Raw genomic sequence first — 122,650 nt, 5'->3', positions numbered from 1 at the left:
TACCATGTTCAATAACAGGCACTGGGTATTCCAACAAGATTCGGCGCCAGCTCATAGAGCGAAGAGCACACAAGACTGGCTGGCGGCGCGTGAAATCGACTTCATCCGGCACGAAGACTAGCCCTCCTCCAGTCCAGATTTCAATCCGTTAGATTACAAGATATGGCAACACTTGGAGGAAAAGGCGTGCTCAAAGCCTCATCCCAATTTGGAGTCGCTCAAGACATCCTTGATTAAGGCAGCCGCCGATATTGATATGGACCTCGTTCGTGCTGCGATAGACGACTGCCGCGCAGATTGAAGGCCTGTATTCAAAATCACGGAGGTCATTTTGAATAAACTTTAGTGTCATAAGAATCTATGTTTTGTTAAGTTCATTTTGGTATATGAATGGTTACATAATGAATAAACTTGTTTCAATTATTTTACATTAAACATGTGACAGAATTTATGAACTGACTAGGTACTTGAGACCTTAGAACTTATATCTCAAGGTGGGTGGCGCATTTACATTGTAGGTGTCAATGGGCTCCAGTAACCACTTAACACCAGGTGGGCTGTGAGCTCGTCCACCCATCTAAGTAATAAAAAAAAAGCCATGCTTTTTTATCGCTCACCAAGACTGCAAGAAGAAACTTTTGCCGGTCTAGTCTTCCACCACTACGCAAGTTCAATAACGGCCTGCCTGGCCCATAGTGCGAAAAAGAATTCTGACCTTCTACTCAAACTCTTCGCATCCAACTCGACTATAGATGACAGAGGAACAACACCACTAAATACCTCATGGTGTGATAGCTCTCTGCCCAAGATCTGCTGCACACAATGCACGTACTAAGCAGATTGCATCCCTGTAGTCGTTTTGAAAACATAGGCCCTTATAGCACTAAGAGGGTTCCGTCTTCGTCGAAGACTGCTTTACCTCCACCTTGTCCCCAAGAAGGATGAACGATCGGACCACTCAAAGTAGAAGCCTATCATGAAAACTTCTTCGCTTTCCAAGATGATAGAGTGAATAAAAAAATATGCTACTCCTAATGTAGGAACTCGTTTTAGGAACTCGAGCTTATTAGTCACCGACAGTACAGATTTCGGTCACTGCCGCTGGGGATTTTAAAGTATATCTTACTCATAGGTCGGCTGAAACCATGGAAATCAAGAGGAGGCTCTCTCTGTGAGCCTCTGTCTCTGGCCTATTCGAAGCTACCAGCTTACGGATTCTTCGAGAAACTTTGCAAGTGGATCGCTAGCTTTTTGGATGGGCGAAGTATTACTATCGTCGTCGACGGGTGCTGCCCCTGACATCTTGATCATCCACTATAGCGTTCCACAGGTTTCGGTGCCGAGGATAGGTACTGAAAAAGATACTAGGACTAGTTCAGAGAGATGGCGGTTCTTGGCACATCTGGAAAAACAAGGCTTTTTGGTGAGTTAAATATTCTAGGGGAGATAAAGGTGCGGAGGCTCGGATGGCCCGGCCTTGTAGTGCATATGGAGCAGGATCGGGCTGTGAAACAGGTGTACGCGGGTGTACTGGAGGGACGCCACCCCGTAGGGAGGCCCAAGTACCGCTGGTCTGACACTGTGGGAGGAAATTTACGTGAGCTCCAAATGTCGGACTGGCAAGGTGTTGTGTAGTGCCGGGACGAATGGCGAGGTTTATTATCGGAGGCCAAGACCCACTTCGGGGGCATAGTGCCAGCACAATAGTATTCTACTATCATCATAGTCTATCTCGAAGCGTGGTGCAAATCACTTGTCAAATCATTTAAACATAATCCAAAAAAGGAAACTGCTTTCAGAATAAAATACGAATTTCATCAAAGTAGTCGAAGTCAATTTTTTTTTATTGCTTATTTGAGTGGGCGAGCTCACAGCCCACCTGGTGTTAAGTGGTTACTGGAGCCCATAGACATCTACAACGTAAATGCGCCACCCACCTTGAGATATAAGTTCTAAGGTCTCAGTATAGTTACAACGGCTGCCCCACCCTTCAAACCGAAACGCATTACTGCTTCACGGCAGAAATAGGCAAGGTGGTGGTACCTGTCCGTGCGGACTCACAAAAGTTCCGACCACCAGTAATTGAATATGTATTCAATTGAATATGAATTATTAAGGATAACTTAAAATTGGGGCTAAATGAGACAAAAGGTACACCTAGAAAAAAGTTCCGTAGTAACACGCATAAAATACAGTTGAATTGAAAAGTCCTCGTAGCAGATATTAAAACTAGATTAAGTTTCATTCGACGTGCCATCAGCAAATTGTGCATGTTACCTATTAACGAAAGTGATTCCTGAAAGCATTGCGCCCGGGAGGATGTTCAAGATTTCATAGTGTGAAACGAAACGCATATGCGCATTTCTTATATTATCTGTGCATTTTTCACTTAATCACGGATTTTTTGGCGGGAACGCGAGGAATGAAGTTGTGTGATTAGTGTTTCTTCGGGTTTAAATGTGTAATAATAGTGGTTTATTAACTGTTTAATATCTGTGAAAGTGCACAAATGTGGGAAAATGAAACAAAGCTGCTGGACTTAACTTCTCGGGATCCTCCAAAAAGTCCACTGAAAAAATCTTAGTAAATGATCACCATTTTACTAAGATTAAATTTCATTCCATATCATCTCATTTCATTTAATTTCATCCCAGTTGATTAACGTCTCAAATTAATCATTTTCATTTCATTTCACTCCATATTATTATTTTTCATAAAAATAAGAATATAAATTAAAATAAGACATGAATTAAAGGTCTCAGTTACCAGGTCATAAAATCTCCTAAATAAAAAATAACAAAATCACGATTCTGGATTTTTGGCGGGAACGCGAGGAATGAAGTTGTGTGATTTGTTTTATTTTGTCTATTTAGTGTTTCTTCGGGTTTAAATGTGTAATAATGGTGGTCTATTAACTGTTTAATATAATAATATGTGAAAGTGCACAAATGTGGGAAAATGAAACAAAGCCGCTGGACGTAACTTCGCGGGATCCTCCAAAAAGTCCACTGAAAAAATCTTAGTAAATCACCACCATTTTACTAAGATTATATTTCATCACATATCATCTCATTTCATCTAATTTCATCCCAGTTGATTAATGTCTCAAATTGATCATCTTCATTTCATTTCACTCCATATTATCATTTTTCATAAAAATAAGAATATAAATTAAAATAAGACATGAATTAAAGGTCTTAGTTACCAGGTCATAAAATCCCTTAAAAAAAACACGATTTTGGCGCCCATTTTTATAAATTTTCAATATTTTATCTAAAATTGTTATTGTTGGACTAAAAATTATATTTAACATCAATTTGACAAAACCGACTTTTTATGGGTCAAGAAAAAAATATATATACTCTGTTGTTAGTTATTACATGAAAACTTTGGATTTTGTTTAATGAAAAAATCCCCTTAACTACATATAAAAATATACATATAAACGTAACCCCTATCCGTAACATTTGATATAAAAAGCCCTCGTCTATGATTTGATTTAACCAGCGAGTCTATTTTTTCTATGATCGAGGGGCTGTATTGTATACAAAAACATCGTCTAATTTATTCGTATTTCTATTTGACGATTGGTTGGAAGTGTGGCAAATGAATTTAAATATGTATCTGTGTTAATATAAGGTGGATGATATATCTACGTGATACAGGGAGTCAGCGTTGTTTTTCAAAAAAAAATTTTTCTTTTTCGAACGTGCCAGTCTTATTTTGTGAAGTAGATAGGTACCTAATTTCTATATTTTTAATCGATTTCAAAAAATTAAGAAACCTTATCATTCTTATTTGGTCCCATTTATATTTGATCAAGATCTGACAAGTAATTTTGAGTTATTCTTAATAATGCATTTTTAATTGATTTATTCTCTTTGATTTTGTTGAATTCGGTTTTATTATTATTAATTGTTTTTACAAAACCAAATACTAGATGACGGACAACCTACAGCCTAAGTGTATGTACATATGTATACATCTATATCGAAACGATGTCTCTAGGCAGAACTATAGGTTTACATAATTGGTTATTTTTCGTAACAATTTTACATGACTAAAGGTAACTGAAGCTCCCTTGAATCATGGGAAGGGAGTAATGTATTTGTTTGTCTAAAACATACTGAACTTCCATCTTGACTGCTATAAAATATGACAGTGAGAATTAAAACATAATAAAAAATAAATATAATAAAAAATCACACATATCATATCATACACACAGATCAAGCTTCAGAAGTCTAATCAAGTATTAGTAAATAGATATATTTATTAATAAACTTATCAAAAAATGGCTTCAATTTAATACAAATGTATAATAATAGTATTTTAAAAAAACGTTCGGAATTGTTATACCGAAATACTCTACGCAAATTGGTAATGCCATAAAATATAAGGGGTTCGCTTTTAAGGTCCGCCATTTCTCTGAGCACAACCCTAGGGATATTAATAATACAGTTCCCTGTAAGAAATCTCGCGCAGCGAGGGTGGGCCGGCTAAATGCTTCGCGTTCCCTGCGTCACAAAGCAAAAAAACACGTCGAAACACCTACAGAAAAATACACTTTAAACGTAATGGGTTATGGCCTATTTCACAACGCATGCAGTCGAGTACTTAATCACCAGTTTCTCCCGCATAATAGGTACCTATGTATAATGGTCTCGTACTTGGGCCTTTTTGTGTAAAATGTTGTGACGCCTCGCACGCTTCGTATTCAAAGATGGCCGCTGATTTTGCATGCTTTTAAATTACTATTCTTTTTTTCGCATTCATTAAAAATCTTAATTTGATTACCTAACAATCACTTTCAGTCATTAATGTTTATTTTTAATCATTAATCTAATGGTTAAAAACACTTTTACTCGCATTTGTTTAATCACAAAAATTTCTGCTTTTTAAGGTACATACATCTGTGGAAACTTTAATGACCTTAATTAGTAGGCAATTTGTTTCCGTTTACTTGCTATGTATGAAAATACTTACGTTAAATTAAACTAAAAGAATATAGATGTACAAAATATACCTAATTTTATGTAATACTAAAATTTTACCAACATATTTATGGTAAAACACATGCCTACATTTGAATTTTGATTTATAGAAAACTCGCACAGTAGAAGAACAGACAATATAGAACTCAAATTTTCACAAAACCTTTTTATTAAACTGACTATTTTTAAATATCATATAATAATTCTACTGGCCAGTAATATTTGAATTCTCTTTGTTTTTTTAGAGCAGCTGATAGTGAACTTGTCCATGCCCAATATTGATCGAATATCAATTTATAGTAATCGATACTGTGTAGTTTTGTGAAATAATACAGCTGTATTGTGATTATGATTGGTTTCCCATGTGAAATTACATACAAACATTTTAGTTAAAAAAACAGGAAATGTTACCAAGATAAAAAGATAACAACTAGCAAAACGAATTTAACTAATTAAACAATTAAACTGTAATCAATTCATCACAAGCACATTATTGCACTAATCCTTGATAGATTTAGCAATAAAGGTCATAACGAATTATTTCTTAAATATTTTGTATTTACCTTTTTAATGCATATTTAATTAATTACAATTTATATTTAAATATCAAAATTTAATTACGCTTCTACTTACCTTGTTCTTTTAATGATCGTCGTGACTTCAAATGCTTTGGGCATTTCACCATGACATTGTAAGACTGTTTTTTATAAATGCTTCCTACGAAATAAAGCTAATTGAATCTATACTGTAGACTTTAAGTTGACGCTAATTCATAGGGACGCTAGTAAAAAAGTGTAAAGAGTATCAATAGGCATACTTTAAACAGTAAACATCACTAATGTTTCAAACATTACTATTTTACCAGCCGTCTCAATTTTAAATATCGATTCTGCAATCGATACGTGTACTCATATCGAGTTATCGACAAAAGGACGTCAATCGCTACGAAGTGTCGACTGATCGCGAGTAAATATTGGTTCTGGCGGTACACCGCTCTTTCTTTTTTTTATCGAAAGCGCGCGCCCCTGGCCGAGTTAGAGGTTATCGTTCTATTTTTAAATACCTCATCGTTCGATTTTTGATTCACGAAAACCTTCTTTCTATTAAATAAAATCTTCTTTTTCTATTCTTATGGCGTTTAAATCTATATGAAGCGGGGTCACGAATGACTTAAATATCAGCTTCAAATAGATTGAACGTACTTTTACGTTCAAATTTCATATTCAACAACTCTGAGATTCTTCAAAAAAAAAAAAATCAATTTATTTAAAGCACAAAACAAAACAAAAAATGTAGATCTAAAACAAAATTCAATCCGGTCAAAAAACAAGTCGTAAAGTACGATGGCGGAACAAAACAATTTATCATAGACCCGTAGACCGACAAACATAAACAATTAAAAACCTCCATAGCTCGCTCCACTGACAAAAGCGGTACAACCTGAAAAATGATAAAAATATTTTCGACCTCACATATCGTACATACACAACAATTGCCCGTCTGGATGTCATTCTGCGTGCATCGTCCACCATATGCCATGCGTCTGCATGTAAACAAACAAACATTTTTTTTTATTTTGTGGTCGGTCCTTGGATTACGTCCTTTTGCTTATTCCGCAGAGCGTGTTTTTGTTTAATGTAGAATGCTTCGAAAATTGTAATATATGTCAAGCTTCAAATTATAAATATTAATTACTAATCACATTAATGTTAAAGAAACAAAACAATGGTAATGCTTCATTATCTGTCTTCATTAGTGACGTTTTTCGTTATCTTAAGATTAATACAAGAAACAAGTAAAATTTAAAGTTTTTCATTTGCGTTTTAAAGTTTACAGAAAGTGTAGGTACACGTTTCGGCAATTCTTTCTGCTTGACATTTTCTGTTGACTTATTGAATTTCAATCAATTTCTCTTGAAAAATAACGTAGCTTGGATAAAATAGAAAACAAAAGTCCACACCTTACGAACCGTTTTCATAAATGACCTTTTTTTTTTTACTTCGATGGGTGGACGAGCTCTCAGCCCACCTGGTGTTAAGTGGTTACTGGAGCCCATAGACATCTATAACGTAAATGCGCCACCCACCTTGAGGTAGTTCTAAGGTAAGGTATAGTTACCACGGCTGCCCCACCCTTCAAACCGAAACGCATTACTGCTTCACGGCAGAAACAGGTGAGGTGGTGGTACCTATCCGTGCGGAATCACAAGAGGTCCTACCACCAGTAACCAGTACCTGGAACATAAGCAACCAAAATATTTTGAACTAAATCTATTTTTGAAGACAAATGATTGCGGCAATCCGCTAATACTAAAATTTCCTATAAAGTATGGCAACTTTATTACATAGTTACCAAGGCTGTAAAATATACGTTGCGTTTTTATTATTAATCTAGACGCTATACGTATTAAGCGGTTATTGAACTCTATAGACATCATAAATCTCAAACGTATTTATTACTACATAACAGCCCTCACTATAGAGATCTTAACAAAAGTACTTCTTCGCGACAGGAACATTGTACTTGATGCTTTAACCCAAGGTTTTACCGGTGGTAGGACCTCTTGTGAGTCCGCGCGGGTAGGTACCACCGCCCTGCTTAGTTCTGCCGTGAAGCAATAATGCGTTTCGCTTTGAAGGGTGGGGTAGCCGCTGTAACTATACTTCAAGGTGGGTGGCGCATTTACGTTGTAGATGTCTATAGGATCCAGTAACCACTTAACACCAGGTGGCCAGTGAGCTCGTCCACCCATCTAAGTTATAAAAAAAAATGATCAAAAAAATTAAACACAAAATTGAAAAAAAAAAGATAATCGACTTCCACGAAATAAAAAGAGTATATCATCAATATACAGTCGAGGCTAATCAAATGTGCATTATTAAGGATCTAACAGTACTGGGCAGATCTCAAAAAAATATTTAAATGCGACCACAAGCGAGCCCTAGTATTCTTCAAATAAAACCGTCAAAATCGGTTCACCTACAAAAAAGTTTGAGGTAACAACATACGTATAAATACAGTCGAATTGAGAACTTTTTTTTTTTAAGACGATTAATAAATAAAACCTTTATTGTATTAATGCCGTCAATATTACGTTTTTCTTTTAGAGTACCATAATAGGAGTACATAGCTAGATTACATAAATGCAGTGGCTCGCGGCTGCAAAAAAAAAAAACATTCGAATTGAGAAACTTTTTTTTGAAGACGGTTAATAAATAAAACCGTTGTTGTGTTATGACGTCAATATTACGCTTTTCTTTGAGAGTATCATAACATTGACCGCCAGGAGTACATAGCTAGAGTACATAATTGCAGTGGCTCGCGGCTGCAGAGCTGAGCTCGGAGCGTAGGGACGGACCCTTTGCCGTGTCATCCCAAGCGGAGGGGACATTAATCGGTACCTACCTAAATTCGTCGCTTCATTCTTTAGAAGACTTAGCCGAGTTGAGGTATGTTATTTTTTCTTATTCATATGCACTTTAGCTGTTATATATTTTTCAACGAATATTGGTACTTTGTACAAGTTGTAACAATCCTATCGTTTATTATTATTTTAAAATAGGAACAGGAGACAGCACTGTTTATTATATAAAAAGTCGGCATTGATGATTTAAAAAAAAAACTATTCTTTTATTTAGCTTTAACAACAAAAAGCACAAGCTAAGTAAAAGCCCTTTATTGGCCGGGGCATATGTCCGTCAATATACAGCGAATACAGAAACCGTGTATAGAGACTGGTAATGTAATTATATGGGATTATAGAGGATACGTTGGTGGTAAAAAAAACATGTATATAAAAAAATTAATTTAATTGAAATTTTTGACCATATTGAATAATCTTCAGGCTTAGGCAATGCTTTAAAGATTTTTTTCTTGCTTGGAAGTTTTTATAAGAGCGAATAATGAAATATTTAGTCGCGAACACAGGAATTGGATCGCATTTTTTTAATCCGCGTACAGTGAAAACGTGAACGAAGGAAGGACATTTCAATAAATGATGATAAAAATTCTTAGCATGAGTACACCCAATATTACAGAAAAATTCATTATTTGGAGCAGTACTACTCGGACCAGTACTATCATGTTAGGACTAAGTAATTTAAGAATAGAGTATACATCAACAGAACTTAGGTAAAAAATGTAAATTAGGAATAAGTTAATTAATATACTCAGTCTTACAAATTGATTACTTGACGTGACTATTAGACTTCATTCTTGATCCCAATCAGGGCTTTTACATATTCCGACACGACTAGTGCTTTCGTCATTGATACTAATCACGACCATATATATGTTCCGACGCGACTGGCTCCTTCATCGTTAACTGCTTCGTTTTGTTAAAAATGTCGATATCAATGCCGCTACCTAACTACGAAGGACTGTCTTCGAACCACGCTTAACGAATCACGTCATAATTTGTTGGATATTGAGATAAGTACCATATATTTTTTAACGCACAATTGGAGCGACGAAGTCACGACACACACAGTCTTAAGTGGTTTCCGGAGTCCATAGACATCTACAACGTAAATGCCGCGACCCACCTTGAGACATGAGTTCTAAGGTCTCAGTTTTAACAGTACAACGGCTGCCCCGCCATTCAAATCAAAACGCATTACTTGCTTCACGACATAAATAGCGTGCCGACTCACAAGACGTCCTACTACCAATAAATTTTTATACTCTAATATCTAACTAATTCAGTATATTATATGCATGTAAATAATAAACTAATCTATTTTTTATTCATGGCTATTTTCTCCATTGGCAATAGAAATTATTGTTACAGAATCAAACACGTACAACAAACCTTTACAGTAGGGCAGTTTAATACATTAAAAAAAAATGAAAAAAATACTTGCACAGATAATACAATTATAATTAAATTACGTACGGCCAGATTTTTTTTGTCACAGAGTATCGTGATCGAGAATGGCAACATTTAAAACGTCAAACTCCATTGTCGTCGATAATACATTTATTAAAAGCTGTACTGTCCTAAAGGAACCTGTTCCGAAATAATGATTGAAACTAGTTCGCTGATTGTAAAGCAAGGGTTGGATTCTGCAAGCGCAGGTACGCGGAATGCAAACGCGGAGCTGCAAAACGCGAAAACTGGTTTCGGAATCAGTGACATTGTACATTGAATACAAAAAATATTAAAACCCGATCCTACTGTTTCGCTACTTATTGTTGCAATGAAAGAGGTTTTGTATTATTAAAAGAAAGCGGTGTTTTTTTTTATTAAAATTTTGATTTTCGAACATAAAATGCCGGACATTCGAATAAAAGAACAATTTTTAAATTTCTTTTGACATACAAAAATAACGTGTTCCATTTTGTATCTCTGCTTTACAGTTTTTTAGCTCATAAACTACAGAAATAATAAGTGGTGCATATATATTGTATAGCTACAAATATTTTACGGTATCGACCTTTTGAACAACTAACTTGTTCTTTACCGGCAGTTAATACACGAGAACGATTTTGAAAAAACTAAAATTGAAACAAATACATAACAATACTGAATAGAGAGAAAGAGATACAGAGATTGATTGCACTCCAAAGCATAGTTAACATTGTGAATAAATCAACAGATATAGCTTGTTAAATAAGGTGGTCAAACCGCTCACAGCAATATACTCCACAGTTAAGTAAATTCCGATAAAAATACGGCAATTATGTTGCGATGTACTACTTACTATTTTTAACAATATTCAGAGAGGTACGTATTAATATACCAAGACCAAACCTTCAAACTTATTCTTAAATAACCCCTGTAAATAAAAAAGAATAATTAAAGAGTGTCGTCCATTTTGAACATCACATCTATCGCAGACTAAAGCGACATGCAAAAGCATTTTCATTTTGAACTAACATTGAAATTCAAGACACGGGAGACGGAACGAAAAATGCAAACGACATGAAACAGGTTATTTTTTTTTAAACGTAATATTCACATTTCCTGCTAAGATAACGCTCCGTCGAGCGAAATATGAAAAGAAGTTATCAAAACGATCTAGCGCGCACTAAATCACGCTACATATAAGGGGAAGAGGGGTCCTATTTACTCGGAAACGAAAAAAAAGTTTTATTACATAATGCGAGTTTTCTCGGTATCGTTACAGTGTGGCGCACACGAAAATGCATTCTATTGTTTGGGTCGCTTGAATGAGATCTCATTGGAAAGGTTCATTGTGTAAACTCCGTGGTTGTTGTAGGAAATGTGACTTTATTTATGAGTTTCTAAGGTAGGTTTCTGCTTGGGATCGTGATTAATAGCTATTGTGTATAAAAAGGTATGGTGCAAAATTTTAAGCAGAGGGATTTGGTCGCCAGTTGCTTTCGACGCCGCCAATGTTTGTGCAGCGCTCGCGTTTATGTATGCTTATTTGTTCAGACAAGTTTGAGTCTCATGATCATGAACAATATCTATATATTAATACGTGAAGCAAAAACTTTGTATCCCTTTTTAAGAAAATTGCGCGGACGAAGGAGTATGAAATTTTCCACACTCATAGAGAAGAAGTGCACAATGCTAATATTTTTTTTAAATAATGCATAAAAGATACATTAAATCAATAAAGAAAACATTACACACACTACATACCATGTATTTGACGCACACACGCATGCATACTATTTATTGTCAAACTTTTCTTCTTGGCGTCTGTGGTCAAATTGAGAATAGATTAAATATTGTTTGTCTTTATTAATATTTTTTTATAGTGTAGCCTTGGTGAAATTTGTAATAATAGAAGTATAAAATACAATCATAATAGTGTACAAACTTACAATTCCAATTAATTATAGTCGAATTTCGACTACTGCGGGACCTCTAGTTTTATAAATTCGACGAATTAGCCATTTTAATTTTGACTATTTATATAGCGTTAGTGTTAGTGTCACATCATTATAGTACGTATTAAATTATAACAGATTTGGTAGATCATTAGTAATTGTAATAACGTATTTTTTTGTTTGAAAATCATTAATTTCTCGTTATAATTTTCAGTTCAAAACAGTCATAAAAATAGAAATCTACATATATTGATGTTACATTTATATTAATGATATATGCTTATATTGACACATGCAATGCTAGGCAATATACACACATATAATGCGATCGATATATTTACTTCGGTTATTCTTATCCACCTGACATACGCCAGTAAGAGATCGATCTTAGCGATTATAACGCTCATTATACTTTTTGTATTTATTTTACATTAGTCTAAAATCTAATCCCCTCCTGTGTCGATCGCAGAGTCAACTAAGCACTGCTCTTGCTAGGGCTAGCGTTAGCAAGCTCTCTCAGGTTGAGTCCGTGGCTCACCTACCGGTCCACGTGTGATTCAAATAGCTCCTTAGGCTACCAATGATTAGATAGGAAATTTGTCCGCGCGAGTAGGTACGCTGCCTAATTCTGCTGTGAAGCAGTAATGCGGTTTGAAGGGTGGCGCAGCCGTTGTAACTATACTTGAGACCTTAGAAATTATATCTCAAGGTGAGTGGCGCATTTACGTTGTAGATGTCTATGGGCTCCAGTAACCACTTAATACCAGGTGGGCTGTGAGCTCGTCCACTGTGGCGGTGGTGCATTTGCGTTGTAGATGTCTATGGGCTCCAGTAACCACTTAACACCGGGTGGACTGTGAGCTCGTCCACCCATCTAAGCAATAAATAAAAAAAGGAAAAAAAGGTCATGCGAAAATAAAAAATAGAACATAGATAAGTCGTCGTGGCCTAAAGAATAAGAAGTCCGGTGCATTCGTATGTAGCGATGCACCGGTTTTCGAATCCCTCAGGCGGGTACCAATTTTTCTAATGAAATACGTAGTTAACAAATGTTCACGATTGACTTCCACGGTGAAGGAGTAGCGTCGTGTAAATTACTGGTGATAGGACGTCTTGTGAGTCCGCACGGGTAGGTACCACCACCCTGACTATTTCTGCCGTGAAGCAATAATGCGTTTCGGTTTGAAGGGCGGGGCAGCCGTTGTAACTATACTGTAACCTTAGAACTTATATCTCAAGATGGGTGGCGCATTTACGTGTTAGATGTCTATGGGCTCCAGAAACCACTTAACACCAGATGGGCTGTGAGCTCGTCCACCGACCTAAGCATTAAAAAAAAAGATAAGCACGATACCTTAAAACAATTCATGGCAATCTTTTGTCAAGCACGTGTATTTATAATTATCTGTCAAATTTTTTTTTTTGTTACACCTTGTTTTAGTCACTGCTAACCTTTCTGATCCTTTTATCCTTATGTCGTTATGGATACAAAGTTAGTCCACTGATTTCGAGTAGCTCTTATCGTGCTTATTTTATTCGTGTTACATTAATAATTCTTGATATCTGATAGGTACTTGATACAAAAACTTGATATTGATATCATATGAATCATTAAAATGCCACTTCGATAAAGCGGCACGACACGAGAACCCTCTCATCGTGACCGCCGGTAACTACGGCGTGTGGTAGATTCTGCGAACCACGGCTCTTGCTAGGGTTCGTGTTAGCAACGTCGTCAGGTTTGAGCCCCGTGAGCTCACCCACTAGTTAAGGCTACGCTGAAATGGTCTCTCAAGGCTATCAGCTTAGGTAGGAAAAAAAAAACATTAAAAGGAATGATTGGAATATGTGGATTAATTAAATAAGTAATACAAATTTTACACATGTATGTAACGATTTTCCTTTTCATATCTTTTGCTCTGCTTTGTGGTTTTCAAAAAGGATATTTTTTTGTATTCACGTGTGTTTAAAAAAAAAAAAAACAAAAAATGTGTATAACCGTGCCCATCCGTCACCCTTTATTATGGCCTTCACATATGCGACGGCTTTCGACATACCGAAATCCCTCCGGATCCAACCTCAAAACATAACTCTTTTTAAGCCCTCCAGAACAAAACGTCCGCACAGACTCCGTTCCAATTATAAAAGGCAGCCGCCCCGAAAACCCTCGGCTTTAGAAAAAAGCAACTGAAAACACACAACAAAAAAAAAAGTTATTTAAATAAAACCCACGCGGGCTCTGTGTGTCGCATAAATTGCCTTCATTAATTTCCGGGCCCTGCGAAATATTGTCTTGAAAGGATAATCAAATACAAAAACGGGGAAAATGGCGGTGCGTCATTTCCATAACATTTCCCCGGCCCGTGGCCCCCGCGCCCCCTTTTTCGTCCCCTTTTCCGGATCCGCCGGCCCCTTTACGAGTCCTCCAATTACAAACCAACTGAGCAGCTTAAGGCCTGCATTAGTACGGAATGTAATGGCCTCAATTACGTTGCTAATCGACATGAAAATGTATATAAACTCCTTCAACTTTAAAAAAAAAACGGAAAAAAAACTTAAATCTTACGGTTTTTCTATCTGCCTAAAACTATTATTTTAATAATATTTACTAAAAAATAACAATTCCCGACCTTAGTAACAGAAAGTACATAATTAATAAAATACTTAGCACAATATTCTACATATAACTTAGCACAATTAATTATAAGGTCGACAACTAAGTTAGCCAGTCGACCACGTAAACTGCTTACTATTCAAAACGTCGGATATGATAATGACAATAAAAAAACGCAATATTAAACCGTAAAGTAACTTAGGTATATTTATTAATTATTATTTTTGCTTAGATGGGTGGACGAGCTCACAGCCCACCTGATGTTAAGTGGTTACTGGAGCCGATATAAGTTCTAAGGTCTCAGTATAGTTACAACGGCTACCCCACCCTTCAGACCAAAACGCTTTACTGGTTAACGGCAGAAATAGACAGGGTGGTGGTACCTACCTGCGCGAACTCACAAGAGGTCCTACCACCAGTTAAAAATATAGGTATAGTCTACGACTCGCGAAGATCGAAGAAAATTCTAGACTTTAAAAACGTTAAATTTCGAATGAAAATAATTAGCCTGATATTATGAAAACAACATAAAGTAGGTATTTACGATGACAATAGACTTATGACGTATCCTTATTCATTTGTTGCAATAGCTTTCACAAGAGAAATTGGCATGAATTTGATTTTTAAATAATATGTGAATTTTTCTGTACTAAACTTGAGTATATAGGTATAGCTCAATGGCTAAGTTGTACGTAAACGGATCTTATAAAATCACAACGTTTTGCGTCGGTTCCGCTCTGGCGGTGCAGCCTAAACAAACAAAAAGTTTATTGGCTAGTCCGTTTGTTTGTCCCCCATTTAATTAATTTTCTCATTTCCTATCAATCGGAAGAGCTGGGATTCTGTGTGCTTAGCTTTTTAGTGTAACTTTATTTGTATTGAGCACTTTAAATCGCTTTTACGAGTATTTGCTCGTGATCTCTTTTCTTTTTCTTCTCTTTTATCTTAGATTCTTGATGTCTCGTCTTTTGTTCTCCAGGTGTAAAAGAAAACAAGGGATTTTAGTTCATATTTATAAGATTTAATGATTTTACTCTGAAAGTACTCTTTTCACTGGTGCTAGGACGTCTTCTGAGTCCGCGCGGCTAGGTACCACCACCACCCTGCCTATTTCTGCCGTGAAGCAGTAATGCGTTTCGGTTTGAAGCAGCCGTTGTAACTATACATGAGACCTTAGAACTTATATCTTAAAGTGGGTGGCGCATTTACGTTGTAGATGTCTATGGGCTCCAGTAACCACTTAACACCAGGTGGGCTGTGAGCTCGTCCACCCATGTAAGCAATAAAAAAAAAGTATTCTAAATTTGTTCGCGAAAGATTTCAACGCAAATGTACCTTTCAAAGTCTGAAATAGAAAACTCACTTATTTTATTCGCGTACAAACAATTCAATATACTTTTTTATTTCACTTATCACCCAACATCTCGGTGTTGGAACGTTATTACTTGGGTTGTTATAAATTGTCGATCAAGAATACTAATATTACTATACTCTATATATGCCAAACTATAAGTATGTACTAAATATACCCCTAAATATACCTACTAAATATACTACTATAAATATAGCCTCGTTCATACGACTTAAAAAGGTTTGTAGAAAAACTAGTTAACCTATATAGTAGGATATACCTATACTTACATAATAAATAAATAAATTTAAAATGACTAAATTGGACCAACCCGGTGAATATACCTGTCCATTCTAAAAATAAACTAAATTTACTTTTACTAAGAAAGTCTTTAAACCGATTGTTGTACAATAAGAAAAAAAAAACTATGTCCATCATAGATCACAAAATAATGCCGTTTTAGTAATGTAGACATTATATTTTTAGTACCAAATATTTGAAAAAAAAACAACATATTTTACAATTACTAATGAAACTCGATTCATTTGCAATCAAAACATCCATTCGTACAATTACCAAATACTGCATAAACAAAGCATTGCAAACCTCAAAATGGGTATGCACATTTGCAAACGACTCTGATTCACCCTGCAATGTACCACAATTTAGAGTTACGCACTTTTACGGCAATTTGTCACAAAAAGTTGGCAACCCTACCCGTAGGGCAGGCGGGTCATTTATTATACACCCCCATCTCCCCGTTAAGGGCCGGTAATTTCGCCTTCAAAGCCTTCGCGGGAATGCGTAATGCGCAACGACGTGACGTAAATCGTAGGGATTTCGGTACCTACGACCCTACTCTGGCACGCAAAGTAATCAGAGGTATATTTTAACAATTTACGCCTTATGTAATTGTGCTTTGACGAAACCTTTTCGAATCACAGCCTTTCATTAGTAATTAGATTTCGTTCGTCGAAATTATTGTTTGGGCTTAAACTTTTATGTGTTTGAATATACTATGTTTTTTTTTTAACTCAGATACCAAACATCTATTGCAGTATGGCATGTTGTCATCATCATACAATCATAGTCCACTGACGTTGAAAAACGGAGGAGGTTATTAATTCGACTTCTTTAAATATTTGGTAGGAGAACATTCCTACTTTGATGATTATTTATTTATTTAAAAGCTAATTTGAAATTTTATCAGGATCTGACCTGGTGTTTGAATTATCCTTAACAATGCATATTTATTTGATTTCGACTGTATTGTTATTATATCGAAATTAGTTTAGTTTTTTTGTTAAACTTTAAATTGTGTATTTAATTCCTCAAATGAGCGTGTTGAAAGAAATAGAATAAAACAATTTTGTTTATTGTTATGTATTTACTAAACGTAATTTAATTTATTAAACATAATTGTTATACATAAAAAATATACACTATATACAATACAAAATAAACAAAATATATAATGTACAATTAAATTCATAATACAGATAGAATGTTCGTAATTGAAAATCAGTTGATTTCGTTTTCTAACTTATTGGGCATATAATTTACATTGTAGTGTATGAATTGCGTAATAAGTATTGAGTTAATCTATGCTATTGTTTCGGGAAACATTTAAAAGAAATTGTACCATCGGTTTATCCGCTTATTTAAACTTGAAAAGGTACCTACCATACTTCACAGGATCACCCCTAGCTCAGCCTGAAGATCTCCTAATAATTTTATCCAAATGGGTCTAGCCATTTCGGAGGCTATAGGGAAAATACATACGCACACACAAACTTTTCATATATTTTAATATGGCAAATATCAAAATTAACAATTCCAAAAAAAATATTTAGAATTCAATTTTACAATATTGCCATTATAATATATTTTAAACAGGCACTTATGGCACAAAACCGCTTGCATTTATATTATGTATTTAAAAAAAAAACATAATCCAGGTAATTTGGATTCGCGTCCGCACCGACATAAAGTCATTATGCTAATGTTTACAGGTTTTTGTCGCTGGCCGAGATTGTTTGTCGTGGCGACACGTCTCCTGAAGCGCTGAAATGCGCTTAATTCCTTAGTACCTACGGCTTTCATAATCGGGAAGATAAAGTTAAATAATTCAAAAACTGCATTTAATTTTATGAAACATGATTAGGTCGCTCTCATAGTTTAATTATGAAGATTCAATACAATTAACGCTTTTTTTTTCAAATTAATACGTATTTGATTTGGATCACGCCCACTGAATTTCTCGTCGAATCTTGTCAGCGGGTCGCGTTCCGATCCGGTGGTAGATACTGCGAAGCACTGCTCTTGCTGGGGCTGATGTTAGCAAATTCGCTCAGGTTGAGTCCGTGAGTCACCTACCCGCCCGGGCGTAGCTGAAATTGCTTCTTAGGTTACCAGCGAATAGGTAGGGAACATTTTTTTGGATCATGGTGTATGAAAATCAAAACATACTGAAATGAATCTGGTAATGTAAGATTTGTTTTTATGAATGTATTTTATTAATACCTATAGAATATTTTGTTTAATAATAATAACAAAATTAAAACAATTACTACAAAACTAGTTTTACAATGTCTCTATATCTAAAATAAGCACGCTGTCTACTTCTGTATGTTCGTCCACGTAATCTTCTAAAGCACGTCACTTATTTTGATTTGGTTTTCACTAATCAAATTGGCGATATACAAGGAAGGTTCATGTTTAAATTCTCTTGATATTTTGGACAAAATGGCTGAACTGTGTGACATGAAAAGAACTGTTGTCGTTTCCTTGCAAGACTTCTTCTTTTTTGCCTTTATTCCTTATGATGTGGGGTCGGCGCAATGTCTTCTTCTCCTGCTGCATATGTATTTACCATCGGCCGCCTGTCTCACATCAACTCAACCGTAAAATCTATACTTAATCTATACTAATATATATAAATCTACAGTAGTTTTTACGGATGTTCCGTTATAACTACTGAATCAGGCATCCGATTGACTTGAAACTTGGTATCCATGTAGAAAATACATATACTTAATGGATAGGCTAATATTTATGTGAGTGTTGGACTCCCTACACCAGTTACGGAGGCGTTGATGATGAGAATCTTTGTGGGGGGTGAGAAATAATAATGTTAATTTTAAATGGCCAGTGAAGCGAACGGGTACAGCTAGTACCATATAAAATTAAAACATCACATTTAATACGTTTCCCTATATTTTATCCTCACAAAAGCTGGTCATACTATTTTACTATTTGCTGGTGGTAGGACCTTTTGTGAGTCCGCGCGGGTGGATACCACCACCCTGCCTATTTCTGCCGTGAAGCAGTAATGCGTTTCGGTTTGAAGGGTGGGGCAGCCGTTGTAACTATACCTGAGACCTTTGAACTTATATCTCAAGGTGGGTGGCGCATTTACGTTGTGGATGTCTATGGGCTCCAGTAACCACTTAACACCAGGTGGGCTGTGAGCTCGTCCAACCATCTAAGCAATAAAAAAAATTTTAAAAAAAATATCGGCGGTTGGAAAGCCATTCACTCCAATTATAAACACAAACGGTATCTGGTCCTAGAAGCGCGCGTTTTAATCAAGCAAAACAAATAAAAGGGCTTCCCCTTTCGTAAACTTCGAATACATAATCCTGGACCGCAGAACACCCCGGAGGCTCGCGTAAATGGAATATTCATAAAACCACCCCGTTTACGACCTTGTAAAGGGTCACATAAAAATTTAGATGCCAAAAAACGTAGGTACACCCTTTAGGTGTGCTCTTGGGATGGGCCCGAAGTTCGTAATTGAATTTTTGCCTGGAGCCCGCAAAGGGCGTCCCTGCTTAATTTGCCGTATTCCGGGAAAAAGGGTTCGTGGGTGTGGTCCAAGATTGAGAATACAGCGTGCGTTTATAATGTAATTATTTTGAAAATGCTTTAGTACACGTATCTATAATATCTTCACCGGTTTACGAGAATAGTAGACATAATGAAAATTACTTTTACGATTTCAGTTTTCGTGGTCACCGACGACTGTATTGTATTTATTTAAATGACTATACTGTATCTATTCTATTTATTTGTGCAGTTAAGTGTATCCAATTACACATATTACATTTAGGAACATATTACAACATATAAAAACTCTCTACAGCACTTCAATAGCTTATTAATTTCATAATTCATTTATTTTGATAGTTTTAATCGGGATTTAATTGAGGGCAACACCTTAGTCTTCGGTCCACGTAAAAATTTTAAAGTATTCGAAATGCCTGAAATAATATAATGACAATAAAAAACATGAGGTCAAATTGTAAAATTAATCTTTACTAGAAGTCCCGCAGTAGTCGAAATTCGACTGTGATTAATTGGAATTGTAAGTTTGTACACTATTATGATTGTATTTTATACTTCTATAATCACAAATTTCGCCAAGGGTACCCTATAAAAAAATATTAATAAAGTCAAATAATATTTAATCTATTCTCAATTTGACAACAGACGACAAGAACAAAAGTTTGACAATAAATAGTATGCATGCGTGTGTGCGTCAAATACCTACATGGTATGTAGTGTGTGTAATGTTTTCTTTATTGATTTAATGTATCTTATATGAGTTATTTAAAAAAAATATTAGCATTGTGCACTTCTTCTCTATATTCTCTATAAGTGTGGAAAATTTCATACTCCTCCGTCCGCGCAATTTTCGTAAAAAGGGATACAAAGTTTTTGCTTCACGTATTAATATATAGATTGTAGATTTCAAATGTCAAATTCAAAATGTTTTCACATTCTATCAATCAGACTTTCAAGGGTTTTTTTTCTCATATCGGGAAGCGTGTTCACTAAAATTTCTACCAGAAGCTTACTTATGTAACGCTCGTACATGCTTGTATAAACACAAGTATCACGTTTATATTTTATTCATTCATTAAGAAGCTATATTAAATCTGTATTTAAAGAAAATTTCAACAGCTTACTCGCTCTCAGTTAATCGGTTAAGTCCATTCCTAAGTTAAAATTTATATTGTTGTAATCAAAAAGAAATATTCCATTTTTACGATGTACAGAGGTTGTTTGGGAGCCTTCCCTCTTTCTGCCTATACGTGATAAAATTTAATTCACCCTTTCGGGATTATATAAAACTCTTATGTACCCATTTACGCTTATGTATAATTTTGAACGAAAAGAAAAAAGCTTTTCAAATTTAAAAGTTAGCATTTGAAATGAAATGAACACTTCGACTAAAAGCTTTGAGTGGAATTAAATGGGCCGTATTTAAAGTATTGTATTTGTACTCGCAGTTTTAGTGTCTTTATATACATATGTGTACATGTTTTATGTATATATATATTTAAAAAAATCGGTTAATAAGAATTATTTTAAATGAGTAGTCTAGTGTATATTTTTAGTTATTTAATGAAAACAAAACTACTCAAGGTAAAAATGGCAAATGACCCCCGCGATGACAGAATTAAATTGTGTGCTAAAAATTAGGTCCGCTGAATTTATCAATTTGTCCAATTACGAATTGTTTAGTAGGTATGTTGTTGACCCGTACGAAGTACCTGTAGAAAGTACTTTACTACACTTAGTTAGGGCCAAGTAACTATGGATTTTTCTTAAGCATAGAACCTATTTCATGACAAGCCGTGTTGGCGCTATATATTTTTTCTATACTTCGAGATTCAAGTATCCAAAAAAATAACTGGAAGTAATCTATGAATATTTTTTTTCTATAGTCATCATCCGTTTTTATTACACACTTGCAAGTGAAACCTAGGGATTTCTGCTGTAAATATTTAGTAGGTATATGAAAAACAATTTGATAATAATAATCGCGCGCTTCCTAACGTGCGCTCATGTTACTTCAACAAAACCTTTTCTGAAATGTCGAACTGTCCGTAGATACATATAAACAGATTATTATTCGAAAACACATCGATTAGTTACAAACAACAATGTTTTTTTTTTAATCATGGATTCTTTTAATTTATCCATCGTAGCTTAAATGTTAATTGTGCTGAGAGTCACTATAGGCCTAACATGTTTCTTTTGTATCGAATGTAGTAAATAGAGGTCAGTCGTAAACCTATAAGCGAGATTAAACTGCAATATAAATAGCTTATATATCGATCTGATTCGTTTATGTGTAAGATAGACATACCTTTTGCTCATGTCGATCCAAAACTTTATCGTATCTTACTGTTGGAGAATTCAGACAGAACTATAATTTCAAATACAATTAGAACGCAGATGTACGCATATTTATAAAACATTCCATGACAACGGTAAATAAATTACTTTGTAGCGGGTAGCTATCACAGAACACAAGGTATTTGACAAATTTTACTGGTGTCAGAACCGCTTGCGAGTCCGCGCGTGTGGGTACCCCCATCCCGCCTATTTTTGCCGTGAAGTAGTAATGCGTTTCGGTTTGAAGGATGGGGCAGCTGTTGTAACCTTAGAACTTATATCAGATGAATTGCGCATTTACGTCGTAAATGTCTATGGGCTCCAGGTGGGCTGTAAGCTCGTTCACCCATCTAAGCAATAAAAAAAAAGATGCCCGTATCTCGTTCAGGACATTTTCAAGATAGGTTTGCGAGTATATAGGAGTATATACGAGTCCCGGATAATAACATTCGGACCTTCTTAACGGGTCGCGATTCCGATCCGGTAGTAGATGCATTCGCGAAGCAGCTGCCCTTGAGCTATTAGCAAATCACATCGGTTCTCTTTAAGCCTGTGCTCGCTCGCCTGTCTTGGTGCAACTGGAAAGGCCTCCTGGTCACCAGTAATAATAATCTATCCATCCAAATAAACGAATAAAACCTTTGGAGCGTTGGTTGACGGTCATTGAAGATTTTCCCTTTGACGTATTTCCTCGAAAATTAATTCGAAAATCAAACTTAAACACAGCGTCAACATTCTCCTGCCCTTCTCCCAGTCACTCAGGATTGGCGCAATATGTTTTCTCCTCTATCATGTACCATTTCTTCGCTCACTCCCCTCTTACACATATCGTCTTTCACGAAATCCATCCATTTTTTCTTAAGTCTACCTCTTCCTCTAAAGCCTTCCATATTCATAGTTAAAACTCTCTTAACAACCTCATTGTAATTTCGTCTCATCACTTGTCCATACCATCCTGAGCGTGCACTTCTCAATTTCTCTGTCACAGGTGCCTTATTACGTATTCTATCCATTCTCGTTACTCCATACATCCATCGCTAATCGTTAGCGTGATCATAAAATACATAATTTACAGTTACCGCTTATGTAGAGGTTCAACGAAAGAACTAAGGACCCGAAAATGACGTCGAAATATGAGACACATAAATCCACTGTCATTTATTATCCTGAATTCACAAAAACATATTCACAATCTTATTTTACGCACAAACAGAACCCTGCTCAAAATCTGTCCCCGGTCCTTTGCTTTTCCATTTCCTTTTACCAATTTCAGTTGATCTACCCCGGGTCGGCGACGACGACAAATTAAGGACAGTAACGGGACTGTGTATCAAGTGGGGAAGACCATGGGTAGCTGGTCGGCTGTCTCGCTTAGCGTCGTATGACAGATGATTATCTACGGTTCACGTCAAAGTGAATAATTGGACTTTAGAGGCTGTGTTTGAAAAGAGGGTAGTTTGTTATGAAAGTTGTAGATGCTTATAAATATGGATAAAGCTGTCTCATGCTTTAACTACCACTATTATAATGTTTTTCTGAAGTATTATTTTTATTACAGATAGAGGAAATGTATTTTCTCTTTGTTACTATATTTTTTTATTAACGGAATATATGTAAAATCGTTATTAAAGGTTAAAAAATAATCGTGCATGTTTTTCAGATAATTATAAATAAAACGATCGCTGTGATTATAGCTCTGAAAAATACCTATTTGGTTAAATTGCTCGTAGTGCTTGCTTCAAGCTCCATGTCGTACATTGTAAAAACTTTGATAAAACTTTCCTTACAGTGCCAAAAATGAATAGTGTAGGAATATAATATAATATCGCAGCTTAACTTACTGAAATTAGAAGTCACTATCGGACAGTTAAAAAGTTTGTTTAAATTTAAAACTGTTATTTTATGTATCCAATTCTAAATCATTTTAAAAATAAAACATCTATTCAGTCTGGCCACAAATACAGTCATAATAAAAAACAAAAATTGTTGTATTTGAATTTGGAATTCTCATATGAATATTCATTGTGTTTTCTCATTTTCGCGCCAATCTTTGTTAAATATTCTTGTGATAATAAAGTGCTGTGGGATGAAAGCAGTTATTTAAGGTCCCCATCTGGTTAGTATATATCGAATTTGACAAAAATAGAACTTATTATTATTATTATTAACGCAGTATTCGTATGAAAAAGGACGCCAAAGCAGCAAACGAAAACTCCTCAACGCTGGGCATAAAGCTAGACCTATACAAACGCTCGTAGGGAATTCTTCTAACTTCATCAGACCTGAAGTCTGAACAACGTCTGATACTCACTGAGTGAGTCTCAGCTGCTTTATGATCTTTTTATATAATCTAGATTTTTACATAGAATATGACAAGCCCTGAAAGCCATATTGATTTGGAGTTCTTAAAGTATTACATAATTCTGATTTACCATGGCGAGTTATTTTGTAAAAAAAGAACGAAATTCGATGTTTAGACACTGCCCACTGAGTTTCTCGCCTGATCTTCACAGTGGTTCAGGATTCCAATTCGATTTTAGATTCTGCGAATTACTGCTCTTGCTAGGGCTAGTACAAGAAAGTACAAGGGCTAGTTCTCTCAGGTTGAGCCCGTGAGCTCAACTACACGTCCGGGCATAGCTGGAATAGCCCCTTAGTCTACCAGTAAATTCTCAAACTTAAAAAATTAAATAAAAAGGCTTCCAGCGATTAAGTAGGGAAAAAAAGATCACAACGTTTGACGGATATTAAAGCAAATTAGGAATGACATTTTCACAAGACTTTAGAAGACAGAGCAAAAACGATATTTTCATTGCAGCAGCATTTGTAGAAATAATAGCTATTTATACAACGATTATTATAGACAACGACAATAGTGGAGTTATCGTGTGTACAATAATATTCAACGGCCGTCTGGTGTAGTGGTAAGTGACATGGTCATTACACCAGACCAGGGGGTCGCGGGTTCGAATCCCGTCAAGGGAAGATATTTGTATGATAAATATAAATGTCTTTTCCAGGGTTATGGATGTATATTAAATATTAAATATATGTATGTGTATAATAAAAATCTCACATTGATATTCGTTATCTGGTACCTGTAACACAAGTTCTTTACGAACTTATCACGGGACCAGCTACAGCTAACGTGGCGTGATTGTTAGTAAATAAAAAAAAAAAAAAAAAAAGGTTTACATTCCGTCTAGTGAATCCTTTAAATAAACAATTTAACTACAAACAGATAAAATCAAATTGAATATGAAACAACTCTAATATCATCATCATTATATAAATAAGGTCAGTTCTCTCCTCGTAAATATTAAAGTACTACTCCAAACAAATCAATTAGTTCAATAACAAATTGCTTCGGGTAATTAATACCGCATTATCAAAATATACATATTAAAAACTCTTTACACAAGTCCGTTCCGTAGCCACACAATTTCGTAGGAACAAAAGCACAACTGAAAACAGGACATAAATATGCCGCCTCATTAAAATTCTTTTGTGAAAGCAACCATTAAAAAAAGATTCAATGTTTTCATAACGAACGCCCAACAAACACCGTAGGCTGCGTCGTATTAAAAGAGCACCCTTTAATTAATACTACGGGTATTAACAAAGCCACATCAAAACACTCTCAAGTCAAAAGGAAAACAAAGTTGTATTACCTAAAGGAAGAGACGCGTTAATTGAATATTATTCATATATCACAGACAACAGAACTCGATTACGTTTTAATACAGAATATTGGTTTTATAAGCGTTTAAAAGAATTCATATTTCTTCTTTTAACTTCCACTATTGTGTTACCTAAAAAATTCCATAGGAAAATAGGAAACTTGTTGGTGTCATATCTTCTTTGAATTTTGCTATTCCGATACATAATAAAATTTACTTTTACGATTTAATATCACGTTTTTATTATCTTTATATTATTTTCGATGTTTTGAATACTTTACCGTTTTTGCTGTCACAGACCACTTCTGACTCGTCACCACGAATACGATATTTGAATACACAAAAGACTGATTATCCAGATATATGAACCCTATAGTAATATCGGTTGTTTCTGGAAATCAATACGTTTTACTTTACTACTTCTTCCTCGCGTCGTTTCCTCATTGCTGAGGGTCGTAACCATCATGTTTAGGCAGGGTTTTGTTTTTTTGTTATGTCTTTGCAGCGTTTCCGATCATTGGCCGCGTCGAGGGCTTCGTGGAATGGTGTTGTCCTTGTAATGTAGTACGTAGTTGATCGAACCTCCCTGTCGGACTGCGCCCGCGCGGTCTCTTTCCCTCGATCTTCCCTGTCACGAATAGTCTCTCTAAGCTATCAGGTGTTTTTCGAGCAATATGATCGAAGTACTCGATTGTGCGGTGAAGGCAGAGTGCGGTCAGTCTTGTCTTGATTTTCACTTGTTCTTAGATAGACACATCGGTTTTCTGTCCAAGGTATCCGGAGCAACTTCACTACTGGTTATATAATGAACTAGTTTACAAGAATGAAATGGCAATCAACAAAGAAACGACAGTAGTAGAAATGAAAGCAGCTATTTGAATTAACCTATTGGTAACTAAAGTTTAATTTCGGTTGTGCGCCATGTAAGCTGGGAATTATAATAAAATAATTTGAACAAAAAAAAAAAACAATCATCGGCTATACCTAATATATCGCGAGCTGCAGCAGTCTTTGTAGTGGCTGCCTCGCAGAACGTGCTCTCCCCGGGGGTGGCACGCACATGCGTATTACCACCACCCATATTACCTAAGCCTTCCATTTTGTTTTTGTGCGGTCATAGCGTTTTTTTCCGCCATTGTTGTTTATTTTTCTCTTTAGGATTCGGTTTTAGTTTCCATCATTAAACGATTGTCTAGGGAAATATAATATGAATTTAAATAATTACGTATTGTTTTACGTTTTTTCGGATACTTAAAAAAAAGTTAATTTGGTTAAAATTCTTTGATAATTTCGGCATGAATCTTCATAAGGCGTTTAAACGATCATGAAGTATCTTAATTGGTACTTGTACTGTTTAAGCTAAATTAACACACTAATGGAAATACGATGGCAAATATATGAACACATTGATGATTTCCAATGTATGTAGTGTGTATATCGACAGCCAAGGTGTGACTAATACACAAGGCGTCTCGGTTCTGAAGTCGGCCTGAGTTTCTCGCCGGATCTTCTCAATGGGCCGATCCGGTGGTAGATTCTGCGAAGCACTACTCTTGCTAGGGCCAGTGTTAGCAATACCTCCGGTTTGAGCCCAGAAAGCTCACCTTCACGGTAACGCTGATATAGCCTTTCAAGCACATGTAGGAAAAAAGCATACGCGATCTTTCAACAATTTCTTGAATGAGATATTTCTGTGTTATATAGTTTTTTCCTCTTCGAAATATCCTTTCTTTGTTTCCCTTCGTAATTCTCTCTCAACTCCTATCGTAAGTAACGGTCAATTACTAAAAATAAAGTGTTAAGTTCTCAAAGAGTTTGAATATTGACATCGACATATTTCTTATGGCATGTTTTTCTGCAAACATAACCTGTTAATCTTCTTTGTAAAGTAAGAAAAAACCTTTTCACATAAAGCAACAACTCGTCCAATACATAGCTTTTATTGTTTTCGTTATAAAAAAATACATTTTGCATTATTAAATTTACTTATTAAGCCCCTATGTATTTTACACAGGAAATAAAAACAAACTAGAAACTGATAAAATAATTGATACTTTAGACCTTAACGCTTTGCAATAAAGAATAAGGATAGACGCCGTTAACGACGCTTGTTGAAACATAAATGACGTGCATAGCAGTAGGGCTGCCGTAACAAAGAAATTTTAATCATTATTTTTATATTAGAAGTATTTTATAGATATTAAACCGTAAAGTATCTTTTTATAGCCTTTGTAGGCAGATTGTCACACGATCCACCGAGTGTTAGGTGGTTACCGTCGCTCGCTGACGACACAGGCAGAGCTATTTTTGGCTACCTGCTGTGTTACTTATACGCACGCGGTGATGATCTAGATTTGCAAACACAGAACTGTTTGAAGTCGTCGTGGCCTAAAGGATAAGACGTTCGGTGCATTCGTATCAAGCGTTGCACCGGTGTGCGAATCCCGCAGGCGGGTACCAATTTTCCTAATGAAATACGTACCTACTTAAGAAATCTTCACGATTGACTTCCACGGTGAAAGGAATAATATCGTGTAATAAAAGTCAAACCCGTAAAATTATAATTTGAGTATAATTACTGGAGCTAGGACCTCTTGTGAGTCCGCACGGATAGGTAACACCGCCATGCCTATTTCCGCCGTGAAGCGTAAATGAGTTTCGGTTTGAAGGGTGGGGCAGCTGTTGTAACTATACAGAGACCTTAGAACTCATATCTCTAGGTGGGTGGCGGCATTTACGTCGTAGACGTCTATGGGCTCCACTAACTACTTAACACCAGGTGGACTGTGAGCTCGTTTAGCCATCTAAACAATAAAAAGAACCAAAAAAAAATTTCGATGGTTTTTATTGGGTCAAATCGCGGGACTTCCGCCCTCCACTGGGGATGGCGGGCGGGGCATGTCGGAGTCGAACCGACTAAAAACCTCATTTCGCTCAACAACCAACGTCTGAACCTCGCATGAGACCGAACTCATGAAAATATTTCGAAAGTAAGATGAGAATACTAATGTGAACACTGACAGAATATCCATATTCAACATATACAATCAAAATATCCATAATAATATTTATCATGTTATCCATTATCATGTTTTTTTTTTAACTAGAGAGATGATCGAGCTCACTGCTGACCTGGTGATAAGCAGTTCCCGGAGCCCGTAGACGTTAATGCCTATACCCACCTTGAGACTTGAGGTCTATTGTCTCAGTTGTATAATAAATACCCAATTACAATTTTTGAAGTATTGATTTTTATCACACGATGCTATTTCTACATCCTGGAAGTTATTTGTTAACATGTTTTTAGTACGTAGGTATTTCATTATAAAAATTAGTACCTGCTTGCGGGATTTGAACCTCGATACAATCTCATCGCTCGATTCGAATATACGTTTTATCCTTTAGGTCACGACGACTTAAAGTGCAGGCTAAGGTTTTATAATTGACTAGCTGACCCGGCCGACTTCGTAGTGTCTCAATCAATAAATAAAAGACCTAAACTTTTGTATAAAATAAACTTAAAACAAACAAAAGGAATCCGACAGACGTGGGACACATCAAAGGAAAAACAAAATTGTTATTTTTATTTAATTCCGAGCATTTTCATATTTATCTAGCATTTAAACCTTCTCTGGATTTCCACAAATCATTCAAGATCAAAATTAGCCAAATCGGTCCAGCCGTTCTCGAATTTTAGCGAGACTAACGAACAGCAATTCATTTTTATATATATAGATTAACACTATCTTCACTCAAGATCCTGTAACCTGACTTATAATTACAGAAAAATAAAAAAATTGATAAACCGTGTTGTATTAATGAAACCTGTATGAAGTGATCGACAACCCTAAGTTCAAAGCCTCGGGCGGCAATCAATCATCGTGACATTTCTATTTATCTTGATGAGGCCCTCACTTCCGATACTAATGGCCCTTTGTTTTTTTTTTTACCATATTTATCAAGGATGCGCCACAGTAAATAAATGAGTGCAGTCATTTTTGTTTGAAGGAAAATCAAATATTTGATAAACGAAATGGTATCGTTGTAAAGTATTGGACAACACAGTCAAAATTAATGTTTATTCGGCTATCGATTCCCGTGAATTATTGAACAGAAAGAGAAAAATAAGTCTACAAAATCTAGTTTCAGACGAAACAAATAAGACGCCTGGTATACTCAAGTAATATAATTATATGATAATATTATTATATTATACTTAATTATGAATGGAGTGTGTGAATCATATGAGAGAGAGAGATAGAGATATGACGGCTGATAGAAGAGAATGGAATAGAAAAATTCGCTGTATCGACCCCACCTAGTGGGATAAGGTGGAGAAAAATAAGAAGAAGGTAAACATTTTTCTATGAAAATACGTACTTGACACGTGTTCATCGATAACTTCTAGCATGGAGGTATTTAAATATGAAAGTATCTCTGTCCCTTTAGTTTTCACGCCGATAAGCACAGATCCGATTTTTACGAAATTTGGTAGGTATGGTAAAAGCCTGAACCTTAGGAATACATATAGATAATGCTTAAATTAGACACATTCTTTGTCCCGCCTGCAATATCATTACTTGGATTCAAATTACTTATAAATTAGATAAACTAAATAAATGAGATATTATAGAACTTGTTTTTTATGCAGGCGGCGTTGTTTCATGTAGGTAATCGTTTCATTAATATTATTTCACACTTTCTAGTTATACATAAAATAAATTATATCCATGAAGTATACAGATCTTAACTAGATTACATTTTTGGAAAGTCTATCTTTTGTTATAAAATACAAGGTTACCTATCTATTATACCACTAGGTATATGTCGCGAGCACAATATTTAATAATATACGTCTGTCTGTCTGTCTCTTAATATTCCTAGTCATTAGTAACAACGAGATTTTTGATATCATTTTAATATTTTTAATCTGTAAAATGATTCAAAGGTATCCAGAATAAAAACCGAGGTAAATTGTCACGTAGGAGCAAAATGCTGCTGAGTCTGCCCGTCTTGCTACGGCTGGGGTGGCGCATGTCGTCGGCAAAATCAGGAGATTGGGCCTCGACGTGGCGCTCAGTAAATCCGAGGCCATGTGGTTCCACAGGCCCCGGAGAGTGCCACCTGTCGATGCCCATATCGTGGTTGGAGGCGTCCGTATCGGGGTCGGGGTGCAGTTGAAGTACCTCGGCCTCATTCTAGACAGTCGTTGGACCTTCCGTGCTCACTTTCAGAATCTGGTCCCTCGTTTGTTGGGGGTGGCCGGCGCGTTAAGCCGGCTCCTTCCCAATGTTGGGGGGCCTGACCAGGTGACGCGCCGTCTCTATACAGGGGTGGTGCGATCAATGGCCCTATACGGGGCGCCCGTGTGGGGCCAGTCCCTGGCCGTGGGGGTAGCGAAGCTGCTGCAACGGCCGCAACGCACCATCGCGGTCAGGGTCATCCGTGGTTATCGCACCATCTCTTTCGAGGCGGCGTGTGTACTGGCTGGGACGCCGCCTTGGGTCCTGGAGGCGGAGGCGCTCGCTGCTGACTATCAGTGGCGGGCTGACCTTCGTGTCCGGGGCGTGGCGCGTCCCAGCCCAAGTGTGGTCAGAGCGCGGAGGGCCCAATCTCGGCGGTCCGTGCTGGAGTCTTGGTCCAGACGGCTGGCCGATCCTTCGGCTGGTCGTAGGACCGTCGAGGCGATTCGCCCGGTTCTTGTGAACTGGGTGAATCGTGACAGAGGACGCCTCACTTTCCGGCTCACGCAGGTGCTCACTGGGCATGGTTGCTTCGGTGAGTTCCTGCACCGGATCGGAGCCGAGCCGACGGCAGAGTGCCACCATTGTGGTTGCGACTTGGACACGGCGGAGCACACGCTCGTCGCCTGCCCCGCATGGGAGGGGTGGCGCCGTGTCCTCGTCGCAAAAATAGGAAACGACTTGTCGTTGCCGAGTGTTGTGGCATCGATGCTCGGTGACGACGAGTCGTGGAAGGCGATGCTCGACTTCTGCGAGTGCACCATCTCGCAGAAGGAGGCGGCGGGGCGCGTGAGAGACGCACAGGCCCGCCGCCGTCGAGCGGGGGCCAGGGAGGCGGATATCGCCCAAGCCCTGGCCCTCTAAGTGTTTCGGGTCCCCTCACATGTCGGCCTGGGGACCGGCGAAGGGGGCCTAAGAAGACGACGTGCAAGCTGCTCTGCACGCGTTTTATGCATGAGCATCCGGGTGATGGAAGGCCGGCTATCCTCAACCCACGCTGGTTCTGACCCAGCGGGGTATTCCGTAGGATAGACCATTCTAACCGGCGCCATCTAGGCGGGCTTCGGATAGCCTGCCGACCGAGAGGGCTGGTGGTCGTGGCGCCGACGACCGCCAGTCCGGCGTCCCGAGGGGGAGGGTGATGAGAGAGATGTGCTCCGCACTAAACGCTTCACTTTCCCCCCTTTGCCTTTTCATGAGTTTTGTCTCATGCGAGGTTTGGACGTTGGTTGTTGAGAGACAGGAGGTTTTAGTCGGTTCGACTCCGACATGCCCCGCCCTCCATCCCCAGTGAAGGGAGGAAGTCCGGCGATTTCCTCCTGACAAAAAAAAAAAAAAAAAAGGAGCAAAATGCTAACGCTACAAGTATTAATTTTTCCGATTCGTAATCAGTTAGCGTAGTGATTAACATGAGTATGTATATATGAGTACATGAGTATGTTTATCGCTCTCTGGTTCCGATAGTAAAGAGAATCATAATTTGGATCTGGATGACCGTGCCTCACATGTCCCCGATTATTAATATTTTTAACAAATAATTTATTGAAATCTTATTCAACATACAATACTTTTAATTTAACAATACTTTTTTTAAAACGTATTAAAATACTATACAAAAAATAGACTACCGCTAGTGGTGGTGTATACTTAATATTATTACTAGATGTTACTTACGAATTCGCCAGCGTGTTTAAGAAAAAGTTTCAAAATATATCACCAAAATACTATAATAGTGGTAGGACCTCTTGAGAGTCCGCGCGGGTAGGTACCACCACCCTGCCTATTTCTGCCGTGAAGCAGTAATGCGTTTCGGTTTGAAGGGTGGGGCAGCCGTTGTAACTATACTTGAGACTTTCGAACTTATATCTCAAGGTGGGTGGCGCATTTACGTTGTAGATGTCTATGGGCTCCAGTAACCACTTAACACCAGGTGGGCTGTGAGCTCGTCCACCCATCGAAGCAATAAAAAAAAAAATACAATTCGTGAGCACGATAAAAACATTTTTTGTTTTTCCTACCTATTCTAATAACCTCGAAGGATACCTCATAGTAGATTCTCCGGCCGAGTCGGTGACCTCTCGAGGCTGTAACCTGGGGGAGCTGTTAACACTAGCCCTAGCAAGAGCAGTGCTTCGCCGAATCTACCATCGGATCTGAAACGCGACCCACTGGGTAAAAACATCGCTAGAGATGTCTGTAATGTAAAAATAAACTAAACACCCGCTGACTCAACACACACCGATCTAGACACAAATCAGAGCCTATCTTTTAAGTTAAGCGAAAGCAATAACGTATCTATACATCTATGCTAATATATAAATCTACAGTGCTGTTTATGGATGTTCCGTTATAACTACTGAACCATGCATCCGATTGACTTGAAACTTGGTATCCATGTAGAAAATGCATGTACTTAATGGATAGGCTTATATGAGATAATATTTATATGAGTGTTGGACTCCCTACACCAGTTTTAGGGGCGTTAATGATAATCTTTGTAGGGGTGAGAAATAATAATGTTAATTTTAAAAGCCCGGCGAAGCGGACGCGTACAGCAATTTTTTTTTTATAAAAATAATAAAACATACATTCCCGTGGGTATGAGATGGCTTTTCGGGATAAAATGGGATATTAGGAGAAGTCCGAGCTACTAATCGAAAACTACAATTAAAAAAAAAGGTCACGTCAAAAAATTGCTTCATTTCAACGCGATAAAAGGACAAATAAACACACTTTCACTATTATAATATTAGTATGGATTAGTTATACGACCCTGACCTACTTGAGAATCTAATTCGCGTCAGCCGCCCGTAGCAGCGATGTTTTAACTTCTTGATTCCCAACGCCATAGTTTCTATTTTAAGTGCAAATGCCAATGCAGATCCGCGGGAGCTCATATTGCGCTTAGCCATTTAAAGTTGGTAAAATCGTATATTTAATTGTTGTCTAAGATATGCAACGTTATCGCGTTGTGGTTTCTTAAACGCGTAGATGTTTATAAGTAAAATATATAGAAAGACTAGCTGACCCGGCAAACAGTTTTGCCATATATAAGATTTCTAGGGAATTTCTAGTGTAGAAAAAAAAAATAACTTATTGTAAGTGTGTAAGGATGTGGTAAATGAGTGAAAGAGGTATGTAGTGCTGTGAACGATGAGGGAATATATAATAAAAATAACAAAACCTCATTCAACCACATAATACCTCATTATAACAAAAAAAAAGTCCAAATAAAAAAAAAATTTTAGGAGTGGACAACCCTAATCACTTAGGGGTATGAAAAAATAGATGGTAGCCGATTCTCAGGCTTACTGAATATGCATAAAAAATTTCATGAGAATCGGTCAAGCGGTTTCGGAGGAGTATGGGAACGAACATTGTGACACGAGAATTTTATATATTAGATAAAAAAAAACACACTTCAATACATAGCAGGTTGATATAAATTAAAATAATATTATTCTTTGCCTAGTAATCTTGATCCTGGCAAAGCAATAAACTTGTTGTGTTGTCGACAGTGTTTGATACGTATATAGTTTTTTTCAAGTCAATCTGACATTTTAATGTCGATGAAAGTATGTTGAATAATAAAATAAAAAAGTCTTGAAAAGGAATTTGAATAGTCAAAATAATGTAAATATTGCAAAATAATTTAAATATTGTCGTCGTCGTGGCTTAAAGGGTAAAACGTCCGGTGCATCGTGTAATAAAAATCCAGCCTGCAAAATTAGAATGTGCGTAATTACTGGTGGTAGGACGTCTTGTGGGTCCGCACGGGTAGGTGCCACCACCCTGCCTATTTCTGCCGTGAAGCAGTAATGCGTTTCGGTTTGAAGGGTGGGGCTGTCGTTGTATTGTAAAAACGGAGACCTTAGAACTCATAACTCATGGTAGGTGGCGGCATTTACGTTGTAAATGTCTATAGACTCCGGTGACCACTTAATATCAGGTGGGTCGTCAGTTCGTTCACCCACGTAAGCAACAAAAAAAAAGAACACAATTAAAATTTCAAATAAAACAGAACATAACGGTTTCATAGGCCATCAACCACCAGACCAATCGTCTTTATTGCCGTACTATAACCAAGACAAATGAGACATACACGAAATCTAAAGTTAGGTAAATAGTGAAACTCCCCCGTCGAAGTGGTAGTTCCGCAATAAGGACATCAAACGAAAATCGCCCTTAACTCGAACAGACAAAGAGAATTTTTGTCAAGCTCCCAGTTGCTTTTCAAAATTCCGGACGCGTTTCTTTTACATAGACCCTGTTCCTCGTTTAGGGTAGAGCGACATGTGATTGTAACGGTAGTGGATAGGATTCAGTTTCCTTTGTTAAGAATGGTAGGAGTGACGCCATTTTGAATGAGCGTTGGCGGTCAAAATTTATTGCGCATAAATGTAGCTCTGGCTAACCCGGGAGTTAGGGGGAGGAGGGAGTAGGCTTAAAAATCGGGGTAAGGGGTAAAAGGGGTACGTTTTTAGCATTCGCAGCGTCGGCCTATTTGGGGTGTTGATGGCTGCCAGAGAAGGATTGCGAGATCATAGCTTAACTATGTAATGAAATGGATCAGCCTCTAACCTAAAATTGCCCAAATGACCACAAACTAGTGGCATGTGTAAATTAAGTTTCAAATCTTTATATAAATTAATTTTATGTTTTTCGTTTTCAGATTTTCGAAATAATCTTCAGCTTTGATGTAATCTGTAAAATAACAAAATCGTTGGTAAGTATTTTGCATTTCAAAATAAAAACAAAAATCTATACTTTTTGCGCAATTTTTGCAATCCAATAGAATACATATGAATGTTTACCCATTTTATATCAGTAAGGGACCCTCACAGTATACAGTGCTCAACGAACGCTTCGTCTGGCATATTAAGGTTGAGCATCTTAAGTCTTAAATTTTGCACGTCGACATACGTACACAGGACGACTTTCTTCATAATGCTTTTGGGTGTTAATTACTACCATCCTCCCTTATACTGCCGGTCATCGTTCCCGTCGAACTTGTCGCTGGCGACGAAGGGCTTGGCGGTTAAATTAAGTCACAGACACAGCCCACTGAGTTTCTCGCCGGATCTTCTCAGTGGGTCGCGTTTCCGATCCGGTGGAAGGTTCTGCGAAGTATTGCTCTTGCTGGGATTAGTGTCAGCAACGTCGTGAGGTGTGAGCCCCGTGAGCTCACCCACTAGTTAAGGCTACGCTGAAATGGTCTCTCCAGACCATCAGCTTACGTAGGAAAAAAGAAATCTTAATCTGCTTCAAAGCAGTAAAGTTATAAGTCGCAGTTAATTTAAATTAAGGGACAGCAAATTCACAATTTCAAATGAACTTCATCTTCAAGTGTCTAGATAGGTGGTGGCATTCTCGTCGAAATGTCAATGAGCTCTGGTAACCATTTGGCACCGAGTGAGTTGCGAGATCGTGGCCCATCTGTGTAATTAAAAAAAAACGTCTTGCTTATCCGTGAGTTCGGGGTGGTTGTCACCCATGCGAGACGTTACCACCGTTCTACCTGTTTCAGTTACTAAGCTGTTATCTGACTGTAACTGGGTTGGATAGCGGTTATCCAAACTAGCGATTTGAAACGCACGATTTGTAACGTCTCAAAATGAGTATCGGCATCCAGCTTGGCGTGTTTATGAGGCTCTGTAACTGCTTAACCCAAGGGGGACCATTAGCTTATCTGTCAATCTCAGCTAAATAATAGTTTAAAGAAAACTAAAAAACACGCTTTTATAGAAAGTCCGATTAAAAAATAGAAAATAAATTTATTGTAAAAAAAGCTTGGTGTGCGTCGTGTTAATAGTTATAAATGTTTTATTGTCAGATATGAGTTTTTATGAGAGAATTATCATTTTGATAATATCTTAAAAAGCACCCCTTGCTTTGTTTACCTACAATAAATTTATTTTCTATTTTTAGTATCGTTACAACGGCTACCCCGGCGTTCAAACCGAAACGCATTACTGCTTCACGGCAAATGGTGGTACCTACCCGTGCGGGCTCACAAGAGATCCTAGCACCAGTAAAAAAAAGTTTACTATAAAGTATTAAAAAGTCCCAATGGATCTCTTGAATCCGATCCTGGAACGCGTTTAACCCGCACCCTCTCGACCTCTACGCACATCTCACTCGCACAAACTCCAAAAAGAACTCTCCGTCGCTTTCCACCCTTTTGCTTAAATTATTGCGCCTCCATTCTGCACTAGGGGACCAGACGTATCTGTACTAAAATGTGCTTAGCCAAATTCAATCTTATCGTTAATGAAATATAGCAGTAATTCGTTCAAAATAAACAAAAATGCTAAGAGCGTGCTTCACCAAAGAAAGTAGTACTGTGGATATCATATTTTTACGGACAGTGATCTACTTTTAGTGCAATTTTGTAACTGAAATAAGCGTTAAGATTTAAGATGGAAGGTCCAAAATTGTTCGACTGTTAAAATAAATTTCCCCAAAATGATTGAGGATAATTCGTGAATTAATTCAAAGGCGGTGGACATTAAAAGTCCACCCGCTGAGGCTGGGGTTAGTGTTGGGTGGGGAGCCGAGATTGGGGTGGTTCGATTCCGGGAGGGTTAAGTACGCATTTCTGATGCAGTCTTGCGGGAGACAAGATGCGTACACGGACAACAATGAATTGAGCTTTGACTTTTTGTGAAAAGCTTGTTTTTTTTTTATTTTCTTGCAAAACTATTAAAACTCCAATAAAGTAGATTCTAACGTACCGAGTGTAAGTATTTTTATCGAGTTCACGGTCTACCTGACGTTAAGTGGTAACTGGAGCCAATGAAGCTGCCACACACCTTGAAAAATGTGCTATAAATCTCAATCGTATATTAAATGTATGCTGTCCCGACCTTCAAACTTGGATGCATTACTGCTTCGCAATAAAAATAGGCAAGCTCGTTGTACCTCCCCGTACTGGCTCACAAGACACTCTACCAGTACCAGTGACAGAACATGAAATTTCGTTAAATGAATATTGCATGTAGGTATCCATTGTATATGGTCTTCACTGAAACAAAATTAGCAAGCCTATATCATATCTGCTTCCATTTTACAACGATTTAAATTATAAATCTGTAAAACATTACACGTATTGTAATCTGTATTAATAATTTGAATGATATTATTTAATTGCTGTCATAAAAAGGTAGGTAAGCTCATGTACTATAAGGTAGTAATCAGCTTAAAGACGATCCAGCGGAAAATCATCACACAATGCTTAAAGTCGAAGTCTTGTAGAATGACATTAATCTACCTTCCTTAACTACGTAAACATGCAGAGGAATAAAACAAACTAAATACGTCCTACTGTATAGATTGTGTAGGTTTGAAATCAGAGTACTGATAAGTTACTTATTAAGTTATTATTAAGTAAACACTATTAATACCGCCCAAGCGTAGCTGGAATAGCTTCTTAAACTACTAATGATTAACTTGAGAAAAATATATTAACTGGGCAAAGAACTACCGTTTCGGTGATTTCATATTACGGGAGTCCGCAATGTAAGACGTACAAAACGTAAATATGGTTTGTATCTTGAAAAGGCGAATCTTGTTGAAAAATATTCTCCTTCAAGAAAATTGTTTTTTTTATTGCTTAGATGGGTGGACGAACTCACAGCCCACTTGGTTTTAAGTGGTTACTGGAGCCTATACACATCTACAACGTAAATGCGCCACCCACCTTGAGATATAAGTTCTAAGGTCTCAAGTATAGTTACAACGACTGCCCCACCCTTCAAACCGAAAAGCATTACTGCTTCACGACAGAAATAGGTGGGGTGGTGGTTCCCACCCGCGCGGACTCACAAGAGGTCCTACCACCAGTAAGAATAATAACAATTTAGAATAACAATGTTTGGAATAATCTTCAACGATGGGCAGTGGCTTACCTGTCTCGCTGATGTTACTAATGTCTATGGGCAATAGCTTTCACTCACCATAATGCTTATTACGAGCTCATCTGCTATATGTGAAAAAAACTAACCATTGTATAAAAAAAAAACACTTTTTTGAACAGCATAATTCATACTAATTCACGATGCGATTCATTAATTACTATTCTTATTAATACAGGGGCAAAGCGTTAGAACAAAAAGTCGGGGCCGTATCAGGTGAAGGTAATTTTTCATTACATTACTAAAGGATAGTCGCCGGGCGTGATGATAAAACCGCGTCCCTCCCACCCGGTACCACGATTTGTCGTCACGAATACGACTCGAACGAATTCCACATTAGTCGACCTCAAAAATTATAAACGGATCTACTCGGGTCATTTACGTATTTAATTCTAAAGCCAATTTTTGATATACCACGATGTGTAATATTGGAATGCTAAAGATAAAACAGTTGAAATATAGGTCGAAAGTGTATGGTAATTTTTGATATTTTATTCGAAGGACACAATAATTTAATGTAGGTTTACACATAAATGAAGGATATCTAAATAAGATGTAAGGATGAATAAACATTGGGACGAAGTTACTAGGTTCATTTACAAAATCCCTGTTAGGAAACAAGCTTTGCGTCACAGTAATTTCTAACTCTAAATGAGATTTAAAATGTTCAAATAGCAAAATGAAATGTACGAGTAGGTATTAGTTTACAATGTTCAAACTTTTTAAGGTAGTATTTTGTTTTTCCTTTAGAAATAACGATGTATGATAAGATAACAAATGAAAAAATGGAATTCAGATTTTTTTTTCCTACCTCAGCTGATGGTCTGGAGAGACCACATCAGCGTCACCGGGCTAGTGAATTCAGAGCCTAATTGCGTGAAATTTATAAATTATACCGTTTTAATATGATCAAGCATTATTTCGAGTCTACATACTTTTTGTACATCATGAATGGTTTTCTTTAAAACGGAAAAAATGGCAATTCGGAATATTTTCACGGGCTAGTATTCGAATCACGCCGCAGTGTGCGAGAGATTATAAATTAACTATTAGTACCCACTCCGCCTTTCATGGAACGAAGCGCAATTGATTTACGATATAAAAATATAACCATTTCTAAAATTATATTCAAGGAAAAACGAAAATTAAAAACTCATTTTTAAATTTCAAAACAGCCTCATGGTACGGACCCTCGGGGTGTGGAGTTCCCTTAGGAAATTAATGGTCCAACGAGACGACCCTTTCTCGGAAACAAAAGGTTCGCGCATATGTCGCTAGATGGCGACTGTAGTTATAAATGTTTTTTTTTATAAAATTCAAGAACATTCATAAGAACCAGTCAAATAATAGGTACTTTTAAATTTGGAGAACAATCATCAATTGAAGTCAGCATAGAACTTCCTTCTTCTTCTTCCAGTGCCTCTTCAATCCTGAAGGTTGGCCGTTAGCTTTCTATATTCGTTTTTATCTGCAGCCAGCCGGAACAGCTGTTCGACGGAGGCAATACCGGTCCACTCCCGGATATTCCGGAGCCATGATTTCTTTCTTCGCCCAGCACGTCTCTTTCCGTCCACTTTGCCCATAATTATCAGCTGGAGCAGCATGTATCGATCGTTCCTGAGCACGTGGCCGAGATACTCTATCTTGCGCTTTTTGATAGCAGGCAGCATTTTCCGGGACATATGAACGCGCTGAAGCACGGTTTCGTTCCTGACCCTCTGCGTCCAACCAATGCGTAACATGCGACGGTAGCACCACATCTCGAATGCCTGTAGGCGTCTTGTAGTGTCCTCTTTCAGGGTCCACGTTTCGCAACCATACATGACGATAGGTCAGATATAGCACATGAGTAGCCTGACTCGGAGCTTTATATTCAGTTGACGACAGCAAAGAACTTTCCTCATTTTATTAAAAGAGGCTCGAGCAGTTTCTATCCGGGTCTTGATTTCTTGATCAGATTCCCATGCTTCGTTTACCCAAGCCCCTAAATACTTGTACTGTCGTACCCGCTCTAGTTGTTTCCCAGCTACAGATACGCTTGAACTCAACTAAGCACCCACTAAGCACCAAATAATTTTCCCGCAAATTAATCCTATTACGTAGCCGCATCACAACTAACTTGCTTACTAATTACTTCATGTTAAAGTACTCAAACATTCCGATTAAACAGAAAACAGCGAAACTAACTTGAACTTAAACCTGATTTTAGTAATTCGAACGTGATGTTAATATAATGAGATTAATCTTTTGAAATATACTGTTCTTTCATTTACTAGTTCTAGGACCTCTTGTGAGTCCGCACGGGTAGGTACACCACCACCCCGCCAATTTCTGCCGTGAAGCAATAATAAGTTTCGGTCTGAAGGGTGAGGCAGCCGTTGTAACTATACTGAGACCTTAGAAGCTATATCTCAAGGTGGGTGGCGTAAATTTCTATGGGCTCCAGTAACCACTTAACAAACAGGTGGGCTGTGAGCTCGTCCACCTCTCTAAGAAATAAAAAAAAACATTATATGCTGATATTGGAGATTAGATTTTATTTAATTACACTTTTGGGCACGACAAAAAATCAATATATTATATTTTTTTTTGTATTTTTTGTCTACCATTATTAGTCTAGTATTAGATTTATTCTGTCTATTATAGTTGGACATAGGGTCTGATGGCCAATCGGTTGTTAAGTGATTTCTGGATCTCATATATGACGTCAAAACTGCCTAGAGAAGCGTAAGTAAATGTTTCAGTTGTATTGCAAAATCATAATTTTCACGGCTGAATTATTAATAATTGAGAAACAATGTTGAAGCTTTTAGACCATTTAAATTCTAAAACAGAAATTGCAGTATGCAAACACTAGTTTAAAATTTAAATACATACCAAAGTGTATTAATGGAAGTTAGAAAATTTCACGGAAGGCAGGAAGTTTCGACAAATTTTCAGCGAAATCCGTCCCGTTCCCGAATCTAATTTGGCGAGCTACTCGACGAAAGTTGGAACTAACTAGAAGTTTCTAGAGCTCTAGACGTAACGCACTTGCAATTACCGTATGTGTTCCATATTAGGGTTACCAATCGTTCATATTAAATTATATTAATTTATTAATCGTTAATATTTTTAAATTACATATATAATACTAGCGACCCGCCCTCGCTTCGCTTCGGAAACATTAAATTTTATTATTGAATAGTTGAGTCCCGCGATGTTACCCGCTGTTATTGTCGTATCGCGGGTGACGCCGCGAGGCGAAGCTAGTCTAAAAAAGTAGCCTAAGTTACTCCTTATATCATCAGCTACCTGTCAGGGAAGTCCCGTCAAAATCGGCCCAGCCGTTCCAGAGATTAGCTGGAACAAACAGACAGACAAACAGACAAAAATTGTAAAAAATGTTATTTTGGTGTATGTACCGTATATACTTATATATTCATATGCATGTAGTAAAAAGCGGTTATTTCAATATTAAGAACAGACACTCCAATTTTATTTATATGTATAGATAATTAAATCTTTAGACCACTTTTCGTAAATATAATTTAACAACTTACAAGAATATGTCGTCACGCACAACTGACAAAAAAACTAACGCTCAAATCACATCGTACAAAAAATCCGATCTAATAATTTAACGACTTAATCATAATTTTATTAATTTCATTTTATTATTTACTAATGTCAACAATAACAACAGGTATACACAACTGCAGTTTAACAAACATGCTCTGAACAGTGGTTCCAACTATTTCGAATTTGCCGTGCCTTAAAGAATAAGACGCGCAGTGCATTCGTATCGAAAGCCCACCGAGTTTCTGGCCGGATCTTCTCAGTGGGTCGCGTTTCCGATTCGTTGGTAGATTCTGCGAAGCACTGCTCTTGCTAGGGCCAGTGTTAGCAACACCTCCGGTTTGAACCGAGAGCTCACCTACACGCTAGAGTAACACTGATATAGCCTCTCAAGACTATCAGCATAGGTAGGAAAAATAAAAAATCGCGCTGCGACTGTGTCGGTGTTCGAATATCGCAAGCAGATACCAATTGTTCTATAGACTGCAATACGTACATAACAAATGCTCACGAATTACTTCCACATTGAAGGAATAGCATCGTGTAATAAAAATCAAACCTGCAAAAATGATCAGTTGCGTAATTATTGATGGTAGGGCACCTTTTGAGCCCGCATGGGTAGATACCACCAACCTGTCTATTTCTGCCGTGAACAGTAGCCTGATTCCGCTTGAAGGGTAGGCCGACTGTTGTCCTGTAAAAACTGAGACTTATAACTAATGTCTCAAAGCTGGTGGCGCGATTTACATTGTTGATGTAGTCATACAGTAGTCATACTGCTTTGTTATCCATCCCTAGTAGCGACAGTATCCTCAACTAGTTGTCCATTTAAAATCTCTTCATAACATTAACACTCCTCAAAGTTTTGAGCATAATTGGTATGTATTAATGAGAGAAGACGGGTTCCACTTGATAGATAATAATAGACGTTATCTCAACGTAATAAGGGCGTTCTCATAACACAAGTAGTAGTGCTTAAGAACTAACTTAAATAATAAAAGTCCTTGATCTATAAATGTTTTAATTTAATTTATTTTGCGAAAAAAATATCAGTGACATTTCACTTGTATTATAATTCGAATAATAATAAACAATAATAATAACAGGGAACAAGTTACTTGTACTGTGGGAACCAGACACTCATATATATTATTACATACATTTAAATATATAGATAAATACATAATGATTACCCAAATAAAGAGAAAACAAATCTATTCATAACATGCATGTTTTCCCGATGTGGGAATCGAACCCACGATCCTTGGCGCAACAGTCAGGGGCACTAACAATAGCACCACCGAGTTAGTCATAATGAACGAAATCTATACACAAATTATATCACATATAGAATAGTAACTGCTAGCTATTAACTAGCACCTTATTCGCTCAAGGAGACAAAGAAAATATACCAATACATATAAGGGTAATTACGTATTAACACCACCGCAGCAAAAATTCATTCTTGTAGTACTAAAAATTAGGCCAAAAAGCAGCAAATAACAAGACAATAAGGACATTAAAGATGTCTTCTTGCGTGTGCAAACAACAAGGCGACTCTATAGTCGCCTTTTTTTCTTAGCGAAGCTTTCTTTTTATCAGTTCATTATTTGAATTTTTGCTGCGGTGGCGTTAATACGTAAGTACCCATATAAGTTATCAAACACAATCTAATTTAAAACAGCTACACATTAGCTGAATAACTATCATGCAATGATTTAATCGATGTACTTTTAATCGTGTGTGAATAATCTTTAATCCTGTGTTATTGAAGTGAATTAAAAGTCTTCTCTTGAGATATGAGCTCTAAGGTCTCAGCTACAACGGCTACAGCTACTCAGTTACAACGGCTGCCTCATCCTTCAAACCGAAACGCATTATTACTTCACGGCAGAAATAGTCGGAGTGGTGGTACCTACCCGTGCGTACTCACAAGTGGACCTACCACCAGTTGAAGGCTATTTAGTATGTTATTGTACGATTTTATTTAGATGTGCTCTACAAACATAAGTCAAACTACATCTCATAATAATGTTTACAAAATGTTCTCTTTCGCAACCCGCCTCAGCGTTTTATTTGTTGTACGAAGTGTTTTTATTGAGGCTAAACTGAGTAAATGAGAGAGGACTATGACCTCATAGAAGGCATAACATATGACATAGAGTATTTCATTTGCAGTGACTTAACCGTTCAAAGTCAACCCCCTATTGAGATTATCTTCTAGCTTCGTTTTCTAATGGCCGAAAATATAGGTCAGGTATATTGAGTATGCAGAAATGTCGTAGTTATTTGTGGGTAGATAAATATACTGCAGGAATGCATCGCTAAGACCATTTCCTTTGATCGCGCTGGAAATTATGACGAAAATCTGGAAATTAAATGCACTATTAGTTTACTGATGATAATGGTAATGGTTTCAATAGTAGAAGCGTCGGGTACAACTATAAAATCGTACATTATACACATCGGGATATTTTAAACGGGGAACGTCTCGCAGCCTGGTTACCGCGACCGAGCAATTTCAACGGCCATGTGTGCGTTCAGTATAAAATGCGAGTGAAGTGCAAAGTTTGACAGCACTATCCTTTGGCGGCCGTAATTTACGTGTGCTTTAACTTACGCCGAGGAAGTACTGATTGCAAAAAAAAAAGAATTTCTTGTAAAAACAACTTAAATTACGAATTTGAAACATGTGATGTTGAACTTTCTTATTGTGCTATCTTTTGACTAGTTTATTGATTCAGGGAATTTTATAATCAATACTTCAAGAAAAAAATGTGAAAGTGAACTCTCAATAAAAATATACAGAGTCTTTCAATCGGAGACTCCCAATAAACTTCACCGCATCGTAAATCTAATTATCTGTATAATCTAATTCGATCGTGTCACTTGACTAGTATCATTTGGGTTTTTATTTATCAACAAAATTTCGTCATACACAAACCGTTATTAAAATAATTAATAGTTAACATATTATGAACACGAAGAAAATACGCATAAGAATACAGTAAATGAAACTAGCGACTTACCTTATCAGTATCGAAGTAAGCTTAATACTAATAATAATAATAATATCAGTTGAATACTGACAAAATTAATATATTTGATTCTCACTATTATTCTGCGAGAGTATCAAGGCATTTTAGTAATATACATAAAATATAAATTTATAAAGATTTCATTTTAATTATATGCAAACCGTACATTTCTTATACGCTGAGGGGACAGTGAGTGCGCAAAAGTTACTACGAGTATTCTCAACTATGAACGAACACTGAAGCTTGCTTTCCACAACCGTATCGACACGGCGCTCGATTCGAAATGTGCAAAAATCATTCGACTATAAAAATCACTATTTCAATTAGTTCAAGACTTTTGACTCTACGTATGAGCTCCAGAATAGCACCCATCATTTCTTCCGGGAGGTGTTTTAAAAGTCTACTAAGGGATTTATCAGTGAATATACAGCAGCATTCTATTAGTATTACACTCGCATATTGCGATCGCCAACTAACATTTAATGGTGGCGAGGCGTTTTGTAAGCTTTACCACACATCTCAAGGTGTGGCGGCATTCATGTTATGTTTTCCATTGGTTCCAGAAAAGTTGGACAGCAGCGTTCTCTGACTTTTATACCAGCATACTCCACCTGCAGACGGGGTAGATACTTTGAGCTCACGCGGTATCTGACTATTTTTGTCCGATGCCAATTATACCTTCCTATTTGAAAGGTCAGTTCATAACAGTTTGCACTGACTCGTGCACGTGACTCGCGTTGTCTGGGTTCATTAACATTATGATGTCCAAGGGCGCCGTCATAGTCGTGAACTTCTTTGCCACTTACAGCAGTAATAAGACTTATTATGATCATTGTCTGATGACAGTTACTGTTAATTAGGGTGTAAGTAACATAGGTATCATGTTTTTTTTAAATTATGTGTGAACAGAATAAAAAAGCTTAATTAGTATTAGTTTAATTAGTAGTAATTAGTTAGTATTACAGTGTCAATCTACATCTCCTTTTGTATAATGGTTTTACATGATTTAATTTAAAACTTAGAGAAGCAAATTCATAAAATTACTTATAATTAATTAGTCAGATAAAACATTTGATTACGATCATACCTGATCACGAATCCTTTCCGTGCAGTAACACGAAGTGAATATCAAGAAATATAAAAAAATTGCTTCGTAGTTTTAGACCGCTTTTAACCCTGAAACATAACAATTGATATAATTAAATTATCACCTATTTTTGTTATAATGAGTATTATAAAACCACCTGGTTTAAGTGGTTTCTGGAGCCCATAAGCTATCTAAATGCCGCCAAGTACTCTGCTAATGAGCAAGGACTAGGTCTGAATTGTATAGAATATAGGCTATATGTGCTTTTTTTTTATTGCTTAGATGGGTGAACGAGCTCACAGCTCACCTGGTGTTAAATGGTTACCGGAGCCCATACCATCTACAACGTAAATGCGCCTTTCACCTTGAGATATGAGTTCAAAGTCTCAGTATAGTTCCAACGGCTGCACCACCCTTCGAACCAAAACGCATTACTGGTTAACGGTAGAAATAAGCAGGGTGGTGGTACCTACTCGTGCGGACTCACAAGAGGTCCTACCACCTGTAAAAGCAACACATTTATCTTGATTTCATTGTATTTCGTACTTTTTAGTCTTTTTGGAACCAATTTTTTCTGTTCAAATTAGTCTATCTGATGTGTATACTAATAATCTGTTCAAGTCTATTCTAATTTGTGTAATCTGTTTTTGCATTTCACAGTGCCATATTAATGGGTGACTCGATGGCCACATAGCTGGCTCCCCTCACTACCGGGCCAAGGATCATGCCTGGTATACCCTGCGATTTGAAGTCAAATGACCTTGCGCGATTGATTCCTGTTTATTTATCGTTCACATTTAGTAGAAATATTATTTTCCCACACTTCTGCAGATATGGTCTTAGGCTCTTAATTTCAATTCCCAAATTTATGGAAAATTATTTTTTCAAATACAATAATAATAAAATACAAAATTCTGTCAGTAATTTTAACACGTCGTATTAAAATTTTGTTCTTCATCAAACCTATTTCCCGAATAAGTTTTCTTCAATTCAGCGATCCACGTTCGGAGGCGCAAATCTAATTACCGGCCCTTACAGATTGCATCACTAATCATGTTAGGGCTGTACGAATCTATATAAAAATAAAAAATAAAATAGATGTGTGGTGTCGTGGGACACCGGATAGGAACGAAGTTCCTTATTATAAAAATATTGATTTTAAGTTCTATTCGAGGTATAAAGAAAATAATTATTCGGGTATACATTTTTTATTTACATTTTTTTTTTGATAAAAATCAAATAAAAACTACTTCACAAAGTTATCAACTTTATTTTATTCAAAATTTATAATAAAAATATGTTATTTTTTGTACGTTATTACAAAGTTAAGTCGTACACTGTGTGCGTTACTAATAAAAATCTTACGTTACGGACGTTTTTTCCCGGTTAGGGTACCCCTCCGCATCGTCCCATAGGGAACTTCGTTACAAAAACCATCATGCATTTTATAACATATGGCCTCAAAAACTGTATATTTTAATAATACCACTAAAACGAACTAAGCGCGATGACGACGAAATCTAAGCTACATTTATATTTTCTCTCACTGTTTCTATTATTGTCTTAAAAATTTTACACATAATCTTTATAGATTGAGATATTTTCAAAGGTCAAAATGAAATTTCACTAAACAATACAGGTGTATCTAATACCGGGTTTACTAATTAAATTAAATCGTCTGAACAAACTAAGGTTTTATTTTCGAAAACTTTTGCAATGTTTTCTAAATTAATGTTCTGCAGCAACACCGTTGTAATGCGCATAAGATAACTTTAATTTTAAAATTATGCTAACAAAGTACGTATTATGGTCCAAGAGGGAATTTTACGGTTGACACTCTGCTGTTTTCTGTTTTAGGGTTGATCTAAAATATTTTATTAATAATAATGGCGTTATAATGATAATAATAAGTTTATTAATAATGAAATAGCGTGATCATTTATATTTTTGTCATAGTTGACTTTTTTTTCATCCATGGATATAATTCAGGTACGGTACAAATTGAACATTTCGAAAAGCAGAGATAAGTTTGAAATATTAAAGAATATTTAAGACTTTGTATCAAAGATGTAGTATACATACAAAGTAACCTTCATATCAAAAATGAGATGAAAAGCATGCTATAAATAAAAATTGGCATATTGCTAATAATTTTACAATAAGCCAAAACGGGGCAAACGAACTCAAATCGTCTCAGTTATTAACCGATCTCCTGAGCACATACGTGACGTAATTAATGCACGTGCCAAATATAGACAAGAAATTCCAAGCTATTTAAATTAAGCCTAATTTATTAGTTTCTAACCCTTTTTTATTGCTTAGGTGGGTGGACGAGCTCACAGCCCACCTGGTGTTAAGTGGTTACTGGAGCCCATAGACATCCACAACGTAAATGCGCCACCCATTTTGAGATATAAGTTCTAAGGTCTCAAGTATAGTTACAACGGCTGCCCCACCCTTCAAACCGAAACGCATTACTGCTTCACGACAGAAATAGGTAGGGTGGTGGTACCCACCCGCGCGGACTCACAAGAGGTTCTACCAGTATTTTCCTTTCTCTTTTTTCCTAGCTTTTTCGTTGATAGAGAAGTACATTTTTGATTAAGATAGTAAAATATCACCATTTGAAAAATAACAGTTTATTTCGGTAGGCAGCCCTAGAGTACATTGGAAGTTAGGCGGTTGGTGGAGTGGGCGGGTCTTGCGGCCAGCGCCGTTCGAGTAATGAGCTGGGCGCCGGAGACAAGGAGTTGTTCATGCGCAGAGATGCCGCTAGGTGTTAACAGAAAACATAGCGAATGGAATTATAAAATCTAATGAAGATAAAACTATTAAAATTAATATTAAAAGGTCTTTGTTAGCTTCTCCTTTGATAAAGCAATGAAGCAACAGATTGACAGTGTAAACAAGAAATAATTTATACCCATAAAAAATAAAACTGATCTTAATATTTTGGTATGACAATATAAGTCTGAACTAGCTCAAATCGTGTGGTACGACTTTTCTTTTTTTTTTTTCTACCTAAGCTGATGGTCTTGAGAGACCATATCAGTGTCGCCGGGCGAGCCCTTTCTTCAATACAAATAGCCTATTTGTAGCGTGCAAGTGTGTTTGACTTTTATGTATTCTGAGTGAAAATTTCCCGCTAATACGGAGAATAAATAACAAATCACACATATCACATACATTTTTGAACTCGTTGATGCAGTAGTTAGCGCTCTTGACCGTTAGACCGAGGGTCATAGTTTCGATTCTCATATCGAGCATACTTTCGTATTCCGAGCAGGTTTGTTTGGAGGTATATATTATCTATATAGTATATATATATATATATATTTAGACCCTTATAAGTATGTATATAAGTCTCTGCCTCCCATAGTACAGGGAATCCTAGTTTTGGACCCGATGACTGTGGGTGATTCGTTTGTTTGTTTGACCAAAACACATTTAAATAATTTTAAGTGTGTAAAATCTAGTGTGTATAATTCGAAGCGTCAAATATTTCTTTTCGATCAAATAATTTAATGTAATTTTGCGAGTCGTGAACATTATGCGTGTCTTCATTTAGAAATAAATCTGTTCGTGATTTGATATAACTCTATTAGGCTGCCCCAATTCACCCAGAATTTGAAAGAATTAAGTTTTACCATATTTTTTTTGTGATTGATGATTTAGTCCTGGAGCCCTTTCCAGTACCACAAGGAGAGATAGGCGAGGAAGGGTTCAACCAGAAGGGGCGAGATTTACTAACAGTTACCCGAGCGCCTCCAAGGGAGACCTAAAAACTCCAAGAGTAGCTGCTTCGCGAATGAATCTACTACCGGATCGGAATCGCGACCCGCTGAGAAGATCCGGTTTTTCCTAATCTAATGTGGACATTCTACGCGTTTTCTTCCAAATCTATGTTAAAAGTTGAAATTCGGGTCCACACTCGAGACTACAGATATTTATCTGGCCGCGGCCCGACTTTTTTAATATAAATGTTCTTTGTTCATGACGGGAGAAAGTTTTAATGAAAATTCAAATAAGGACAACTTTTAACCTTTTGTTTTTTTGGCTAGGCTTTTTCGGTTTTTTTTTTTTGTGTTTCAAGTACCCCCGCGATAAGATCTTGTTTTGTTCGTTTTTGTGTTTTAATTTACTGTGAATGTTTTTTCTCTTATTTTTTGTGGTTTTGTTTGTGGAGCTGTTTGTTCTATTATAAAATATAGGCAACAACGAAATTTAAGCTGGCTATGTTAATACTATGTAATGGATACTATCAAAAAGACGATGATTTTTTCTTTAAAGTCTAACCAAAGAAAAAGCCTACTTTCCATTATAATTATGTCTTTTGAGAATCATATCGAGCAAGATCGAGGGACTGCTGATCAATAGCCTTTGCAGTAGGCACTTGGAAGGAGAAAAATAATAATATATAATGGTATAAAATGTATAATATAATGATAGTTATGTGTTAGATTTTTAAGTTACTAACATAGATTATAAGTAATTATTACTAACAAAATGTTATGGTTTTAAAAAAAAAAAAAACTGAAATAAAGCATTAATAATAATAATAATAATAATAATAATTATAATCTTTAAAGATGTCGTCCAGTTTGACGCGGAAAAAGCTTCAGTATTTTTTTTATTAATATTTGATCGAGCTCACAGCCTACCCTTAAGTTATTCCCGTGAATCTAAAAACTGAAAGCTCACTCAATAATTACAAATATGCCGACTCGTGTTTCCTCATTAAGGCAAAGAATTCGCTTAACAAATGTGGCCTTATTCATTAAAACGTATTTGCGGACCGGCTCAGGGCTCTTGTGCAAATACATCCCACTTTCGAACGAGTGCGTGTTTAATCAAGACGCCCTAAATTATATTATGCTGTAGCGAGGTCCGTTAGTTAAGTTCTAAATATTAGATAGTATGTTTTCCTACGAGTTTTTTAAGTGGCTTGTAGGAGAAGGTATGGAATTAAAAGTTGGGATCATTAAGGTGACTTGAATCAACTTAAGCAATTAAACATCGTGTAATAAAAATCAAACCCGCAAAATTATAGTTGTAAGTCGTCTTGTGAGTCCTCACGGGTAGGTACCACCGCTCTGCCTATTTCTGTCGTGAAGCAGTAATGCGTTTCGGTTTGAAGGGCGGGATTTGCTAATACTGGCCATAAGCAAGAGCGGTATCGCGACCCAACGCGTAAATCCAGCGAGACTTTCAGCGGGTAAAGTAAATCGCTTTAAAAATATGTGATGTTGTCGTCGTGGCCTAAAGGATAAGACGTCCGGTGCATTCGTATCGAGCGATGCACCGGTGTTCGAATCCCCGCAGGGGGGTACCAATTTTTCTCATGAAATACGTACTTAACAAATGTTCACGATTGACTTCCACGGTGAAGGAACAACATCGTGTAATAAAAATCAAACCTGCAAAATTATAATTTGCGTAATTACTGGTGGTAGAACTTCTTGTGAGTCCGCGCGGGTAGGTACCACCACCCCACCTATTTCTACCGTGAAGCAGCAGTGCGTTTCGGTTTGAAGGGTGGGGTAGCCGTTGTAACTATACTGAGACCTTAGAACTATATCTCAAGGTGGATGGCGCATTTACGTTGTAGATGTCTATGGGCTCCAGTAACCACTTAACACCAGGTGGGCTGTGAGCTCGTCCACCCATATAAGCAATAAAAAAAAACATTTAAAGAATTGTTGTGGATTTAGTTAAAACTACATTTACAGCTTAATCTGGCCTTTGTCACTGTCACTATATTATTTACCACTTTTCAAATACTTTATAGTTTTTCACGGGCCACTGAAATAAAAAGGACACAGAAATACACATATATTACGGGATATTAAACCGCAAAATGAGTTTTAATTACACCCTAAAAAAAGATTATCCTAGATACTTTGTTAAAATATTGAAAACAAATTGTTATATAATTTAAAGTAAGAACACATTTTTCGTATTCTAAATAAACCATCCCAAACCACGGACCTAGTTCGACCTGTTCCAAAATTAAAATTCTCAAACGATCCGCACTTTGAAAAATATATATGAGGGTGTTCTTTCATCTTGCCTGGCCACGTACCTGGGTAACCTTAGCCGGGTCGACGGGTTGGGTCGTAAGGGGTCGGGTCTACCCGGGTCGTTATTTATGAGCCTCTCGAGCCCCAAGTGCCCCCTGAATATAAATCCTGGGCCGCGCAAAGACTTAAAATGTAAAATAAGAACGGTATAGGGATCCATTTGGAGTCCCCCGTGTGAAATAGGTCGCCGTTAGTGGATGTGGTTTCCAGTCGAGTGCCAGCATAAATATCCGGATATTTGCGCCAAATAATATTAATTTGCTGCTTTATTATAGTGTCACAATGAATTATTGTAGTATTATCAACCAAACATACCCTAGATTCATTTTAACGAGCAAGCAAACCTTATAAGTATCTAATTTGTAGAAATGCAAAACAACATAGCCTTTCAGTTTAGTTCCCTCAAAACTATTTACAGCAGCGTACATTTAGACTACATATTTCAAGTCAAACTTTAAATTAATTCCCGTGAAATTTTCAGGTTCATATTAAATTATATCAAAAGCGAAAATGGCTTAGAGAGCAACTCAGCAAATCCTTTGTTGGCGGAGCCGCGCTTAGATACAAATTATTACAAAACGTACGTTGTAATCTGCGAAAAACATACGAATATTATGTAATTCGCGTACCTGTACGTAAAGTATGCGCACTTCACTAAAATGTAACGCTTGGTTTAAGTCATTATCTTATAGCGTATTCTGATTAAAGCATTTTAAATATAATAAATTTCATAATAATACCTTTTCCGCATTTCCGCAATCTATTGAATGATGACCGCGACCGCTCTGACACGAGTGATACAACAAAGAAAAAAAATGGATATTATGCATTTGAAGCTTACATACATACTTACATATTGGACCACTGATGGGCGTGACAAGGTTTGGGCCACTAAACTCCGTAATAAAGAAAAAGAAGAAAAAAATCTGTCATCAAATTACAACGGGGAATTTAATTAAGTGATCCGATACGTACCTATGTATGTGTATGTATAATTGAACCTCACTAAAAGTTCTGTCGCTCACAGTAGACGCCCTAATCCCGGAACCGGGCCAGTCAGCTATTGAGACGGCAGGACAGGGCTTACCCAGAGCATATTACATCCATCCCGCTGTCCCCCAGACGCCGGATCGGCGGCCGCCGTCGACGCAACCACCGGTTCCCTCAGTCGCCTTGATGTTGCCGTGCTGCACCCTCCCCAGAGCGGTCGGGGGAACGCGACCTACCAACGATGGCTGGAAAACTGAAAAATTTACAATCTACGCATACCTGCACAACCCAAAACGCTTTTCGCTTGAGCTTCGGACCACACGCTCCACCGTGATGTCGCACACAATCCCTCATTAAAACGACACGGCACAGGCGGACGATTACTGCAACAATTTATACAAAACACGCCGGGTACAGACATTTCAATAACGACTCGTGCAGTCTACGCTGAAAATACATAATTATTTCCCCGAACTTTTAAGGACTTTGGATTTGCAATATATGTTTATTTTTATTTTTATTGCGTGGATGGATGAACGAGCTCACGGCCCACCTGGTGTTAAGTGATTACTCGAAGCCATAGACATCTACAACGTAAATGCCGCCCCCACATTGAGATATGAGTTCTAAGGTCTCAGTATAGTACAACGGCTGCCCCACCCTTCAAATTACAACTCTTTATGCTTCACGGCAGAAATAGGCAGGGTGGCGGTACCTACCCGTGCGGACTCACAAGAGGACCTACCACCAGTAAAAAAACCTGTAAATATGTTTTCAATTTTATGCAATTTTATAAAGACTATAGTCGGATTACAAAATTGTATTTAGCTTATCCCCCTATTTACACGGTATCTGTTCCTTCACACGCTTTAGTAATTAGATCTATAAAAAGTATATATGGTTGCATATTTACATAACAGTATTTACATAACGGTAGGCAGCGGCTTGGCTCTGCCCCAGGCATTGCTGAAGTCCATGGGCGAAGGCTACCATTCACCATTAAGTGGGTCATTACACGCTAACTCCGAAGACATTTATAAACTGTATATAAAGCGATATTATATCGTCTTCCATTAGACTTTAATAAAACACCATAAAACCGTCGGCAGTCGGGACCAGCAAATATCTTATGAAAGAATTTATAATGCGAACGCTGAAAAGGGATAATTGATATGAATTTTCCGACGGTCCCGTAAAACTGGGGAAAGCTTTGTGAAGGGACAAAAGGAATTATAAACAAGGATACCGACCGTAGGAGGGAGTAGGCTTGTGTTTTTGATGAGGGCTTGTACATAAGATTTGTAAAAAAAATATATAGTATTAATGTTTATATTTTGGTTTGTTTTTGGATATCAAGACATACACGCGTACTAGACTGTAGATACTATTATTTGACTATCACTGCCCACCAAAGAAATAAAATGAAAATACATTCGAGTAAATCAGCTATTTTATCATCAGACGGATAACAACTTAGCACCAGGTAGATTATGAAGTTGCCGTGGCCTAAAGGATAAGAAGTCCGGTGCATTCGTATCTAGCGATGCACCAATGTACGAATCCCGCTGGCAAGTACCAATTTTTCTAATGAAATACGTACTTGACAAATGCTTACGATTGACTTCCACGGTGAAGGAATAAGATCGTGTAGTAAAAATCAAACCCGCAACATTATAATTTGCATAATTATGTACTGGTGGTAGGACGTCTTGTAAGTCGGTACGGGTAGGTACCACCACTCTGCCTATTTCAGGCGTGAAGTAGTAATGCGTTTCGGTTTGAATGTCCAGCCGTTGTAACTATACTGAGATCTTAGAACTCATGTCTCAAGGTGTGTGGCGGAATTTATGTTGTAGATGTCTATGGGTTTCGATAACCACTTAACACTAGTTGGGCCGTGAGCTCGTCCACCCTGTATTTGCATTAAAAAAACAATATAACAGTGTGTAAGTTAATAAGAACGTTATGCAGTATATTAGTTTAACTAAATCCCATGGCATTGATCTTTCGAGTGTCGTATTAAATCTAATTAGTATATGTACTTCTAAATTTAACTGATGCTAATATTATCTTTGATTATGCTGGTAATGTCAAAAATAAAATCCAATTTAATAAGAGGTTTTAATAAAGCCGATCCAATCACGCCGGGAATGAGTCCGTTATCTAGGCACAGCTGTGGTTCCGTCAGCATTTTCTTTGTTCTACCAAGGATATTGGAAAACTTTAATCAGCATGTAGCCCTGACTAATTTAATTTGAAAATAGAACGCTAAAACAAGGGTAAAGCTTAATTGAATCTTTTCAGTTTAAGGTAAAGCCTTTTCATTGTGGGGTTATTGTTTAGGACCAAACCTTGAACGATAAACAAGCTATCATTTCTTGGATGTCGGTCATAAATTATGAAATATTACTTCATAAATGTAAATCTATTTTTATTGCTTAGATGGGTAGACTAGTTCACGGTACATCTGGTGTTAAATGGTTAGTGAGTCCATAATCATCACCAACGTAAATACTGCCAAATCTCTTGGAAACATGACATATAGTTTTACGGTATAACGTCTGACCTCACCCTTTAAGCCGAAACAAAGTACTGCTTCACGGCAGAAATAGGCAAGGTAGTGATACTTACCCGTGCGGGTGGTACAGCGTATTGTAAGCCCGTGCTGGTAGGTACCATCAAGCTGCCTGTTTCTTTCTTTCTGCCGCGATGCATTCGGGGGTTCCGGTTTGAGAGGTGGGACAGCCGCTATACATACAGAACAATTTAGACTTTATATCTAAAGGTACAAAGTGGGTTTTGGCATTCACCACTTTAAGCCCGATAGGCCTAATAACCCGGATAAAAAATAGATATAAAAAAAAATTTTGACTATCCTACAATTATATCTTTGACTTATTAAATTTAATAAAATAAGTTTATAAAATCTACATGTGCAAGTATTTTTTATTAAAGTCGAATATACATAGTATAGAGGTATGTTGATAACAGGACGTATTGTATTGCACAATTTGATGTTTATCTGGGACCCTAATGCTGTTAAAGATTCAGTACGCAGGGTGAAGCTAGATAGACTTTCAAATGAGATATGTAAAATTGTACAGCACATTACGTGAATATTAAGCCAAGATACTAATTTAAGTTTAGTACCATTGAGATTAGGTCTGGTTCTTTTTTTTTATTACTTAGATGGATGGACGAGCTCACAGTCCATCTGGTGTTAAGTGGTTACTGAAGCCCATGGACATCTACAACGTAAATGCGCCACCCACCTTGAGATATAAGTTCTAAGATCTGAGTATAGTTACAACGGCTGCCCCACCCTTCAAACCGAAACGCATTACTGCTTCACGGCAGAAATAGGCAGGACGGTGGTACCTGCCCGCGCGGACTCACAAGATGTCCTACCACCAGTAAAAAGTTCGTCTGTGAAGTACCCTTATATATATGAAATACAATAAATTGTTGAAAATATGTTTGTGGGTTAAAAAATAAGAGCTCTCACGTTTCGAGACGAGTACCCGACATGGATGTTGTAATGGATTCTGTTCATGAATTTACCAATTACAACTAAGCCCGTCCGTCTATGCAAGAAGACGCACACATTATCGTTAGCGAGTTATATTATGTTAGAAACCTTTCCGTAGAAACCTTTAAGTGTGTAGCAAGTGTAGAAGTCACAGTAATAAATGAACTACGAAGGAATACGACCACACCTTTTTCTTTGTTATTTACATGAGTGAACTAGCTCACGGCGCACCGAGTATTAAATGGTTACGAGAGCCCGTAGATATCAACAGAGTAAATGCTACACCCATCTACAAAATACATTACTGGAGAACGGCAGAAATAAGCAGGACGGTGACACCTACCCGTGCGGTGTCACAAGACACCTTAACACCAGTAATGAGGCAAATTATATATTTTTTGCTAATTTGATTATTATTCTACGATTATTAATTCACCGTAAAAGTCATTGGTGAGCATTTGTACGTATTAAATTGGAAAAATTTGGTACCAGCCTGCGGGATTCGATCACCGGTACAGTCGTATACATGTGCTCGGGCGTCTTATCTTTTAGGCCACGACGACTTCAAAACTATTTTGCATCCTAGATGTTTGTGTTCTTCAAGCCCTAAAACCTTGTTTATAATGATGACTTATTAATTAAGTATTATAAAATCACACAATGCTGCTATTCGCTTTTTTACAGAAAATAAAATTTATATTTTTAATTGGGACTTATACTTAATTGGCAATATGTTTTCTCACAAACTTTAGTATTTTGAATTGGAGGTTAATTACTTCCAATACACAAATTAGGAAAATTACGCAACGGCACTAATAACTTATCGACAGTCATAATTTCAACAATCTGTATGATAAAAGTATATGATTAGTATAGTCGTATTATGTCACGTAAGACCAATATGTCCCGGTTATAAAATTTATATCCGGCTCGGCCAATCCACATTAGGCGTGACGTCCATCGCAGACGTCACACTTCAAGCTATGAATAATTTCATAAGATTCATAACGGAACTACACTGAAATAGACTCCTGTCTGTCATTTCAATCCATTTTCCGCGGCCCGGTCTCCCGATAACTTATAAATGAGCAATTAAAGTTACTTTCATTACAGTATTCCAATTTCAGTCTATACATTGAAATGGTACAATAAAATTCAATCTCAAACATTTGGTTGTTACTTTTAGATTTTGATTATAACTTTAAATTTGCAGTCAGTAAAGTCAGAGCGGCTATCAATTAGAACCACATTGCAATTGCTTTCATGAGGAGAAGGGAGAAAATAATAACAACATGAATTAAATATCAATAATAAGTTTAAATTATAACTTGTAAGATTGGCTGTTTTAGTTACGTAGCGTTTGATATTATAATACTCAAACATTATGCTCATTGAAAAATGTGAAGTATTAATGTACTATTCTGGTATTAATTAAATAAAATAAATATTAAATAAAGGCTAAAAAAGGTTAAATATTAAATTAAATTAAATAAAGGCTTAGAACCGAACCGGAAAAAACTGAGCTGAGTCAACAATACGTTGCGGATACTAACTAATCTGTTAGACGCTCTAGACACTTTGTCTGCTCTTTATGTCTGTTATTTAGGCGGATTAAGTATTCTAAGCGTTATTTATTTGAAATCCTTGGCTTAAACTTAATATTTATTTATTAATCATTTTCTTTTGATAAGCCACTAGTCTAATTAGCTATTCACTAGAAGATTCGTAAGCAAAAACCGTAAGTGAAATCATTACGAATATATTTTATACGTATTTTCAAACTACACAATATATATTCTACAACAGTAAAAAAGGTTTATATATTATAAAAGAAAAATATCCCTAAAAATTACATATAATGTCAAAGATCCTTTCCGATTAAATAAATCACGGAACCGAAGGCAAATTAAAAGACATCGGAGCCAGAATTGGTACAAATTCCATTTAAAGTACAGAATTAATAATTACTAGATACGGCCGGACAGAAAGGCTGCCATTTAAGAGCGGGCACTGAAGCAGTGCTTCACAATTAGGCATTTATGTTTAGAACTCCTGACAGACGGGTCCGTGGCTAATGTTTTACTGACTGTACTTCATACAGAATACAGAAGGCGTGTAGATAGTGACATTTTATAGAGTTAATTTTGAAAATGTTTAACTATGCAACGATAATTTACATGTTTTTGCTCAATTACTTGTTTTGTTCGGATTGGATTTTACCAGATTACCATTAATATTATTCAACAGATAGGCATAACGTAAGCATCAAGTGTAATTGTGAATAGAACGAACACAGTAATTTCAAATTATTATGTTGTGAAAGTATAGGAATATATTATTATGCAGTACTGATTTGTAGTAAGCAATATGAAGATAATTCTCATGCGGAAAATCGAAAAATTATTTTTTATTATTGATTTGATTGATGATAGTTAATCTTTTAAAATTAGCAATGAGCCCCGAAGGTTAAATAAACTCATCCCTCTATGTGACGCATGTTTTTTTGTTTTTTTTTGTTCGTTAAAACTTATTTTTGAAGCTTCGCCACTTCTACTGCGTCAATGTTCCCGCGACCCAAGCTTTTAGACTTGCACAGTCAGCTTCTAAACTTTAAGCTCCACTCATATATAATTCTAAACCGAGCTTTTGTACCGTGGGGAAATAGCCGAGAGTTGGATAATAAATTATTTATATTCCTACCTCCTGTTAACTGTAGACGGATTAAATACGGAACTAAGATATAATTTAAATGTTCTTCATTTTATGCTTCTTATCTTTATATTTTAAATAAATATTTTATTTCAAACAGTATATTTAAATTATCAGTAATAACGTTGTCATCTTCGGAATGACAAGCCTTGTGCAAAAATTGCTATTTACGTTGAATTGAATACAAAATGTTTCATTTGAAATTAAATCATTATCACCCTTAATCTGCTGTTTCAATTTAAAATTCTCTTAGGTTTTTAGGAATCGGAGATACGATCACGTTCTACGATATATAAGAAAACTGTATAATATTCAAAATAGATGTGAGATTAAATCGTTTATCTTTTTTTTAATCACCATTAGGTATATGAAGATAAAGTGTAGGTGTTTCTACTATATTTATGTATATTAGTTAATATTATTTATTAATTTACATTGCACACCTACTCAATATTTAATATTATATCATATTTAATTACGTATTCTATAACACACTCTCATACAGTACATAAATACGCCAAACAATCATACATTCACAACACTACTCAAAATTATATTATTTACACAAGCATAGTCGGGCGCAACCGCTAGTATGCGGCAAAGACCCCGACTATGTATAACTGCGTACGTACTGGTCGTCGCCTGCGCCACGACTCGGCCGCCGCTCGCGGCCAGTAGTCGGGTTTGATCAACGCTACGCTAAGACTGTGTCACTCCTCGACTTACGCGTACTCTTTTGCTTCGTTACGATTTATTGCTTTCATCTATTTTGTATTATTGTGTTTGAACTTGCTACCGCTTTATCTGTGCCTTCTGTACTCCGTAATTTCTCCTTCTAAATATTGCTATACTATCTGTGATTGGAAATAAACTGTCCATCCAATTACGGACTCGTTATTGTGCCGCCCGGCACTGGTGACCTTACAACTACCATCAACGACTACTACTAAAGTACTACCTAAATCGTCTAAGATCATTTACTCCTCGCTATTATAATTCATGTTTAACCTCCACACATTTACAGCATCTCAATTACTGGCTTATAAGGATATCTATACTAATACATAAATCTACAGTGGTTTTTACGAATGTTCCATTATAACTAATGAACCATGCATCCGATTGACTTGAAACTTGGTATCCATGTAGAAAATACATGTACTTAATGGATAGACTAATATTTATATGAGTTTTGGACTCCCTACACCAGTTGCGGCGGATAGCCTGCCGACCGAGAGGGCTGGTGGTCGTGGCGCCGACGACCGCCGGTCTGGCGTCCCGAGGAGGAGGGTAATGGGAGAGATGTGCTCCGCACTAAACGCTTCACTTTCCTCCCTTTGCCTCTTCATGAGTTCTGTCTCATGCGAATTTTGGACGTTGGTTGTTGAGCGAGAGGAGGTTTTAGTCAGTTCGACTCTGACATGCTCCGCCCTCCATCCCCAGTGGAGGGCGAAAGACCGGCGATTTCCTCATAACAAAAAAAAAAAAAACACCGGTTGGGTTAATGATGAGAATTTTTGTGGGGGTGAGAAATAATAATGTTAAATGCCCAGAGAAGCGGGCGGATACAGCTAGTTGCTTATAAAATATCTTTACAAAAAAAAAGACTAAGACAAAAATATGTTGAGGAGAAACTATTACTCAATAAACATTCCAAACAGAAATCTAAACGGCATTCGTATCGCGTTCGACGGGCGCCAAATTAGGTTTTCACTTAAATTAAACGCCACTCCAATGCGACCCATTGTACCCACTAATTAATTCCTTTCCGAATAAATATCTAAAAACTGGGTCGAAAAACGAAAAAGCATCTGAATATCTCGAGCGAAACATCGGGTCTCGATTGAATCAATTTAAACTCCAGCCGAAAATCTCATCGGCAAGGGTCCGTCCCTAATTATACCGCGGAAGGACTGGGTACTAAAAGGGGCAAAGTTAAATATTCGCAACACGAAAACAAGTACCGAACAAAAATAACCTCTATTCGATTGACAAAACGGATTAAGTTCCATTTTTTGTTTTAATCTCCTGCAAATACAAGTTTGGCCAAGTGTAATCGTCTGTTGCGGGCAGGGGGTGGGATAAGGGTATCCAAAATGGCGTCGGTAAGATTTTGTTAGGTAATATTTAATTAAATCTTCGTTATTTATGGAACAGATGTCGTGTGCATTTGATTTATCGTTTTAGCGCATTATGTCCAGCTGTAGCATCCAACGTCTGGAGTGTTTATGCACCAAACAAGTACAAAAGCCATAGCATATGATCAGACTAATAAATTCTTTCTCAAATGTTAATTCAGGAAATGGGCACAAATCTTTTAAAATGACTACTACTCTCGTTGTTTAGGAAAATGTAGTTTTTTTTATTGCCCTTGTAGGCAGACGAGCATACGGCCCACCTGATAGTGAGTGGTTACTGTCGCCCATGGACTTCAGCAATGCCAGGGGCAGAGCCAAGCCGCTGCCTACCGTAGATTTTTTTAAAGTTCGAAAGTTTATGCGTAGATGATTAATTAATGGCTTACATTCTTTTTCACGTATATTATTTAGTTTTTCTTGTTAATCAATAGAATTTGTGTATTTTATGTTAATATTATCTATAAATATTTAACATTATTAATATATGTAGTATTTTTAGTAGATAAAACAATCACCAGAAAGATACAAACAAATTGGGGCGGTATAATGTAGGTAACATTAGATAAAGCCTTTTTAGACCAACACAACCGAAAGCGTATAGTCGACCTCTTTCAAGTAACCTCTGCGGGATCCACGTAAAAAATTAGGGCATCCCACCCCCTAAACCCCACACGATAACTCACCCGCCACGTGCGGCCCTTGAGAAAAATAGCTCGAAAAACAGACAAGATTTAACCGGGCCCCGTTTTTATGGGTTAATTTCGAGTGACGAGATAAACGATACGATATTGTATTTTTTTTGTATTGCATTTGAAATTCCTAAATATTTCTAAATATCTACGAGTAATAGATGAAATTTATTATAAAAAATTCTGAAACTAAATAACTGGTTTCGCATTGCTTGTGTCTTCCAGCAAATATGTACGCACTATTTGATAAACCGAATGGAGATAATTTCATAATAACACGTCTTAAATGCTACAACAAAACATACAGAAGATCCTCTCTCTCTCTCCCTCTCTCTCTCTCCCTCTCTCTCTCTCTTTCTCTCTCTTTCTCAGAAAACGTGTTTTAACAACATCAGAGAACGTGTGAAATGCTATTTTGCATCGACTAGTCGGAATCGGTTAAAACGGTAGACCCTTACGCGTGTCGTTAATCTAAGCAAATGTACCGATCCCGGGAGGCCCACCTAACTGTTTGATGTTTCAACTCGCACAATTTCGACAAAAAACTTTGTTTATTTAATCCCTCGGACTTTTACATTATACGCACGGCACAGAGTAGACGGTCCGGCTGGCTTTCAGAGAAATAATGGCGAGGTTCTAATTTAGACGATGCCAAACTTTCGATTGAAGGTTTTTTTTTTCGGTTCGTTATCCATTTCGTTAAGTGGCTGAGAGTCGGTCGAAATTGTAAGTTTTTAATTTAATTAGTAATTCTATTCTAGATTTTGTCGAGGCTCGTTTTACTTCTGTCGCGATGATTATATTGGGCACAGAGCTGGTACATACGAAATTCTCTTTTGTACGGCTCACTTTCAGCCCTTGCTTTTCTAACTTTTACGAGCGACATTAACGACTCAGCGATTTCTGTTTATCAAACACCGTGTGCCCATCAATCTATAAATATAAATAAAATTGGAGTGTCTGTTTGTAATATTAAAATAACCGCTTTTTACTACATGCATATGAATATATATACGGTACACACACTAAAATAACATTTTTTTAAGTATTTGTCTGTCTGTCTGTTTGTTCCGGCTAATCTCTGGAATGGCTGGACTGATTTTAAAGAGACTTCCACTGATAGGTAACTGATGATATATAATAAGGAGTAACTTAGGCTACTTTTTTTAGATTAGCTTCGCCCCGCAGCGTCACCTGCGGTACGACAATAACCGCGAGTAACATATAAAAAACAATTGCTGTTCGTTAGTCTCGCTAAAACTCGAGAACGGCTGGACCGATTTGGCTAATTTCGGTCTTGAATTATTTGTGGAAGTCCAGAGAAGGTTTAAAAGTTAGATAAATATGAAAATGCTCGGAATTAAATAAATATGTATAACAAATTTTGTTTTTCCTTTGATGTGTCCCCCGTCGGACGGATTCCTTTTGTTTATTTTAAGTTTATTTTATACAAAAGTTTAGGTCTTTTATTTATCGATTGAGGCACTACGAAGTCTGCCAGGTCAGCTAGTCAATAATAAAATTTAACGTTTCCGAAGCAAAGCGAGGGTGGGTTGCTAGTAAAAAATATTTTTAAATGATTGATACACGGACAAACATATTCAACTGTTTTATATAAGTGCATTTATTATAACCTATCAAAGCACATCCTTAGTCTACTTTAATTGAATATGCAATTTCGAAAAGGGCACATGTCGCATATTTTGTCAAATACGTTTTTTCATATACATGTAGTTTTGAGGCTTACCTACGCCCATTTTATAACAATTCCAGTAATTTTCAATTGCTAATTAACACTAAATATATTTTAAATTTTACACTGCTTTAGAAAATAATCAGTTTTTTTTCATTTCCTGAACATTTTACATTTTCAGAGATGTACCCTTTTCGTAATTGCATATTCACTATTTTAGTGCGTATTTTACTAGTAACACTCAAACAACATGTCTAGATCTACCTGAATTGTGTTGAGATCTGGTGTCAGCAAGGTGAGTATAATCGAAGATGTCAGGTGTTGTCGACGGATAACCCTCCTCCAGTGCTCTGCCAAATTGGACTCACCCCTCAGAATAATTAATTAATTTGTCTTGTAGGTATGCCAGCTAGTAAGTCGTACGCGGAGCTAAAATTTATTACTACGATTTTGCATGCTTATTAAAATGCAAGATGCGCTCTATGGATTTCTGTGTTTTTGTCTTGCAATTAAAAATGATAATAAAGAACATACTATGTGTTTTATTTTTCTTCTTCAAGCCTATATTCAGTGTTATTATCGTATGTAAAAAAAAAACTTTTTCTCAATCCGAATTGGAATTTCAAAAGCTTTAATATATCTATAGAGCTCACTCACAATAATAATGTCTATTGATTGCAAATCTAAGATCAATATCTAAGTTTAGATTAGTTTTTTGGAGTTTACTCCTTTAGAATCGATTTACATATATAGGCCCGGGGTATGAAAATTATGGGGACCAAAATCGTACTAGCATGTCACACGAAATGCGTTATGCGCCTGATTGGCTCCTGATTGCGTGATGCGTGCGCGCGCCAATCAGGAGCCAACGCGCGGCCGCGTTATCGCAGGTGACGCCGGGCTGCTGCGCCGGCAGTCCGCCACAAAGCCTCGTACTGATCGCGCGTTTCTCTCATTATTGTATTTTCATATATTTGTTAGTCGTTTGTTTTGTGTCTCGTTAATTTGTTAATAATCTGTCGTGTATCGTGTTGTCGTAATATAGAACTATTTCTCGTATTGTTTCGTTTAATTTTTTATATCCAGTAAACTCCAGTCGTGCGTCGGAGCGGACACACACACTTTTTTTTTTGTTGCAAGTTAGATTTGCTAAAATTATTATATAGGTAAATTATGCATTGAAACTGTTCTTGCAAATAGATACCGGCGATGATTTTTACTAGAGAAATTTCGGCATTATGCTGAGGTGATCGCCAATTCACTGCAAATTTTTTTTTTTTTTTTGTAATTTTTTATTTACTGAACACATATGATTTTCCTTCCTGCTTAGCAGTACGATGCAGTTAATTAATTCTGCTAGCATTTTCTAGGCAAAATATTTCATAATAAAATATAATAAATATATATAAATATAAATATAATATATATTATTTGTGTTATATTTATATATAATTATATATAAATATAACACAAATAATTCGCATCATACTTAACTGGTATACTTAACAGTAGATTGTAGGGCAGTATTGTAAAAAAAATTATATTGGATCGAAATAAATAATCATATATGAACGTATAAATATTATTTCTATTATTAAGACCCTTTGCCTGTTATAAATATGTTCAACGACAATCAGACTTAGAGGCATAACAGGAGTCATACGTCGGAGCTGACACTTGATTTATAATTAGTAAAACCCGGTCCGCTTTGCTGACCGATCTTTAATCTGATTGTGATCGCTACCAAATTCGTATAATCAACCGCTAGGCCAATATGAAGATTTCCTAAGAAATCCTTACACAACATAGAAACATCGGCTCTTCTTTTCCCACCTATTCACTGGCAGCCTAAGGCTATTCCAGCTACGCTGGGACTGGTAGTTGAGCTCACAAGGCTGAGAGAGCTTACTATGACCGGCCCTAGCTAAAGCAGTGCTTTCGAGTCGCAACCGCTGGACCGGAATCGCGACCCACTGAGAAGATCCGGCGAGAAACTCTTATTTTAAAATATGTACACTACTAAAGTTTATCAATAACTACCAAAACAAAAAGGAATATATTGATAAAGAGATCGACACCTCCTACGTATAATATTGTAACTGTATTTCATCAAATTCACAGTATTGCAATTCAAAGATATGCAAGCAGATTATTGATGACAGTGAAGTCAAATCAGTTCATTTAAGAATCAAAATTGGCATACAGATATATATTTTAGGAATGGAATTTTACGCTATATAACTACGGTAAAGATGAACATACGATAATATGCACTCTCAGTATCTTTGGTTCTATTGTAAATAATATTTCTTTGATTAAATGAAATGATAATCTATGTTATAAAGTATTTAAAAATCTAAAAATGTCATTTTCGTAAATTTGTTGGTTACGATTATATATATTACGTTGTAGGTGTCGAGATGTAGGTACTGAACTATTTTATATTAGTATATTTGTAAGTAAATCAGATTATAAAATTTCGGATTAAAAGCGCACTAGAGGTAGGCTCGTGACAACATAGATTTGAGGGTAGATTGATCGTCATTCGAATCTCAAGCCCCACGTTCCAACTTTGCAATGAAACGCACGTTTGTCTACGAATTCTTTTGATCATAATTACGTGGTTATATTGAAAGATACTTCGAGATATTTATTAGTCTATAAAATTCGAATCCAACACTCGCACATAGCACGAACGTGTCATTACTCAGCATTACTGCTCAGCCACCCGGTGGATAAAGAGGGGGACCTATGTATTTAACGTCGCGTCACAAGGGCCTCATCTGTATCGACCACCTTTTACGACGTAAACACTCGTTTTACGCGACGGCTCTCAAACTTTTTTGTCAAATAACGAGTTAATGTTAATGAATGTTAATGATGAGAATCTTTGTGTGAGTGAGAAATAATAATGTTAATTTAAAAAATATCCAGCGAAGCGGACGGGTACAGCTAGTTTGTGTATAAATCATGCAGGCTAGTATCCAATTTTCTAATACGTGCTATACACACGTTCACAAATTACTGCCATTATAGTAAGAAATGACATCGTGTAATAAAAACTACTCTCACCAAAATTATATATATATATATAATTTTTTTTTTCTTGCTTAGATGGATGGATGAGCTCACAGCCCACCTGATGTTAAATTTCGTAATGACTATACAATTAAGATATAGACGATACAATTGAGATGTATGGATATGCGCTCTGGTAACCACTTGATGCCAGGTGGACCATTCGCCCGCCTACGCAATAGAAAAACCGTCCAGATTTCTCGATCACGTAAAAGTTAACTCAAATTTGTATTGAGTTGGAATAGCACCCCTAGCAGCAAACGAATGGAAGCTGTTCCAACTCTATACATATTTGCGCCTAACAGCGCTCCACATAAACGTCAGGTTTTAGCCCCGTTAACTCACCTACTCGCCCGGTGACGCTGATATGGTCTCTCAAGACCATCCGCTTAGGTAAAAAAATAAACTCAACATAACTCACATTTCCTCATCCTGGTATCATTCTGATCTTATTTTATACCAAAACATTAGTAATTTTAATCACGCATCACGTCCTGTACTATCAACATTTTCGTTAATATTTTCGAGGGCACGAAAAAATTATCATCATAGTAAATACTGTAACCAGCTAGGACGATGGAACGTCCATCCGGCTTATCCTGACATGTCGATTATGAACAAAAAGTAAAATTTGAGAACCATCGCAATAACCCACAAGGGTAGCCAGGGGATGCAACCGACAAATCGCCAGCGCTCGCGGGCAGGCACGCAGCTCCGTTTGCAAGACGCATCCTCCTAATCAAACCCCCCTACCCCCCCTTTTACATATAAGGATAGTTAAACTCGCCCCCGTACTGCTGCGAATTGCTAGGTTTTATGTCTTTTCGTAAACAGAGGGCTTCTGAATTTAAATGCGTCGCTATGCAAATGAGTCTGGTCGAAATTTCATGTCTGATTACAAGTTATCAGCTATTACCGTACGGTTTTGTTGGTGGACAAAAAAAAACGAGAGAATACCAAGGAGTATTATTTGAGGGGGTTTTGAAATAGCATCTACCCTAGAAACTAAGAGAAATCCATTTAGATTCGGTGTGCTGAACCTACACGGTCTAAAGGGTGAGGCAATCGCAGTATTTTAAAACGGAGATTACGACCTTCGAATTCATGTCTCAAAGTAGGTTGTGGCCTTTACTGATGTCTATGGGCTCCGGTAAATATTTAAGGCTGGATAGGCCGTGACTTCGTCCAACTGTTTTAGCAATAAAAAAAGTAGTACATTACTTAAATTAAGACATGAGGTTTTAGCTTGAATTATAATGTGTGCTGGCTGTCTCGTCTTTCAAACCGAACTGTATAACTACATCGCAGCAAAACTAGGCAGAATGGTATGGACAGGTTAGGAATATACCCTACCACTCAGTTGGGTTCATCACCCTCACATTAAATAACCAGAGACGAGCCATTTGTTCGGGCAAATAATAATAAAAAATACGTAATGAAATTTCCTTTTTCCAGATTTGCCTGAAGGAGAACATCCTACGCAATATAGACGAAAACAAACCCTGGGGGTGGCAACCACAGCTCCATCGACCCCCGGATTATACCAGAAGATAGTTAAAGCCCACCCTGAGTAAATTCCGCCCGACAATAAAAGGGGTTTTGTACCTTACTGCGGCTCCCGAAGAAAAATGCGGCTAAGCGTATTTTTACCGTTGTCTAGATTTTCTAAATAGAAACAATTCAATCAAAATTTCACATGAAAATACAATTAAGGATTAAAATTTTAGGCTTTTCACGAAATGAACAATTAACAGAAATTCGTCAAACACGTACAAATGAAAATAGACTTTATCAAATAAAAACTAGCTCATTTTAGTGGCACTATTAAAAGCCTTTTATACCATTCTAATTGGGTTTTTGTGAGAAAAATCTCCGATTTGTGATAAATTAGGTTCTAATTGGGTTTTTGTGAGAAAAATCTCCGATTTGTCTCATACTCCCTTTTCATCGCAGAGCCACAGCTTAGAATAAAGGGATGTTTTTGTTATCTTGAGGATTGGCTAATTTGACAATAACAAAAGGGTTCCCGTTTCGGGAATTGCGTTCAGAGATGATAATCAAAAGGCTTTTTTGTTTTCATGTTAAAAGGAAGGTTTTGTTATTTGCCAAACGGAATAAATAAGGGTCTAATTACGTTGACTGTGCGTTGCTTTTGTTCTCATTTATTATGTAAAATATGAAGACATTTATTAAAATATTGTAATTCAGAAACCGCTTTTTAATATCAAGAGAGACTGTTCTGGAAGTTTTGACTTGTGTTTCATAATTAGTTAACGGTGTTTAGAATAGCTAAGCTCTAATAGCATCAGTGGCTGAATGAGCAAGTCTTCCAGGGAATCGAATATGCAGTCGACCCTACTTAAATGTTAAGACGCTCAGTGTACTCGTATCGAGCAAAGCGACTACATCAGTGTTCAAATGCCGCAGGAGGGGTACCGATTCCACAAACAAAATAAGCTACTGAGTTTCTCGCCGGATCTTTTCAGCGGGTCGCGTTTCCGATCCGATTGTAGATTCTGCGAAGCACTGCTCTTGCTAGAGCCAGTGTTAGCAACACATCCGGTTTGAGCCCCGAGAGCTCATCTACACGTTAGGGTGAAGCTGAAATAGCCTCTCAAGGCTATCAGTATAGGTAGGGAAAAAAGAACACAATACTTATATAAACACCCGTTCAGAAGTGATTTAGACAATAGAAGAATAATATCTATATACATAAAAATAATTGCTGTTCGTTAGTCTCGCTCGAGAACCGCTGGACCGATTTGGCTAATTTTGGTCTTCAATTATTTGTGGAAGTCCAGAGAAGGTTTAAAAGGTAAATAAATATGAAAATGCTCGGAATTAAAAAAAAATATCAATTTTGTTTTTCCTTTGATGTGTCCCTCGTCGGACGGATTCCTTTTGTTTATTTTAAGTTTGTTTTATACAAAAGTTTAGGTCTTCTATTTATCTATTGAGGCACTACGAAGTCTGCCGGGTCAGCTAGTTGTGTAATAAAAGTCGAATACGCTAGTAATATTGTTTTCGTAATTTATTCGTATTTATGGGGTTTTTGAGCACACACAACACGCCATAATTGCCCACCAGTAAACTTATGCTTCTAAATAAAAACTTTTTAGATCAATCTGTCAAAATTTATCACAAATCACTTAAAACTCTAATTGCGTAAAGTTTATTCTAAAAACGTAGTGTTCAAAGTTGTTATACGAACAGATCCTATAATAAAAAAAAGCACCGTAATCAAGTTTTAAGAACTCTGAGAATCTAATACGATTGATACCTTTCAGATTCGCTTCTTCAGTCGGTTGATCGGAAGCCTTGCAATTTTTGTCTCTTTCATTTAAAACCTTTACTCATATTGTCTTTATTTGTATAAACAGCTAACACTCGTGTTGCGTAACAAAGATTTGACGAAGATCCGTGATGTCTCTCGGATCCGGTGGCTGTTAAAACATTATTGTGAAGAATTCGCCAAAAAAAAAGTCAACTTGTGTGTGCGTCGAAGATATTTTAGACGTCAGTTTTTAGAGCTCCTACAAATGTTGACCTCACTAGTAGACGTAAGGAACATCTTGGTCAATACTATCTGGTAATGAATGCATGCTCTCTTCTGTTTCAAATAAAGAAACTGCGATCCAAAGAATTTTGCTTTTAAAACGGCATATTTTTTTATGTTAAGAAAAATATATATTTCTACATTGAATAGAAATCATTCCTATTTGTCATCAGTCCTATTTTGGGTTTTAAGGAAGATGTAAGGTAGCATACTACGGATACCGTGGACGGCTACGAGAACAAACGAGTCCATTCTAAGGCAGCTAAACATCCGAAGAAGGCCCTCTTCCATCTGCCGGGAACGTGTTATGAACTTCTTCGGACACATCATGCGGTCTCCCAGACATGAATTAGAGATGCTCATAATTACGGGTCGCATAGAGGGCAAGCGCGCCGTCGGCAGAACACCAGCCAGATGGTCAGATCTAGTAAGAAAAGCACTTAGTGGTATTCTGTACCATGCGATCCATGCCACCCATGAAGAACGTCACATGTGGTCGTGAACCTCAGTAGTGAGGGAACGATATAGAAGAAGAAGGTAGCATTTCTAGTTTGAAATCTTTTTAGCTATACATTCTATAAAACAGAATGACTCTTTCATTTCACTCGATTTTTTGGTGCTTATGCTGTCATTTAACACAAAATATTTCTTCTACTATCCACATTGAAATGTCTTATAAAATGCACTCTGAAACAGGATCGAATAATGAAACCAGCTAAACAGGTCCGTAACGGGTCTTACAGATCAAACAGTTGACCCTTGACCTGAGAAACCCGTGCCCTTTATTACACCACTGCAAACTAACAAAAGACAGTTTTGAGGTCACACAAACAATTACCACAGCTGACGCAAAGGATACAACAATAAAAAAATAAAACGCCAATGCAAAAACAAACTACAAAGTTGTACGTGAACTTTCATTGAGTGTCAGCAGCGTAAATACATTGTAAAAATGATAATGACATTGAAAATTAAAAGCCAATTTATCGTCCCATTGACCGGGCGAGTGCTCGTGACCGAAAAAAAAAAAAGAACTCGACGCTTCCAAATAAAAACATTAAACTGCCGGCACTGACATTATCCTATTACGTCATCATTCCATTCATGAAAACGATACGAGAAAAAACAATTGCATCGGAACACGTGTTAAACGAGGCCATTAAGCGGCGCTCGTCGAGAAATATTAATTATTAATTAACGCGCTTTCGACGAATTAAAATATTTTTTTATTGGCGCCGAAAGGCAAAAAGTCGGGAGTTAATTCTGCGACCGCGGCGGCATTGTTTGCGGGCCGCTTGCATAAAAACCGGTAACGGGACCGTAGAAAAAATACAGACAGAACGTACTGCGAAATAAAAAGCGGGCGTTTCGGGCACCCCGTGATTTAAAAATAAAAAAAAAACCCTCGGACGTCCGTAATGAAATCGAAAGGCGGTTTGTCGATACCCATTGGAAAAACGTAAAAGAGCACCACTTTCGCGTGTGAGAATTTCGGTTTTTTTTTTGAAGTGAAACTTCTTTATCGGCGTTGGAAAAAAATTTACCGTCACATTTTTCGGTTACGCGTCACATTTTTCCGTTACGCGCCATCTGTTTTGTATTCATGTCTATGATAATAAAATCCTTTTGTTTAAACTTTATCTAATTTAACTTTTTTGTATTCATGTCTATGATAATAAAATCCTTTTGTTTAAACTTTATCTAATTTAACTTTATTTAACCAATTTCTAGAAAGTTGCATGTAGATCATTTTTCGAAAAATAAGGCCATAAAGAAGTTTCACTTCTTACGTGTGTACACTAGTACACGCACACATTTTTTTCTTTCTTTATTTGGTTTCGGTTATCGAAAACCGGTTTCTGCATTGGAATTCGGTTTGTGTTACGTGCGTTTAGTGATGTCACAAACTCTAGACAGTGGTACGAAATTAAACGATTGATAAAAGATTGAACAAGCACTTCACTGGTTCTGAAAATACCGTAAAGTTATATAAGATTCAGTATTATCCAGCATGTCCTCTTATCATGGTGCCCCGGGATTTTGTATGCGGCCTCATTTCTTAAGGTAGGCTTTAGAAGGCAAATAGTGTTTTTTTTTTTTTTTTTATGATTGAAAGATTACTGGTGGCCCGGAGGCCTTTCCAGTTTCACCAGGACACGTAACAGCTCAAGAGTAGCTGCTTCGCGAATGAATCTACCACCGGATCGGAATCGCGACCCGCTGAGAAGATCCGGCGAGAAACTCAGTGAGCTGATTCATGGGTTAGGTTGCACGGCGAACTCTTTGTCGAGTTCGACGAGTACGGTTACCGAGGTCCCTAAGCCTGCTCCTAGTGTTAGAGCTGAAGGCGTCTAATGCAAAGGTTATTGGATCTGATGGATCCGTAAGGACGTGTCTAGGGCGTCGACGGTGACTGGCTCCTGCGTGATCAGGATTCGGGGAGTAGTCAGCGGCGGCAACGATAAGGCGATTATCATGACGCATAGCCTTATCGAAGTACCGTTCCGACGCTGACTTCATGTATTTCTGGATAGATTCGAGGCCCAGGTCGTCGTGTAGGTCAACGTTCCTCACGAACCACGGAGCTCCGACGGCTAACCTGCAAAAGCGGGATTGTAAAGATTGGAGGGTGTCTATGTGTGTGCGGGCCGCATGAGCGAACACCACACTCGCGTAAGTCATGACGGGCCTAATGCAAGTTTTGTAAAGTGTCACCTTGTTCCGAAGGGACATTTTACTCCGCTTACAGATCATGGGCAAATAGTGGTGTCTTTAGACGGCTTCATACATAAAATTGAAGTACATGTACCCACCTAAGCTACGAGTATTAAAATTGCGATGAAAAATCACAAAATAGAAACCTTTCGTATAAAGAAATGTAACTTAAAGCTTATCAAAAAATCTTGTGAAAAATCAAAACCAAAAAAATTAAGTTTTGCTGCCCCAATAAATCAAATTTCTAAATATCTAAACTCACATGCGCCAAAGAAAACGGCTAAACAAATAATAAATAGAAAACAGAATGAATGGACTTATAACGTTTTACAAAAATCAAAAACAGCTCAGCAAAACAAAACGGCTCAATTTTAGAAACTTTACGCTAAAATTATCCGAATAATGGCCTATTTATTTTAATTAAAGCACTAATTAACAGCTCGGGTGCGGACGGCCGAATTGCTCGGCGTTTTTGACCAGAAGCTTAGGCCGGCGCGTACAAAAAAACATTCTTGCACGCTCCATTAATAATAATTTTCCCGACAATTCTTAAAGCTTAACTTTTTTTTTTCGAAACGAAAAAACTCATTTGACGTTACTCAGTAATCCTTAAAAAGAGTAGGTACGCAGGGCCGTGAATTATAGAATTAACCAAATCTAGATTAACACCATACTCATATAAAATATTTTTACGTCTAGCTAACTTAAACTAAAGCGTTTATAACTTATTGTAATAGGTTGGGAAAAAAGTTCCTTCGCATTTTTTAAGAAAATTCACATTTTTTAATATGATTTATTCACATTTAACTAAAGTATGTAGGTAACAGTTTGTTCGATAACTTTTTGCCATCTTGTAGGTAGTGACATGATCCCATTGCTATAGAAATTTTGGGGCTTCTGATCAAAATACCGCGACAATTGGTTTTGGCAGTCCTCTCGTGATGTTAACCTGACACTGCCTAAAGAATTCTGAAGAGACCGAAACAGGTGGAAATCTGAAGGTGCAAGGTCAGGACTATACGGCGGATGCATTAACACCTCCCAGCCAAGCTCTCTTAATTTTAGCTGAGTGGCTAAATTGTGTGGAGTCCTAGCGTTATCATGATGAAAAACCACCCTCTTCTGTTGAATAATTCCGGCCGCTTTCTCTCAACTTCTTGCTTTAATCTCATCAATTGTTCACAGTAGATTTCAGAATCGACGGTCCTGCCTGGTGGTAACAGCTCATGATGAATAATGCCCTTCCAATCCCACCACACACACACAGCATCACCTTGTTGCAAGTTAACCCGGGTTTCGCCAGAGTCTATGAAGCCTGACCGGCCTTTGACCACGACTTTTTTCGCACATTCTTGTCGTACGTGATCCAATTTCACCACCGGTTATCAGCTTCTTCAAAAAATGGTTCAGTTTCATTTTGTCGTAATAAAGAATCACAAATGAGTACACGGTTCATTAGGTTTCTTTCAGTGAGCTCGTGAGGTACCCAAATATCGAGCTTTTTTGTGTACCCAGTTTTTTTCAAATGCGGCAAAACTGTTTTGTGGTCAATTCCCAGTACTTCAGTTACGTCGTAACTACTGATATGCCGATCTTGCTCCACTCTTTCAAAAATGGCATCCATTTTATCCGTAATAGGGCGACCAGAGCGACGTGCATCTTTGACATCAAAATTTCCAGATTGAAAACGCTTAAACCAAATTTGTGCTACTCTCACGGACACTGCACTAGGTCCATAAACATTGCAATTTTTTTTCGCGGCTTGCCTGGCATTTTTCCCGTTTTTGTAGTAAAATTTTAAAATGTATCGAATTATCGAAAAATCACACATTCTCCTAATTTGAATTTGGAATTATCTTCTTTAAAATTAAAAACTTTTAATGATAACAGAACCAGCCAGATATAAACAGTATAGCCAAAGAGATTTTATTACAAGTGCATGCATACTATAATGGGCAAAGATTTTTTCCTCAACCTATTATGTAGGTATCTATTTTCTTCGGTTATCGCGAGACATGGTTAAATCTACTTTTTACTTATAAAATACTTTACAGTTTCAGCGCTCTTAAATTCGACAAGTTGAATATAATAAAATGACAATAATTAACGCGAGATTATACCTCAAAATGGAGTTTCAATTATTATATTTAATTAGAACATAGTGTAAGATGCTATATAAAATAATGTTAATTTGGATTCATTCAATGTTAGGTGCTTGAGTTGTGCTTATCAACGCACTGCGGATGCCCATATAATTAAAAAAGCAAAAAGGAACTCATTATACTTCAGCAGCGTCAGCTACCTTTCCCTTCGAGCCACCCTCTAACATAATAACCCTCCCACTCCTACCCCGGGTCATAAAGGGCGTCCCTTCGAAATATTCTTTCAACGAAATTCGACACCGTCCCTACGGAACAAAAAAGAAAACGCCACATCACGGTACCGTTTTTAATTTTAACCCTAACGACGCCATTGAAGGCATTTGACGTCGGACCATTACGCTGTCACTATCTCGTGCGTGCATCTTCGCTGAATGGAAGGGAAACGCTCTGAAAAAACAAGGATATGAAGAGTCACGCGGCGGGCGTGACGAACCCAACTATTTGCTTAAGCAATTTTTGAGACGGATTTTATATGTGATATTCGTTTATTATTAAACTTTATAATAACTTTTTGTTTTAATTAATCCTATGGCACATGGTTCATTCTGTAGAAATAACCACTTTCGTTCATCCAAAGTGATTTTTTAATGCTCTGAATGTTGAGCTAGCTCAAGTGGTGGTGATTAATTTCCAGTGCTCTTCACAATATGAATCCCACCACCGACTTTAAAACATGATCTTCTAACGGCTGCCCCACCGCTTAAACTGGAACAAATAACTGGTTCACCACAGAAAAAGCTAAAACGGATGTATGTACCTAACCGTGCAATAAATACCATCCTAGTTACGGAAATTTAGTGATTCGGCAGGCTTAAATTATACTAGCCTTTCCAAGTGATTTCGCTGACGTTTTCGTAGCAAAAATAAACCCCTCCCGAAAAGTATTTCCTGGCTGAGAGATACCCTATATACTTTTCTGTATCCTCAGTAATGGGTATGCTGTATATAACTTCATGATGATCAGCTGAGTAGTTAAGACGTGAAAACGTGACAAACTTCACAAATTCACACATGCATTTATAATATTGGTTATTACAATTAAAATCAGTTACACCTTCCTTCATTACGTGCTAAGCAGGTATTACATTAGATAAATATGTCCCAGATTACTTAATTTGAAAACCGGTATCGTTGAATCGCATGCAATACAAGTTTTTTTTTATTTTTTTTATTGCCTTTGTAGGCAGACGAGCATACGGCCCACCTGATGGTGAGTGGTTACCGTCGCCCATGGACTTCAGCAATGCCAAGCGTAGAGCCAAGCCGCTGCCTACTAAGTACAAATAACGTGTTATCATTTAGACCACGTCAAAACAATACGTAGACTATATCGAAAAATTGTATCACGAGCTTTTTTTAAAATTTAATACGCGCTAAGTTGTTTTAAAATACGCAAATACGTCACGAAGAGTGTATGTATGTATAAGTTAAACATCACGAAAAAGCCATGCGTGAATTTCGGCTCGGCTTATTCAACTCCATAGTACGATATTAATATTAATACGGCGCTACGTGATTTGCATTTTAGTACTTGACTCCCCCCTGTGCACAGTCTCGAGCGGAAAACTCAGAAATGATGGACACCCAAGTAAATGGCCCGAGAAAAATTACGCTTGTCGGCTACACGCCGGAACCAAGAGCGCTATGCAAAATACTCGGGCGCGGTTGTAATTTTGATGTGCTAAAAATTATACATAATTACAAATGCAGTAATGCGTTTCGGCTTGAAGGGTGGGGCAGCCGTTGTGGCTTGAGACCTTAGAACTTATATCTCAAGGTGGGTGGCGCATTTAGGTTATGGGTGTCTATGGGCTCCAGTAACCATTTAACACCAGGTGCGCTGTGGGGTCGTCCAGCCATCTAAGCAATAAATAAAAAAATAGTTTTAGAATTCAAAAATTCTAATATCTAGTAATACTTTCCGAGTTTTTAATTCAATTGAACGTTGCAATTGGTATTATTTTAGGCCGTGGCAACTGATTTCACGTTCAAGGATCAGATCGATGCCTGTGTACAATAATATTTAAAAAATATATATAAATCACACGAATCAAGACATTTCACTATATATGTGATTCGACTTTAAAAAAAACCCCTTACCTACCTTTATGAAAAGAATTTCAATGTGTGTAATTTCACTAAAATACACTCACATGTACCATCCTATTAATTTCCACATATGGCAGGGTTCTCGGTAACACATTTGTTATGTATAAGAATTGTTATGTATAAGAATATCATATGAAATAATAAGAAATTCTCATTATATATATGCGTTTCTTTACAAATACACCGGACCCTAAAAGTTAATGTTCTAAATAAATCAATAAACTTCGATCTGGAATCAAACACATAGACAGCTAAACCAAAGAACATAATTAAAACTACTTTTACAGCTTAAGTTCGTCTTGTTTATTATTTCCAAAGTTTCGAAGACTTTACAGACTTTATTTTCGTGGTCACGACCACTGGGATGTTGTTATACGCCGATATTTGAATATTGTCAATTACCATCTATTCGTCAATGAAAATATTTCATAATTTTTATTATTTTGCAGAGAACAAATTAATAGTATCGTGAGATTTGGCAGTTACCTACCGTAGGTTGAATTATATCTATGGTTCGCGAAAACCCAAGAAAATACTAGAACAAAGAAGTTATACACGCTACAGTATTATCTATAACTAACCGTACTCGCCCGCTTCGCTGGGCATTTAAAATTAACATTATTATTTATTGTCATTATTATTAGGGAGTCCAAAACTCATATAAATATTAGCCTATCCATTAAGTACATGTATTTTCTACATGGATACCAAGTTTCAAGTCAATCGGATGCATGGTTCAGTAGTTATAACGGAACATCCGTAAAAACCACTGTAGATTTATATATTAACTAGCGACCCGCCCTCGCTTCGCTTCGGAAACTAATTTATTATTGATTTCTCCACTATTTATTGGATCTTATTATACATATAAACCTTCCTCTTCAATCACTCTATCTATTAAAAAAAAACTCATAAAAAATCTGTTGCGTAATTTTAAAGATTTAAGCATACATAGGGACAGACAGATATAGGGACAGAGAAAGCGACTTTGTTTTATACTATGTAGTGATATAGACTAGAGGTCCCGCAGTAGTCGATATTCGACTATAATTAATTGGAATTGTAAGTTTGTACACTATTATGATTGTACTTTATACTTCTATAATCACAAATTTCGCCAAGACTACGCTATAAAAAATATTAACAAAGACAAACAATATTTAATCTATTCTCAATTTGACCACAGACGTCAAGAACAAAAGTTTGACAATAAATAGTATGCATGCGTGTGTGCGTCAAAAACATGGTATGTAGTGTGTGTAATGTTTTCTTTATTAATTTAATGTATCTTTTATGCATTATTTAAAAAGAATATTAGCATTGTGCACTTCTTCTCTATATTCTCTATAAGTGTGGAAAATTTCATACTTCTCCATCCGCGCAATTTTCGTAAAAAGGGATATAAACTTTTTGCTTCACGTATTAATATATTAATATAGATTATCTGTCTATGAAGCCTTTGAGCCCACGTTTTGTTTCCAATTTATTTAGTTAAACGTCAGCTGTACTCCCGAAAGTCTAATAATTCGACGGGCGGTCTTCATGGCTAATGACTAGTAAACATCGCATCGCTATTTGGAACGAACGAGTAAATGAGCCGCCGATTATTCGGGCCTAAAGTCTGTTTACACAAACCTTCCTACACTAATTGATGGTTTTAGGCCCTTTTTTGCCGAAGACCAGCGTAATGGGCTCTTTCCGAGTGAAATATCTTTTTCGGTTTCGCTCTGACCGTTTTTTTTTTTTTCGGTACGGCGTTGTTACAGTGGCAGCGCGATAATGTTACGTGCTATCATCAAATTTTATACGCAATATTGCTACGTTTGTATCGTTACGGACATATTTGAAATTTGGCCGTTTTGAATAAACAATGAACCGAGTTTAGATGTATTGATTTAAATATATTCTTTAAAGAATGAAAAATGTAAGGTACTATTTAATTAGTGTATTAATTTTGAAGTGAATTGAAATAAAGAATGTATTGTGTCACTATACAATTTCAACATTGTTTTCAATAACAGTGAAGAACCGTATACGAGAACGTATTTTTTTAAATTCAGTACTACAAAATAAAAAATATTTTGAGGCAAACAAGAACATACTGTAACTAACCGGTTATGTCATATATCGATATACAAGAGAAAAGAGGTTCCGAGTTTTCGTTCGAATTTCAAACGATTTAAAAACAAATTTGTTCAGGGAAGGGCTCCACCCTCCGACATCACATTACGCTCGCCTTCCGTGAAATTTGTGCGCTAAATTTACATGTGTCGACTTAACTCTACCTTCATCGTGATTGATGACATCGGCCTATCATATTATATTAGCGGGCGTGTAAAATTAATCTTTCCTTTATGCTTAGAAGCGTGAGTCTGTGTTCTGTTATTCAAATTAAATATAAAATTTAAAACTTATAATACCGAAAAAGAGAAACCTTAACTTAAGCCTAAAAACGAAAATGTTCCTTTGCATATGCATATGCTATTGTTTTAGAAAATTCATGTCAGCATATTGAGCCCGCGATGTATAGCAAAGATATTTGATAGCTAACCACGGTTTTCGATTTGCATTCCATTGCTTGTATCACACAAAGTAGTGGATAGCGCGTGCGTTTTTTACTAAAATCACAAGGCACTAACAGCTTTTTTTTCACACCTAATCATTGGTAGCTTAAGGGGCTATTTCAATTACTCGGTACAACGGTAACACTAATAGCGATCGTAGTTTTCAAGGGTGTTTCTCAAATGCCAAATTTTTTTGGTGATAATAAAAATAAAATTTACTTAAAGTATTCTCAACTTTGTCGTACACAATTCATTTATTTCAATTATATATTTAACTTTGCACATATTTTGCACATATATTGCTTTGAAATTATTAAATCAATCAATCAAAGAATCAATAATGGATGGTTTAGAGAGTGCTGTTGAAATTTACTAAACTTATAATAAATCCTGTAATAAATAATAATAAATACAGTCGGTTCTTTCTATGTGTAGAGAAAGGTTAATGTTTTTTCTCTGTTATAATGTAAAAATTTAGACGGTAGTCAGCACAATACTCTAATGTTGACCACTAACGCCTTGCTCGTCCGATATAACCAGAATTGTATTCTTTGGTGACCACGAAAGCCACATAAACTATAAAACTAGCCTTAATTATGTCCACGACTCACGGCAGCCGAAAAAACCGCTAATCAAATAGAACTTTAACTCTAGTTAGTTTTCGTAACAACTCTCTAACACATATGCAACACCGGTCAAATTCATTCATAAATCCATCAACAGGTGAACCAAAATCATCAATGACCGTCTTAAATACTGTTTCAATAAACATAGGCGTGTAGCGATCGAGCCATGCCGATAGCCGGTAATAATCGGAAACATAATAATATCTGTAGTCAATCGAGCACGGTCAGAATGCAGAGAATATGTACCGACAGCAGATTCACTCGTAATATTAATAATAAAATATTTCGAGTATAATTATTAATAATAATCGACGTGGTGTTTTTTTTTTTATTGCTTAAACTGGTAAACGCCTACGGCCACCTGATTTTAAATAGTTACCGAAGCCCATAGACAGCAACAACATAAATGTCAACACCTAATAATGTTTGGTAGGCAGTGGCTTGGCTCTGCTCCTGACATTGCTAAAGTCCACGGGCGACGGTAACCACTTACCATCAGGTGGGCTGTATGCTCGTCTGCCTACAAGGGCAATAAAATAAAAACCCCAACTTGAGCCATGAGTTCCATGTCTATACCCAGTGCAACGGCTGGCCCAGACTTCAAACTGGAATGCGTTATTATCGCTTTGTGGCAGAAACAGTCTGGGTGGCGATGCTTACCCGTGCGAGCCCGCAAGACCAGTAAGACTTCCACTGTGTTGTTTAAACATTAACTACAGCAGTGAGCTTCGAACTGATCAAAAGCTAGTTCTAGGAATCTTGATCATGCTGTTCAAGATAAGTAACGTTTATTACTGTTATTTGATTACTCTTTTTGTTTTGAAAATCTATGGCCTGGTAACTAGAATTATTTTATTATTTCCGACGTCCTTAATTATGTCTACGACTCGAGAAAAGCGTAGGAAATACAATAGTGGTTTAGAAATCTATATCACGGAGAAGTTCAAGAGATCCAAAAGTCAAATTAAAATTACTTCTTACATCCATATGCAATATCAGTAGCTCACCTAATTTAAAACTTAGCGTCTAGGATTGTTATATCTTGGTTTCTGCTTAAAATAGCGTGCATGATTTACCTGGATATATTACTAATAATCCTCTTATTCGACTATATAATGATTTAAGGGTGTGTCTTAACATGTTTGTGCATTTTGCTATCGAATAGCAATTTCGTTGCGACAAGCCCACAACCCAACAGAACGACTTCATTGGTTAAATATGATAACTATTATGTGTACTTTGAACACGTAAACACTATAGTATAGTATAGCACTCCATTAAATTCCTTGAATGTTTAGAATTGTTTTGCATACCGTACAGTCGACAACGTCGTTACATGGTTAATGCTCTATTCACAGATATCGTGACGTCACAAATGAACGACCACTTTCACTTGACCGCAACAGAACGTAAACACCGGTAAACTATCGGTTATTTTACGCTTCCGATGCCCTAACAAACTGTTCATTAGATTTTGAAATATTCTATTATATTTGTTTTCTTGTTTACATGTAGGTATAAAAAAAATCGGTACTGATTTTTGCTAAAACATATTTTTGCAATGTTATTCTTTATCGTATTAACGCCGGCTTGTGTCGCCGCATTTGTAGGGATGTGATTCGAGTTATTTCTGCCGCGAAACACAATAGGTTCCGGTTTCAAGAACAGTCGCTGTCACGTGACAATTAAAGCTTCATCTTCATGTCTCAAAGCGGGTGGTGACATTTACATTTTAGTGTAAATAAATCCCTATCTATCAAGTATGATAATTTAAACAAGCTTTTTTCAGTAGCAAAATATATTATAGATACGGTCAACACACACATCCGATAAAAAATTAAGTTTTTTTTTTATCTAGTACTTAAATGGACGAGCTCACGATCCGCCTCGTGTTAAATGGTTACCGGAGCCCATAGACATCTACAACGTAAATACCGCCACCTACCTTGAAATAATAGTTCTAAGGTATCCGTTTTTACAATATAATTACGGCTGCCTTACCCTTCAAACCGAAATGCATAGCTGATTCAAGGCAGAAATGGCAGAGTAATGGGATCTACCCGTGTGGGTTCATGGGATGCTGTACCACTAGTAATTACGCAAATTAAAATTTTTGCGGGTTCGATGTTATCCTTCACCGTGAAAGTCAATCATGAATATTCGTCAAGTACGTATTTCATTAGAGAAATTGTTACCTGTCTGCGGGATTCGAACACCAGCGCAGTCGCATCGCTTGATATGCACCGAGCGTCTTATCCTTTTAGGCCTTAGATCACGACGACTTCAAAAAGTATGTGAATATTTAAAAAAAGAAAGGGGACAAATCACGCACTGTCATATGGATCCAAACAAAATTTAACTGAACTACGGAAACCAGAGACCCATATACATACTTTAATAATAATAATAAAAATAATAAGCCTTTATTACTGTTTTACTTACTAATTACTAACTTAATAAATTACTTAATAATAAATTAAATTTAAATGCAACTTATAATCAAGTATTCCGTTCAGTTTTCGGTGTGGTTTTCAAAACAGCTTATCTCTCGACAAAGGCCTCCTCTACAGATTGCCAATATTCTCTATTTTTGGCTATTCGACTCCAATGCGGGCCGGCTACACTCTTTATTTCATCTTCCCAACGTTTTGGCTGTCTTCCTGTTTTTCTACAACCATCCCGTGGGTACCACTCCGTAATTATTTTAGTCCTTATTTTTTTGACTAAAATGGACTGTAAATTCTTATATGTGTTTACTAAGTACCCTGCGAAAGGAAAAACAAATTCATGACACAAATGTTTGCCGCGCAAATATAACGCTCAAATGCATGACGCAAGTCCATTCCCCACCCTACCCGTGTGTCTAACACGGCTCTAATAGCCACTCTCACTATCGGCTTATGTATTTGACCACATGTATGTATAAGCAAGGGCTTTAACCACATACAAGGTCAAGGTATGGCTTTCACTGTCTTTCGGCGATGCGTATGTGTGCTAAATGTGTGTACAAGATGCTAGTCTATTTGTGGGGGAATGTTTGGTATTTGCGGCTTCTAGTGGCCATTTAGTGGCTAGTATCGAAGTGGCTATTTAGAAGAAGCCTTGTAAAAGAAACATGACAAAATGATTGTATTTTTTTCTTTGGTCTATTACTTCCTACGCGCTTCGAATACTGTTGAAATGTCTTTCATAAATAAACATATAGCTAATGGTGATTTAGATGTGTTTTTTTAAATGAAACTTTTACAATTTTTGGCGGATTTTCTAGGGCAATTGTATACCAACATACTACTTTTATTACCGCTAAACAACTTTGCTTGCCCAGCTTGTTCAGTTGGACATTCTTCTTGGGTCTTCCATTAAGGCTAATTGTAAGGTCTAAAACAAATCTTAGTTGTGTAGATAGACCAAAATCTAACCGAAATTTACCGATGCTTTAATACCATTAACGAGTACTTAATGTACTATTGAGACTCCCATGTAATTTGCAAGGGCAAGGGCACGATTTAAGAATTATAAGATTATAAGCCAATTTCAGTTCTAAGAACAAGCAATTACGTTACAAAGTTATAACTTACGCATTATATTATTATACAGAGGAGTGATAACTGAAACTAACATGGAATGAGCCTCGCAGCTGACGCAGTTTTTAAGGAAGTACGCTAAATCTAATTTCATCCGGAAGACACGAACATTAAAGGGTAACTATTCTATATACGACAAGAGACATAAGGCCCAAATGTCGAATGCCAAAAACTTGAAAAATGCAGAAAAACTGTAGAAAATCCAGCTTCATCCTTTCGATCTCTATCACAGAACGGCCCGCTGAGTTTCCCGCGGGATCTTCTGAGTGTGTCGCGATTCCGATCCGCTGATAGATTCAGCGAAGACCTGCCATTGCTAGGGCTAGTGTTGGCCAATTCGCCAGGCTGAGTCCCGTGAGCTCGCCTACACGATGAAACTAGTATGACCACTCAAGGTTACTGGCATAGGTCGGCAAAATATATATCACAGAATATTTGCATTAAGTCTACTTGAGCCGACTGGTAATGCAAGAGACGATGGCAAGAGACTGGAAGTTATGAGTTTGATTCTATGGAAGATGGTCCGGGTGCCGGTATGGGATGCAACCTGGCCCATTCCCATCTACATGGAAACAACAATAGAGCTGGTGCAGCTTGTGAAGCGGCTGAAAAAGCTAAAGAATGCAACTACAGGGGCCTAGGCTCCGAATATGTTTATGTCCCATTTGGTGTCGAGACCCTTGGTCTGTGGGGTCCTAGCGCTATAAGACTTTTTAAGGAAATAGAAATAGCAAAAAGGTTAGTCGACATCACAGGAGACCGAAGAGCTGGCAGCTACCTCGAACAAAGAATCAGTCTAGCTATTCAAAGGGGGAACGCTGCCAGCCTCTTCGGAACCCTGCCTAAAGGAAATTAAAACTCCTTTAATAATATATTTTAGTTATTATATTATATTTGTTTAAGGTCTTTAGTTTTAGGTGCATTGTTCTAGTACCTATATAATATTTTTTATTTTTTATTTCTGTATAATTAAATAAAGTTTGTCAGTATTTGTTATACTTTTGATCGCGATTTAAAATCGCCTGTCTGAAAGAAACGAACAAGTGACGCAGTAATTTATTCCGGATTTTCTCAATCCGGACAATGTAAAACTTGTAAAATGAAAACCAGATAGCGCAATTATTTTAATCAAGCCTGTTTTAAAATTTTATACTAAATCAATATTGTGATGTAATTCATACTGATTCCCGCTCCTGTTTATACTGTATGATATTTAGCTTCCGGTACATTTCATCATCAATTCCAAATTTAAAAGGTCAGGTGCACGCGGAAAGTCCTAAAAATCGAATTCGAATACCTCATACGTCTAACTCTTTCCGTGATCAACATCGAACTGTCCCACTGAACTCGACAGAGAGCAAAGCAACATTTCTGAATCTCCATTCAATATTCGGGTATTTGAAAAAAGAAGTTCTAGTGATGTGACCTTGCGTGCCGACCAGTTTTTCTGGCAGCACGCAGGCGCGTTGCCTTCGCCGATCAATGCCGAAAAACGTTGGCAATCGTAAACCGAGACCCGCGGGAGTCGAGTTCTGTATGTGTGCGTTCAACCTGAACATGTGTGTCTGTAGTTTAGTTTTCCGTTATGCGTGTATGCTGTAGAGTGGCTCCAACGCTATTGTACAATGGATGAAAACAACATAGGAATTTTAATTGATTGAGATGGATGGTACGGGTCGTCTAGCTGTCGTGCCATACGCACCAACATTGATATAGCCCATACCTTGAAGCATAATATCGGGATATTCGAATAGAAATCGCACCTATTAAAAATTGCCAACCTTCCCCAAATACCCCAAAAGTTCGGGGCGGTGCGTACCTCGGCGCAAAGTAACAGGCTCGCGGCATCTGAAGGGCTAAGCTCCTGGTTGCTAGGCAACGCCTTCGCATCACCCGATCGATACAGCCGCGGCGGACTTTTCTTTGATTCATGAACGTCTGCATAACAATGTTAAAACGCAAAACACATTGCGATTCAGTTTCTAAAAAACAAGCCCCTGGAACAATAGCGACTTTTTTGAGTGATAGTGGATGGAACATGTTAATGGTGATATTTTTATACCACACTATCACTGTCGTAAATTAATTTGCGCTTATAGTATTCGCGGCAAATAATTTAACATTGCTTAGGTTCTAAATCTCAAAATGGATCGTACTAACTAAATGGATGATTCTAACTAGACTACGGACGAAGTGAAAATAAAAAAACAAATCGGTTAAATCGCTTTATACATAGAATTAAAAAGATCAATTAAATGAAACAAAATTACTATGCAATCGAAAATCAAATTATCTAGTAAATTGCGGCATACGCTGATACTTGGACAATTGGAAAAGGAACCCGTCGGGATACGATCGCAGTGCGAGATTTACTATAGATTTTTTCACAATAAATTATATATCTTAAATTACTGTAATAAACTAGTAAATAAACTAATGAAATACACCCCCAAACTATTTTCAACGCCTTCAAAACTTTCAATTAACTTTAATATCTGTTCATGCATCAAGGACTTATGACAATACAATAATTTTACAAACCTTCATTCTTGTGTCAACAAGACAAAAAAAAAGATGAAATTAATTGTTATACATACTCTATTCCAATTACGAAGTCCCTTTTGACACTTCTTAGAACGAAACTCTTCACCTTTCGCGTGATTTGAATCTGATTTCATTGTCGTAAACTTCATTTAAAAAATACACAATCAATCCAAATCAATAACATCTATCAAATGGGACTTCGTAATTGGAATATAGTATAGTTCGTTTGGTAATCTAGATACATTATTTATTTATGAGCATATTTATTTTGAGGAGGTGATAAGGCATACTTTTAGATGTACCACTTACTGTATTCATTGATTTACTGAACCAATTTCAATATGAGTTTACTCCAAAATAATGAAACCATATTATAGCAAGCAATGTGTAGCTTCATATAGGACATTAACCTCACTGACTAATATTGTTCGACCGTTTCAATTAGCTGTAAACGGCGACAAATCGAGACAAATCCGACGTGTACGCTAAGTGGATGACACAAATCTGTTTGGTGGACCTGTCTACCCTCGCACTACGTATGAAAATCTACAGGACATCAGACAGGATTAAGGATGATACCTCTTATAGAAAGTGGTTTGTTATTAGTTTAGATTATTAAGCCTCTCATTTGAAAAATTCAGAATTATATTCTTCTGGCATTTCCGTTTTACTTCTATTGTGACATTTTTTAAATTTCGAATAATTTACAGTTTTCGTGGGCATGATCGGCTAACTGTAACTTAACTGTATAGTAGCGGGATTAAACTGTAAAAGTAGTTTTAATCATATGTCGTCTATTCAACGTTTCCGAAAGAAAAAATCTAAAAATACTTAAACCGAACACAAACCTTCGTAGTTTTCTAAGCATAGCTTACATGTGACTTAATAAGCTTTCAAAAAAATTTCAGAGAATCACTTTTTTTTAAAATACGCAGTAACATCCACACACGCACGAAAAACTGGCTTTTTGTCGAACCGTCACTCGTAAAAGCACATATTTCACGAACCAAAAACTTTCAATACTTTCTTAGTAGAAACATCCTAGCACTCTGTCTTACAACTTATCCTGTCTGTGACTAAATAAAAAATAATGTTCTCAAAAACCCCAACAAAATTATGCAAACGCTTAAAAACTTCAAATAACGCATAGAAAAGAGCTGAATTTTAATTACTCAAACCCTTTCGGGCCGTCAAGAGTAAAGTTTCGCACGTAAATAAAACTGCATCAAATTAAAAAAGCAAGAAATTGTTACCAATTCCAAAGCGGTACGAAACGTGTGAGAAAAATATATATTTAAGCGAAGCTTTTTCAGGACAGTAAATGTTAATTTTATTTAAATAACGCTATTAATTATGCTTATAACAGGTGAGGTCAAGTTATCTCGGGAAAGGGTCATCTTAAAGAAGAGAGAATGGTTTCTGTTGAGCCAATCTGAATAATGCAAATGTGAATTGCTAATGAGCTGGATATTCACACGGTCTTTGGTTTTCGTTTCGAGATAATATTTAAATACCCTGCTATGGTTTTACATGTAACTTGTATTTTGTATTTATAGTACTTAACAAATGTTCACGATTGACTTCCACGGTGAAGGAATAACATCGTGTAATCAAAACCAAACCCGCAAAATTATAATTTGCGTAATTACTGGTGGTAGGGCCTCTTATAAGTCCGCGTGGCTAGGTACCACCACCCTGCTTATTTCTGCCGTGAAGCAGTAATGCTTTTCGGTTTGAAGGGTAGGGCAGCGGTTGTAACTATACTTGAGACCTTAAAACTTATATCTCAAGGTGGGTGGCACATTTACGTTGTAGATGTCTATGGGCTCCAGTAACCACTTAACACATCTAAGCTATAAAAATAAACTTAACACCAAATCAGTGAAAACATTTAAATTGTGTTTTTTGATCGAACCCAACCAAAAACTTAGCGTCGTTTTAAGCCGTTCGACAAGTTTTTTATGCTTTTTTAGCAAAAAATGTGACGGACTCTTACATTATACAAATGCACAACCTCAAATAAGATAAACGAATTTACTATAAACAAATGAAATCACTTCAAGAACACTTCTGGGCGTAGCTGGAAGCCTCTTAGGCTATTAGAGAATAGGCAGGAAAAAAAAAGAAAAAAAAAGTACAAGAAAGAACTAATGTGTACAAATAATTAAGGACAGTCTACACGGCTTTCGTTAGAAGCCGTATTTAAAGTTAAGCCGCATAATATTAGTGAAAATTTAAATAATGCCCTTCTCGAGTTTCGCTTCATGCAAATACGCAGTATCTATCAGGGCTATTCTTATTGTCGGCACACGTAGGGTTAAAGGTGATCTCATTCTGAGCAGGTCAGCGTGACCTCTGACCCGCGGTTCTCACGGATGACCCTTCTTGAATATTAATTTTTGTTATCTTAATTTTTATACAGTGTACACGTTTTCAGTCAGTAGTTTTGTTTCGTCCGTACAGTTTAAAATAGAATAGGGTTCCAACGGCACGTATCTTAAAATGTCGCGAAAATTTTAGAAATTTCGGGCACGACGAATCTTCACTACGTACGGGTGACGTCATTTGTGGTCAAAACAAAGAATGAGGTAACCGTGTTTTCGAAACCAATATTATTTAAACAATAATATTAAAAACGATTAGAATATGACATCGTTTGCTGTGGTCGGTATTTTTGCTTTTATATTTATTTTTTTGCTTAGATGGGTGGACGAGCTCACCGCACACATGGTGTAAATGGTTGCCGGAGCCCATAGACATCTACAACGTAAATGCCGCCACCCACCTTGAGATACGAGTTCTAAGGTCTCAGTATAGTTACAAAGGCTGCCCCACCCTTCAAACCGAAACACATTACTGCTTCACGGCAGAAATAGGCAGGGTGGTGGTACCTATCCGTGCGGACTCACAAGAGGTCCTACCACCAGTAATTACGCAAATTATTATTTTGCGGGTTTGATTTTTATTACACCATGTTATTCCTTCACCGTGGAAGTCAATCGTGAACATGTGTTAAATACGTATTCCATTAGAAAATTTGGTACCCGCCAGCGGGATTCGAACACCGGTGCATCGCTACATACGAATGCACCGGACGTCTTATCCTTTAGGTCACGACGACTTCAATGCTACTTTATGTTAGAATTATTAGATTTTATTTATTAGGCAATATGAAATATTAACCATTTCATTGAAATATCTTTGTGTGTCAAAATATCTATTGATTTATCAAGTTTTAAAGGAATAAGAGAAGTACTTTTTATAATATTTGTTTTTCTATTTGTTTGTTGGATTTTCTATAAAAGTGTGTTTTTTTGTTATTTTTTTTTTTACTATTTTTTATTTTTTAATTTTAGTAGCATATTATATCATAAATTATTCATTATTGTACATTCAGGCAAATACAACAGTTTCCAATTTGCCAGGTGAAAAAAAGAAGGCGATCAAATTAAGTTATTGTTTTGACTGTAGTAACTAACTAACGGGTCAAACTGTTTAATATTGAATTGACGTCGGTCCTTGGTAAGTACGACAAATTTCGAGTTAATCCGACGTTTTGAAGGGATTAAAATCATGATCAAAGATTCCGTTACATACTAACATACGTATGAAGCTAATAAAAGCGTATTAAAAAGACTTCTTTAACACACAAACCCGCCGCAGATTTTACGGTAGGCAGCGACTTGGCTCTGCCCCTGGCATTGCTGACGTCCATGAGCGACGGTGACCGCTTACCATCAGGTGGGCCGTATGCTCGTCTGCTTACAATGGCAATAAAAAAATAAAAAAAAAGATCCCGACAAAGCTTAAAGCTTAAATAGACAAACATTTTCCTTGTTAGCTTTTACGTAACTTCAACGTAGATTTTTTACAAACAACCTACCGATGGAAATACCAATAATTAAACTGTAAATTCGTATTTAACTAACCCAAAACTTTTAGTGTGCATGCTTTTAATCATACAACATTACAAAACATCATTTTCGGTATATTCGGTTTGCTTTACCCGAAATAGCGTATAATTGAAACTCGCATTGCAACTGTTAATTACGATCAAAAACCTGTATGCCGTTTTTAAAACAAACATTCATCATTTTCGATGGGTTTAAAAACGTTAATGATTTTTGATCGTAATTATTTCGTATTACAGGTAAGTAAGTACTTTCGAAAACGCTTCAACCACGCGTTGTCCGAACAAAGCGTTTTACGTCTATATGTATTATTCCTGTACGTGTGTTACCCCCTAATGTTACACGCACTGTGGGGTCGTTACCCCCGGCCCGAGCCTCTCCCCCTACGCATCGGTTTTTCGCCCGCAAGATAAAGACCAACAAAAAAAAGAAAACGCGAAAAACCCCGCTGTCCCTTACTAACGCGTTGCCGATGCAATCGTGCGAGCAGTACAACATCTAAGCTACGAACGACTCACGAAAACTTGGGCCCCGCCCGAGACGCCTCTATCCATCCCTTTCGGTTTTTCACAATTTTCATTCAACAATACTCATACAATAAGGACGTCAGCGCTTTCGTCGCTACATAGAAATTTGAACTCTTTGCTTACTGCTTTAAAGCCGAATATTGAACGAGGGTAAACGTGTTCGAAAATATTTTAGAATGCAAAACACTGGGGTGTGGAATGTCTCGCTCGCTCGCAAAAAAGCAATATCTCATGGCGAGGGGGGGGTGTTAGATGACGCGGGGCGGGGGTTGTGGATAGTGGCCGCCATGTTGCCGACGGCCGCTGAAGTCTAGTATTAATTTTGACTTAATCGTCCATTTATACCAAGCATTTTACTGTACTAGTAATGTTTTTATTGGTATTGGGAGCTTATATCGTTTTAATAAATAGGCAAATAGGAAACGGTTCAGCGTGTTTTTCTGAACTGTTCGTCAATCGATTTTATTTTTCGTTAAGTAGCTACGATTTTTAGTGTTGTCAGCAGAATTAATTAGCTTAGAAACACTCTTTCTCAACTTGACAATTGAAACATTACCATCGAATCTTGATATAAGATTTTGTACCCTATAGTTTTATAATTAAATTACATTTTCAAATAGAAACTACCTGAAGTAAACGTATTAAAAAAAATTAGAAATAAACATTTTTAGAAGTGAGCAACTTTTTTTTTTCATGATTTTAAATAAAAATGACACATTCAAGAGAATTATACTATGATATTCTGATGTGTTACGACAGAAAAATAACTACAAAAACCTTAACTCAAAATACTTAAAAAATAATTATTATTGGCCTTGTGGGCAGATGAGCATACGGCTGACCTGTTGGGGAGTGGTTACTGTCGCCCATGGACTTCAACAATGCCAGGGGTTACAATTGCACCCGGGAATTGCTGTGGACCCGAGTTCTTATCATTGTATCTACGGTTTCCCGCGCTAAGCTTTCTAGTTAAGATATTATTAATTCAGTATTAAAGGTATTTTCATTTCTTATATCGGGGAAGCTCACAGCCCACCCGGTGTCAAGAGTTTGCCGGAGTCCATAGACATCACAACACGAATGCCAGCTTTAGGCATGAGGTTAAAGTTTTAATTGTAACAGCTATCCTATTCTTTAAAATCCCTCAGCTCCAAACGCAGTAGGAAGTTAGTAGTAGTAGTAGCTATCTGTCCGGGCTTACAATACGTCCTACCTATAAATTCCGGTTGATACAACGTAAATACGGCCACCTACCTTGAGACATGAACTTTAAGGTCTCAGTTTTAACAGTACAACGGCTGCCCCAGCCTTCAAACCGAAACGCATTGCTGCTTCACGGCAGAAGTAGGCAGGGTGGTGCTACCTACCCATGCGGACTGACAAGACCACCTCCAGACCAGACTCCTACCACCTTCTTATACTTCTTTGTTGTTGTTAAGGGGCTATCCCAATTACGCGCTGACTGGAATGTCCCTACTAATTCTCCAGCGAATCTCTTAGTCGCCGTTACGATACCCACGTGAAGAGATAACGTTCTACTTTAAACTGACACCTCAGACCACTCTGTCCTTTCCTGATGATAGGAATTTTTCATTTAAAGAGCTTTCATTAAAGTAGAAATTTCAATTAAATGTATGGACACATCTTAAGTAATTGCAACCGGATTTTGGTTAGTAAATTGTTTAAATGTGTTTTGATGTGAGCATCAATCAATACCTATGTATACATGTTATTAAAAAAAACCTATTTTTCTACTGACTTCAAAAGTGAGGGAGGTACTCAATTCGACTGTTTTTATCTGTGTTACTTCAGACCTTTTTTCTTGGACCACGTATTTTGTTTTTATTTTATTTGAAAATTGGTGCTTGTCGTGTAGTGAATTTATTAAGATCTCACCACGACTAAGTTTTTGAGTTATTCATAATAACGCACATATAATTGACTGCAGCCACGTTAATGATATTGTCATTATGTTTTAATGTTTTATAGAAGACGATTTTCTTTATTGTTAAAATTATTTAAGTTTGTTTTTTTAGTCCTGCCTATTCGTTGGTAATCTAAGGGGATATTCCAGCTACGTGTGGATGTGTAGGTGAGCCCACGGACTCAACCTGAGAGAATTTGCTAACTTGCTTTCTACCACCGGATCGGAATAGCGATCCTTTGAGAAAATTCGGTGAGAAACTCGATGGGCTGTTTCTATTGGTTAGTTCACACGTCGAACTCTTCGTCCTGATCGACGAGTTCTAATAATTAATAATGAATTAATAAACGTAATTTAAAAAAAAATATTTGGTATTGATGTAATGTGATGATCTTTATTATATAAAATGACAATTATCGAAATTTTTCGTACACAGGAACCATACGATAACTCCCGTTCCGGACGTTTTTTTTCAATCACCCAGTAGGTGTCGATATATAAGTCACAATTTTACTGTATTAATCCGCCCGTCAAACCCGAACGCACGAGCAAGAACTTAACGAGCGAACTACATATGCTGTAACACCGGTGATTACGCAAATAAAAAAAAAATGATATTTTTTTACGTGACATTATTCCATTATATTTAACGGCCGTCTGGTGTAGTGGTAAGTGACATGGTCACTACACAAGGGGGTCGCGGGTTCGAATCCCGCCAAGGGAAGATATTTGTATGATAAATATAAATGTATTTTCCAGGGTTATGGATGTCTATTAAATATATGTATGTGTATAATAAAAATCTTATATTTATTTTTCCGCTATCTGGTACCTGTAACACAAGTTCTTTACGAACTTAGCACGGAATATTTATTTATTTTTATTTATTTATTTATCATCGCGAAGCTCTTTGACTATTCACATGTACCTAATACCTACTCGAAAATATCTTATGTCAGATAATGTAAGCCTATAAATAATCGCGTCAATCGTCATACCAGGCGTCTTACTCATATCACGTCCGATAACTCACGAAAATGCTAATTAGAATTAAATAGAATTTTATTCTTGCTAATCCTTCTTTTTTTTCACTAAATAAATTACCGCTTTCTCGAAGGATGAAAATCAAACCGAACATTTGTATAATAACAGTACCAGAAATTCTCTCAAGATTTTGATTAAAAAACCTTTTTTGCATTCATACTCTTATATTATTTTTGGCTGTTTTAAATTCGAATTAGTATAAAAACTACAACTTTCTTTTCACATCAGCACTAAAAGTCATTCTCGAAAAATTTGTGTTCTAATTCCGAACACATTTTGTGTAACCAGTGTCATGCTGTATTTATTTTAAACTAGCTGACCCGGCAGACTTCGTAGTGCCTCAATCGATAAAAAAAAAGAACTAAAATTTTATATAAAATAAACTTTAAACAAACAAAAGGAATCCGTCCGACAGGGGACACATCAAAGGGAAAACAAAATTGTTATTTTTATTTAATTCCGAGCATTTTCATATTTATTTACATTTTAAACCTTCTCTGGACTTCCACAAGTAAGTCAAGACCAAAATTAGCTAAATCGGTCCAACCGTTCTCGAGTTTTAGCGAGACTAACGAACAGCAATTCATTTTTATATATATAGATAGATTAACCTTTCGCGACCACGAGAACTGTAAAGTAATCGAAACTTCGACAATAATGTAGTGACAATAAAAGACTCGGTGGAGTGACGATCTATGCAGGGTGGTTGGAAAGAGCTGGATGAGAGAAGCCGAGAATCGTGTTCAGTGGCGAGCAATTGGAGAGGCCTATGTCGAGCAGTGGACTGCTATAAACTGATGATGATGATGCATAAAATATGCGAGACGGTGGTAGGAGTTCTTGAGTAAAGGTCAGGTCCCTACTTACTTATTTCTGCCGTGAAACAGTAATGCGTTTCGGTTTGAAGGGTGGGGCAACCGTTGTAACTATATTGAGAACTTAGAACTTAGGTATATCTCAAGGTGGGTGGCGCATTTACGTCGTAGATGTCTATGGGCTCCAGTAACTACTTAACACCAGGTGGGCTGTGAGCTCGTCCACCCATCTAAGCAATAAAAAAAAATCTACTAGAATTAATTTTAGTTATTGAATACTTTTTTTTAGTATTGTAGATCGAAAAATGACTAGCTCGTTCTGAGCTGACTACAACTCGCTTAAGAGACATTGTGACTTGGAATGGCTAATAATTGTAACACCCTTTTTTTAATAATCTTGTAAGTAGGTAGCTTTTTTTTATTGCTTAGATGGGTGGACGAGCTCAAAGCCCACCTGGTGCTGAGTGGTTACTGGAGCCCATAGACATCTACTACGTAAATGCGCCACCCACCTTGAGATATAAGTTCTAAGGTCTCGAGTATAGTTACAACGGCTGCCCCACCCTTCAAACCGAAACGCATTACTAGTTCACGGCAGAAATAGACAGGGTGGAGGTTCCTACCCGCGCGGACTCACAAGAGGTCCTACCACCAGTAATTACGCAAATTATATTTTTGCGGGTTTGATTTTTATTACACGATGCTATTCCTTCACCGTGGAAGTCAATCGAGAACATTTGTTGAGTAGGTACGTATTTCATAAACTACTTGAGAGGTTCGCATTATTTAATCTCGTACTACCGGAAAAAAGTGGGGCTGAAAATTCGGCTGAGCAGAATACATACATATTACCTAGACCGCGACGCTTAATCACGGTGCGTGCCATGCTTAAAATTTTCAAATAATAATAATAATATAGTTACATGCAGCTTTAGTATTGTTTGTATTAATTTTAGTAGTAATAACCATTAGTATTATAATCCACTAAACCTACTATAGCTCCTACACATTTGATAACAAAAAACAGTTTAAAATCTCACAGTGAAGACGCATTATTTACTCTCTTGTTTTCAATAAGAGCAAGACTTTCGTTTGAAAGTCAGTTTTCCAGCCATCCTAAGGCCGAAATAACTATGTTGCAGAAATAAAGGTTTGATCCTTTTTTTGGCTTGTTTAAATTACTAAATTCTTAGCCGTGGATTACATCGTAATATGCGACATAATATTCTAAAAAACAGCTATTAAATAATCATAATAATACTAATAGTGTAATTTCCATCGAATTAAATAGCAAATTAAAGAACGTAATTGGAAGCAGTTTAATAAGTGGAAACGATAAAGTAAAAATAAGAGATAAGCAATGCTACCCTAACCCTCTGTACAGAGGAAAAATCTAAAAAGAAAAACTAATCTTGTGACATGGGAAAATAAAGTTTCGACAAGCAGTCCGACTGATCACGTTGTTTCGGCATTCAGCGCCATCTATTATCGAGTAGATTTTTAGGTACTAAACTCATTTCGTAATAGAGTACTTAAATAAAATACGATAATAATTGAATTGTTTAATGATCGGATATTTATAATTTTAGCTTAGTTTTTTTATATTATTTAATAATATATTATTTTTTAATAACAATAAGGACATTCAAAAGCTTAACGAAAACTAAATATGCTTTTATTTAAATAGTATTCTCGCTAAGTTTCAACCGCCAGAGGACACTACCTAGAATGTTGATTTCATCATATTATTAAACTAAACTAAAGACCTCTCAAATTTCTGTTTCCAAAAATATGCTAGTCTATTACAATAACCATTTACATTATTAACAATAATAGCAAAATAATAAGGATGTATTTAAATTATTTTTTTTAATACTTTGTCTACTTGCCACTAGATGGCAGAGTTCTCTGATCTTGACAACATAAAAAACCTAAAAAAAAGAAGAGGTAATTTACACATCAAGAGTTTTTTTGTATCATATGTTTTATTTGTATAACTAATACTTTAATGACAAATAATCTATTTTAATTTTTTTTATCCCCTTTGTAGGCAGACGAGCATAAAGCCCATCTGATCATGAGTGGTTACGGTCGCTCATGGTCGTCAGCAATACCAGGGGCACAGCCGAGCCGCTGCCTACCGTTAAGTACTCTCCACAAGCCTCGCTTGAAGGACATGTATTAGCGCTCAGGAAACAACATAGAGAGGAGTTCATTCTAAAGTTTCTAAAGTTCATTCTGATCCCTGCAACCTTCCGAGAGTATCGGGATACTTGGGGTCGACATTTCGAGCGATGTCCAGTTTCGGAGTCATTTGGAAGGCAAAGCCAAGTTGGCGTCCAAAATGCTGGGAGTCCTCAACAGAGCGAAGCGGTACTTCACGCCTGGACAAAAACTTTTGCTTTATAAAGCACAAGTCCGGCCTCGCATGGAGTACTGCTCCCATCTCTGGGCTGGGGCTCCCAAATACCAGCTTCTTCCATTTGACTCCATACAGAGGAGGGCCGCTCGGATTGTCGATAATCCCATTCTCTCGGATCGTTTGGAGCCTCTGGGTTTGCGGAGGGACTTCGGTTCCCTCTGTATTTTATACCGTATGTTCCATGGGGAATGCTCTGAGGAATTGTTCGAGATGATACCAGCATCTCGTTTTTACCATCGCACCGCCCGCCACCGGAGTAGAGTTCATCCATACTACCTGAAGCCACTGCGGTCATCCACAGTGCGTTTCCAGAGATCTTTTTTGCCACGTACCATCCGGCTATGGAATGAGCTCCCCTCCGCGGTGTTTCCCGAGCGCTATGACATGTCCTTCTTCAAACGAGGCTTGTGGAGAGTATTAAGCGGTAGGCAGCGGCTTGGCTCTGCCCCTGGCATTGCTGAAGTCCATGGGCGACGGTAACCACTCACCATCAGGTGGGCCGTATGCCCGTCTGCCTACAAAGGCAATAAAAAAAAAAAAAAAAAAAAAAAAAAAAAAAAAAAAAAAAAAAAAAAAAAAAAAAAAAAAAAAAAAAAAAAAAAAAGCCGGATGGTACGTGTCAAAAGAGAATGAGATTATCAACAATGCGCACATCTACGACGTAAATGCGCCACCCACCTTGACATATAAGTTCTAAGGTCTCAAGTATAGTTACAACGGCTGCCCCACCCTTCAAACCGAAACGCATTACCGCTTCACGGCAGAAATAGGCAAGATGGTGGTACCTACCCGCTCGTACTCACAAGAGGTCCTACCACCAGTAAATTGTTGCGTTCTTTTCCTAAGTCAAATCAAATCAAAAAAAATTTATTCAACATAACTGAAAGTACATACTTGTTGAACGTCAAAAAGAATTACCGCCAATTCACAAAAACTAGCCTCCGTCCTGAGAAGAACTGGCAACTTTTTTCATATTAGATAAAAAAATATATATATTAATTTTTACAAAGAGTATTATTATAACGTAACAATTATTGCAATATTGAAATGCCCGGAGCGAGCAACTCATTCCCACTTTGTGCAATCTTCTAGTCAAAGTCTATGACTAATGTCAGACGCGTCTTTTATTATTGACTTTAAATGTTTTTTATCACAATATTTTCGATATTTTACAATACGTTCTCTACTAAATATACATGAGTAAATACGCCGAATGAGAGTATCCAATTCTCGAACACAATAAACGGTAATCAAATTTCAGCGTGCCTACATAAAATCACGTGCAGTCTCGCTCCTAACTGCTAAACACGAGTCCGGGACAATTATCCCGGATCGCAATCGAATTATCTAGGTACGTCACAAAAGTGCTATGAAGACGCGCCCTCCTCGAATTACCCGGGGATATCTCCACCCGCCCCGGGATTCCGCACGATCCCGCCAAATCATCTTCACCCCGCATTTTCACTGATAAAGATATGTAAATTCTCCGGTTTCGGAGATAGTTTGTCGACGAGTAGGTACAGGGATGGAGGGTTTGTTATTTGCATCCGTATTGTTATTAATTTATTTATTTATATAAACCTTTTTCCATTCTACATACAATAAAACTAGCATATAAGTAGTTATTATTGAAATTCAATAAAATATTATCATTTCAATGTTTTTGGTACTTTTTTTAGAAGCAATTATTTATTTACTATCAATACGCAACACTTGGAGTCGTCAATGAGAATAACCTCGACTCGAAACAGGTTTAAATATTTTCTAAGCAAATGCATATTTCCTTCAGCAACATTTACGTCAAACCTTATCAGATGTTGGTAATATTCTAGGTTGGATATTTTTTTTATTGCCCTTGTAGGCAAACGAGCATACGGACCACCTGATGGTGAGAGGTTACCGTCGCCAATGGACTTCAGCAATGCCAGGGGCAGAGTTAAGCCGCTGCCTACCGTTGAGTACTCTCCACAAGCCTCGTTTAAAGAAGGACATAGCGCTCGGAAAACACCGTGGAGGGGAGCTCATTCCAAAGCCGGATGGTACGTGGCAAAAAAGATCTATTTATTAGATTTATCTAGATTATAAAAAAGATTTATTTACTATACAGGGGATAGAAGTAGGGCGCACCATCACAGTGTATTAAAAGTGTCCGCTGAAAGGAAGCTAATCAAGGTGACGCCACTGTAGCAAGTGGAAAGATTTCTTACACTACACTTCAATCCGGCACACTTCGCTTTGTTTAAAACTGCTATTTTAAAATCATTTCCAATTCCTACTCTAGCGCTATTTTACTGGCGGTAGGACCTCTTGTGAGTCCGCACAGGTAGGTACCACCACCCCGCCTGTTTCTGCCGTGTAATACGTTTCGGTTTGAAGGGTAGGGCAGCCGTTGTAACTATACTGAGACTTTAGAACTTACATCTCAAGGTGGGTGGCGCATTTACGTTGTAGATATCTATGGGCTCCAATAACCACTTAACACCAGGTGGGCTGTGAGCTCGTCTACCCATCTAAGCAATAAAATATATGTGTATATTTCGGTGAGTCTTCCAACAATACCTTGCTGTTTACAGGTGGAAACTTTTTCAAATTCTCCACTATACAAACCGGTGCTTCTTACCTCTACCCTCCATAATTTACAAGCGTTCAACCCTACCACAGACAAACTGGTAATAGAAGCGCACATTCGCACGATATATTAATCATGTTTTTGCAACGTCACGCTGCTAACGCCTCGAAATTTGAATGTACTTATATATCATATAACATATTCCGAATATGCATATTATCATTATATAATTTTGTACGTTTTGTCAACACGACGACATTACTGTAAAAGTATTTTAAATTATGTAGGTAAATAAGCAACTCGCGAGAAGTGGAAAAAAATACCATTCTTATTGTAGTATTAATTCAATGTACTATTCATTACTAACTTTTTGCCACGTACCATCCGGCTATGGAATGAGTTCCCCTCCACGGTGTTTCCCGAGCGCTATGACATGTCCTTCTTCAAACGAGGCTTGTGGAGAGTATTAAGCGGTAGGCAGCGGCTTGGCTCTGCCCCTGGCATACCTGAAGTCTATGGGCGACGGTAACCACTCACCACCAGGTGGGCCGTATGCCCGTCTGCCTACAAGGGCAATAAAAAAAAATTAATTCAATTAAGGTAGGTGGCGGCATTTACGTTGTAGATGTCTATGGGCTCCGGTAACCACTTAAAACCGTGTTGGCCGTGAGCTAGTCCACCCACCTAAGCAAAAAAAAATGTTAAGAAATTTTACTAACCCAATATGATGTTGTTCAAAAATAACTCAATTAATTGGATATTTATTTAAGACTAACCTCGATGAAGTGTTTTAGCAATAAAAAAATGCTCTTGTTCGAATCTCAAAGTTCGACAATGAAATACTGTAGAAGCCTAGAATTAAAAACTATCTAACACTAGTACTAGTAAAAAAAAGAATTAAAAACTATCTAAAACTAGTACTACTAAAAAAAAACTTATCTCGGAATACCCAATGATTTCACTATAATCTTTTTAATATCTACAGATTATCCTAACAGATTAACATCGAGCGGATTGAGCGCTTTTTCATTTATGTAACTATACCAAATAAAAAGCAATGGTCACATTCTTTGAAGCTCAAAGTGATATCATCACCACCAAAATATTTCAACAAACGAGCGTCAAAACGCAGCGTTCGAAACGCTACTCTAACCATCATCCAAGCACCCACGTACCGAAGATCATTATCTAGTAGGAGAAAGTCGGGAGGAATCTAGTTAAAGTCCCCACCCCCCAACCCTCTCGCGGTCCCCCTACAGCATTAACTTGTTATAACCAGTTTAGGCCAGTTCAGTTTAGTTGGCCACCTGCGATACAAGACTAACTCCGAACACGTCTTGTGCTTGTGTTGTTTTCATGAGGCTTTGTTGCCGGAACATGTATTAATGTGGAGTTTGTTTATAATATACACACACATATTTTGGTATATTGCATTATGTGCGGACGTATTGTAGATTGCTACCTTTAATAACACAATACCAATGAAACATATTGATGTAACTACAAAAGAATTGGATGAAATAATGAAATCGGTATTAAATACCTATAAATGTTTTTCATTCGAATAACACGCTGTATCACTCGCTGTCACGCTAAATATACATTTACACATAGCATACACATGCATACACATACTATTTTATTTATATTATTATCAAAATTAAGTCGGTACACTAATTATAATGAAAGTAATGTTGGACATTACCGACGTTATTCAAAATTGAAGATTTATAATTCTATTTGACATATTCTGGGATAAAAAACATTCAAATAATTTATCTAAAATCTAATCTTATTCTAAGATAAGTAAGTATGTAAAATCTTTAAAAAATAGTTTCCACGCGAACAAAAGTACACCTGACTTTTTTATTGCCTCTGCAGGTAGGCGAGGGTACGGCCCATCTGGTGGTAAGTGGTTACCGTCGCTCGTGGATGTCAGCAACGCCAAAGGGTCAGCCAAATTACCGACTTTAATGATAGCTGTCATTTTTGGAGCCTTTACCTTTGTAGATTGTGGTCTGTCTGACACATAAAACCTTATTGCTCCGCAATCTGTCTGGTCGCTTATTTAGCATAGATTAACCAAACTATTTGGCAAATAGGTAGGCACTACGTATTTGCATAATCTAATTCTCGAGTTCTTAACACGTCCGAGATTTTAGTTTTAATTACAGCACTACAGATTTGCTACTGACTATTTAACGAGACCCTGAATTATAATAACAAAAATATATTTTATTATTTACAAATCTCTTGATCGACAATTGCTATGTAACAGGAATCTGTGGAGAAAATGGATGGGGATACTACTAACATACATAGGGTAGTATATTCGAAATTAAGGTTGACAGATTTTTTTTCAGCCTATTAGGGGCAAATGTTTAAATAGGCAAAAAATACGGGAATTTAGTTTTTTACCCGGGACAAATAAAAAACAAAATTATATAGTGACATTCTTTATTTTTTTTATATTTCTCCGAGGAGCAAGTCAGTTTTAACATATTTTTATCGGTTTTAACATATTTATAAAAATCAATACAATTATAATCGTACGGTTCGAATACGGACGTGCCGGGAAATACAGGACGTTTGGCAACCCTAGTCGTAACAATATCTCGAGTAGACTGATATGACGTACCGGTAGGTAACTCATATCTAGAATATCATTGTAAAAATCTTTCGACCTACTCCCAAAATAAAAGCTACTTAGTAATAGCTACTTAGGACTTTGAAATCAAGATAGGACTTTACAATGCCCTAGTAATTGTAAATACGATGAAGCGTACCGTCCAAGGTTATGACACGTCCTGCCGGCAGTTAATCCCTTAGCTTCAGTTGTACTTTTCCAGAACAGTCCAGACCAGACCATTCTTGTTTTCATTTTGAATTAAGAATTGTAAGAAGCAGCCAGAGCATCCTGCCTATCGTTTCTATATAAAGGCCTATCTCACAGGAACATTGGCAAAGGGCGTGCGTGTCTGCGTCGACAATGCGACCCCATTAGTAGTCGGAGCGTGTGCCCTCGCCTGAGGGGTTGCATTTCTTGGGGCTATTTTTAAACGTTGGTGAAAAAGGAATTCACGCAACGTTTAGGTTAAGCTAGGTCAGCCAATTCGGCATAAAATAGGTCAAAGAAAGTGTTTGAGTGTGAAATCGAATTTTGTTTGTTCATATTTTCTAACGCACTTATGGAGTTTGGAATTTCGAACCTCTATGGTTTTTGAGGAATTTTTTTTAGCGGGAACCAACGAGTGTTTCCACTATTGTTTTATTTTTATTGCGTTGATGGGTGGACGAGCTCAAAGCCCACATTGGGCTCAAAGCCCAACGTAACCTACCTACCACCAGTAATTACGCAAATTATTATTTTGCGGGTTTGATTATTATTACACGGCGTTATTCCTTCACCGTTGAGGTCAGTCCTGAACATTTGTCAAGTACGTATTTCATTAGAAAAATTGGTACCCGCCTGCGGGATTCGAACACCGGTGCATCGCTATATACAAATACACCGGACGTGTTATCCTTTAGGCCACGACGACTTTAAAACTAATAAATGACAGTGACCAGTTTCTGTTAGGTTTTATTCGTGTAGAGTAAAAATACTTGATAAAAATAAACAACACAATATATAGAGCGATATAGTTTTCTATACTCCTATCAAAGTTTTCTCCATGGCTTCTGTAAGCTAATTTTACTAAACGAAGAAACAGTAGATATTACCACGGAAAGCAAGTTAATGCTAAAGGTTGAAGTCTTATAATTGCATAAAAAAGGTATTACTTCGTAAACACATCATGAAACATTGTATATGTATCATACCCTATATAGAGATATTATATCTATGATCTAGATTCTAGAAGATGACTAAGCATGACCAAAGATATTGCCAGAAAAAAAAAAGGCAGCAATTTGTTTTGATTTAGAGTATAAGGATCCGGAGTTACTTTGGGCACATAATGCGATCCCCATTGCACAGCCAGGAGAAACTCATTATTCTCGGACAAATGGAGGAGAAGCGCGCTAGAGGAAGAGCGCCAGCTAGATGGGCGGACCAACTCAAGGAGGTAACTGGAGGCCAGATACAGGGAGCGGTACATATGGCGCAGAGCCGGACCGAGTGGAGAAGATTGACATACAGTCACGATCCTCAGCATTGAGCGAACGACAAGAAAGAAAGAGTATATATCTGAAAATTAAGTTTTCAGACGTGAAATACGGAAACAGCAATAAAATCAGTGTTGTTTGCTTTAAGCCCTGTACCGTATCAGTTGAGCGATGGAACTAGACGATAGCCGAACTAAACACATAAAGAGTATCGGGCACGCACATAAAGTGTTTATCTGAAGAACGCCTTAGGCGCCCTGAGCTTTATAGACCAAGTCACAACCTGCAGCGGAAATAGGAACTACAGACGCACGCTACATCAAAATTATTTCTACTTGCTTACTACATAACCGAAACTTAGAACCCTTATCTCAAGGTGGGTATATATGTTGTTGATGTATATGGGCTTCGAGAAGGCTTGCAATTCACTCAGCAGGGAGGGGAGGATTTGTTAAAAAGTGTCCGAGCGTCCTTAAAAGAAGCCTAATAGCTCATCACACAAACATTACAGCGTGAATGCCGCAACCCACCTTGAGCAATCCAGTAAAAACCGGTTAACGATCATAAAACACTGGTATAATTCTCAGAGAAACCATTACTACTCATTCTCCAGTAAATCACTTCGTCGCCTTTCACGACACCCACTGAAAGAGTTTGGATGGAGCAATTTTAATCCGACACTACACAATGACTATAATACACAAACACACACTCATACACATCAAGCTTATTAAAGAAGTTATCGATTAAACTTACCTGGACTAACCTACAAGTCGTAAAGTAAACACCAATTAAAGGGAACACAGGAAAAGTCAATTCGCCCCTAACTTGTACTGCGTGGAAGTAATTTGCACGGAGCGATAGTAAAGTATTGTTGGCTGCGATTACATTGTTGAGACTAATTTGATTCGGCACGTAGCCGAGTCTCGGGACGCCTCAGACTGTTCGCTCGGACTGAAACTAAAATATTCATTGCCTTTACGTAAAAAATGGATTTTGTGAGTTATACTCCAAGCACCGGTCACCGTTTCTGTCAAACTCATCGAATGCGGTGAAGAGTTCGCTGTTTTTTTTTAGAGTTTTGGTGTTTAAAGGATTACTTGTGGCTCTGAGGCATTTCCAGTTTCATTAGGAAAGGTGGGCGAGCATAGGCTCAGCCAGGAGGGGTAGGATTTGCTAACAGCAACCCGAGCGCCTCCAAAGAAGACTTAATAACTCAAGGCTGGGCTGATGTTTAGGTTAGGTTGCACGTCGAACTCTTTGCCGATTTCGATGAGTACGGTTACCGGGAGTCCGATGTACAACCTAGCCCATAGACACAATTCTCTGAGTTTCTCGCCGCATCCTCTTTGTGGGTTGCGATTCCGATCCGGTGGTGGGTTCAGCGAAGCACTGCTCTTGCTAGTGCTAGTGTTAGCAATTTCTCTCAAGTTGAGCCGTATGAGCTAAGTTAACAACAATTAGATAGAAAAAAGGGAATTACGATAATGATTTAAGTAAAGAATTGGCTGCGGGTGGATACCACCACCCTGCCTATTTCTGCCATGAAGCAGTAATGCGTTTCGGTTTGAAAGGTGGGGCAGCCGTTGTAACTATACTTGAGACCTTAGAACTTGTATCTCAAGGTGGGTGGCGCATTTACCTTGTGGATGTCTATGGGCTCCAGTAACCCCTTAACACCAGGTGAGCTGTGAGCTCGTCCACCCATCTAAGCAATAAAAAAAATAAAAAAAAATTTTTAGAAGTTTTGCTGAATCTTTTTCAAATTTTAGCGCATAAATTACACGTAACAGAGTCAGGAGTGAATTTCGATTGATCAATGGACAGGTGGACTGACGACTTAGTGCGCACGGCGGGAAGTCGTTGGATGCGGAAGGCGGAGGACCGCATTATGTGGAAGGCATTGGGGAAGGCCTATGTCCAGCAGTGGGCAGATAAAGGCTGATGATTTATACAATCCAGTGCCACTTTTATTCCGCCATCTTTACCGACGTCATTTTGATTACAGACATCAGAAATAATTCTTGACATTAGAAGCGTGTAATTAAAATTATTTGACCGGTAAAACTGTAACGGTAAAACCGGTATTCGAAACGTCGAGAATAATAAAATGAAAGTACTGAACGCTAGCTTAAAACGTAAAGTACCTACGTAGTATTAATTATGCTTACGACTCGTGAAATCCGGATAAAATAGTATGAGAAGCTTAGTCCGGATATTCATTGCTTCAACATTCCAAATGGATCAATGTGAATTATAATTGCTTCTAGATAATGTATTATATAATGTATTATATTATATAATACATTATCTATATCTATTATATTATATAATACATTATCTAGAAGCAATTATAATTTATATAATTTATCTATGATTGTTTTTGATATAAAAACTTGTCCATACATATAATTGATGTAAAAGTCTAAGTGTCAAAGCCCCAAGAACTGGTGGTAAGACGTCTATTGAGAATGTACGAGTAGGTACCACCACCCTGACTATTTCTGCCGTGAAGCACTAATGCGCTTCGGTTTAAAAGATCAAAACTCATATCTCAAGGTGGGTGGCCGCATTTACGTTGTAAATGTCTATGGGCTCCGGCAACCACTTAACACCAGGTGGGCCGTGAGCTCGTCCACACATATAAGCAATTTAAAAAAAACTACATAACATAAATATGAATTTAAAAAAAATATTTTTTTGCAAAAGTCGAAAAACAGTATGACCAACTTTACTAGCCTTATGTTTTTTTTTTAAAACGTGCCACAGAGAATATCAATATTGTACCGTCAAAATTACGTCATCACCGAAAAACCGAACATACATAAGCAAATCGAATATCAACGGCTTGAAGTTAGTAATTTAATAGTGGGACGAGAGACGGGCAGAGCAAGACGATTTCCAGCAGGAAATGAACACGAACAGAGGTAGGAGGGGCCCTGTGTTGTCGTACATATATATACATATATGCTCTTGAATGTCCACAGTTGATTTATGTCGATAATTAAGTACACAATTTTATCACCATTCCTAGATCAGAGGTGAGGGCGTTAATCTCTCTTACGCAGGCTATATATACACCAAACTATAAAATAGGGAAATAATTTTTTGATCTCTTCTGAGTCGATCTCTTCATTGCTGAAGGTCATGTCTAATTTGGAATGTTGACCACTCGATGCACAGTGCTTCCCCACGTCTTCCTGTCCTCGGCGGTCTTTATGGCCTCGGTTATTGGCAGGCCGGTGAGCGTCTTTACTAGATCAGACCAGCGGATGGGTGAGCGTCTGCGCGATCTTCTCCCGTCAACCTGACCAACTATCATCAGCTTCTCTGTATATAGATATAATAGTGTCTTTTTAACAGACTCTATACAGTTGATTCTTTACAATCCTACAAGTAGTACTTAGTAATCTTATCATCTTCATTATGTATCCAACTTCTTCTTATACCTATATCGGTGGTATTTTTCTCAACTAACATATATTAGGTTGGTCCAATATACTGAAGAATTTATTAATAAAATTAAAATATAATCATTTATTCACACAAAGCTTTAGATTTTTACATGTAAATATAAAATCAACTTTATACAACTAAATCTAGATATTAGCAAGATATTATAGGCGGCTTGGCTGTGGCCCTGACTTTGTCAATGTCTATGATTACCAGTGACCATCAATATCAGATGATCGCCCGTACGCTCATCTGTTGACATTTACAATAAAGGGACGGTTTGATTTTGTTTCAGTAGACACTTATTAAGTCAAACAACTGGTTTAAAATAACATAGGTTATTTAACGCATATATGAGTCGACTATTATCAAAGCCGGCAATCTGACTTTTGGACAATTATTGGTAAATCAGAAAAACTAATTATTGACTTTGTGTTCCATTGGCAGTCACAAAACTCTTCGGAACGACATCTTAGATAAATAACAGGTTAACTAATAACCTTTATATAATGCAGGTTTTGAACCGTATTCTTTGAAGGAGACGATTATATTCAAATCAATCTGTATTGACATATCAATAACATTTTTTTGTCCAAATGTACAGATTGCCACCTTTGATAATAGACGACTCATATATGTTAATTAAATCGTACGTATGACTCCCAATATCTTGTCTATCTGTGCCACAAAGTAATAATAAATTACAGTTTGAAGGGTGGACAAACTGAGATTTCGTTTATGCTCAACTAGTGATCAATGAGCCCGCTTTAGACAATAAAAAGCGAAATAATTGCCCAATGTACCATTTCTTATTATAATAGATAATTGTATAGGACGAGAGAAGTAATAATTTTGACATAAACATCAGTAAAATCGTATTGTAGGTATACTCGTATATAGATTGACTTCCACGGTGAAGGAATAACATCGTGTAATAAAAATCGAACCCGCAAAATTATAATTTGCGTAATTACTGGTGGTCGGACCTCTTGTGAGTCCGCGCGGGTGGGTACCACCACCCTGCCTATTTCTGCCGTGAAGCAGTAATGCGTTTCGGTTTGAAGGGTGGGGCAGCCGTTGTAACTATACTTGAGACCTTAAAACTGATATCTCAAGATGGGTGACGCATTTACGTTGTAGATATCTATGGGCTTCAGTAACCACTTAATACCAGGTGGGCTGTGAGCTCGTCCACCTATGTAGGTAATAAAAAAAAACTTTAATATATTTATCATTTGTAAAAGTTAGGTATAATAGTGCCAAGCATTACCGGAGCTTAATCTAAATGAAGGAAATTGAAAAATTACTTAAGATATGACGAATCCGATCAGAGAAACTAAACCAATATAACTACATAATTAGATATAATTGTTTCCTCTAGTGAAAAATTTACACAAAACCGACTATAGTTTCCCACAGAATCTCATAGCAGTAACATTCCCATGACACTGGACAAATATCAAAACAGCTCAGGGTCAGAGAGACCAGAGTTCAGATCTTTCTTAGGGGATGCTGCAACGCTTATTACGTATGCACACACCTTTCATCATTATCAATTCGATTTTCATGACCACATCTAACGTGGACCTTAAGTGTTTGAAAATACGGTTTATAATTATCCTGACTGTGCATTTAGTATCCCTAATTTGTATATCTCGAAACCGGTTTTTATTGTATACCACATTAACATAACTCCTTGACCGGATCAAAACCGGACACTTATAAATATTAATGTTTTTATTTAATCTCTTTCAACTAAATCGTTTCAAAATTTTCAGTAGGTACAGTCTCTTGAGGGTCGCTGTTCGATCCACATCGATACGCGAAAATGTAATCGAGTCAAATTTTTGTGCTTCTTCTCATCCCTATTAGGTAAGTCACGATTTCATAATTTTTTTATTTTTATTTATAAATTTATTTAGTACATAACGTATTATAGATATATGAGTTTATCGCATACGAGTAATGTGCAAGTAACACTCAAACATTTTATTGCCAGTGAAACGCGACTTTTACAATTAATTAACGATATATTTGGAGTAGTTTTATATTCCTATACGTATGATGATGATGAGTCAGGACTGGGCTACTGAGTTTCTTATTGGATCTTCTCAGTGGGTCGCGTTTCCGATCCGGTGGTAAATTTTGCGAAGCACTGCTCTTGCTAGGGCTAGTGTTAGCAACGTTCTCAAGTTAGAGCCCCGTGAGCTCGTACGCTCTGTGAATCTAGTATAGGCCCTCAAGGCTAGTAAAATTGGTAGGAAAAAAAATTAAATTTTCAATTTTCATGCCGCCACCTTTTTTAACTAACCTAATATGCGCCCATAAATTACTTCCGCGATAAAGAATAAGGATAAGATAGCATTATGTAATTAAGATCAACTAGCATAATTATATGCCTAGGTATTGGTGCGTACATCATGCCCTATACGTCGCTGGGTATTATGCTATCCTGTCGTGAAGCCGTCTTACCTGTAATAAATCAATCTGTAATAAAAAAAACATTAATTGAGATACTTCCGTGATGGACTCGCTTAAATAATAATTAAAACTACTTTTACCGTTTCATCTCGCATTTCTTATTTTCATTTTCAGTCGTCCGTGACTAAAAAAGGCTGTAAAGTATTCGACAGTAATAAATTGAAACTAATAAACGTAAAATTAACCCATAAAGCTAATGTCTACGACGTTACCTAAGAAAATGTTTTGAAAAGATCAATTTGACCAAAACCGCTTTAAAATGGGAACCTTTATCAGTTTCGAGTTCGAGGATCTTTTAATAAATTTATTTATCTGCAATAGTTATGAAGAACATTTTTACTACAAAGAAAGAAATAAGCAAATTTGTATCAGGCTCGGATAAGCCGCCTTTTATTAGAAGTACTTATTATATTTCATTTTAATCAAAATAATCATAATTATTACAGTAACTTAAAAATAAGTATAAAAAATACACGAATAAGTTCTCTATGATACTTAATTAATATACTCGTGAAGTAATTTATAAAAAAAAACAAGTAAATCTGTCAAATTTTTTGTATCAAGCTGTCAAAATGAAATGAGAGCCGTGCAAAACTATCAATAAATCGATATTAGTCCAGCCGGCTCATCAGTAATTTACAATTTTATGGCTTGTGGGAGCGGGGCGAGGGGCGCAGGTCGCCACTCCATTAGTGGGGCTTGCCCCCCACGCGGCCCGGTTAACCCTACGGGACCGCTCGCAAAACAAATAAATATAATATTTACATTTTTATAGTTTTTATTAACTGAATCAGTCCACTATCATGAATATATTCGTTAATAAATCATTCAACGATATGTATATAGCATATGTATGTAGAAATTAATAAATGAAACAGACAACTTAAAATTTTCTATTTTTAAATATGCACGACTTTTAGCTTACTTGAAAACCCTTTCCATAATAATAAGTATATATTAGCTTGTTGTGATATTAGCTGACTTGTTACAAGCACAACAAATTTAAATACATCAAATGCAAACGTGTTCATTGCAATACAATTTTGATCAAATGATTTGCTTTGCCTCTGTTTCAATTAAAGTAAACAAATACGCTTTTTAAAAAAACTTTTCTTCGTATGGACTAAAAAAATTCCTTAAATCTTTTATACATATTCTAAATCTTTTCAATTTCCAAAAGACATTCTTTTCTGCGGACCGTACAATTTCACGCCTCCCGACAAGAAACGCGCGCAAAGGAGAAAGGAGAAAACTGAGAGGCAGAGAGGGAGATCTTTAAGATACGTCGTCATGGCAACCCTTACGACCCTTGCACACATACGCGCTTATCTACTAGTTTGATAATAGTTCACGCACACATGTACGCTAATAGCAACATTAGTAGTCAGGAGCTGGTAGATCTTATTTCATCAACACCGTACCTAATAAACAATATTCATCCAAACTTTTAACATAACAGACTGAAGAAAAAATGTAGTTTTCATTGTTTTTAAATTTTCTATAGTTAGCGCGATATTAAAATTTCGGCGAATAAAATCTCAAGCGTCCGTAACTTCAATAAAACTGTAAAGTAGTAAGCACTGTGATCTATACTAATATTATAAAGAGGAAAGATTTGTTTGTTTGTTTGTTTCGAATAGGCTCCGAAACTACTGGACCGATTTGAATTGGACCGAAAAATTCTTTTTCCATTAGAAGCCGACATTGTCCCTGATGAACATAGGCTACTTTTTTTTTTTTTTTTTCATGTGTGTTTTAATGTTTCCGAAGCGAAGCGAGGGCGGGTCGCTAGTATACGATAAGGCGAAAGGGCAAAAGATAATATAATTTATTAAATACATTTGAAATTTTAAAACAAACAAGAGTACTTACACAAACAAGAGTAGCATAATAATACATTAAAATTGAAATAATAAAACACTCTTTAAGATGTTTTTTTTTATTGCTTAGATGGGTGGACGAGCTCATAGCCCACCTGGTGTTAAGTGGTTACTGGAGTCCATAGACATCTACACCGTAAATGCGCCACCCACCTTGAGAGAAGTTCTAAAGTCTCAAGTATAGTTACAACGGCTGCCCCACCCTTGAAACCGAAACGCATTACTGCCTCACGGCAGAAATAAGTGAATGTTAACGAATAAAAAATATGTATTTATCGAATGACCGAATAGTAAAAAATCGCTAGCTCCTAGACAACAAGGTATTAGGAGAATTCGACCCGACTCCCCGAACTTTCAGTTATTAAGCAAATGCTTTGTAAACATTCTGAGCGCCCACCTTCAGTTCTGTACTCAACTATAAATAGCTACGGTGTTACGTTTTAAGCTTCAATTAACCTAAATGTGCGTTTATTTTATTGAAAACGCGACACATACACATTTGAGGCTCACAAAAGATAATAATAATTCTATAAATTAAATTTAAAACTATTTACACGTGGAATGAAAACGAGTATTATTAATTTTTTTTTCCTACCTAGTACCAATAGCGGATGTTTTGGGCTCGTTTGTAGGCAAAGCTCACGAGGCCTAGCCTGAAAAACTTGGCTAGCATCTGCAGTATTAACATGAATGTTTCAACAGATCGTTTGAGGCGGCTACGCACGTTTTTCTCCATATATTTATTTATAAACGTAATTCACTAAATGTTACATAATTTTGATATATTTTTCTACAAATTTGAAAATGGAATAGACGCAAAAAGTTAGTATAAAATGAACTCAAAACTGAGATATCTCTATAAATCTATTTCTTTATCTTTTATTGTCCTTTGTGTCGCGCCAATTGAGTTTAACGTATATGAGTTTACTTTCAGTTGTTCAACGGAAAAATATAATTTATTACAAACTAGTGGTCCCGGCGAACTTTGTTCCGCCACACGGTTTGTTTCAAACACATCAACCAGTCAACTTCAAAATTCTACTATAATTAACACAATTAACTATAGAATACATTACGTTTAGCTGTCAGTTGCGTTTTGTTATAGTTACCACGTTTTATGTCAAGTCCCACGGGAATGTGATAAAAAGTTTAAATTGTCACAGTCACAAACACGTCAAGATTTCTATTTAGTTTTGTGTTACGTTTTCTCCATTGCTTTATAAAACACGTTTAGAATTTTTTTTTACTTTTTTCAATTTTTCAATTATTTTTTTTTTACATAACTAGACCTCTTTTTATCTTTAGCTATTCATCTATAGATTACGTGATGTTAGATCTTCGTTCGTCGTTGAAGTCGTGAACACTTGTGTTTCTGCCATGAAATATTCAGGCGTTCCATTCTAACTACAGAACAGCTGTTGTACCAACGAAGCTTTTAAGTATGATTCTACAAAAATGTAAATTTCGAATTCGGGTCATGAGTTATAACTGTTCAACGACATTGACCGACGTCACAAACGTTGTTGACTTATAAAGAGTCGAAATCGATTAGAATAAAATGAAAGTAGCAAGCAAACTTTGCTCTGTCCTATTATTATTATGTACATCGTAGTTAACCTAGTAACTGTGTGTGTGTGTGTCATGATCAATTATAAAACTCTAAATATCAAGAACATCACTTTCCGAATCCCGACATCTAACCCACAATAAGCCGCTACGACAGTGATAATATTGTATACACATCCCCATTTACTCAAAGAGATAAACAATAATACGTTTATTTACGTATTAGCTTATTATTCAAATCTCAAATTAATTTTATTCCTATGTTAAATACAATATAATCAAGTTAATTGGTACCACTTCGCCAGTGGTAGGACCTCTTGTGAGTCCACATGGTTAGGTACTACCACTCCACCTATTTCTGCTGTGAAGCAGTAATGTGTTTCGGTTTGAAGGGTGAGGCAGCCGTTGTAACTTTACTAAGACCTTAGAGCTTATATCTCAAGGTGGGTGCCGCATTTACGTTGTAAATGTCTATGGGCTCCAGTAACCACTTAACACCAGGTGGGCTGTGAGATCGTCCACCCATCTAAGAAAAAAATAAAAAATTACAATGAGAATTTCTTGATAAATCAATTTAATTTAATTTGAATTCCACACTGGTTTCTCTATCCACATATTCATATCACTTTACATAAAATTCAACTTAACTTTCTTAATTCGTACAAAGATTGCAGAGGAGCCCTTAAATTTCGGCACCCAAACCCTTCCACGCCGTACAAAGCTAAGGTTTGTCACCCCCAGTCCCCTTTAATAAGTTCGCATCGACCTGAGTCGTAATGCGCGGAGCTTAAGGCACCGTCCTTAATTTCCCTCCCTGTCCCACCCCCGCCCTCAAGACATATTTCATCGGGAACTCCTTAACTACCGCCCCGGGGTTGGAAACTTTCGGCAATATATTACATGTAAATAATATACATGATACGTGTGGTCCGTTGTTTCTTTGTCACGTATTACGTTTAATTGTCGTTTCGGATTTTAAGCTATGAATTATTGTTTGTTTAATGATGTTAAATTTCGACGTGTTACCTAGCCTAGGTTACCGTACGTCCAATCTCTCTTTTTGGTCCCAGAAGACTGCGTGTATGATATTAGGAGGAAACAAATCTGTCAACCCTCTTTCTTGCTCGTTTTTGGGTTACTACCAATCAAATTCGATGACTCGCCCCGCCAATATTCACTTACGTTATTTAAAGGCTACCTTATCAATATCGATCTCATTAAAACTAAAAATCTTGGTACTGTGATGTATGAAACATTCCTTTAGCAACACTCCGGTTTGAGCCCCGTGAGTTCACCTACATGCTAGGGCGAAGATTAAATAGCCTCTCAAGGCTATCAGCATACGTAGGAAAAAAATATATTCATATATGTTAACCTACTTAATGTAAACCTGTATAAACTAAGTGTTTATCAAATATAGCGGAGTATTATTCGGACTCTCGTTGATTTTATTTCAAATATATACCTCGGACGCAACACCTTATTAGCGACCCTGCCAGGAAGCCGTTGAATCATGTGCTTATGATTGTATTTCATATCTTTTCTTTTTCTTAATAATTGGTAGCCTCGAGGGCTTATTCCAGCTACGCGCGATTTCGTAGGCAATCTCACGGGGCTCAGTCTGAGAGAAATTACTAACCTTAGCCCTAGCATGAGCAGTACTTCGCTGAATCTACCACGGGATCGGAATCGCGAACCGCTGAGAAGATCGGGCAAGAAACTCAGCGCGCTGATGTATGGATTAGGTTGCACGTCGGTTACCAGAGTCCCTAAGCCTGCTCTTAATGTTATAGCTAAAGGTGTCTAATGCAAGAGTTATTGGATCTGTTGGATCCGTAAGGACGTGTAACTCCTACAAAGCAGTTGCGATTCGTAAAAATATGTGTGTATCTAATATCAATTATGTATTTAAAAAAATATTGTACATACTAAGTATTCATATAACGTTACAAGCTATATAAGTTTAATATACATACCCATACTTAAGTTAACGATAGTATTCGGTATCGTGGAAGCCAAGCAAGTTTTAATGAAAACGCCCCTCTGTAAACATGACTCGAAATTTAACCGAAAACTGGAGTAACGCACAAATCTACGTTCTCGAGATTATTATTTACATTTAAAATTATCATTATATCAGATTATATCAATACTAGCGACCCGCCCTCGCTTCGCTTCGGAAACATTAAAACACACATGAAACCAAAAAAAAAAAAAAAAAAAAGTAGCCTATGTTCATTAGGGACAATGTCGGCTTCTAATGGAAAAATAATTTTTCAAATCGGTCCAGTAGTTTCGGAGCCTATTCGAAACAAACAAACAAACAAACAAATCTTTCCTCTTTATAATATTAATATAGATTATTTCAGACATTTAACATTCTTTACTTAAGACGTTTCACTAATTAAGGTCAGGTCCTTTAAGATGTCACTTATTATGTTTTACACACGTTCGTACGTTCCACTGAGAGTCCTTAGAGGACTTGTTCAAGATGATCCTTTCATCTCCTTTTACATAATACCCCTCGGGAGTAGAGTTCATCCATATTATCTGAAAACACTGCGTTTATCCACAGTGCATTCGTCTACTAATATTTCACATTTAAGAAAATAAACACATATCAACAGAATGGTGGTAGGACCTCTTGTGAGACCGCGCGGGTAGGTACCACCACCCTGCTTATTTCAGACGTGAAGCAGTAATACATTTCGGTTTGAAGGGCGGGGCAGCCGTTGTAACTATACTGAGACCTTAGAACTCAAGGTGGGTGGCGCATTTACGTTGTAGATGTCTATAGGCTCCAGTAACCACTTAGCACCAGGTGAGCTGTGAGCTCGTCCACTTATCTAAGCAATAAATAAATAAAAAAGTTGATGTACTTAATCAACTCCGAAGTCCAAGACACTGATTCAGACTGAGAGCTAAATCATATTCCGTGATACAGTAGTAAGTAACTACAGTCAAGGACGCGATAAATTCTCTATTCAATCTGAGAATTTTTAAAGTGATATCACATTCTGATATTTTTCTACTTACTCCGTTTTTTCGTGCACACGCGTCGGTATATTTTAGGGTTCGTGTACACAGGGCGATAGTTTGCGCCGGGCCGGTGGTCGGGTGGAATTACCGCAAGATTGCTGCCATTCTTCAGAGCTCGACCCTCAGGACCTGCCGATTCAATCCGAGACTTTTCCTGGGAAAATATAATTATCCAACGGAAATATGAGACGTATCCAGGATCTTGTGTCTAACGGAAATTTACTAAAAGCAAAGTAATCGTTTTAATTTCGAGCCAATACGAACTTCAAATTTGTAACTAATTAGAAGTATAGCATTTAGTTAGATCAGGTTTTATTTATTTATTTCTTTGATGGGTGGACGAGCTCACAGCCCACCTAGTGTTCAGTGGTTACTGGAGCCCATAGACATCCACAGCGTACATGCGCCACCCACCTTGATATATAAGTTCTAAGATCTCAGTATAGTTACAACGGCTGCCCCATAATGCAATATATTGAATTGTACACCATACTTAGTTTTGGTATTGAATTCTGAAACCGTAATACTAGTAGTAATAATGAAATAACCTCTTTGGCCCCTATCAAAATTATATAATACTTCAATTACAAAATTATTTATTTATAAATACTATTGTATAAAAAAAAAGATAGTTAAACAGATTTAAAATAACATTGAAACTGTTTCGCGAGTTAAAGGTTGAAGATTTTTCTAACAGGAAAGAAAAACTAAAATAAGATAATGCTAAATAAACTCTTCCAGAGATAAACGCTCGAAAACACGCGAAAATTTCGTAACAAAACTTATCCATAGCGAATCAGTAACCCGCACAGCGTTGGCTGTAGGGCACGAGAGGCCCTTCGAAGGCTATCCAAGGGCTCTCAAGGAAATTGGGTCATTTGTCCCTTCTCTAGCATTAACTCGCTCTTCACAGCCAGATTAAATGGATCGGTTTTTGTTTCGGCTATTGTTTGTTAACTGTTTTGTATAGTTACACAAATATACATACTGTACGTATTTTGTTACGATCTAGGAAAAAAAATCGTTTCACGAACGAAACCGGTATCTATATATTAATACGCGAAGCAAAAACTTTGTACCCCTTTTTACGAAAATTGCGCGGACGAAGGAGTATGAAATTTCTCATACTTATAGAGAATATAGAGAAGGAGTGCACAATGCTAATATTTTTTTATATTTTAAAAAAATATGCATAAAAGATACATTAAATCAATAAAGAAAACATTACACACACTACCACGTATTTGACACACACACGCATGCATACTATTTGTTTATTGTCAAACTTTTCTTATTGCATAAAGTCTATGGTCAAATTGAGAATAGTTTAAATATTGTTTGTCTTTGTTAATATTTGTCCAAAGTGTAGTCTTAGCGAAATATGTGATTATAGAAGTATAATCAACAGTCTTTGACAATAGAACCATAATAATGTTCAAACTTATAATTTCAACTAATTATAGTCGAATTTCGAATACTGCGGGACCACTAGTCTAATTAATTACGTTATTCACGACACGTGTATCGTGAAACAAAGACATTTACTGGTTTGAAGTAAACGAAACATGTGCACGGTTCACACGCGATAGAAGTAAAGCCTTCAGAAGTGTTCCACCTACATAGATGTTTATATCTTCATTTAGTGTTGCTTCGTTTAATCTAGCTCCAAATCACAACGGTGCTAAAAAGGTTTTATTTATTTCTGTACCATATTAAACGGATCTATGGGAAGATTTGTCCTGGGTTATGGATATCAGGAACACAAGCACACACACACACACACACTATATCGGTGACGTACGAGTTTTTTTTATCTGTGACGTATATACAATAAAAAAACAAACTCAACGTCTGCGACCGTGACGTCATTCATGACGTTGAGTCTATTTTTCTTCACGGCTCACTTCGTTTTTTTTGCGCTGCCTTTTCGCTAGCTGCCTAAGGGGTTACTCGGAACGGACGGACGGAACATTTAGTTTTGAGCGCTTATAGACATCGCACGAGGTTAAAGTCTAAATTATAACAGATTTATCGTCTAAAATTACTCTTTCCTTATTTCTGTTGCAAAAGAGTCTTACCGGTTTGAGCTGTAGATTACCTTAATATTACAATGAAGAATTCGCGCTTAATTATCAAGGTCCTTTCGTTCGCAGATTCTATGTTCAAAAATGATTCATATACACTTCGATGAGTACTAAACGCCAGAGGATCGGTGAACTTCGTCTTTCATATGTAGCTACTAGCTATTGTCCGTGACTTCGTGCGCGTGGAATAGTTCACAAATAATGCTTTATTTTAGAATAAATTTGGTTAGCATAATAAAAAGGTAATAGTGAGCCAACCTTAACATATAGATATATTATTATGATGCCACGGTCTTTTTTTTTAGATCTTTTAAAGGGGAACAATTCTGTCATACATTATTTTAGAGAAACTTTAACCGTTTCTGCAGCGCACGCAGCGGAAGCTCTCAAAAGGGAAAAAAAAACAATTTTGAAACATTATTTATTGGTGCTCCGCTTGTATTGGTCTTAGCGTGATGTTATAGCCTGTAGCCTTCCTCGATAAATGGGCTATCTAAAACTGAGAGAATTTTTTAAATCGGACCAGTAGTTCCTGAGATTAGCGCGTTCAAACAAACAAACTCTTCAGCTTTATAATATTAGTAATATTAGTATATTAGTATAGAATCTTTTATTTTCGTTTAAAACGAATATTATTCGTAAATTCGCGAAACAACGGCTCTCCGTAACACCCCCGCATTTAATATTAGTCTTAGCGCCCCCAAGTTTCTCAAACCCCGCGAGTTCTTATCCCACCGGGCGCCCACGCCCTTACCCCCTCCTTATATTGGGGTGGCACCCCCTTCGATTATTAGTTCGGGCCGTCGATCTAATCTTGGCTCAGATCGCGCCATGTTTAACGTGAATTAATATTGACAAATATGAGTTTAACTGTGTCTTTGGACGCTGAGTTTGAGAAACTCTATTGTTAGACAAATTACTCGATTCAACACAGTTCAAACTTTGAGGAAGCTCATTGATAATTGAAAATGGCTTTTTGTCAGTACTTCATGACAATTATGTGTGCATTTTAATTTTAAGCATACACAAATAACAATAAAATTTATATAAAAACAAAATAAATATGAGAATTCAGAATATATAATATGTATACAAATATTAAAATGATTACATAACAATTCATAATTTTGAAATACGTGTGTTATAATTATCAACACAAATATGACAAAAGACGGATTATTCTTTAACAAAATACGATTCGTCCGCTACATAACTCTGACATATCAAAAATAATGTTTCTACAATTCCTAACATCAAAAACATAGCCTCGTACTTATTATATCCATGGTTTAACGTTTCAAATTGTAACTTATACATATATTAGCTTTATAATATACTAAATAGTTAATCAGAATTTTATAAGAATCTGATCTCTGTAGCAGTTAAGTTTGATAACGCTTATTTATATCTGAAAAATAATCCTGCATTCAAGCGACAGCACTTATAAAAATTGGGGAATTTTTCTTTTTGTGTTAGAGTGGAACCGTGTTGTAAAATACCGTGTTATACAAGGGTCACCTGTATATCAATTACCTTGTGGCTTATTACGGCTTATTATTCACTAAAATACATTAGAGGTTCTATTTTTTTTTTTTTTTTTTTTTTTTTTTTTTTTTTTTTTTTTTTTTTTTTTTTTTTTTTTTTTTTTTTTTTTTTTTTTTTTTTATAGCTTAGATGTGTGGACGAGCTCACAGCCCACCTGGTGTTAAGTGGTTACTGGAGTCCATAGACATCTACAACGTAATGCGCCACCCACCCTGAGATACAAGTTCCAAGGTCTCAGTATAGTTACAACGGCTGCCCCACCCTGCAAACCCAAACGCATTACTGCTTCACGGCAGAAATAGGCAGGGCGGTGGTACCTACCCGCGGGCACTCACAACAGGTCCTACCACCAGTTTTATCAGCACTTGACGTTTTATTTGACTATTTTCTTATGTATAAATGGTTATTTATGTCTACGCGGGGAATACAAGAGGTAGATACTGCTTAGCGTGAAATACTCTACTTAGCCGTCGAAGAAGATCACATACAAATACATTTTCTGTTTCATTTAAATCATCAGTTAATAGCTAAAATTCAAGGAGATTGATCTCGAGTGAAATATTTTCTATATCTTTGACAATCAAAGATACTTACTCCTGCAAACATAGTATTGCTTTGCCAATTTTTTTTTTTTATAGCTTAGATGGTTGGACGTGCTCACGGCCCACCTGGTGTTAAGTGGTAATCAAAGCACACAGATATCTACAACGTAAATGCCGCCACCCACCTCCAGACATGAGTTTTAAGGTCTCAGTTTTAACAGCATAATCTTAGTACCCACCGGAGCTATTCGCCTCATTGTTTTGCTTACTATAATAAATCAATCTATAAAAAATGCCTTCAATTACAATGTGTGATACAGAAAAAGTACCATATTATAGCAACCCCGAATAAGTAATTGGGATTAAGAAAAAAAAAGAACAGTTCTCCCATCAATTTTATTTCGAGCCTTTTTTCTTTCAAAAACTTATCTAAATCCATTTCTATGAGTTATATATTATAAACGACCACCCTGTATATATACCACCGCTTAGTTCATTATGAAGTAAACTAGTTGAGCTCTGGAGTGACTCTTCGAGAACGCAACCTATTATATTCTCACTGCGCGGTTAACGTGTAGCCAACTATTACTTCACAACTTTCGCATAGGACGTCGACATACTGGTATGCGGCTTAATCTATACATATAAATAAAATTGGAGTGTCCGTTTGTAATATTGAAATAGCCTCTTTTGACTACATGCATATGAATATATATATGTCGGCGCAAATATGACTATTTACCTACTGATCATCAACTAATTACTCTGTGATAAGAAATTGATGTTAAACAGTCCCTTTTATTGTAATTTCAATACTTTAAAATCTTGTAAACACGCCCGCGTGTTTAATACTTGTAAACACGCTGACGTGTACGAAGTCCTATAAATACGGCCGTGCTGTCTAGTGTTCTCGTTCCGATATCGAGTCGAGGGAACGCGTTCCCGGCCCCGTCACGTCACAGCCGGAGTCCCGCAAGGCTCCGCCCTCTCCCCGTTACTATTCAGTTTGTATATCAACGATATACCCCGGTCTCCGGAGACCCATCTGGCGCTCTTCGCCGATGACACCGCCATCTACTACTCGTGTAGGAAGAAGGCGTTGCTTCATCGACGACTTCAGACCGCAGCTACCACCATGGGACAGTGGTTCCGGAAGTGGCGCATCGACATTAACCCCACGAAAAGCACAGCGGTGCTCTTCAAAAGGGGTCGCCCTCCGAACACCACGCTGAGCATCCCTCTCCCGACTAGGCGCGTCAACACCCCCGCCCCCGCCGTTCGCCCAATCACGATGTACGACCAGCCCATACCGTGGGCCCCGAAGGTCAAATATTTAGGCGTCACCCTCGACAGTAGGATGACATTCCGCCCCCACATCAAGACGGTACGCGACCGTGCCGCCTTCATTCTAGGACGTCTCTACCCGATGATATGTAGGCGAAGTAAAATGTCCCTTAGAAATAAGGTGACACTCTACAAAACTTGCATACGCCCCGTCATGACCTATGCA

The 122,650-nt window shown here is 37.0% G+C and overlaps 2 long non-coding RNA genes across 3 annotated transcripts; both read left to right on the top strand.

Moving 5' to 3' along the window:
* Positions 1 to 8,309: 8,309 nt before the first annotated feature.
* On the top strand, positions 8,310 to 69,571 carry LOC134201429 (uncharacterized). 2 transcript variants are annotated; one of them, XR_009976715.1, is made up of 4 exons: positions 8,310 to 8,443; positions 35,542 to 35,595; positions 45,942 to 46,071; positions 47,126 to 48,050. It is a non-coding gene; the product is annotated as an uncharacterized LOC134201429 (long non-coding RNA). The 2 variants fall into 2 exon arrangements; XR_009976716.1 differs by lacking the exons at positions 45,942 to 46,071; positions 47,126 to 48,050 and adding an exon at positions 68,827 to 69,571.
* LOC134201436 (uncharacterized) lies at positions 10,358 to 24,038 on the top strand. The gene is made up of 2 exons (XR_009976727.1): positions 10,358 to 10,719; positions 23,220 to 24,038. It is a non-coding gene; the product is annotated as an uncharacterized LOC134201436 (long non-coding RNA).
* Positions 69,572 to 122,650: the final 53,079 nt, after the last annotated feature.

Source organism: Bombyx mori, chromosome 25 (genome assembly GCF_030269925.1).
Source record: "Bombyx mori chromosome 25, ASM3026992v2".
Classification (NCBI taxonomy): Eukaryota; Metazoa; Arthropoda; class Insecta; order Lepidoptera; family Bombycidae; genus Bombyx; species Bombyx mori.
This window is presented reverse-complemented; position numbering and strand designations above follow the sequence as displayed.